The sequence below is a fragment of the Lepeophtheirus salmonis genome, chromosome 2 (genome assembly GCF_016086655.4).
Source record: "Lepeophtheirus salmonis chromosome 2, UVic_Lsal_1.4, whole genome shotgun sequence".
NCBI classification, from domain to species: domain Eukaryota; kingdom Metazoa; phylum Arthropoda; class Copepoda; order Siphonostomatoida; family Caligidae; genus Lepeophtheirus; species Lepeophtheirus salmonis.
The window spans coordinates 30,115,637-30,249,467 of NC_052132.2; the positions used below are offsets into that span (position 1 = coordinate 30,115,637).

Here is a 133,831-nt window from a genome sequence, read left to right on the forward strand (position 1 = left end):
CAAGGAGAGCAATTTCATCAAATATATTCGCACAATGGAGAATCACTACCAAGGATTTTTTGATGAGAGCATGATGAAGGACCATTGTTGGATGCTGTATCGTGACAATACAGGCAAAATATATATAAGAAAGAAACATTCATAACACTTCTAATATATATTATAGTTGTTTTGTGTGCCCAATTGTAGACTATTTGCATAAAGTTTGATCTATGTCATAAAACCATCTCAGAAAATACTAAAATTTATAACGACTCTATTCAAAATCCTACGTGCTACAAAAAAAATAATCCGATTTGAAACCAGCAGAAACAATGTGTTTAGATAAATGGTATCAAATTTGTTCTGAAAAAAGTTTAATGACTCGTGTAATGTATATTTTTAGGATTTATTTATGGGAATCCTTTTTCTTCGGATTTTTTTATCGTTTTATACATACGGGAAATCACGTATTTAATCATTTGATAATATATAAGGAGTACTCAAAAATAAATTCATTATTTTTGAGGGATTATTTCCCACTTATTATTTATCTTCTTGACGATCAAAACAGTCCTTACATGACGGCCAGACTCGACCATTTCCATTATTTATCCACATTTGGACTATTGACCTTCCAATTTGTGGTGCCTCCATGACATTAAAATTACTGAAACGGAATCAACGAAACCAAAAATTGGCGTTTAATGCCTTCTCGAATTTTTCTTTGCTATTGCCAATCCTTGGTGTTACCCTCAAACAAACCAAAGTCAAACAATCAACAAACCTGTTTCACAAGTTATTTATTACGAAATCTTATCTTCCTAACGCCATCTAATATACAACAATTGTAATTATACAACGAGAGGTACACATTATTATAGACATCTATCAAAAAAAATAATGGGTTTCATGTTTATAGACCGATTATAGTCCACTAAAAATTAGCTAGTTCATAACTTAGTACTCCATTTCTTCAATTTTTTTTGTGGACGGATCATGTGCCAAAATTCCATAAAGCGAGCCCCGTGGGCTCAAAAAAAAAAACTTGTGTATTATTAGGGATAATTATCAAAATGAATATCATTATTGTTGAGGATATAACAATAGGTAGGACTACTTTAAAAGCCCAGCCTGTATAAAAATGAACCAAACCCGGGGATGAGAGCGATAAAGCTGAACTGAGACCGGGATCGCTTGAACTGATGAAACTGAACTGGGTACAACCTTGCTTATGGTACCTTAGTCTAAAGCACTTTTATATGAGAATGCTGAATAACATTTCTGTCAACTTTCGTAATGAATCAAAATGTGAAGGAAAGAGGCAGATAAATATGGGCGTTGTGTATTATGGACATGTGAAGGAGGATTTGGATGATGATGCAATATAAATAAAACATGATTTAATTGTGTTCAAACATATGAACATGCTTGCATACTAGACATACCTTCATTTGTATTATGAAAAAAGAGTTTATAAGTGCTTTGATATTTATCTAAAAAAAAAAAATAATTGCAAAAGTGTTTACATATTTATCAAATGACGTCACTAAAGGCCAAAATACACTCTTTTCATGCGACAAATGGTTTTAAATATTGAATGTTGTCTTATCATTATTATGTGTATATCGATTCACTTATTATTTAAATAAATACAATTTTCAAACTTGATCTAGATCGGAACGAATCGGTACTACGCTCATCAATATTTGGCCATTAATTTGCTATAGCTGCTATATCGATGCTGATCCAAAAATGTCTGCATAAAATGCTTAGAGTCATATAGCACGGATAATCTATACAGTGATCCACTCGCTCCCATTGTCTGCCAATATATCTTCTGGATCTTTGCTTTTGGTACCAAATTTTCCCATGGAATTTTGTTAGTGGTTGTACAAAAAGGCTACATATAAAGAATTTTTCTAATTATTCCTTTTTTTTTTTAAGGAGAGAACAATAAGTATAAAATTATCCCTATTGTGTAAAAGTCGATGAGTAAATAAATAAATGGATTTTTTTGTGTCATTATCTATATAATCTTTTACTATAATAAAGTCGTAGCCGTATCAGGGGTGTTCACAAGGGGTGGGAATAATTTTTTGTAGATGGCTGTGGATTTTTGAATTTTTTTCCAAAAAATTTACTTTTTTGTCGATTTTTGATTTTTTTTTTTCTTCCGAAATTAGCAGTCACAATAATACCAACTGTCGAGAAAAATATTCTCTTGATACAGATGTACCTGTAGTTCTGAGGTATCGTCAAGCTAAATAGGAAAAATTGGGAAATGTATCTAAATTATCCATCCCCCATACCGCTGGGTTTTCATTTTGTAAGAAATTATATCTTTTTAAATTCATTTTGACTCAAATTAGTTCCTATCCATAACTATTTGCTGGTCGGTGAATCATTAATGAATTCTTATTAAAAAATACAAATTAATTCGAAGTAACTAAGAACAAAGAACAGAATTATGTACTAATGGTAGTCACCTAGATACTTATGCTACAATTGATATTTATGTATGTAAATATATGTTCAATTTGGCAAAAAATTATAACCAACGCAATTTCTCTCGTATATTTAAATATGATTGTTATGTATAATATAGAAACGAAAGAAAATATGAAAAAATTGGAACCTAAATTTTAAAATATCAAAATATTTAATATATGATTGTAAATATACACTTACTGTACCGAGGGTAAAAACGAAACGTAGTACAAACCCTTACCAGCCCTAAAATTTATTTACATGAACATAACCAAAAACTAAAGATTAGTCTAAAGCCACATAATTTCAAAATAAGTAAAATTGGGGGGGGGGGGAAATGTGGACATGTTTTTGGTGAAGATCAAATAATTTACCCTGAATCGAAGGTCAACCCCCATCAAAGCTCAAATTTGGAAGATCTCCATAAGATGATTGAGGTAGGATGGGCCTAACTTTCCAAAACTATGGGGCGTCGTTTCAAGGTCGTCTACTAGAAGTAGTGGATAAACCAGGCGGTTATATTTATACAGTAGTAATATATCAACTATTAATCTGTTACAGCTATTCATGGCAAGTTAACTTATTACTTTTGACATAAGTTTTAAAATTAAAACATTTAAAACTTATGGCCACCCCTGTATACATTTATTCAATTATAGATATTATTTAATTAAACATCTATGGAGTATACAAACAAATACCTGACAAAACTTGTTGAATTCAAGCACCATAAAGATTATTTCTATAATAAAATGACACTTTAAAAGATTTTAATCAGTAGGAAAATGATCAGTCATGTGAGTAATTATTAATATAAAGACAGGCTCCGTGCACTATTTTTGAAACTGTGTTGTGCAATGGTCCAATTACGGAAATACACTTTTATCTGCAATATGATAATTGTAAAGTTCAATTAAAAAGTGGGAGCGTCAGCAGGGATTGGAGAGACAGTGCCCCCCCCTCCCCCAAAAAAGGAATTTTGTCTTGCACTAGGAAAAACTATTATTCAGAGAAAAAGATAAGATGGCAGAGGAAAAAATTTAATAATTAATTTTAAAAAAAAGCTCCTCCGCCTCAAGAAAAAATATATAAAGTGTTGCCAAAATCTGCCGCATTTTAAAGACGACATTACTCCATCAGCTGATGTCTGATCCGTCTGTTTTTGGTGTTAAAAATTTTCCCGGGTCATAGGCTGGAGTTATTGTTGACCACTTGTAGCGATAGCATCATTTTAAGTGCCCAAGAAAAGTCATTATGTTCAATGAGAGAAATCGTAGGTGCGCTGCTATTCAGATTATGCTTAGTGATCCCATGAAATTAAGCAATGCTGATATCTTTGGCCTTCTGTCAATGCCAGTTAGAACGGTCAGAAGTCTCAAGAAGCAGCTGGAGGAGTCATCGGACATGATGGACGTTGTTGACAGGAAGAAGAAGGAGGAAAAGAGTACCAGGATTGTCTGGGACGTCCCCAGGGTCAAGAAGACCAAGTTTCCGGCCAGTCATGGTCTTTGGGGTCGTGTCAAGTGAGAGGCATGGACATGCCATGCCGTCCCTCATCTTCGAGACAGGCCGTGGATGTGGTAGCAGGATTCGGCTCCGGCCCACTAAGCTAAGTGGACGCAAGAATGGCTGAAAAGCAATGCTTTTGCGTTCTTACCCTTATCCTCTTGGCCTCCCTTATCACTGGATTTGAACCCGTTGGACTACTTTGTCTGGTCCTACGTGGAGAACATGACCAACCGCTCCTCCCATAACACCAATCAGTCTCTCATCACCTGCATCAAGGAGAAATTCAGTGAGATGGAAGCAGCGCAGATCCAAAATGCCTGTTCTCGGTTTCGTAGCCCCATTGAGCGGGCTTTGGCCGCAGACGCGGCTACATTGAACAGATAGCTCCTCTTTATCCTAATCAAGATATTCGTTTTTGTTTTATTAATAAATATTACAAAAAAAGTTTGTAGTTGTTGTTTTTTGAAGCGGGAGATTTTGTCCACGCACCCTGTATAGTTCTGTGGACATCCCTGACCATGGTCCTATTTTTCCCTGTTCCATAATAGGGCTGATACAATCCAATTTCTACCATAGTGGGTTGAAATCGATTCCAATTCCAAATATAGTGACGATTTCAGGTTTTCTTATTATACCTCAAAGTCAATTTTTTATTTTTAAAGATATTTCTGTAGATCAGAAAGGTGCAACCTGTGGCCTTCAAAATAAATAGGACTAATAAAGATAATTTTTTTCGATTGTATTAAAAATTCTATAACCAAACCTAAATACAAGGAGTCAGGGCCTTGACAAGCATAGACGGAGTTTGAAATTTGTATTAAGGGGAAGGGGGAAATTTGTATTTATTAACAAACTAAGTATATAAAATATACATGTTATTATAATAAATCTTGAGGGTCAGGAGCATTTATGTCATTATTACACACCTCTACAAAGTCACCGAAGAGACAATGAAATGCAACGTCATCACCATGTTGAATGACACATGTGAAGTAACTGAGCCTATCATATTTCCGACTGAGGTTGAGATAATGGGTAAGCTGACAAATTATGGTATTATACAGGGGGGAGGACTTAAAAATTAGAAAATTTTAAAAGCAGTTTTTGCTTCTACATATTTTTATTTTGCACCATTTTTATGGCAAACTTTTAAAGCAAAAGTTGGTAATACAACAATTTTCTACATTTTTTATTCAATATTTCCCCACTCCATACTTAATAATGGCTTCATTATGGGGACAAACAGATGCACAGTTGGCTTTGATGAAGTCCAAGGACATTTTTTTCCACTGCTTCGTGATCACATCCTTCGGCATCGACATTTGGGTGAAAAGTCTTGTTCATCTTGCCCTCCAAGATCCACCAAACAGCAAAGTCTTTGGGGTTCACGTCGGGTTAGAACGAAGGCAAGATGTCTGTCGCCTAGAAGGCAGCAGCCTTCTCCCTGCAGAAATGGCACATTCTTAGACGTGTGTGCCGTCTAAGATGCTGTCTTGGGTGTATACATAGTTCTCCCTGGATAACGTGCTCTTCAACCATAGGAAGACTTGGTACCTTAGGACCTTGTAGTAGACGTCAGTGTGTAGTTTTTCGTTTGCCTTTGAAGAAGTATGGAGGTATCTTGCTGCCGTCGGACGCCACGACGCCGAGGACCATGCCCCCACCTGGATGTTTCTCCTGTTCATAATAACGTCCACTGTGAATATATTCTTGTCGGATATCGACTTGTTCTGCGGAGCAGATTCCACACACTCATCCGTTTTGCTTGTCACTCGGACATTTTTGACTGCAAAAAACAAAACAAACATCAAATTGTTGCATTTTGTCAGGTCTTTGGAATGGGATTAAGAACAAAATTGTCATGATTTTAGAACTGCAGCAAGGAGGCCTCTAAGAGGATCCTAATTTTTGAGTCTTCACCCTGAAGATGCAGAAGAACCAGAAGCCAACGATGTTCAACATGACTTCTTCATCTATTCTCAAAATAACATTGTAGCAATAACATGGAACATTTGAGGTCAACTTTGAAGATATTTAAGCTTTACTTAAATGGACACATGGATGGAAAACACTTCATAGATTTTTTGGTTAGGGTTAAAAATAGGAAGAATAAAAAGTGTGTTCGGCCTAATATTATTGATGTATACGATATTTATGATGAACAAATATTATCAGTTATCAAGATTCAAAGAGATTGGGATTGCACAGGAATAAAGCATGTATAGATTTTGTATAATTGTAAAATACTGGAAACTTCTACAACGAAGTGTGTCTCAAATTAGGCTCTCAAATAATGGTTTTTGCAAAAAAATTCTATTAAAATTGCCTATAAGCATTCCAAAATGTGTACGTAAGCATTCTACAGCTAAAAATACATCAAAAAACGTTTGTAGAGAGTGTATTTACCTATTATAGAAGCTGCAGTATAGATAATACTGTACCAGTAGTAATGAAGAGACAATGTTGTGTAAAATGGTCTTGCTTATCTTGTTTGTGAGGCCAATGTCGTTTTTTAAATAGGCTATTTAGAAACTTAAAAAAAACAAACAGCCTAAATTACAATTTATAAAAATATAAAATGACCCTTCATAGAACCAAGTCCTATTTATATAAGTAATTTTATAATTATGTTGATAATTTTAGGGGCAATGCTTTGGAATTATTTTTTAGAAAAAAATGTCACTTGATCAAATTCTGAGGCAGATGCAAAAATTTAATTTTTGCAATAAATTAAACCCCTTCCCCTCAATATGATCCTGCAGACGTAATATCGCCAACTAAAATTACAATGTTTAATGTGCACCGATAAAAGAAACATATGTGGATATACAGTAGACCCTTTGGGGGGGGGATAGGGGGAAATGATCAGGGATTCTTAAATTGACGAAAGATTTGCTCAGAATAAATATAAGGGCATTCTCAAAGGAGTCTTAGAAACTTAGAGAGTTGACAGTATTATGTTAGAAAACCGGTAACTGAGTATTAAAGAACAATATTATACGACTTAAATAATGACATATATTTTGATGACACACTGAAGTTTCATAATAATTAGTAGACGTTAATTATTTCTTCTGTATGAATGTCATATCTTAGAAAATAAGAAAACTATTAAGACAATGTCAGGGGGAGGGGGTCTGAAGGATTATGTATATATATATATATATTTTTCTTTTCAAATACTCAATAATAATTAAAATTCAAATATTACATTTTTTCGAAAAAAAATCAAAAATCCACAGCTTTTCCAAAAAAAAAAAAAAAAAAAAAAAAATCAAAATCAGAAATTCATACAAATTCTCAAAAATTAAATTTTGTAGACAATAATTCAACTATTAATTTTCTTTTTTAAATTTCAAAATAACATAGCTATTCACAGAAAATAAATTTTTTTAGAAAAATTATTTGAAAAGTTTAATTAAGTTTTCAATTTTTTGCATATATTATCATACATGATAATGCCCACAATATCCATTCAATTAAAAAAAACCAAGATGCCTTAATTTATCGTTAATGAATCTATTTAATGAACTACCTTTTTTTACAGGCAACAATGATTTAAGCATCTTTAAATAAAAGATGTTGATGTTTAAAGACTTAATCTAATCATTTGAAATAGTTTTTATGATAATAAAAATAACAATATGTACTGAAATATTATGAGGAAGATATTATGTGTTTATCCGTGAACATACACTCCTCTTTAAATGGTTTTTTTAAAAGTCCTTGAATCATACATATTCCTATTGATGAATCAACAACGACGTTTAAACAAATTGTTTACAATGCGTCTTCATAATCTTTAATATATAATAATCATGTATATACAGTATAATCTTTAAAAAATGATCTTTAAGCCTCAAATCACGACGTCTCTATGAAAATCACGAGCCCCTAGGTTATTATCATAATTTAGAAAGCTTCCGGTATTGACAAAATAAGGGTAGCCAATAAGTAATTTGTAGAAGGATTTAAAGCAATGATTAAATACAACATTCCAATTCTGCCCATTCTATGCTTGTAACTACGTATTATAGCAAAAAAATGAATAACATAGTACTTATTTTTTTTACAGGATGACTTCACTCCCCAGGTATTTATTTCATTTATTCATATCCATTTTTGAAGTTAAATTGCATAAAACAAGTTTTCCTGAAGGCGGCTTTAACCTCCAATATGTCATCCGACAACCTTACTTATAATAATTCATGATATAATATATAAATATATTGTTTCAGTACCAAAATAGAAATTGACGCAAACCTTTGGGCTGTTAAAAACAAAACTATAAACAATTGAATTATAATGATAAGTAGGGAAAACGTGCATGCAATATAAAACATCAAAATATAATACATACGTTTTTTGAGATGGTGGTGGAGGTAAAGGCAGGGAAGAAAAGGAAAGAGATGAAGAGGGCGCGGATTGTAGTGGTGGGAGAGTACTGTAGTAGTAGTAGTAGTAGTAGGAAGGCAGGCCCAATACTTTCCTACATTGTTATTAAATGAAAAAAAGTAGACACATACTGCTATAGACGTGAGCTCATGATATTATTAATAGGACTATGATGTCATAGTTGCGTTTGAAACAAAAAAAACATAGTACATAGAATCTTGAGGATGTGGGTGTCATCATCAACATTGGAGCGGTTTCCCTGGTCCTCGCCGACGACGACGACGACGACATATTTCAGTTATTGACATCATTGTGGAGAGAATGAACGACCGACTCACCTTCGGATCTCGGACAAGAGAGTTTCACAAAGCTTGGACCACTGCTGGACACTCCATTCGCATCCAGGAGCAGCAAGTCCGTCCCTTTTTCAATACTTACCTGGATCTATATCCATCTGACTCACAAATCCACGAAATGGTCCGATGTGCTCGAGAAATTGAGGATTCTTCCCTCAAAGAGTTTTATTTAACCTTTGGCGAAGTCTGTGTCCTTGCTTCCGAGCTGAAAACACGGAGTGACTCCCCCAACGACCCTCCTGTGTCCATTACATCCAAAAACGATTCAATTCCCTCGTTGAGACCTCCTCCAATTCAGTTGATAAAAGCATTTCTATATTTTTGACACTTTTTTTATAAAGACAAATCAGTGATAAATGCATTAAGAAATTACTAAATTATTATTTATGGGTCCCTTCATCTACTATTATACTTATTATTTATTTATAAGTAATTAAGAAAGTCGTCATTAATTACGAAATGCTTTTATTATTAATTTAGACTCTAAAAGAAGATGAGAAAAATTCCAATTACGACATATTCTTGGGAGGTTCATGTAACCCAACAACATGGCGATCAGAAGTGGCTATTCCCTATCTCAAATCAAGTTATCTTACTTTTTACAATCCCCAACTCCCCAATTGGTCTCCGGAACTCATACAGCTAGAGCATCAGGCCAAACAAACCTCCAAAATATTATTTTTTGTTTTGAATGAACAAACTAGAAATGCTGTATCCATGATCGAAGTATCCTACTATGCGGGTGTAGGAAGAACTTTAATTACAGTTTTAGGCTCATATGTTGATAAAATGAAACAACTTGATTTCAATGGGGAAATTCCTACTTCAGAAGAGATAGAGGATTTATCATCTGGATTGTTAGTTGTTCATGATTTGATAGAGAGAGAAAATGCTCCGGTTTTTACAGACATTGAAAGAGCTCTCAAATGTTCAAATCAACTTTTAAATTGCACGACTTCTCAACGACAAAAATCCGATTATTTTCAGGATCTTAAATTTGTCAAAGACGGCAAAATTAAAATTGGAGATGAAATCCTCAGAGTACGTGAAGCCTTTGACGCGTTAGATACATCCCGGAATGGGATTATTTCGGGTGATGATTTAAAAATGGCATTCAGAGTTCATACACACCGTGATTTATCTCAAGAAGATCTTGAACAAATTATATCCATTATCGGTGGTAAAAACGCGTCTGTCAATTTTGAGCAATTTTGCTGCATTGTTTCGGAATTCAAGAAAAAAATGACATCTGAATGTTACCTTCGGAAGGATGCTACTGAAACCTTTTCCCCCAAAGCCTCAAGTTTTTTTCAAAATTTCGTATCACCAGTGTCCAAGTTCTTCCATAGAGTCCTTTCTCGATCCCCAAGTTGTTCCTTCCCGCAAGTAAAGTATAGACGAAGACAGGGAGGCTCCCAATATTTCCGCTCTAGAAGAGGGTCCTCAATTAGAGATGTTTATCTAGGTGGTGCTATCGATGCCTCTGGAGATGATTGGAAAAATACACTAGCAATACCTCTGTTGAAGGTAACGAATAATATTTTTGAACATAGATTAAATATTTATATTCATTCATTTTTACAGAAAAATGGACTCACCTTTTTTGCTCCAAAGTCTTATGTTTCTCAAAAACGCCGCACACCTATTGACTTTAGTTCTATAGACTCTTCTCGAGTCATATTCTTTTTTATTCCGGGTCGTTGCAAGTATTTAGCTGAAATGTGTGAGGCCTCTTATTACATTGGGCAGGGATGTAATGTGATCCTTTGTTTACAGCCTCTAAAAGAAGATGAGCCCAGTGTTAGTGCTGGTCTTCGCAAAGACTATTGCCGTGGTCGTTCATATTTATCAGATATTGCAAATCGTGAGGGAATCCCTGTCTTCGAAGAATTATCCGAGGGGTTAGACTGTTTAATTTCCAAGTGTAAAAGTTCTAAACTTCTCGGCGGTGCTAATTAATTGTTGTTCATATTGTGCGATGATGATGATTGATTTTATGTGGTCTATATATTTTGGACTTACTATTTGTATTCGTTTTTTTAGAACCATAATTCTCTTGATAATGATGAATCCTATAAAAGAGGGGTTCTTAATTTTAATTTTTATGAAATAATCGCTACCTTCATACACTGACTATGAAATATTTTTTATATAGATTTTTTATATAATTGATATTGTTATTACAGACTTAATTAATTTTAAATATAAATACGTACAAAGTGTCAACTATGTTTTTCTTTTACCATGACCATCTCAAAAATAAATCAATACATTATCATTTCTTTTCAACGTACAGGTTCCCTATTTATTAATTTCTGATGACTATGATTAATAAGCTACTAGTACCTATAAGACTTTTCTCTGCCTCAGCTTTTCAACTGGGGAAGTACATGGATTCAAATGCGACGTCCAAGGTTGTGACATCAAGGAGTCGGATGATTAGAAATTTTGTAGAGATGGAAAGGAGGAAGTAAGTATTACTTATTGTATAAAAAGCCCTTCTGATTCTATCTATTCCCTCTAAAAAATATTAGATTGGAAAAGGCACGAAAAAATGCAATTATAGAGCGTAAAAATCGGACCGTTTTAGTGAAAAACTATGACAAGCCTCACAAATTCATAATGTTTGAAGAAAATAAGAAAAGTCGAAACTACAATGAGCTCATTGAAGGTGACTTAAGAATGCTCATGGCGCGCTCTGATTTTCAAGAAAATTTGAGTGGTCTATCTTTTAAAATTACAAAAGTTCGTGTTCATCCCTCATACAAGTGTTTGTATATATTTTGGATCACTGACACTCCTAGCGACGAGCGATCCATCAATGAAAAGACAGATAACATCCGTGTTAATTTGAGACACGAGTTAGAAATACTGAACAACGTTGGACGAATCCCTGAACTTATATTTGTTAAAGATGTAGAATATCTTCGGTTAAAAATCCTTGAAGACAATTTTAGCTATGTACAGAAATCCATGGGCCCCGAAAAGGTAATAATTTAGTATATAATATGTGATATTATTAGAAACGTCATACTTTTATTAAATCATCATTTGAAAGGAATGTCGGTGGGAATTTCAAATAAAAATAACATGTTTCCAAAAATGATATGTGTGTACTACACTTGACAATTAGGCACACAACAGATAATTAAATAACTATGGTTATTCATTTATTCTTTATAGCTTGGAAATGAGCCAGATGACTTCTCATACAATAAAAAATCCGATCTCTTACGATTCCAAAGAGATGATGTTATGGATCAGGTAAATAGTAGTATAAAAATAAAATTAAATTTTGTAATATTTACATTGTCATCCTCTTTATTGAGTAAACATTAACTTAGTATTTGGATGATTTGATTGGTTAGAAATATTTGAGGGTGGAAGCTTAATTGATAAATATAAGGTAAAGCATGGATCATAATTTTCAAATTGCGTCTTTGTTATATCCATGTCTTGAGTGGTTTTTTATGTTCATTATCATTTCTCGTGGGCTTATAAGTCATATAATTTGAGTGCCCCTTTACGTTCACCTCTCTCTCTTTTAATTATTTATTAGCAGTACCTAGGTATTTTATTCGGTTATATGACACAGGATTTAACGGATGACTAGTAGATTTCACTACTTTTAATTGTAATTTTATATTCAAACGAGGACATAATTTGAAAACATTATATTGATCATGTAGATATCACTGACTAGCGGTACGATAGGTCTTGGCAATACTTTTTTTAATTAGGAGTCGGATAAAACACTAATTTTTCTTCAATAATATAGAAGATTACTCCTTAAGAAATCATCAGTATTATTCTCCGTCTTTCATGATTACACTCATACGTAACTACTCAATACTTATATCAATTTTAATGACTTGTTTTCTCCTCAAGAATGAAAGAATAATTATAAGGCTTTGAGATTTTATTTTTTGATGTGATGCGATTATTGAAGAGTACTTTAGGTTCTAGAGCACTCAACAACAAAAACAGTGCTCCTAAGGAAAATACTAGATAGTACATGCAAACGATGCAATATTTCATAAATACTACAACATTGTTATTTCTTATATCAAAAATATGTGTGTGGCATACATCGGAGAGCACTATATACAATGTACCCTGTATAAACGCTCGATGTTACATGTTAAACGACTGCAAGGTCTATATTGTTATGTCTTTGGTTAAAAAATGTTTTCATTTGGTTTAAAGATTCATACATACATTCTTATATTCATACAGGTAAACTTTGATTGATCAAATTACTATTAATTATAATGGACTACATTTGTTAAAATATAAAACCCTAACTTTAGCGATTAAATTATTTATTTCATTTCGCACTTAATTTTACGCAGCATGTTTTCACCAAAATAGACATTTTCCATGTATTTTGTTGTCAATTTATCAAACTTGGGTTACGTCGTTACGTCTATTGTGCTATGCAACATTTCTTCCAGTTAGAAACTGAAAAAAGGTCCAAAATCCAGTCAGTAGTAAGTCAAATTTCTTCCAAGTATGGAATAATTCCTCAGATTTGTTCAGAGCTTGACAATAACTAATTCAAATTCAACTAATTAACGTTAAGAACACTATTATTGTTATGATTAGGAGAAGAATGATTGCAAAATCGACAGTTGACAGCAAAATACAGACTACATTTTCATGTTAGAGAGGTAACGTAGTGCTAAAGTATAAATTAAATGATGGTAGCCATTTTTTTTTTGTTGCTTAAATTTGTTTTGTGCGCTTAAACAATGATACATTATGATCATTGAATAACGTAAGTGCTTATATGAATTTTATTAAAGACTTGCTAATACTAAAACAAACAAGTTCTCGTTAATTGTTTACTTTTGATTTTGTTTGTATTTTAATGGATTCTCTATTATAGCAATGCTTTCTTTCAAAATGTTTTCTCCTGTGTAATTGATGACATAGTTTGAATGAAAATTTAAATAGAGTTTATTACTATGTTGCAAAGCTATTTATAGTGTAGTATGTTGTTTTGTAGCCCGACACTATAGTGGTACCGGCATGCTGACACAATTAAAGCGTTACTTTACTAAGTTAGGTATTGGGACCAGTACTTTCAGCGCCACTACGCCATTAAAAAATTGGCTGGTCCATGATTTAACCCGCCAAATTTATGACCAAGTAAACAACAAGAATACAAATAAGATTTTCTAAAGAAAATACTTCACTTTCGGAGCCTAGTCTCTACCCCCGATCAAAAATTCTACAGGGAATAAGTATATGTGAATAACCCTTTACGAGATTTCTATTATATATTTTTGTCGAAAAAGTGTCAGAAAGAACTGATACCTATTTTGGTAACTGAACTGGTGTAGTATCGAATATCTACTCCCATAAAAAAGTACTCCCCGGTACAAATCCCAAATGGGATTAATGAAATAACTATAGCTCTTGTCCATTATTCAGGCAGTACACATCCTGGAATAAAAGGTTACTCCCTTGCAAATTATGGGTTTGAAGTCCTATGTATATGGATAAAAAAAAAATGGAGAAAAGGTTTATATCTCAGTTATCTTAAATTGTATATTTGTATTCTTCATTTTATCAATTGTCTTCAATGACAGCTTAATAATTTACATATATTTTTTGACATAATCGAAAGGGTTGCTGTTGGTATGTCCTAGATATATAGCAACTTCTTCAAAATGATTTGAATCACTCAAGCGCAACTGAACAATACAGGATTTGTTTTCCAAACAAGGTTCAATCATTTGACTGCAACCACAGTATTATATCTGCGTTAAGCACAAATGCAGCTGCAAAAAGCTGAACATCTGTTGTCCATGCAATGGGTAATGCTATTCTACCTAGGTTTTCTTCAACGTTCTCTACGTGGTTCTTTAATTCTTCTGTTGTTTTTTTCATCTTATGCCTAACACAATAGGCTGTCTAATTTTGATATTCGATGATTCTGCCACTGTTATAGCGAACGAATTGCTCCTGACAAAAATGATAATCTGTTTGGTAGGTCTTATTCACATTAACTAGACAAGTTCAGCTATCATTGTCCCTGAATGAGCCTGTTTAAAATACGTACCGAAAGGAGCAATTGCCATCACCTTTCATCCTTTCAAGTGTTACAGGTTTGATGAGTAAACATCCTTTTTTTCTGGAGTGATGAATGCTCTGAATCGTTAGATGTAATTGAGCAGACTTTTTTTTCATTTTTCCAATAAGAAATGATAGGGTTATATATAATTGCTCAGTGCTCTGTTTTCAATCTTCTCGACTTGTATATCATCTTCAGTTGTCTCTTTTTCATTTGTTGCCTTTAAGTTTTCATCATCTTTGAGAGAAGTAAAGATTTGCTATAAGAAGCAAATGTTTTGCTTTGTCTTCAGTATTTCAAAAAATAAAAAAAAATTTGAATCCATGATAACTGATTGGAAAAATCTATAGCCAATGTCGGCTGTCTCCCAGACATGAGAAAAAAGGGTGACATCTTTGTTGATCGATGTACAGTTGTACGATAAACAAATAGCTCAAGACATCTCGACCATCCTTCTGGGTTTCCTTGTGGAGTATTAAGTTTATTCTTAATACTCCACTCTGGAGGTGCTGGAGCCCCCAAAAAAAAAAAATAAAGGAATTTTTGTTTTTTACTAGATAATTTAATAAAAATTTTCTCCAAAAAATTTAGTTTCTTGTGAATAACTGTAGATTTTTGTATTTTTTTCTACGAAAAAATTAATACTTCAAATTCTCTTTTTTTTTTAAATTTAATTTTTGGATTTTTTATCCAAAAAAAATCCATATATATATATATATATAATCCTGCGGAATCCCAGTAAAATGTACACTATTACCATGAATCAAAAATAAAACTTCCTTGATTTATAAAACTTGTTTTATCACCTAATTGAGAAAGGCCATTTGTTGTTGCAACCTGTATAAGCTTCCTGTATGTGTTTTATTCAAGATTCATTTGATTTATGCTAGAGTGCACCTGTTAACTTTTTTGATGAAAATTTTCAAAAATCATAGTTCATAGGGTGCTTTGCTCTGCTCTTTTTTCTCAAGAAGTTACGTTATGTGATTGGCCTTTCTTCTGGTCTTGAAACATACACTTTAGAACAATTCTTCAAAATTTGGCAAGGATTGGACAATATCTTATGTTGGCACATTTGGATTAAACATATTGGATAATTTTCATTTCAATGTATAACATAAACAATTCATTTACTTTTTATCAAATTTGAATAATTTATATTTTCTTTCAATATTAGTTTGAATCACATAGACTTAGATACTATCAAGGTTAATAGAAATACAAGGTTATTCCATAACAAGGCAATAGACTGCTCTTTAGGTAATAAGAAATGATGTCTTGACTTAAATCAATTTTCTTTATGTCAGCGTTGTTTGCTTAGATCAATGCTGACGTTATTTATGTCAAGACCGTGACATAAACTTTATTCCGGAAGGTAGAAGAAACAATGTTAGAATTTTTAAGAATACCATATGGTCAGAAGTCTGTAGCTCCATATTTAACAATTTGATGATGTTTTCGAAGTTGACTCATAGGTGAAGGATTAGCACTGAGTGTGAAAGGAAGATAACTCTCCAATTGAGTTTTTATCTAAAAATAGTAAATGCGTCCAAGAGTAAATGTTATGTTTGTCTTTATGTCTTCAACAATATTATTTTCTTCTTCAGACTTTCTTTCATCATACTGTTCAATATAATTTCCTCTGTATTACTGATCAAAGATGTTAATAATTCTTTGCAAAAAAAATCTGTTTAACATAGATCGAAAATAAGAATATGTCAATATATTTGCTAATTTTTAAACAAATCTAAAGTAAACCTCGGTATATACAACCCTTAAAACTACCTATGCAAATGGCCAGGAAGATCGAAAGAGGTTGCGGCAGAGGGATTACCCTTATATTTATGATATCTATAAAATATAATATGCTTAAGTTATGATACCAAAGATGTACTCTTGAGAGCCTACCTATTAATAATAGATGCTCTCTATAATGGGTCATTATATTGTCAATGTATTTATTATTTTTTCACATTATATGTCATATAATTTAATAAAGAAAACTTAATGACAAAACATTACCTAAATGTTCACAAATTTATCACAAGAGATAAAGTATAATCTTAATTATAAATGAAGGATTTATATAGAATCAGAAAGTAAAATTGGATTGATAGGATTTTGATGTAAAAATCTTGAAATTTAAACATTTAATAAGTCATTATTGTTTTTGAATCTACATATTGTTATTCTTTATGAAGTCGCCTAAAAAAGGCAATTTACACAATACCACCCCAGAAATTTGGATGAGATTTAGAATACATTAAAATTTTTATTTCCTAAACTTCAAATCTATTTTTTTCAATCAAATGATTGGTTTCCGAGTTTTAGGTAGTCCTTTATTTTTGCAATTTTAGTCAAACCTGTGATGTATTTAGAAAGTTTAAAATTGTCATATCTTCTAAGCCTCTGAGTCAATTTATAAAATTAAAGTATTTTTGAAAAGTCAAAATATGAGAAAAAAATCTTATTTAGAACTTATTTTTATATCATGTTATTTAAGGACCTTGATATTATATTATACCATTTGACCAAGAGTATCAAGATTTATCTTGATCAAAGTGAATGCATATTTTAGGTCTGAATGATAGACTCTGGGACTGAGAATATTTTTAGATCCTACTAGTGGATAAATAACATAAGTAAATACGATTCAGCTCAGCAGTGGGCCTCTAAAATTGGTAAGCCCCTGAGTTAAGCCCAGGTTTACCCTTGTATTAAAGTGACTGTCATCGTTATATGTAAATATTAAGATGATAAAAAACGATCTAATATACAAATAAATCCGGAATAAAACTTATTAGCTTATTTTTATTTTTCAGAATACTTTCTCTGTTGAAATTGTACCACAGCTAAGTAAATATGAAAAATTTGAAATTCGGTATACACCACAGTTGTTGCTAAAATTGCAAAAGTAAAAGGCTGTATCTCAGGAAACAATATTTTCATTACAAAATAAAATATTTGGAGTTTGCAGATAAAAATCTACATTTATACTAATTTTCATCGAATTCTGAGTTCCTGGGGAGAAAAACCTTTAGGGATTTGCTGCTATTATTTGTTGAGGTCAAGCGATTAAATAATATACCAACAAAAAAGAAAAAAATGATATTGAGTCGACTTGGAGTTTTTTATTATTTCAAAATCTATTCACAATTTGAGTTAAAAAAAAATCAATTTTCCAATTAATGCAATACTAAACTCGAATGGGTACTCAGTAGAGCGCAAAATCTCCGTCTACTTGAGTGAAGTATCTCAATTTGCTTCAAAGTTATGGTCGATGATGCATTTTTTACCTTTTTGTGTTACCTTGACCTCTTAAGATTTTATGAACTCTTATTGTATATTCATATATCATTTTCGTACCAAGTTTATTCAAAATTGATTTGTAACTTTTGGCTTAATCCTAGTGACCAACAAACAAATAAACAGGGTCAAAAGCATCTTTGGTGGAGGTAATAAGAAAAACTAAACAACAACCAGTATTTAATGACTCATAACTATTAAACTTTAATTGAGAAGTGAGGCGACTTTTTTGACCATAATATATGTACTTGCCCTTATCATTTAACTTCCTAGAAGACCGATCATAAATTACCTCAAAAAGTTACAATTTACTACTTTTTGACTGTATGTTCTCATGTAGTTTATTCATTTTTTCCTCTTCTTTTGATGATAATTGTAGCTCATATTTACATATGTCAGAGTAAGTAGATACTTTAAGTAGTGTTGGATCGGTCTCAAAAAACTGGAGTCCGGTCTTGATTAATTTTGTCAAACCTAGGAGGGGTCCTTATTGGCTTTTTATGGTAACTACAAGAGGTAATATGACATATACCTATGGCAGGTTAGGTTGATTAGTATCAAAATATAAAATTGATTTGCTAGCCTCTCCAGATGATATGGTACAAGAAGTATCGAAGATGATAATGCCTACTCCCATAATAATGTCACCACACCTGGATTTAGATATTATGAGAGAAGTTCAAGGTGAGTCCTTGTGTCATGATGTTCATAATTACAAGATCACACAAGATTAAAGAACATTATAAACTTGGCACTTCACTTGAAGAAACTATCAAACTAATGAAAAATAAATTCTATATATAAGTAAATGATAGTATATTCTGGGCAAAAAATATTCATGATAATTTTCCTGAAACACTAAAAATAGAACTTTTTTTTTTTTTGATTAAAGACGCCTTCAAATTCAGAATGAACATAATATATTTATAAGTCTGTTTTTGGTGATCCCATTTAGACCCGAAATGGTTGAACAAATGAATCTGGAATTTAGCAAATATACATATTAGATAAACAAGCATCTTCCTAATATTTTTCTTTCTAGTTCCATTTCTATCTTCCCAACCTCGAACGTACATTTTCTAAAATCTAAGAGATAAATCATAATTATCACTCTAAATAATAATAAAACAGTGCTTCTGGCGGACAAAACAAGTTTATTTGCATCAAAACATTTTCCAGCTCTTGTTTATCTACTAGGTTTAAAACTTATGAGGAAACTAAAAAAAAACAAAAAAACCCGTAAAATTTGCAACTTTACTTAGTTATATTTGTAAAAAGAATAAGTTAATAATATACAATAGCACCATACACCTCGTTGCCTTTGTTGTATCTCACAACCTTTCCTCCGAATAGAAACAGAAGAAAACACGACATCTCTTGGTGATTGGTCACAACTATGGAAGGATTGTTCAATAATTGCTGGGAATTGTTCACATCTCTTAACAAGAGCAATTTCGAATTCAACCAATCAATATGCAAAACATAATTATAATGAGAATAAAGCTAGAAACATTGCCAGCTGACAATAAATACTGAGCAAATTTGCATGCTAGTGAGGAAAGGTTGAAGCTTATGTTATGTTTTTTTTGTTGTTGCTGGAATCTCTTAGCAGCAACACGACGACACTATTGTTTGGCATGTAAACAAACTAATAATAATTCTACAATTAAAAAATCATTGATGCATTGATTATTGGTCGAAAAAATCCAAATTGAACGGGGAGCTTTGATGCGCATTCTTGATGGAAAAAATATTTTGAAATTTATTCTCAATAATAAAGGCATGGAATTCTAAAGACCTGGAACAGTCACGCATAATTTCAATTGAAAAATCATGATAGGTTGAAAAAAAAGGTGATTGGTATTTTTACTCCATTTTTTCAAGAAGGGAAATATAAAAAAAAGAAGCTAAGGTGGAAGCGTGTATGAGTAACATACATTGTGATGTAAATCGTGAGTATTTGGGGCATGTCAAAAAAAGGAAACCGAAAATCAACATGGTAACCCTGACAATTTTAAAAATGTTTTTAAGAAGATTATATACAATTGTACAATTTTGACTCTGCAATAAATCTTCAGGGTTACGGTTCATCTTTTAAGGGTACACACGAATGTTCAATGAGGTTTTAAATAAAATTGAAATCTATTTAGGCGAGGAAGTTCACTACTCGCAGCATTAAATAATAATGACAGCAGCTGAGGAACTTCATTTTTCAGATTACCCATTCCAAAAGAACGGGCTTGCTAAAAAATCCACACGATTTAAATTACTATACATAGGTTAGGCAGTAAAAGGTTTAAGTAATGTTTATTTTCTCATTACTATGAAAAGGTTCAGTTATTATTTTTTGATATTGTGTCTCTGCCGTCCGTTTTTCATAAACAAACTATACTAATCATTTTGTCATTTCATCATCATGAGCGAGCGACAAGCAAAAAAGTAGCGCATCTCAAATCTCCTAGATGCTGGATTTGATGTGATGAAGATTACATACATTGTTAATTGCTCTAGGAGCCTGGTTTTTAAGTTGGCCTAGATGAAAAAATATTGGTGAAGACCTCTCTAGGATGTCGGGAAGTGGGAGGTACAATTTAAAGAGGGATACGAAGTTCTTGTTAAGTTTTGAGAAGAATATAAAGGAGAATCACACTAAGTTGATGAATCGCCTAGCCAACGACTTGTTTGGGGCTCCTAGGACCATCTGGAGGGCTATAAAGTACAACTTGGGATTATTTTATTTCACAAGTATCCCATGCTACCTTCTAATAGAGGGGATGAAGGCCAGGAGGCTCGAAATGTGCAAAAAAATCCTCACATGGATAAAGGCAAATAGGTCAATTGTGAAAATTTTGTAGAACAAGAAAATTTTCGTAGTTGATCAATTCCACGATTACCAAAACGCATGCGGAAACAACAGAAGATGCCCAAGAGGATTACCACACCAAATATCCGGCCCAAAAAATGGTTCTTGGGGTTATGGCCTTTGATGGAAAGAAGATGCCCCTGTTCTTTTCAAGGCTGAACAGAAAATATGCCAGAAGGCCTACTTTAAGGTGCTTAAATACACCATCTTGTCATGGCTGAAGACCAAACACCCAGAGGATAACTACATGTGGACACAGGATGGTTCCCTTTCTCACACGTCCACCAAGTGTCAAAAGTTATGCGCAGATAATATGGGCCGATTCTGGACCAAAAAGATAGGGGAGATTTGAATCTACTGGACTTTTCTAAATGAGGCACATTGTAGGAGGAAGCCAACTGGACCTCACACCCAAATTTTGGGCTCACTTATGTTCTTCATAGTTTGGGCCAACTTTTCAGATGAGTTTGTCATCAACTCCTTCATGGCCTTCAGGGGGAATGTAAAGGGCGTGTTTGATAATGAAGGTGGCCATATTGATTTTTTTTGCCAAAACATTGTGTACATGTTATGTTAACAGTATTTATTTTTTTCCTATTATTGAAAATATAAAATTATTGATGTATTTCTAAATACAACGCTCGAGTCCACGTTTTGCTGCCCTACCCTGTATATTTCCTACTCTCATTTTTTCAACCTCGTATGTACTTTACTTTTCTACAAATTAAACATTATATAATGATCACCAGTGGTCTTATTGGGGTCCTTTGGGGGAGGAGGATAGGTTGGCGCTCCGGTTGTGTTCTTCCTAGAGAAGGGAATATACTATATGCATAGGGACTTCAAAAATGATTCCTAGTTTAGATTGTGTAAAAGTAATCATTGTAGAAGGGATATGTGTAGTTAGTAGAAAAGGAAAAATGGGTTCTCCTTTTTCTTTTTTATTCATTATTTAATAAGTCGTGTTAAGAATTTTCGCCTATTTTTAGTGTAAATTAATTTAAAATGCGTAATAAAATAAACATAAATAAATTTAAAAGTAATTACTAATGCTATTTTTAATGCTGAAAGGATCTCTGTTTTATAGCAGTTATTCATTTTCTCTTCCAAAAATCTTAAAACCGGAAGCTAAAAGTAATAAAGGTCTTAATTCAGGTGTACCATATGTCTCGATCCAGCCTTCTCCTCGCGCTCTAAACAAAAAAAAACCACATTTCTAGTAATACTATAGTGTTTACGTATACTTAATCAGCGCAACTGCATCTGACCAATAAAAGTACCATTAAAATATAAATATATATAACCAACCACGTGCCAAATATTATTTTTTAAATTAGAAAAACTTGATGTATTTTGGGCATACATCAACACATGTCATGTGTTTTCAGAGTGTAGACAAATGAAGTAAAAAAGATTGGAAATGTAAAAAAGACCATAAGAAACTGAATCATGGCTCTTGGATTCTTCGCAACCTTTAAAATATCAAAAGAAAAGTTCTGAAGGTACCCTTCAAAAAAGTTATGATTTTTTTTTTTGCTGGAAAATAACAGATTGTGCAAGGGATTTCCATTTTTGGAGTAAAGACCCCAATAATTAGTTGAACAGAACGTCAAAATCTCATTTTTATCATTCAACGTTCCAAAAAAAAGAAATTCGTATTCTGTTCACAGGCCTGATTTTTACGGGGAATTATCATTTACAGTTCATTGAGTCGTTTTTTCTGCTGTTCAATGTAGGATATACACTGTATAAGTTTGCTCCCTATTCATAATTTCTCTTTCCATCTCAAAATCGGAGACAGCAGCAGGGGAAAGTTGAAATTCAATTATTGAAACCTTTTAATAATAAAGAAATAACTGAATTAAATTAAGCGACGAAAAAGCTATTTTATTGGACTAAGAGGAGAGAGACTAGGAGTTGGTACATGGACTAAGAATGAGGCCGGAAGAGATAACATCTCATTATGTAAAGTACATGGACTACATATTTCTACGATGTGATCTCTTTCGGCCTCGTTCTTCAGTCTATGGATCAACTCTGAGGCCCTCTTTTCTCTCTTTCGTAAGAGACGAACTCATAACCTTTTCCTCATAATGAGATCTTCCATCTACTTTAATGATCTATCCTTCAAAGTCCTCCTACTCCAATGGCAATTATTTATTATTTATTTTGCAAGATTATTTCCTTATTATATAAAGGTTGCGTGAATTGAATTTTAACTTTGCGCTATCGCGTTCTCCAATTTTGGGATAGAAAGATAAAGTATGACCTGGGGCAAAGTTATACTGTGTATCCTTAATGAGGTCTAATTTTTGATTCGAGCTATACATTTCTTTGGTGTAAGGATATCTTCAAAGGTCTTATTTTTATAAATCTTTTCAGGGAATATTTTCCCGTTTGATGTTGCCTCTTCTTTCTCAATTCATCCCATTCATTTTCGGCCCTACATATCAACACATTTTCTTCTTCTTTAATAATAATTTAATTACCATAGTAAAATGTATCCAAAAAAATAAGTTTTATAAATCTCAAACTGAACATCAAATGTTTAATATGTTTTTACAATTAAAAAATAAATATAAGAGGGAAGTATTTTTTTTTTTGTAATGATTTAATTGAAGGTCAAATAACATTTTAAATTACATCAGTGGACCATAAAAAAAGGGTAGTCTGACCTTGAAAATAATGTGATATATAATTTTATACTTCCATTATATATGTATACACATACTGTGCGTTTATCTATTATTTCTTCTCACAAAAGATATAGGCTAAAAAATCATTCACATCATTAGGATATAACTCTAACTGTTATTGAATACATTATAAAGATGTGTGCCTTTGATGAGTTGGGTACTTCTATATAAATATTTGTAATTTTTTATTTGTAAAATTTTTCTAATTTTACATTTCACCAGAATTTTATTTCCAAACTGATTAAAATCTTAAATAAATGTATTCTGTAGTTACTTATAATCTTTTTAAACCCTTCTGAAAATCGTTATATGTTTTTGAGACCCAATTAATTTGTTATGAATTCGGTCTGAACTGGTATCTTTGTAAAATTCAGGTTTCACAAAAATTCGGTTCCACACCAAAAAGTGGGTAATGTACACACAAAAATCAAAAATTTTTTTTTTTCTTCTGTTGCATAATTTGCCGTAATGAACTTTTTTAAATCTTTATAAAAAAATAATCCTATTTTCAGATTCAGTGCTATATTTTGACATGAACCAAATATATAGATAAAAATAAAAGTAAATATAAATTGATACAAACTTTTTAGCATTTGAAAAATGAATTATTTATTACTTTATCTTGATTACAATGAATAAGAAATGTATATAACCACAAAACGGAAATTCATTATTCAATTATCAAAATAAGATTTGGGGATTTTAAATAGATTAGCAATACTAAGGATACTTAGGTGTGGGGGGGGCTTTAAGTGTCATTCCTAGATGAGACTAATAATATATGACATGTTTGTAATATACGAAATAATAAAACAAAAAACAACAAAAAAAAAAAAAAATACATGCATTCCTCAATACTTTTGATTATGTTAATTAAAATGTCCTCTTTGTTTTCTGGTCTGGTTTTTATTTGCATAGTTAGTTATGCAGTAATATTCAAGTATACTCGACGCTCATAGCGAACAAAAAGAGTGTTTGTACTACCATTGCTTTTTGCAAACAAAAAGTGGTATTCTCTTCACTACTTGTTTTTAAGTTTTAGACAGGAATTTATACATTTTTGGTCGTTAATTATACATCAACATCATTATACATTTTTGCTAACTGATAATTTTTGAAATTAAAGACACCAATTCATTGATTTAGGGGTGCTACAGCCCCTTCGGTGCACCCTCTGGAGACTCTCCTGACACAAATTTGTCAGCTAAAAAATATTATTTTATAAAGGTTATTGAAAATTTGTCCTTTAAAAATTGTTTGCTCTTCTATAATTAGTAAAAATAAGATTTGGCATCCTTATCTGGTTCGTTTGAATGAGCTTTCTTCCTCTTGTGGACTCTGAACCTTTTGAATCCGAATAAAAAAATATGTTGAGGATTTACATGCTTTAATGTTCTCGAATAAAAAAGAGGAGAAATATAATTTTTGACGATTTACGAGTTTTTGGTGTCCATAATTGTTTAATTACACAAAACTGGAGTAGCAATTTACGAGTTTTGGTCGTAACATATCACAATTATAAATAAAAAAAAGACTTTTCAGATTGCCAACAACAAATAAACTTACCCACTTTAAATGTGTAAGTTTTTACAACTCAACCTTGATATGTATCTCTCATATATGTCTTATTATGGAGTAAACTTTGCACGTTTTTTCTCAAGATTTCCCTCAATTTGATATCATTGTGTACAATTACCTAATTATTTTTTCATGATAAATTGTGTATACCTTCCTTGTTTCAAAATATGTATGTACGTTGGTAGATACAACTATTATATTTAGATAATAGCTTGATGAATATTGTATATACCTACGGTAAATGTCTAATTATGGATAAGGTTTAATATGTTTCTTATGATTGTGGTACTTAATTATAATTTGTTGTCATCTTTTTTCAATTTTGTTCAATCATTTTCAGCTTAAGTATTTAGCCTAGTAGTTGATGTTACGTAGGATATTGCCTTGAGGTATTATGTTACGGACAGTGAGGAAAATCAGGTATTTGGATAATACCTGTTAGTGTTGGCAATGCTCAGAATGACCGGGCAATATGTAAAATGTCCTGGTAATCTATAAAATTTCCAATAGAGTGGTCAATGTTCATTTTAACTGAATTTACATTGTCATGTGAAATGATTTTGGTTAATTTGATTATTAAACAATTCATTGCTAAGTAATTTGATTATGATACAATTTCATTGCTAAGTAATTTGATTATCTATTTTATTTTCATTGAAATTTATATTTTATTCACACAATCAAGCCATAGTATTATAAGAAATTCTCATGAAAGGCAAAATATACCTCAGCCAACAGGTTTTGCAGATGAACGGATGGCCCTTGAGAGGGATCAAAACCTATCTCCACCACTATCTTGAGTGTCGAGGACCCTTTCGAATATATTATAAAATTCCTTGGCTTATGGGTTACGCAGGTGAACCGTTTGTCCACAAGGGGGATCAAAATCTATCGCTGCCACTATTCAGAATATCAGACCCTTCTAATTTCCTATGATACTTCCTGGCCCACGGATTTTACAAGTGAACCATTGGTCGAAAAAGTGGTTCATTAGCCACCACCACCGTTTCATTGTACATCAATTATTCACACAACTCAAGAGATCGAATATTTTTTTGTATTATACTCAGTGGCTCTGTAAAGGTATGTGTAATGTTGGTGGTGGTTTATGACTGTCATGTGGTTCCTCTGCAAACGGAGGCCTCAGGTGTTTTGAATACTAAAATGTAAGCAAAGAAGGTGAGCAATTTCAATGAAAGTGATACAATGTGGGTATATCAGGATGACTACAGCAACAAGTAAAGATCTTATAAAAATTAACTATTATAATTTTTTGATCCAAGTCAATTTGTTTGGAGTCTGTGCAATTGCACCGCTTAAACACTTGCTCATTTCCATCCTAGATAATTAATGTGGTCAGTCGTAATGTAACTTCTCTCTCTCTCTGACAACTTCATCCACATTGGGGAATTACTCCTTACGAGGCTCGAACTGCTTTCTTACATTTAGCTGTTTTAACACATCATTTTTGTCCCTAATCTATAATATCTGTTCTCTGTTACATGGATCACAACAGACAAGATATAGGGGGGATCAGTTTTTTCACGGCCGATACTTGGAACTTGGACTTTGACATACTGTCCTACCTCAGTCTCCTTAAACTGCCTTGATGAGAGTTTCATCATCGTGTTTTCTTGTTCTTCTTGCTTGATTAGCTCCCCACTGTTGCACTTGGCCATCCTGAGCAGATTATAAATATGAGCACTTGAGATATGCCCAATCATCTTCATTTTATCCCATGGTAACGCTGGAAGTTTATAAAGTGTGGCATTTAAGGCTGCATAATGTAAAATTTTGTTCTCCTGATATAGATTGTTCACAGAATACCCATTTCTTGTCATCATCTGGTGTTCTCTCTATGCCCTCCACTTGGGGCCCTTCCCGGTCTATATTTCCACAATATCTAAAAGATGCTTCTCCATAGTTATATCGCACTCTTTGGATAAATCTGAACCCTCAAGCACGACCTTTATCGGATGCCCATACGTTACTTGGTATAAAGTTCGCCCAATACCAAAGTGGAAGGCGTGATTCTTAGCATACTCAACAAACCACTGTCATGTCTTGAATATCTCTATTAGCTCTCTTATATGATTCCTGAAATTATGAGTGATGGAGATTTCCATGCACATGTTCTTCACCTACACAACCCATGGGCGGAGGTCTATTATGGATTATTAGAAGGGGTCCATAATGCTCAATTAAGTGGTGGCGGTAGCTAATAACACACCTTTTCGATCAGTGGTTCATTTGCACAACCCAAGGTATTATAAACCGTGTATTAAAGGATATTGAAAGAGGTCTTTGATAGTCAGGGAAGCGCTCGTGGTAGACAATAATCCCATTTTTGGACCAGTGGTTCACTAGCGTAACTTGTGGGCGTGGTGTACTATAATATGCTCAAAGGGGTCCTTGATACTCAGAATAGTGGTGGTGATAGGTTTTGATCCACCTTAGGGGCCAGCTGTCCACTTCCACAACCTTTTGGTCGAGATATATTTTGCAAAATGAAATGGAGTCTCTTGTTACAATTTCTTAACATACTATAGTTTGTCTGATAAAAATTTCATTGAAATTGCAGTAGATCGGGGATGTCTAACCTTTTAATATAATGGACCGCATTGTCACTTGAAATATTTTAATGGTTCACAGAACCTATTAACTTAATTTTGTGTCAAAATTTGCTATATAAAACAATACTATTATATACTAATTTATTTTCAATGTTTGACCAAATATACAAAAAGACCAAAATGCTTAAAAAGGTTAATGTGGAAACCCTGTTAGAGTTTCACAAAATAAGAGGAGATACCGCCAAATGTTTTTAAAAGTGTTTACGTATTATGAGCGTTCTACGTGTCTTGATAATATTTCTACAATTTTGCTAAAAAACACTACTTGAAGTGGGAATGAGTAGTAGCACATCTAAACACCACAATTCACAGGTTTACATACCTGCACTAGATTATCAAATTGCTTGCAATGAAATTTTTTCCCTATCAAATCCTTAATTATCAAACAAATGAATTATTTCATAATCAAATAACCCACAATAATTTTACCTGACAATGTAAATTAAGGTAAAATGACCACTCTTTTAGAAATTTTATAGATTGCACGGACATTTTGCACATAACCTACTCTGATGGCCATTTTGCACATTGCCGGCTCTAACGGGCATTTTGCGAAATGTCCGATTTTCCACATTTCCCGTGACATATATATTTAAATACGATACTAAGGTAGATTAAGTGACTATCATTAACATAAATATGTGTTCACACTGGCCAACTAAATTTGTACACGGATTAATCATGTGGTCATTGTCTCGCCATTTTGTTTATAGTTTTATAGTGCTTTAGTTGTTTCAATACAGAACTAAACTAAAAGTGGCAATACGTGTCTATTAACTTAAGGTGATGTTTATTTGCTGCGTGAAAACTTAACCTCTCCCCGAAAGATGCCGCTTTGGAGATACTGCATATGATGTTAGTTAATTGTTATGTAAGCAACGATTTCCTTTCCTGCACAGAATTTACCTTATTTATTCAATTAAAATAGTAAAAGTAATAATATTTATTATACTCTCAAGAACCTTAGTGAGAAAAAATTATATACAGTAGCCAACTAAATTTGGACAGAAATTGATCACGTGGCCTCCTTTCGCCACTTCGTTTATAGCCTGATATGAAAATCGGGTGTATTTTTTGAGTTGGCATGATGGAGAATGAATTTTCTTTCCAAAGATGTTGCTACTTAATTTTCTACTATATTCAATTATATTCAATATTTTTTGGACTCAAAGTAGAACGGGTGTAATTTTTACCTATGTCGACGGTTGATTTCCTTTTCTCTCTCCCCCCGCCTCGTCACAGCTGCTTGTAGCTGATCTAATTAAACGTCATACCAGCTAATATGCTCTTCTCCAAACATTCTTCAAATTGGCAGATTCACTATGTGGATGTTCGGCTTCTTTCATTTTTTTTAACATGACTAAAATACGCAAGATTGAAATAATTGCTTATAGTTTTGGAGTGCTCAATTTGTATGAGCGTCATGCTATGAAACAAATTAACAAAACACCTCTGTAAGCTTGCGTGTATATCTATGTCTATAAAAAAATTAATCCAAGGGACAGTTGTTGCTTTTAGATACCACAGATGACGTATTTTATCATTATTTTTCGAGACGTATCCACGTTTTTTTGTAGGATTCACCTAGTGAATTCAATTGAAAGAAATAATTCAAATGAAGGCTGCATAAATTAATTAGATCCTTAGCGCCTCCTTGCGAACAAAAAAGTATATTTTTAGCTAATTACATTTAGACAAAAGTTGATCGCGTGGTCTTTATTTGACCACTTGTTTTATAGCTTGAGAATGTTCAAGTTGTGTGAACACAGGTGTACAAAACGCTCTCAAAATTTACCTATCGCTTGTTTGTATTTTGTTCTGTTATATAATCATAATAAAAATAATTATATATTTGTTCATTGAAAATAATTGAATTAGTATACAAAGTTAATTATAAAACTTCTTCAAGCAAAAGAAACTACTCCCAACTTTTTTTAATTAAATATTATTAAAACTCACTCTTTTTATTCCAACTAATTTTTTAGTTTATGAAATTCGTCACTGTGTTATCTCATGAACACAAAAATTTACATTGTACTTTTTTTCTCATGTGTTTCTCCTTTTTTTCTCCTTATCAGTATAATAAAAGTTGTTGATTATTGGAATTCGAATAGCTTCTTTTTTGTTAAGCTGTAAACAATTCTTGACAACTTTGTATACCCATTCGATAATTGGGAAGAATTGTTTGATAGCCAACTGATTTTGGTGACTTTTCCCTGTTACTTGCCGAGGAAATATTGAATGCTACTATAAAAGTAAGGATGTAACGCTCAACAACTCTGGGCTGTGGATAAATCTTAATTAGAATGGATATATAAAAAAACAACGAATAAAAAGTTTTAGGTTTAAATAAAATTAATTGCTCGATATATCTCTTTTGATAGAGGATCACAATTTAATCAGTAAAATAAATCACACAAATTAGTAGTTAGTTAGGTCATTCTGGACTATAGAGCGTTTTTGCTGTTGATTCAAAAATAATATTATAATTGAAGGAGACGACATTTTGGGGACTCAAAGTTGACACTTTCACCACATCGAATAAACAACTTTCCAACAAATCTTGATAAAACTCCATCAGATGGTTTTATTAATAAATTTTTTTTAACACTTACATTGAATACTATGTGATTCCAATGATAACCAGTTATATTTGAATATAATCGAAGTAGTATACATATACTGAAAATTCCTAGAAAAGGCTAAATTTGTACATTTTTTGATGTATTAGGGGTAAAAAAGTTTGAGAACAATATGGTATTCTTTCCATTATAATTATAGTTTTTTTTTTTTAAATCTACAACACAGAAATATGATTGAATAACGGTGTAATAACATATTTTTATTACATTATCATTAATATATTTGGATGTAAGAAATAACAATGTATTGATAAAATACTGCGGGCGTGTGAATGTATACAGGGATCACTATTTCTGTTCGTTTTTTTTATTGCTCTCTTATGTATATCATATGTAGGTATTTTCAATATATGTTAAGATGTGAATAAAATATAAACGCTGCTATACTAAAATGAATTAACTCTCGCAGACTTTTTGTATTTATCGTACGGGGAACACTGTTTTTTCTGAGTGATCGCTCGAGAGACTCAAGTACTCATCCCGTTATATTATAAATTTTTGTATCAATCTCTAAATATTATCATTCCATTCGTGAGGACAAAACACATATGAATTAATATAAGTATTGATTAGTTACGTGTGATTGTACTCAAGACAAACAGAGAGTAACATCAAGGATTTCTTGCAGAGTTATCTTTTATATTATTAAAGATTTTTTTTTTTAATTAGTCGACTTCTAATTACTCTGGGCAATAGTGGGTACCACCGCTAGCATATAACAACAAAAGGCAGTTGAGCGATTTTTTTAATAGACAGTAAGGCTTTAAGTCAACAAAGCTCAAAACAATTGATAAGATGTAGTGATACAAATCAAGACTTGGGGTTTTTAGAATTTTAAAATCTACTCAGCATTGGAGTCGAGTCGAAAAACCATGGACTGAAGTCGATTCAAACCGAGTCGATAATTGATCGAATCGACACAGAACTAAAACCAACATTAGCTAAGTGAAGATAGATTCACATCAGATAAAATGGGTAAAATTTAATTGAGAGTCGTTAACATTAAAGGAAGCTGGAAGGTTTTTCCTTAAAAATAAGTTGGGATTAGGGATGGATACAGGTAATGCTCGTACTTGGAAAATGAATGTTCAAAATATACGCATATTACCCGCAAAATCAAGTGCACTACTGGGTTATTATTTTTCGGTGAGGAAAATTAAAACAAAAGTTTTTTCGTTATTTATTGCCAAGTACCCAGCGTTTTTACTTTTGTCATATATCCATCAATCTTCCCGAGTCATCATGAGTCCTTCTCTTTTTGTATGAGTACTTTTCTACATTTTATGACTGAGCTAAGGAAGTAGTTTATAGTTTTTTGTGACGTCATTAAATGTCTTGAAAACTCAACAAGAAATGTTTGTTCATTTCACATAGTTAGAGTTCACATATTGTTTATTTTCTGCGCTCATAAAAATGACGTCATCATCCCTCAACTTTTTATGCTTATTATCTATCAAAAAATAGGGAGGTCAATGATTCTTTGGCTTCCCTCCTTGTTCTGAGATCTTTGCTCATCACTCATCAGTAACATATGGGTATTAATTAGTTGCGTTTGTGCATTATTCTGTACTTCTGAGTGTTCTTTGTAATTACGGCTAAATAGGCACAAATTAGTCAAGGACTATAAAATACTCAGGTTAAGGTTCTATCCTACTCCTTTCATACTTCAGAGAAGAAGTACTTATCCTGAGTGTTATTTAATGAGTTTTCATGTTAGTAAATTGATGTAAATTTGTTGTATAAAGATTTGTTACGTCTAATTCGAATCATCCCCGCGTAATTGAACAAATATATAGAGTTTCAGGTGTTCTTGTCTCCCTAGAGTACTATTATAAAGAAATAATGTTGAGTTTATTTTCCCATTCATTGTAATGGTATTAAAAATAGAGGGGGTAATATTTTGGTAAGAGTCAATTGCATTGACACAATCTTTTTTAAACAGATCAACCCTGTAGACACTAATATTAAGTAGAAATACTATAATAATCAACAGTTTATTCAATATGCCCCCTCCATTCTTAATGATGACTTCAATACAAGGAGGAATAGAAGGATAGGTGGTTTTGACGAAGTCATAGGACAGGTTGATCCACTCCTCCATGATCACGGCCTCAACATTCGAGTGAGAAGTCTTGCCCTCCAAGACGCTCCAAACAGTGTAGTCCAGGGGGTTAACTTCATGTGAGGATGAAGACCAGAAATCTTCCGGTCTGAAGGGAGCCATGTTCTTCCTGCAGAAATGCTGCACTTTATGGACGTGTGTGCTAGGGCACCGTCTTGGGTAAACACGTGCTCTTCACTCATGGCTAGACATGGTACCTGAGGACCTTGTAGTAGACGTCTGGGTTTACTTTCTCCTTGGCATTGAAGAAGTAGGGAGGTATCTTGCTGCTGTCAGACTCTGGGGACCATGATCTGAGCTTGATATTTGGCCTTGATGGTTCCGTTGATATGACCTCCTGTTTCAGCCAAGAAGCCATCATTTCTTCTGGTTAGAACAGCGTCCACTGTGAAGAAATTCTTTACTAAGAAAATTTTAACCGTGTTGTCGGGATACTTGAAGAACGACAGAATGAGACGCCCTTGAAGATAATTATAATTTTAGAGTCCTCACCATTGAATCCCAGAAAAATTCAATTTTGATGATTGTTGAGAACAATCAATCATTTATGACAAATTTTCTTCGAGATATTGAATAAATACATTCTGATTTTAAATGATAAAAGTTTTTTTTGTTTTTTTTTTGTAATAATGCAGTTTTGACAAATAATTATGTCATTTAATTTATTGATTATTTTGCTATTAGTTAATATAATTGTATCAAAAATAATTCATTGAGCATAAATTAAAAGGTATTATAAAAATCAGTACTCTCCTCTTAATCTTTTTTCTCAATCTAGATTATAATCGCTACTTTAATTTTCAAAAAAAGAACAAAACATGAGATCAAGAAATTGTCTTAGTGAGTGTAAAGCATTTTAAGTGTAATTCGAATGAGTGGTAAATCTCCTAGGATCAAAGCAAGGGGAGAACAAGCCCCATAACACCCCATTCACATGTACTAAATTCCCACTAAAGATAAATAATTTAAAATATAAAAACAAATCAATAAAAAACAGAGTTTTCTCAAGTTATGTAAAAAGGCATCAACGATTCCAAAGTTATTAAAAGGAGGGGCTAACAATCCCCTTTATAAACTAAAATATAGAGTTAGTCCGGTTTAAAAGTCCATTGTTTCAATAGATCTTGCGATTGCTTTGTTTTAACCTGCAGGAAGAGGAGTCCTTTTTGTTCCACAAGCGTAAATAGTCGTGAGTGTATTTGCAACTACTGTTTCGGCTTTAAAATCATTATCTCCTCTCAATTTAGGAGCAATGAGTCAGTATGACGCCTTTAAATAATACTTCAAAGAAGGTACTTTATATCCAGTGAAAAATTGACCAAACGACTAATTCTAGTCCAAGTGAAGTCAACAGTCTTTGATATTTAGATCAAGTCGAGTCGTAAGTCTCGAGTCTAAGTCCTCACCTCTGGTGAAAGCTATGATACATGATAAAATATGTATAATAAGATCGCCTAAATATGCTCTTTTTATTTCAAGTCGTTCAATATTTCGATTATGCATAATTGAAGAAAAAAACATATTTTTTAAATTAAATCTGCATTTTATTAAATAAATAGTTGTTTAGAGCATGGAAAATCTCCTTATTGTATATAGAGCTGCTTATCGTCTGGATCTATCAAGACTTTATGTATATTGTATTGTCTACATACTACATAATAAAAAGAATCACGGTCACATATCCCATTTGACAATAATAAAGTGTGTGCGTGTTTGTCGTTCTTATGAAGTTTCCATCCATCCATCTTTGTCTGTCTAATTATAATAATATTATTCATCTATGTATGAGCTGTTTTGTATGACTGTATGAGGTCACACATTCACCAAATAAGGCTTTTTTATTACGAAAACCAGGATTAATGTCTATGTTGTTTTTAATCTTCTATGTTTTCAATAGTATATAGTGTTCTTACGTGACGTTAGAATGATTAATGTCGACCATTTTGAGAACCTAAACAATCAAGTTTAATATCTAATAAAATTCTTTTTTTCCATTCATATGAAGGAAAATATTAAAGTATTGAATGTCAAAATGGGATCAACAAATAAAAACACTTAAACCTGACTGTCTATCAAAATTTCATCCCTCGTTACCTTTGTTGTATCACGGAACCTTTCCAAAGAAAACCCGAAATAATCTGGTAGTTAGACAAATAAGTCAATCATAATCAATCAAAGGAATGAGCAAACTACAAAGTTGACACTCCTCTCATGTTTGTATTAAGCCCTACAAATGTCTTCCTCTCATAAAAACTGATTCTGTCTAAGATTTTATATTTTTTCTACTAATGAATAGAAAAATGTTCCAGCTCCCTTAGGTTTAACAAAAATCTCTATTAATTACATGAGTCATTTTTGCCCCAAAATGTCAAAACCAATTTAAAGATAAAGAAATAGTCTTATTATTTATTAAAGACAACAAATTTTTTCATCTTATAAAAACTGATTCCGTCAATCAATTTTTAATTTTTTTTACTAATGAATAGAAAAATGGTCCATCTTTCTTAGATGTTCATAAATTTTTTCTCCATCAACTGGAAGTGGTAATTTTTGCCTCAAAATACCCTGCAAATCTGCAGTTTATTACATTCTCTATTCATTAGCGGGTACAAACTTCTTCATCTCATAAAAACTGATTCCGTCTATCAATGGTTATGTTGTTTTTACTAATTAATAGAAATTTTTTCAAGCTTTCTTAGGTTTAAAAAAATCTCTATTAATTAGAAGGGTCATTTTTGGTCCAAAATATCGAAGCTAATTCGGAAGTCATTTTAAGTTATCAAATGAAGCTGCATGTTGTTACTTTTTCTTGAATTTTTGCAATGCCTTTATAGTTTAAATACTTTAAAGCATTATTAAGGTAATTTTTTTGTTATGTCTTCAAGAAAAAGTCATTAAATTTGTGATCTAAAAGATATACATATTTATGGCGTTTTATACGTCACAAAACTTCTTATCGATCAGCAGTTTGAGTAACTTAATACGTGGGAGAGAAAAAAGATAAGAGCACTCCCTCTTTTGTAAGATATCTAAAAAAAAATTTTTTTGCGTTAGCGAGGTAAAACCATGAAGGAGTACTTCAGCTCGTTTCTAAACCTCATCTAAAGTCACATTCATTTTTTAATTTTATGTTAAGTACTTCCCGCTTTTTCTTCTTTTTTAATATGAGTTGAACTAAATGCCTGCAAGATTTTATTTATTTTATACAGTGCTCCCTTTATGTTATTGTTATACTCCCTTTTATATGTATTTTTATTTATACTTTATTGGTATGTGAATCAAGGACAGTCTATTCAGTGCACCCGTTGATTTTTATCATCGATTCATAAATTATTTTTAACTGGCTAGATGAGTCTTAAGTTGAATCCATGTTCGTTTTTAAATAATTTTCATTACAAATAGCAAGCTTTATTTTGCTAAAGAACAGATGTTTCACTCAATTCAGTCAAATTGTATCTACTCATTGAATACTCAAAATTGTATCTCATAGTCTCATAATGAAATGCTCTAATTTCCTGGTGGGAACATCCTTTTAAATTGAAAGAAGCAAGAGTTAATGTTGTTATGAATACTCAAGAGTGCAACTTTGAACTAGAATGAATCGAAAATATGTTATTACATCGTTATAAAATATTATTTTCAAGTTGTTGATGAAAATTATCTATTAAAATGGAAATAATTAGATATTTTTCTTTAATGACACCAATTTTTAAATCCTTAATCTATCAAAAAAAGAAAATAAACTTACAAATATAGCCTTTTCAAGGGATATTTAGTATATATTACTTTGATTTAATTTAAATATAAGTGTTTAACATTGCCATCTAGTAGTAATCCATGCAAGTGTTAATTCTTTTTATAATCTTAAAGCCATTTGTAGAAAGTGTATCAAGATTTATTGGAAATTTGTCCATTTTTTTGTTGTAAAACTTTGAGCCAAAAATGGCATCTCCTCCAATTTATGATGTTAAATGAAAAGGCTCTATATTATAAATATGGGTGCTAGGTAAATGCACTCTTATTAAATCATTTCCCTATAAAATTCATTTCATTCTTATTTTTAAGAGGGTTAAACCGACTTAAGACACAAAGTACTTTTTCCTTAAGGGTCATTCCATGCCTAATCAGCCAATTTTTAGATATGTTTTACCTCTTATTATAATAACTCCCATGCCAAAGTTTAAAATCATTACGATGAGGCGTTCCCGAGTTATTGATGTTTTCGTTAAGGCCCATCGCCCAAATATGGTCTGGTTCAATTAAGGATCCGAAAACTAATTGAAGTAATATTTGGAGATGTACTTGTAGAAAAAAAATAAAAATTGCCATCTGTGATCATTTTTTGATGTAAATAAAAAAACAAAACATTAGAACACCCATAAATGAAGGCATTACCTTCAAAAAATACTATTTTGGGTTCGGTGAGCGCACCCTCCTCTGCGGTCCATATCTCAAAACACCCCTATTTTATTTTTATATATTTCGACAAATTTATTTTCCGTTTACACAAAACCAACTATATGGAAAGTTTGGTATTTGGGAAATGTCTATTAAATGCATAATTAAAATCTTACGTCAGATTGCAATCAACTCAAAACTTTTACTTCAAAAGTGTTTTTTTTCTCCTGTTACCAACAAATTTGGTTAGAAAATATTTGGGACTAGCATTTTTTTGAAGGTTTTATTTTCCATACTTATCTCCCTAAATTGCTTACTTTTCCATAAATGGGGGTCCCCCCCTTACTCTCTCCCACGTCTATGGTACTGAGTTCAATCAGTGTCAGTTTTAGGGGAATGGAGACAAAAATGGATAAATTTTAATTCTTGATTTTTTATAAAAGATATCTGATCTTGTTATATTTATGGAAGAAATATTATTAAAATATATTTTAGTTCTTTAAAGAACTCATATAATTGGACTTTTCATGGATGTATAAAAAATACTAGTGGCAGTACCTGGCATTGCATAGAGCTATTAGGCGTCATCAATTGTTACTTCATAGATTAAAAATGACGGGTATGAAAGTCATATGCACAGTTGTTCACTCCAGCCAACATGTGATCATCATTTACCTTATTTCTCGTATAAGATCAACTTTTAATACTTATCCGCATATAAATTCTAAAAATATCTCCTTGGAAAATTTATCAATTCCTCCTGTACTACTAAGATTTACCTTTAAGTTAACTTCAGATCCCTTAATCTAAGTTTATCCGTAAGGAACATAATTTTTCTATAAATCAAATGTTTTAGTATTTTATTTTGTAGGTGCTTGAAGAAAATTAAATTTAAATAGACTATATTTTATATTCCGTATCTTTATACTTATAAACTTTTTCAATGAGTTTCTAACTTTTACAAATCCATCAGGATCAAAGGTAACTTTTTTTATTTATACAAGCTCAGCAAATATACTTTTTGAATGCTTACTAAGACATGGTATAAAAATACTAGAGTATCAATTAGATGTATCTTGAATATTTTTAACACTTATTTAAAGCAAAATATGAAGTAAATATTACAAAAAATATAGTTTTACGATATTTATAGCACTGAAATTATACATTTATTCAATACGAGTATGTTCATCTTCAACATGTCCCACTTCAGCACCTCAGCGATCATTCTGAATATCTATCCACGGTCTTGTTCATCTCATCCCTTGAAGAATCACATTCCTACTCTTTAATGATTCCGCATTTGAACTTTATTGAAAAATTTATAGCTATTTGTTACTCTAGGCAATTTATGGATTTAAAAAAAATTGATGCGGCCTTAGTATCATCGTTTTGTCCAAACTGATTTGTTTGGGTACAGTTGAATGTCTCTAAGTCCATGATTTGACCTGATGAACTGTTTTTGATTGGCATTTGATAATACAGTCCTCTCTTCTTGTCAAACCTTGGTTGGTGGACTTTTTTTTTGCAATGATGCCAGCGATTGTAGGCATCATAAACTGTACTCCTGAATTAACCAAGCAGGTTCATGTTGGAGAGAACAGTTATCCGCGTGAGCAATTTTTACAATTGTGTATAAATGCCTTTTTTCATCTTTATGCTGATTTTTTATTTCATATGAGAGAATAAGTATATATAAAGGATTAATTATAAGTTCTAAAGGCTCCATAATTTGGACAAAATTTTTCTACGCTTGTTCTATTAATATGTAATTTAATATGTCATTAAATATACAATTTGTAAGCTTCGTAAGAGTGTTAGCTAGGATGACAAGTCAAGAAGTGGTTATCCAGAAGTATCTTAAAGTGTGATTAAATATTTAATGGACCTGTAAACGTTTGATGTCCAAAATGGCGTCACAAATCGGAATTTTGTATCCATCAAGGTATTGGTTTATTTGGAATGTCTTGACGATTAAAGATTTCAAGCTTCGTTAAGGTCAGAAACTAACAGAGGATATACGAGCTAAAATAATGGAGAGGTCAAAGAAATTAAGCTATGCCTTTTATTTATTAACGACAAAAAATGGGGTATGGGTAAAAGAACATGACGTCCATCTTTGTTTAAGGAACGTTCATTCAATACCCAAAAAATCCTTTTTCCGCAAGAAGTAGCTCCAATTCATTCGGGTAGAAAATCATAGGAAGACCTCAAAGAAAGATTTCCATTTTTGGAAGAAATCGATATGACCTCCTTTGAGTCCAGATATCAACCACCTCGATTATTTTATGTCTAAGATTAAGATTATTTCCTATCAGAATTTAGTATGAGAATGTCATCGATTAAGTGAGTGTGGGTAACTCTTTCCACTTTTTGTTATCGGATGTATTGGATAAGGTCGGCAGTTATATTGAATGAGTAATTTATGAAAAGTCAACTCATCAATTTAGTTTAACATTTATTTTTTCTGTTTCCTAAATATAATTTTGTCTGATTAATTATTGCGTCAATTTATACTTTTAAAACTTTCTAAGTTTTGTTGTGAGTTTCAAATGAAGAACATAAAAAAATATCGAAATAATGTCATAAAGGATTTGTGTTGTGACTGTATATTAGGTCACAATTTCCTGAAATTTTACTCTCTATTTCAAGGATCGATTCCATCTTAGTCAGTTTGTGGTAGTACAAGGGCTTTGGGTGTACCCTTCCTTCAATATTCTCCAATTTAACTCCTCTCTGTAAATCCATCCCTGCAAGAAACAAGATGAATACTTTATGGAAAAAAGTAGATTTTTCTGAAGACATTATCACCGTGAAGAACTCATGTACTTGTCATCTCAAATGAAAAAAGAAAGAAACAACAATCAACGTATTTACACTTTTAGACGCTTACCTTCTTCCAGACATAGAATATATGATAACTACTTCAGCACAATTTACCTCAGATATGTCTTTCATGTGTTGACGAAAAACAATTTACCGCTTTCGAGGCTGGGGAACCAAAATCGGAAAAATAAAACCTTTAAAATTTCATCTCATACTGGCAAAAAATAAATTATTCCTACTTACTCTAGAATAAGTTATTGTTTAAGTTTAAAATTGTCTTGATTTATTTTATCGATCCGTTATAAAAAATTTGGTGGAATAGTTCCGCTCTACTCTACATTTTAGGAATGAAGAGAAGGACTCGTCATGATACATACTACACGATATTATATATAAAATTGATTTATTTTCACTTGAAATTACTTGGCACAGAGGTTCATGACAATCAATTCCTTTTAATTCATCACTTTTTATTAAGTGTATCAAGCCTTTTGAGGGCCCTCTGTTCCATTATTATTATTTTTTTTTTTTTTTTGCATCATTAAAGGGAAGATGCCAAGGTTTCTAATGAGGGATGTCACTACTTAATACTATTACTTGTTATTACTGTATGACCATGAATTTGTGTCATTGAAAATGATATAAAGAGTTCTTAATTATTTTGTAATTAGTAGTAATTTAATACCAATTTTACCACTTATCTAAATGTTTTGAAGATAATTTACTTTAATTATGGTTCTTGTATAGAACACGATGTTGCTTCATAAATTATAAAGTAAGGTCTTGTCATAATACAAAAAGTTTTTCTAAGTCATAAAGAGAGGGGGGGGGGGTGAGAAGCGACAGTTTTAATTTTTACGCCTAAATTAAACACAAAATATCGACTAGAGTGGTTTTTAAACAACTTTTTCTGAAAAAATTGTAATTCAGGGTCTTAAAATATTCCTGTTGATAAAAAAAATAGTTATTACAAAATTTGAGACCGATCAAAAAATATCTAGAGTTCAGATGAGAGTTCAACCAATTAAAGAATATTTTATCTCCTATAAATAAAAATCTCACTATTAAAAGGGCATAACAAATTCTATGTACTTTTTTGAGTACTGTGTATAGCTATCAACTTTTTGACATTATCTATAAATAAAAAGTATATAATTTTTGTTTAAAATTGATATTTTTTAAACATCATTTATAGTTCAAAAATATAAATGATTAAATATAGTAAATATGGTATGGGCCAGCTTTATAAAATTTCGTCAAATGATGCCTAAACATTTTAATTTAAGTTCCAAAATATATATATATTTTTTTAAAAAGTGAATTTTATACTTATTAGTTATTTCAAACTTAAAAAATATCCACCCTTTTTTGGAGAAAATAAATGATGGGGCCCTCAGAGTCTGGCATGTTCATATCAACTGTTTAATGAAGTATTGAATTGAGTTTTTTATTCCTATATCAGCTCCAAGAAATGATTTATGCCAACTCAGCGACTTATATGAGTACTGAGAAAGAAATGTCAAAATATTTTTTAATAAATAATCATTTTTTCCTTATGGTATTCGTTGGAAGAATTAATCTCTCAATCTTTGTTTGTCAATGCATGCAATGCATTGACAAAAATCCTCAATGTTAAAAACAAGAATGATAAGGCTTATACATAAAAAAAGAAAATATTATTAGATCAAGTTGTATAATCTAGAAGATTTTGCGACAAAAACAACTATCTCATTTTTTTACTTAATGAAAATTGTCAATGTAAATCCCTGGACCTTTGGAGTAATCTATTCTGAAATAGTTGTAAGGATTGAAGTAATCAATGCAAATACTCGAAGGGGTGTATCCCTCATTAAGGAATACAATAACTCTCTGACGACCAAAGACGGCATTAATTCATTCTTAAAATTGTGTCAGAAAGGCGAATTTCCCTTTCTTAATTTCCAAAAAAAAAATATATATATATATTAGTTTATTCAAGTTCTTCTCAAAAAAATAATTGTTAGTTATATCATCAATAAATGGTCTAGAAAAACAATATTCTTTGATAGTAATTGTCGAAACAGATGAGTGCGTTGCCTTGTAGCAAAAAACCATCTCTATTACTAAGTATACTTTTGTAAAAGTTATGATTTGTTGATTTAAGGGAAACTTGTAAAGATAATTTTTCCAGATCATATTATGATCTGAAGTATTTATTTTGTTATAAGTGGTGTATCCTTTAGTATTTTGGATATTTTTTAGGAAGTATACCAAGTTTTTTTTATGGAAACTGTAGGACCTATGTGACGATGGACTGTCGAATTGAAGATTTTGCCACAGTGTGAATTTCATACAGTCCGCAGAGATCTGGAGTTGGGCCATAATTGATTTTTTCTAAGACCCCAACGATTCTTTTTTTCCAATTTTTTAAGGGAGACTAAGTAATGCTAAGTATTTTTGCATATCCTATCAACTTCGAAACTGTTTCAAAAGAATCTAAAAAAAATTCCAAGATATTTTTAATCACATCAATCGTGGTATCGCTCTATAAACTAAAACGCATTTCCAAAGGATTATTTCCCTAAACTTTTTTTTTAATCTATTAAAATAGATAATAATTTTAACTTTGTGAGATTAGTTTTTTTTTATACTTGAGTAAAGTGGGGTTGTTTGAACTGCACTCGCTCTCCCCTACTGATTTTCAAGAAGGATAACTAAATTAGTTCAGGACTCATACATCAGACCTGTCATATGTATATACTTTTGTTACGTATGCCATTACTTTTCACTCTTACAAATCTATTTACGACAACAATTAACCTCGTGGTTGATGGATCTCTTTCACTTAATGGAAGGTCGAAGATCCTCTATGTAGACAAAAAACACATTTGTATATATTTTAGTGTGTTAAGATGATTTTAATTGAAGGTAAAATTTAACATCTTATCTCGTAATGAATCTTATTTTAATGCCCATCTTTGTAAAAAGAAGGTAATCCTTTGCCGAAAGAAAAGCCTTAAATCTTCATTATGAATCATTTTATTATATTTTAGTTATAAACAGTTTAAAAGTTACTCAAATGTATGTGAGTCAATCTAAAATGGACTGAAATGGCACTCAGTAGAGTGCAAACCTATTATCATTCTTCCTTATTCAAATATCATTTCTTGTGTATGTTATAGTAAAGATGTGCAATGTTGATCATTATGAAACTTAATATCGATTGTATTCATACTTTAATGTGGTATATCAGGGGTGTCCACAGATGGTGGCTAAAGGGGCAGTAACCCACCTTCCAAATTAAGCAACTTTTTTTTTACTAGAAAAATTAATATTTGAATTTTTTTCAAAAAATTTAATTTTTCCATTTTTGTTTTAATTTTATTTTTTATTATTTTTGAAAATTTTCTCCGAAAAATGTAACATAAGAATAAAAAAAAATGTGAATATTATAATTTTTTATAAAAAAATTTAATATTTGAAATTTTGTTGCAAAAAATAAAATATTTAGGAAAGCTATGGATTTTTAAATTTGTTTTCTTTTTTTTTTTTTTTTTTTGTGAATAACTAGATTTTTTTTCTTTTTTTTTTCAAGAAAATGTAATTGTTCAAAATTTTTCCCGCAAAAAAAACAAGTTCCCCTCTAAATATAACCCTGCAGACGCCCTTGTATTGTATGTGTATTGTGAGTCACAATGTGGAAAGACATCCATCATTATTTTTCAAACATTTGAATTTAATTTTCAACTTTCTTTTGTTTTTTTAAAGACCTTTTTAATTCAGAGAAGTTACATATCATATATATAAATAAACATTCTAGTTTAAAATTAATTTCCTAAACCAAATAAACATGTTAAAAAATTGCTAAATATGACGTTAGTAATCAATCCATTTTCAACAAAACGCTCCTTTTATAAAATTGGACAATAAATAAACAAACAAAACAAAGTCACAAAATAGCTGAAAATTTCATAAAAAAGATTGTATATAATATTTAAATAAAAGGATAACACAAAAGTTATTCTTAAGATCCGGAATAGCTTTTAAATTTCTTATAATTGTGCATAAAACGGTGCAACATTTCAAACTTTTTATTATGTACGATGAAATTTTCAACTTACATATAATAATAACAATTTGCTCTAGATTTGATGAATCTAGCATTCTGAGTCAGCCCTATTTCTTTGTTCAAGAGATGATTTGAACTCTTTTTCTCAATTTGTTCAAAAGTGACGATCGAATATGTGTTTTGACTTTTTTTTCGTGACTTTGACCTGTGAATTATTTCTATTAAAACTACATTATGGCACCAATTTGAGCTCTGTACCTCAACATATTCAAAATTTATTGTCCGAGATGTATTATCAACTTTTTGTATAGGGTGCGGCGAAAAAATCTTTGGACTTTCAATCTAGAACTTTATCAAAATGTATTTGAGTAATTAGTTTTAATAGGGTATGTTAATACAGTAATATGATATATTGGCGACTCTAATCACCTAAAAACCTTTGTAGCTTCCAAGTGGCTGAATTTTACTGCATTCACAATAGCCTTGACTTATGTAGCAAAAACGAAGTGTAAATATTTTTCCGCCATACTCGGTACTACTTTGACCGATTTTAAGGTACTTAAAATCGGTCCAGTCCCGTTTTCTTATCAATTCTTGAAAAAATGTCATATTTTAAAACACCTTCTACATGCCATTATTATCACAACTGCTAAATAGATCATTTCCACTGATGTTATAAATTGCATCATATTTCAATGAGAAACCATGTTGAGAACTCAAAGTTGATATTTTTTCAATATACAATTGAAATTTTTTGAATAAATCGTCATAAAACTTTATTAAATGGTTTTTCAGAAGATTTAAGTTCTTCATAACTAGGCGATAGAGTGATTCAGTTTTTTGTAGACAGTAAGGTTTAAGTCCTTTTATTTATTGGTCCCTTCAAAGGTTTACAATTTCCTTAAATATGAATGAAAAAAAGGGTTCCATTGTTATAAAAAAAAAATTATGACCCCAAAATGGAGGATATCAATAGTATTGACGTCATGTGAAGGTACTCTATTAAACAATTGAATTAGTTAATTAAAACCTACAACTATCAATACGAGTATTTTCTTTGTTTTTGGTGAACTATAAAAAAAAAAAAATCATTTATTCTTTTCCCTATGACGTAATTTATATCATATTATTCAAATCTACAGCGTTTTAAGTTGATCTCCTTCTCTCCCCAAACGAGGTTAGGCGTTGTTTTAGCCCTTATTTCCACCACTTTATATATTGTTTGTGACATATCCAATAGGCATTAAAAGTTTATTATAAAGAAAATTAAAGAAAAATCATTCAGAAATTGATAATGCTAGTTACATTAGTGATCAAACTCAAGTCTTGGTCAATACCTACGTTTTTTTAATAGAAATGTAAATTGATGAGTTTTTGTGTGTGTTTGTTTTGCATAGAATTTCCAGGAAAATATATTGTTTTTGGAATGACATTATAATATCTTAAACAGAAAGGAGAACCTTTGTAAAATCATAGACCGTGAAAAGTTGCATATTTTTATCCTGGTCTATAGGAAATGGGACTGCATCATAAAGCCTTGGGATTTCACACAGAGTCCGAATTTTGTCACGAAGAAAGGTCTGCATGAATTGTGATAATAAATTAATGTGTTCCTGTCTATTAGATGAGGAGTCCAACTACGCTAATATATTTACATTTATAGTGTCGTGGTTGGGGCTGATATATCTGGCAGACTTTTAAATGTTCAAAATGAACTGAATACACGTTTATGTATAATATTAATGGATATTATTCAACGGTCAAACATGTAGTCCGGATAATCCTGAAATAATGTTAATAATTATTATAAAAATAACAAATCGAAAAATTGGTGCGTTTAGAATAATAGTAAAAATTTTAAATGAGAATTTCCATTACTAGGGATGTGAATATAGGCTTAATTTACTGTGGGCGTAAATTGGAAAAGAAAGTGTTAGTTATTATAAGTAAAATATGAATTCTTTTAATAGTTATTCCTCCATATTTTGTAAATTTTAATGTATCAACGAGTACTATATTTTATTGTGATCTATATCAGCATATACGTTGTCTCCTCAAGTTATCAAATTTTTGTCTGAAATTTTCTCTGCATAAAATTATTAGTAATAAATTTAGAATTCCATGATTTTTCAAAAATTAATGATGTAATATAATAAAAAAGTTTTAGATTGTATAATTAAGAAAAGGTCAGGTAGAATAAGTAAATAAATATTTTAAATTAATAAAAAATCTTTCCACAATTTTATATAATCTTTTTTTATTATGATTATTTCTTGAATCAGATAAGAATAAAAGAGACAGATATCAAAAGACAAAATATCGTGAACTGCTTATAGTGTATACTTTTGTAGATTGTTCTTTATGTATAACATAAGATATAATCTTACTTTGAATAGTGTTTTTCACTGTGCAAAAGGGAATATTTATATTCAAAAAATCCCTGCATTTTTTATTTGGATTGCTCTAGAACGGCTAAATTGTTTTCTTCTGTAAAGTTAGAGCTCACACATTAAAACCCAATAATCAGATCATATCTTTACGTCATAAATAAATATAGTATGTGCTACTAGCAACGGGGGGTGCATTGAAATCTGAACTCTTACTAATTCAATAATTAATGAAGGTTGAGTGATTGAAATTAATTCATATTCTGATACATCAAAGAATTCACAAAAAGTTACAAAACTAAACAAACCTGAGCTCTCTAGCTTATGAACAAGTCGAGAAAATGACACTTGAACGTGATTGACAAATTTCCATTCACGCACACCATGCAGTTGGGCGTGTCCAAGACCACTGTCTACACCATCAGCAAGTACGAAACGTTGGAGAGAAGGAAGGGTTCTGTCAAAATGGCCAAATTGGAGGTGGAGGAGTTAAAGAAAACAGCCCAGGTCAATCCCCTCAAGTCCATGGGGGCTCATGCAAGAGATCTCAAGGTTTCACACCAGGCTGTTTAGAAAGCTATTAAAAAAGTGGATGGAATGTAACTTGTGAAGGTGAAAAGTCCACTTTTGAATTCGAGAATCAAAGAAACCCATCTCTTCGTTGCAAAACTCTTTTGAATGAGTCTCTTGAGTTCTTTAGAACTCTTTTTTGATACAATTGGCCTCTCTACAGCCCTGATGCCCCTCAACCACGTCTTTAGGGCGCATGTCAAGGGAAAGGTCTGCTTTGTTCGTCACCCTAAACATGAAGGCCCTCATGAAAGCAACTGTCTGTCAGCACTAGGATCCATGAGCGATAAAAACATCTGCAGCGGGTGCCAGGCCTTCTGCTGTCGCCTGGAAGCGTTCATTGACGCTAAGAGCGGCAACAATTTTGATTAAGAGAGGGCAGACATCCATTTTTTTTAGTTTTAATTTTGTCGAAATTCTTTCTTAATTCATTATATCCTGTTGAAGTTTAAAAAGTGTTCATATTTTCATGGACCACTCGGTTTAAAGCATTTTAAAAAAAAAAAAAAAAACATACTTTTATGTGGTAGAAATATGATGTTTTTCACTTTGAAAAACACTTTTCGTAAACATTTTACCCCTTATTTTATACATCAAGGACAGAAACAGCGATATATTATAAATCATTTTTAACATTAAATAATCATTTTATTGGACAATTATATTGAAACTATTAAAATATTGTTTATTCTTTTAAAAAAAATAATTTCTGAATTTGTTATAAATTGGTCTATTTTGACTTTTGTTGTTTATATTCGGGCAAATATACTAAAAAAAAAAAAAAAAAAAAATCTGTTTCAAACCTTAAACATTGATCAATATGGTTCAAAATCAATATTTTTTTCATTTTTTACGATTTTTTATATTTCAAATATCTACCTCTCCCCCACCCAACATTTCAAAATTAACCCTTTTAAAAACCAGTTGAATGATAATTGGCGTTAGAAATAGTTGAGCGGTCAATTGCCTTCTATTTTGGACAAACCTAAAACTATTGGGGATTTTTTTTTTTGAAAGCCCAGTAATAACATTATTGTTTTATAAAATAAAAAAATATCATAAACATCATCAAAGAATCTTTAAAAAAATGGTTTTCCAAAAAAATGTATCACCTAAAAAAATTATAAGTAAGATGCACTAATTCAAACAAAGAATGTTATTCTTTAATGAAATGTATAATTAGATGATTATTTTTAGTAACGGAAATTAAGTAAATAACGTAAGTGTTGATAAAATCATTCACCTTCATTATAATTATTCAGCATCATAATTGATTAATTATAAACAAAAACAAACACTGTGTTTTTGTTTAGGTCGGTTATTTTATTGTTATAATTACATACATATCATTAAACTACATAGAGTCTCATTGAACCTATATTTATAAAGAAAAAGCCGTAGCCGTCTATCAAAGAAGCAAAATAACACATTTTCGTCGAATTGTGAAGGCCCTTTAATTCACAATGGACGCCATATTACTGTTTCTCATTTCCCGGGAAGTTGTTCTTGTGTGGAATTCCATTAGTAACTAATAAAAACTTTGAAATGTAACGATGTAACGATGTAATATATTTGGCCATCATTGTTTTTGTTAACGATGTATAGCTTATAAAAACTTCATCAAAATGCTTATTTTTTCATCTTTAATACCTCTGAGTTGGATTGAGTTATGGATCCAAGATTTTATTTTTGATTAGAACAACTATTAATATGATACCACAAACCATTTGTTTGTCTTTGAGTGGCTTTGGTTCGTTGACCCTTTCACCGTTCCTTCCTTTATTTTCAGAAAACATTCCGTTCGTATTTTTTTTTTCCAGCTATTCGTACATTTTTGATATGCAGAAGAAAAAAAAACTTTAAAGAAGAAAATTTTGTGGGAGGAGTAATAAATCCTTCTTCCACGCCTACATGGCAACCAAATCCTGTAAATTTGTAGCTGATTAATATAAATGTATATTGAGGTAGGGCTTATTTTTTTTAAATTCGAGAAATGTGGTGTTTTTCCTTTTAAACTAGAGACATTTCATACACATTTTCTTACGGGTTTGAAAAATATTTAGAGGTAGCTCAACAGCTCTAAAGCTTTGAAATTTTACAATTAAAAAAAAAAAAAAAAAAAAATTAACCTAATTTTTGACCTTAATATTAACTAAACCTTATGTGTTACAACAAACTTGATAAGACAAGAAATTTTGTTAAATAAATTTATAATCGAAAAAATCATTTAACTTTTTTGCTCACGTTAGGTTATTATTTGTCTAAAAGAGCAAAAACTTCCATAACTTGCATTTTTTACTATACGCCAATCTGTATGCTTGTAAAAGAAATATTATCCATATTTACAATTTATGTTTCGAAAATCACTAAAAATGGTCAATTTATTACTAAAAGTAGTAGACGGGGCATGTTAAATTATAATAAATTTGACCTTTTACTGATCCTTTTTTACATTTTTTTTTTTTTTTTTCAATTTATTCAAAATCTTCGTAGTAGTCGTAACTAAGATATATTAATGGGTAGGTTTACTTTAAAATTATCATTTTAAAGTAGGATTACTATTGGGTAAACTTAAAAAATATAACAACGTAAAGATTTTTTTTTTTTTTAATCATAAAACTTTCATATATTTTCCCAATATATTATTTATCTAAATTTTGAATATAACTTAACGAAACTTGCAACAGCTGGATAAGTTAGTTTACTTCTCTAGTGCTCCACGATTTTACAATGAATGCCATTATTGAGCATAGTCATGCCAGTTTAAGGTAGTTATCACATTGCCTTAACATCTCTCACGAGTCAGCTCGTACCATTTTGACTAAAAATTTGGGTATGAGAAGCGTCGCTGTACGGCTTATTCCAAAAGAGCTGAATTTTCTGCATAAACAGTTCCGTGAGCAAGTCTCTTTGGACATGCTTAGTCGTTCAAATGCAACCCCAATGTTCATGGAACGTATCATAACTGTTGATGAGACGTAGGTCTACGAGTATGACATGCAAACAAGGCAACAATCATTAGAATAGAAGGAGAAAAAATTTATTCTAAAAATTGTGGAGCACTAGTGAGGTAGACTGACTTATGCAGCTGTTGCAAGCACACTGGACTACAAGTCGCGCTCAAATTTAGTATCATAATGAAAAACAGTGCTGCCAACCTAAAAAATAAAATGTTTTTAAATCCCTTCAGCCCCGGCAATTAAAAATAACAATTCCCGGTACTTTTTTGACAGAATGAAAAACAATGTACTTTATGTATTATTCATTATTTCATGCAAAGTTTCCTCTAAACTATTACTTATAATTGATTAGATCTTTATATTTTATGATAGTGTATTTTTACAAATGTCCTTGGAGAATCAAAATAAGGAAATGTTTTTTTTATTTGGCTGTGTTGTACTAATCAGTTCCATTATTTGCACTCAGTAACAACAACAAAGCAATGAATTTGAATGATTTTTATTCACACTTTTATATGAGTCTTCATCATTTTGTTTTTGTCCTTGATTCAAATAAGGTGCAATAAACTTATACAAAGGATTTTGTATGCTTCAGATGCAATTTACATTATTTTAAAAGAAGATTACAGAGGTGGAATTGTTTTGTGTATATATTTAGATAGTTGTTTTTATGCTCCAACATGAAAAGAATAATTATTAGTGTGTATCACGTTTTTTTAGATGCTTGCATTGAATTTTTAGAAAAGAAAATATGCAGTGAGTCAAAACAAAAACAACGTTGTACAAAAAAAGGAAAATGAAAAATCAGCCGTGTTTGCAGGGGCTATTGCCTCTCCAGCCCAAATTAAGGAAATTTTGCTTTTTACTAAAGAATTTAATATTTAATTAATTTTTTCAAAAAATTAAAAGTTTCCCTAACTGGGGATGGATTTTAAAATTTTTTGTTTAAAAAAATTGATTTTTCAAAAAAATTTCAAAATTTTTTATGTATGAAGTATAATTTTTGCACTTCATTTACAAAAAAAAATATTTTTTTTTAATAGCTGTGGATTTTTGATATTTTTTTTAACAGTTTAATATTTGAAAATAACTTATCGAAATTCTTTTCCAAAACATTTAATTTTTCTAATACTTTTCCAAAAAATTTAATTTTTTGTAAATAGCTATGGATTTTTGAAATGTTTTTATGCAAAATAAATGTTAAAAATAAATTTCAAAAAATATTTTATTTAAATATGAATTTTTTTCATTAAAAATAATTTGTTTGAATTGCTGTGGATTTAAAAAAAAAAAAAATTCCCAAAAAATTTAATATTTTGAAATATATTATTTTAACTTATTTTCCATAAAATTTATTTATTTTTTAAATTCCAAAATCAACCCTTCCCCCTAATTATAATCCTGCTGACCCCCTTGAAAAAAGTCCAAATATTATATCAATTATAAGGATTTTATTAGAATTTCTGGACAATTTGAAATAACAAGTTTGTTAACTATGGTTAAGAACCTTATTTGATATATTATAATTATTCTTGCTTTGATATGGCCTTTAAAATTAAATCCACCCAAGAACATCTTTAGGGTGGACAGAAATAAGTATACTTTACATATATGGATTTTACACAAGATTCCTTGGTTAGATGAAGTAAATGTAATACTATAATGTTTACTTATACTTAATCAATGCAACTCCATCTGACCAATTAAAGGAACATCAAAATAAAAAAAAAGAGGCCTGAAACTTGAAAATACATTTTTTAAGGCAATTACATCGCTCTTCACTGATTATCGGACTATTATTTACAGGGATCTCAAGTTTTACGCAATTGGCTCTCTCCTCTATTAATCGGGGATATGTTTACCGGGACTTTTCTAATTAATCATGAATTACTTAAAACATATTATGTTGTCGCTTCATCATGAATTAAAAAACAATCCAAGTCTGTAATTTTTTTAGCAAGGACAAAATAGCTAAGATATTTCCTGCATTTGTGATGTACAGAAGAATTTGAAATTTGTCATTCCAAGTAAAGAGATGGTCATGTAATAGCTCATTCCAAGTGGCAGCCTTCCATAAAACAATAGCATATTTTTAATATACATTTTTGGAATATTTCTCACGGCTTATATACATATTTGAGTCCATTTTAAATGAAAAAAAAATCAATAAATCTTATGGTATAAGGAGGATTTGTCTTGATCGTTTCCGCCTTCTACATCTGTTATTTCAACATTTTTGATTTGTGACGGTTTTTTAGTGCTTTTTTAATTAGTCAGATGGAGTTGCACTGATTAAGTATAAATAAACATTTTAGTATTACATTGACTCCATTTGACCTAGGAATCTTCTTTGAAGTCCATATACATAAAATGTATCTCTTTGCCTATGAACGACCAAAACACAAACTTACCCACATTGAGTTTCTAGAGAATAAAACTTCCCGATCGCATTGACCCTTGAGTTATGTCGTTCCACAGTGACGAAGTGAATACTACTTATTATTAGAGTTGAGTACTTTTTAATAATAAAAAAACTACCGTTAAAAATTAGAAAAGGAAAAACGGTTGTTGTGCGTCGTCTTTTTTTGTTCATTATGTAATAAGTTGTCGTGGTGTTAGCCTTTCCCTCTCTAAAAGAAGAATTCTCCTTTATCTTTGGTGTAAATTGTTTTAAAAATCCATAATAAAATAAATAGATAATGAATTACAATATTTTATAGCAGTGATTCATTTTCTCTCTCCTAAATCATATAACAAGCAGCTGATATAAACAAAGGTGGGTCTTAATCTGTAGTACCACATTGGTTGCTCCCTCCTTCTTCTTGATATAACTCTAGTTATAACTGATCTGTTCCGGGGTTCCTTCTATAATATTTCTATATGTATTAGATGTATTTAATTATGAAAATGAGGAATTATTATATAAAAAAAGGATAAAGCCCCATAATTTCATTAAAATGACGCTAAATATTTATTTATCTACTATTGTAAGTAGATTTGTACCAACGTAGTTATGTTATCGTCCCTTTACTCGTGCTTCCCTGTGCCTCGGGAGTTAATTATCTAGCGATATTTTGAGTTGACTATATGTATCAACTAACTTGTATCCTTGTGGGAATTATCCATCTTCATATTACTATTAATTTCAGATCCTAACTAATGGAAGCACTACATAGTTTCAAGACACTCTATTTTAGTAGTTGGTCATTTTTATGTACAGTTATGGGCATAAGTATTTCCACTTCAGCTTTTTACTTAAATACTTTATTATTATGACAAAAAAAAAAACGATAACATAACATTCTAATTATAAGAAATGTTTATTGATAATTAATTATCTAAAATTTTATATACCTGGATAGACAAAAAAATTTATATATTTCATTTTTTAGGCAATCATCTAAAAAAAATACATGGTAAAAGTATTGGCTCTCCTTCAATTAATAGTAAATTGTATGACCTTTTTTTTCTGATAACTTCAAGTAATCTTTTATTTTATAATTAAGTTCAAACAATTTGTAGAAGGAATATTTTACCACTCTTCAATTCAATACTAAATGACTTGAGTTCTTGGACATTTTTGAGTTTTCTGGCATGAACCTGTTTTTTAACTCACCCAAAGAATATCAATAATATTGAGGTCTGGATTGAAGAAAGGCCAGCCCAAAACCTTCATCTTATTCCTTTGAAGCCACGAGGATGTAAATTTACTGTAATGCTTTGAGCCATTGTCTTGTTCGAATAACATCTTACGAACAAGGCCAAAAACCTTATGCAGAGGATTTCAAATTTTCGTCCAAGATATTGGTGTAATCCTCTTTTCTTTTTCTTTCATTTTTCCATTCACTCTGACAAGCCTTCCAGTACCTTTGGTAGACAAAACCCAAAAGCATGATTGATCCACTACCATGCTTTAATGTAGGTATCCTGTTACGAGAAGAGAAGACCTCTCCAGATTTCCTCCAAACGAACTGGGTAGAGATTTGACCAAAAAACTCGTTTTTTGTTTCATTTGATCACAATACTGTTGACTAGAAGGTCATAGCCTTCTCCAAGTGTCCTTTTTCATATATTAATACTGATCTAAGATGTCGAGGTTTGAGTTATGGCGTCTTTCTTGGACGTCTCCCATGTTAACCTTCTTTGTGAAACATTCTAGATATTCTTCTTCATAAAACAACAATCCCATTCTTCTCTAAATCATCTAAAATCACTTTGGCATCACCTTGGTATGTAATGTGGGATTGATTTTAACTTCCCTGACTACTTTTCTGTGATGGTTTTTATGGCCGACCAGTTCTTATAATGTTACAAGTTTCTCCATGTTTTTTTGATTTTATTGCGAACAGTTGATTTAGAAACTTTTTGAAAATCTACTTTTATCCACTGCCTTGTTTTAAAAAATGGAGCAAGCTTCTCTCTGACTTGAACACAATATTCTTTGGCCTTGGCCATACTAGAAAATACTGAAGTAGTTCGTCACATCTAAAATAATTCTCAAGGTATAACTTAAAGTGTTCTCGTTTCTTCTGATCTTTTTGTTTGAGTAAAAGCATATTAAAAGTGATATTCTAGACTAGGATTAAAAAAAAATACAACAAATATCAAGAATTGACCATGAAAATAGGCGAAACTGCCAATTTTGATGCACATACAAGTATCTAAGCTAATAAATCTTGACAAAAAGCTCTCTAAAAAACATTATTTACCATTTTTTAATAAACATTTATATTTATATTTAACAGTAATTATTTCGGCCCTATATATAACTTGGAATATTAAAATATCATAGGTAAAGCAAAAAATTATGTAGGGTGTCAATACATATGTGCATGACTGCATATAGCCATACAATCAGTGAATTGACTATACTTCCCTTCTGTATTTATAATTTTAGTATGTATATCAATGGGCATTATTCGTTTATATGAAGTTATTCAATCGTTCACAAACTTAGTATATAAAATAAACCAATACTTTTTTAGATATAAAATTATATCTCAGTGGGTTCTACCGAATGATATTAATGATCGTCGTTATCTAATTAATTCAAGGTGATTCACATAACTTTAATTTATGGTAATTTTTTTATTTTGATAAATTAAGTATTCAATCATGTTTTGGAGTATGTTCTTTTCAATCATTTAGGGTAATTAAAATGGCTTTGAACAAGTGTTGAGATGAAAGTCTTTTTTAATTTGATAATCCATAATGTAATTAGATATTTCATCATTTCTTCAAAGCAAATTTAAAAGATTAAAAATAGTTAAATTATCGGGCTAAATCTTTATATATATATATATAATAATTACCCATTTTAATATGATTATATACATCTAGCAATGAAACTTTATAGAAAATGGACCGAGGAATGAATCTATTATAATTCATAAGTAGTATTCAGTTCATTATTATTCAAGGCGAAAATTAAAAAGGCGAATTCTTTTGACACCAATTCTCATGATAATATATTTTTTAACTACTAAAGTGTATGCTATTTCTAAGTACAGTAATAACTTCAACATACGAGTTTATAGATACAAATTGGATTCTAAGCAAAAATTTGTATGCCATACGGTTTTTTTTATATGTGCTGGTTGACAGTCAGAGCTAAAGCCCCTACAAGAGCGTTTTTTTAGTAATTACTTGAAGAATAAATTGCTACCCTTACAAGCTCTGTCACGAAACCAATTTTACTCGTGTGCCGAAGTATGGGTTTATATTTCGAAGTGTAATTCTGAGGAAATACAATGTTTAGTCAAACTAATCTTCTTTTTTTTTCTTTTTTTTTTATGAGTCATTTTTAAGTCATATAAGACAACTCATAAATGACTTTGGAGCATTAGTTTGACTCAAAGAACTTGAATTATCGTTATTATTTCTATGTAGATATGTAAAAACCAAGATATAATTCGTTGGGGGAAAAAGTAATTTCATGTTTGTCGCTTTATTTCAATGCTTTATGTTACAATAATCTGATTTAAATCAAGTATGCCCCGTTTTGCTTGATAACATGTTGCCAATGGGAATCCAAATCCACTTTTCACTTTTCGTAGAATCTCTTGTCGCTATTGGCAAAATCAAAATCGGACAACCAATTTTTACAGGCCTATATTCAGGCCATATTTTTACCCCATGCTCTTTGGCTATAAACAAAAACAAGGGGGAGTCACTTGTTACCAGGTCTGGACTATAGGGGGGAGTCATAAAAACTTCCCATCCGAGTTCCAGAGCTTCTGACCCGTAATCAAAGATATGTACGGCCTGGTGTTGTCTATTATTCACCAATACTGGCCGCTTCTGTACGATTGTAAGTTTCAAACGTTCAAAGTGTTCATAGTAGAGGACATAATTGAGATTTTTGCCTTAAGGGAGCAGCTCATACTAGATTATTCCCTTCCAATCCTACCAAACACGTCGGAACACCGTCTTGGCAGTCAATCCTGGCTTTGCCATTGCCCAGGGCGCTTTGTTGGCTTTTGAACACCGTCTCTGTCACTTGATATTGACGTAAGCGATCCATTTTTTCATTTCAAGTCACATTCTGCTTCAGAAATGACGAGTTTTTCATTTCAGGCAGTAAAAATGTAAAATATGGCTAATTTCTTTCTTTGAGACCTCCATACTCGACGCACGATAATTCCTGACTGAATTGGCCAAGTGCAGCACTGTTCTAAAAACGTTTTTAGTATACATTCTCACCTTTACAATACTTTATCGTATGATCTGATGTCCCCAATAATGAGCAAGTTATACTTAGTTTAAAAAAAGAAATACGAACTTACTTCTTACAATTAAGAATAATGACAAAATATTCTCGTTAGTGAAACATACTAAAAGTTTTACTGAATGACTTCAATAATTTGTAAGCTTAAATAGTGTTTTAATGAAATATTGAGTGATATTAATGTCATTCAGAGAATGTTTTAAAATATACTACGTTTTTTGGGACTGATAGATTCATTTTCTCTTTATTAATTTGATTTATTTATGAGTTGGCAAATGAAGTCATTTTCCATGAGCCCGAGTTGATTTGTGAGTCTCGAGAGACAAGCTCGATTCCAATTTCTGCATCGAGTTGTGAGCTACAGTTTTGAGCAAATGGAAAGTATTTTCTCAAATTCAATGTCTAAATCGAGGCAAAATAATTTTACTTTGATTGGAAAGTAACTGGTTTTAACTCCTAGGTAATTTTCACATCTTGAACCATGTTACTTGGGTTAAGTCAAAAATCCGTCTTGAGTACACATATCTGATTGAAATAATGTTTTTTGAATGATAACACTCCCGTGATCATTTCTATTTCGCTGCAAGAAATGTATAATCCTTGTTATTGTATAAATAATTATACATAATTGCTTTGTTTTAAAGTATGTTCTTTTGTTCAAATAAAGAAGCATTCTTGTCATTCGTCAATATATTATTATCTTTGTCCACTAGTCATGAAATAATACTCCTTTTGTTCAAATGAAGAAACCTAAAAAAATCAATTGAAAGGTCAATCTCATTTGTTTCTTATATTCTAGCTTCCGCATGTTTCATTCTTTGTAAAGAATCAAGATATAATCATACTACTTTGGAATTGAGAGTGATACTTTGTGTTGAGGGTCTTGACTCTAATGACTGTCTTATGTGTATGCACTATTGAAACTATATCTTATATATACAAAAATACACCTTTTGAATTCCTACTCCTCTGTTTTTTTCTGCATAGCAACAGGTTTTGTTCTTCACTCTACTATTAAAAATTAGAAGGGAAGGGGAGATTGTAATAGCTAGTCAATTCGTCTTGGATGAACACTTAGGAGAATTCAATTTGTACAATAATTTTCAGGCAGTAACATGAAGGAGAGATTGTTATATATAATAAATATATAATCATGTTTAGTGAATCTGAAGAATGAATAGATCCTTATCAATGACATAACAATGCAATCGAGAGTGTGTGTTATATAAAAAAATGGGACTGATGTATAGAGTTGTCTAAAAACGATATGCAAAAATGTACAAGCTCGATACCAGTCTCTACATCGAACTGTGAGTTGCAGTTTTGAGCAAATCGAGAGGATTTTCTCAAATCCAAGGTACAAATCGAGGCAAAATAATTTGACTTCGACTAGGAAGTATGATATTTTGAGTCTTATCGAATGCCACCAATCACTAATGTAATCAAATCGCGTTATTAAATCAAGGAACCACATCTTCACAGATATATATATGGGTCCATTTTTGTATCACCAATAAAAGGGATTGGCTAAATTCTAAGTCCCATATTAAGGATCGACATAACCCAACAAGTACCAGTTTAGTTTAGTAAATTAGTTTGATTAGCTAATCTAGAATTTTTTGATTAGAACAAAAAAAATGTAATTGAATCCTCTTCTATTTTTTTATCTCTCAGTGTCTAAATCTTTTTCAAGCCTAGTGATGTTTATCTCTTATTATAATATGTGGATTTTTCTATCATTAAAGTATTTTGCAAATATATGAACTTAGTATTTTTATATTTATAACATCAATGCCTTAATTTCTTAAAATATTGTTTAACGGAAAGAAAAAGTTGGTAACTCGTACACTCTTAAAGTATTCATGTAAATAGTTTGAACAGTTAACCATTTTTGACAGTTATCAAACTATATTTTGATAATAATAAAAGCTTCACAAATTGTTGGCTGTGTATAACTTATGGTAGAACTTTTTTTGAAACTTTTCAAATCAAGGGTTGAAGCTCTCGAAAGGTTATTTTTGCTCTCAAAATATAATTTGCAAATTTTGAGCTGTTTTGAAAATATTTTGAAGTAGAGGTAGCTCAAAACCTCAAAGTTTTGAACATTAATTTGAATTAATCAAAACTTCCATTTATTTTCTAAATAGTCAAATATCATTGACATTTTTAACCCAATTCCAGAAAACCGGCTCTGTCAAATAATAATAATAACACAAAAAAATATAAATAAGAATATGGAAGATTTTTAAATTTTATCTGTAATAGTAAACAAAGAAGTTCAAAGCGATATGGAAAGGGAATATTTGTAAGAATTACACAAAATTTCGTACTTATATCTTAATTCATAAGCTCTGCATACATTTTGATAGTATGAAATAACACCTTTTGTTTTTATACTTAATCCCTTTCGTTTCACCTTGAAGCAGCTAGAGGACAAACCATTAGTCCTGTAAGAATTGTTTAAGGCTGGTAACGATGCTCAGATAATAATAAAATTCACAAAATAGGTCAGGAGTACTTTCTATGACGTCTGCAAGCGACTGAAGGCGCGTAAGGGGCTCTCATATTCCTCATGTGGTTCACACAATCTCAAAAAGGGGACTGACCACTGCTTGGCTGGGCATCTAAGAGGTACATCTAAGCAAATTGTGTAATCTCAATGTTCATACTTGGAGTTCCATCAGTAGGAGGACGGTGACCAGGGCCATTAAGGAGAACCTCTGCTTGAAGTCTTATATCAAGGGAAGGTGGCAACTTCTTACCATTAAGATGGAGGACATCTCGTGTAAAATGGGCAAGAAACTAACCCAAAGAATGACTGCTGGCAGACAGAGGATAGTGATAATATTCCTCCTGTAATGAAGACCAATTTCCCGCCCAAGATAATGGTGTTTGGTTTGATGACCAGTGACGGGAATATTATACTGGCGGAGATTTTTGACAACGGTCTCAAATTGACCTCCTCAGTATACTTGAACTTTCTTAAGAATGTTGTGATGCCAAGGCTGGAAGCCACATACCTCCCATCAACAAGGTTCATGTGGGTTTAAGACTGAAAACCTTGTCATCTTCCAAAAGATGTCATTAATTACTTTGATAGCCAGTTTCATGTCGTTATCAAAACTGATGAGGGGCCTTCCAACAGCCCTAACCTTACCCGTGTAATTTTATTTGTGGTCAGCGCTGAGAATGAAGGTAAACGAATAGCTCCTTCACATCCCCCTGAAGCTCTTTGTGAAGAGATCATATTGAATGATACAACAGCTAATTGTTCAATTTCAAATGAAATAAATTTTATCTTAAAATGCCATCTAGTATTTTTATGTAAACTTACTTGAAAATATTGTCCGAATACTTTTGCCCCGCCCTAAATATTTTCAGGCATAGAATATCTTTATTTCTATTTGTTTTTATTGGCTTAGTATCAAGATTCAAAGGATTAAATTTTGTTTTTTAGAAATTTAATATACTGTAAAACTTTTTGTATCTCAAGTGTAACGTGCAACGGCTTATATTTAAGAATTATTCGATATAAACTGTATTATATCCTTTGAAGGTGAACAGAAGTTATGGGAAATTGTAAATACAATTATAGAGGAAACTAATCTCAGAGTTTACTTCTTCCTAGCAATATAAATCTAATACATATGTTATAAAAAGTTAGATAATCAATCTACATCAAATCAATCAAAAGTTTTCAATTTAACAACTCAGGACTTCTTTTTTCAATTTTGCAAACTGTGGTGCAACCCAAATTTAAAATAGTCGTATTTTCTGCACCTGAGGCTCAATTTTTGAAGAAAAAAAATTATTGAAAAAAAGTGGGGTTTTTATATTAGTTCCTTTGTGACCACGGCCTGATATTATGACCTTGTATATTTAATTTGACCTCGTGGATCAAAATTTTAGACTTGTCAAATTGAATTATTTTTTTATATTTAAATGTCCTTTGCAATATATTTATATATGGAGATGATATTTCTATTTGAATTAGAAATGAAGTGTAGTCTAGTACATAAAAATTAAATTTACTATTTTTTAAATATGATAGTATAAATGCTTATAATAATCACGTTTTGTGTCAGATGAAGTGTGATTTATTTTTTATCCCAAACCGAAATTTCTGCTAAATGAAAATTGTTATCGTTAGGCCAAAAAATTATTTTGCTTTTTTTGGTGATTTGATATAGAATCAGCCTAAAATATCATTTTAATAACCTATTATTTTAACTTTTCCAGAAGTTTTTGGTCTTATAAATTGTATCTCAATATTGATTAATTTCTCTTCCTAATCAAATATTAAGTTGAGGAAAAAGTAATTTCAAAATTCCACGTCCCTTTTTTAACTAAAAGTATATTATTCATTATTGGGCATATAATATCATACGATAAAGTGTTGTAAAGGTGTACATATACTACAAACGCTTTTCAGACAGTATTGCGCTTGCCCGGTTCAGTTGTGAATTATCGTGCGTTGAGTATGGAGGTCTCAAAGGAAGCCATATTTTACATTTTTACTACCTGAAAGGGAAAAAGACGATGAGAGCGACCAAGAAAATGTGCTATATATACGGGGCTGATCCTCTTTCGGTTTGTGTAGGACGTCAGTGGTTCGAGCGATTTTTTCACGCTCACTTCTGCTTCCTACTGTAAGCAAATCGACCGTTTGAAGCTGAGGATCCAATGGAAGTGGCTAGCATTGGAAAATAGTAGACAAAGACGCATACATCTATGATGACGCACTATAAGCTCTGGGAGCTTGGATGGGAAGTTATTATGCATCCACCTTAGAGTCTGGAGCTGGCACCAAGTGATTAATACCTGTTCCTGTCTATGGCCAACGGAGCTGTGGGTACAAACTTGCCCCTTTGAAACTGGTTGTGTGAGTTTTTTGCAAATAGGGGGAGGGCTTCCACGAGAATGGCACTTTGAAGTAGTATTATCGTGGTCAAAAAGTTATCAAACGGAATTGGGCATATTTGGCTTAAATTGGATGATTGTAACACTTCTTATAAACTATTGAAATTAAGTCAAAAATACGAAATTACTTTTTCTCAACCTAGTATTATTCACCTTTTATTCAAAAAGGAAAAACTAATCACACCATAAATTGGTGTGAATATAAAATCTTTACTTCATTTACCCATTATTTCTTGTTTATTTATTATATTAAACTTAACTTTAGGTTCGATGAAACCTCATTTCTTATTAACTCATTTTTTTTATCTATCACCCAACTTCTCCTAATTCCATGAATTTATCACTCTACACTGGTTTTAAAAAGATTTATACCAGAGTGTTTTATATTTAGATAGTTAACATTTCATAAAAAAAAAAAAAACTTAGGCCTTAAAAAATTAAGGTTAAGATTTACTTATTTTTTTTATAATAAAATTAAAATTTATCATATGTTTTTCTGAACTATTTGATATATTTTCAATGGTGTAGCATGGTTTCTATCATTGCTTCAAATCAGGTAAAAACTATACTATTAAAGGTGGGTCCGTAAAAAAATTCAAAATTAATTCTAACCCTACTTTTCAAATGCAAAAGAATATCGTAAGCACTGTAGAAAAATAATTTTAAATCCACTTCTAAGTTAATGCTTGAATTAATTGAAAGGCCGGCTGGATCAGAATTATTTAGGATATACAGGGTGTCCACAATAAATCGGAACTACCTTAAAATTCAACCTGCTTGATAAAAATGGAATTTGGAGTGTATTTGTTATTATGAAAAAGTTAGACATGATATTAATCAATAAATTTATTCAACATTTCCTCCCTCAGGAGCCACCATCTTCTCCATCCTGCCCCTAAAGGATTTGCATGCCCTGATGACTTCCGCGGAATCGACAGCATTCCACTCCCTCGTAATGGATCCCTTCAGGGCCGCGATGCTTTTGTGACTGACCTTGCACACCTCATCTCCAACTTCCCCTACCAGTAGTAATCACACGGATTGAGGTCGGGTGAGTTGGAGGGCCTGGTGTTGTGATCCCAGAAAGTGATGTCGTGGGAGTTGAAGAGTTTAGTGGTCCTCATGGTGATGTGTACGGGAGCTGAGTCTTGTTGGAATATGAACTCCCTCCCAGCGGCCGTATCCTTCATCCAGGGTATGACAAACTCCTCCATGACTTCGCAGTACCTTATCGAGTTAACCCTTTCCTTGGGATTGAAGAAGAAAGGAGGCATCACCTCACCGGTGCTGCAGATGACACCCAGGGTCATCACGGAGGCCAGGAACTTTGTGGTGAAGACCACAGGTACCTCTTCTCTCTCCTTGGAAAGCCACCTGTCATTCTGGACGTTGTAGCTTCTGTCGACAGTTCAGTTCTTCTCGTCAAAGAAGAAGATGATTCTTCCTCCATGGCTCTTCAGGTCATTGAGGAGACGCTTACCGTTGGTGAGCCTGGTGGCCTTCATGGATGCTGTTTGACCATTCGGTATGACCTGTGCCTGAGGTCCTCATTCACAGCCTTGGAGACCAGCTGCTGGCCAACCTGGACAAGGAAGTCCCCGGCGAAGCCTTGATGGACTTCCGGAGGCCTTCAAGGAAGCATGGAGTGCAGATTCAGTCACTTTTCATGTTGTGGGCCTTGCGGCAGACCTTCCTCTCAACCCCCCAGGCATTGAAGACCCGGTACACTATGGTCTTGGGGTAGTTAAGAAGCTTGTAGATAACAGAGGGCTTGTGTTCCGCGCGAGCCAATTCGAGGATGGCGTCTCTCCTTGCTTGTTCCATGATGAGTATTGTTTGTCGTCAAAACAATTGTGGGGGAAGTTATAGTGTATTGTTCACGCAACCTTATATATTTGTATGATTTAACCCCGAATATCCACATTAGGAATCTGGATTAAGTTTAAAGTAGTTCCAATTTATCGTGGACACCCTTTATTGTTTTCAATTCAAGATAAAGTTTCTCATTTTAAGTTTTAATTTATTGTATCAAACGAGCATGGATGTTGCTAATTGTAGGAAGGAACAGTGTTTCTGATTTTTTGAGCATCCGAAGTACTTTGTTGGGCTACAATTGGTATTTCTTCAAAATGACAAATATGTATTATATTTTTACTTATCACTTCCAAAACGGATCATTAATGAAACTTTTGAAATTTAAAAACATTACTTTAAAATTGAAACATAAAAAGTAGAGGTATAGAGGTCAAAAACGCCGAGACGTAAATTTTACAAACATATCTTTTTTATTCATATACAACAGAAGATCGAAATAAGTAGTCATCTTTAAACAGGTTTAAATAAAAATTTGGGAAAGTTTACGTTTTTGCGACCTTTCATTTGACCTTAAATCTATAGTTTATTAATTTAAAAGTTTATGTAACTATTGTTTTAAGCATAAAAAGGCTTTAATGAATACGACATTCCTGAGTTTCTTCGTATTTCATTGAAAAATAATTTAAAAAATATGCATTCATGGGCAAAGAAAGTAATTTTCTGGGGGGGGTTGTCCGGATTTTTTTTCTTCTTCTAGATTGCTTGAAATACGCTTTTACATCTCAAAAGTAGGGTTAAAATTTAATTTGCTCATTTTCATACATAAACACTCTCTCCGTACTATAAAACATATGTCTAAACAATGGCTACGTGATCATTACTATTTTTATTTACTAGGGGTATGACGTGTTCTTCAATATAGTTGTATAATAGAGGTTGTGTCCGGTTCAGGTTCAGCGGTTCTGTCGGCCACGGTCTCGTTTCTTTCCATTCAACAGTTTCGGTCTTCAGTCTCGGTTCTTTTTCATACAGCCTCAGTTCGGCGACGGGCACTTAAAGAAGAGGTGTCGCTAGAAAGCTTGGCTCAAGAAATGATATTGGATACAAACAGGGCTGCAACTACCTTACACGCAGAGTACGTTGTGCCCCAAGTTCCAGGAGGGGCTCCGAAAACTAAAGTTGCTGAGGACAATAGTTTTTAAAGATGACGCAGTAAGACGGAGAATTGAAAATTGCTTTCCGTCTACACAAGCACAGTACACCATTTTAGTATAAAGGGGACTTCAGCTAAAAATATATTAATTTAGGGGCCTTGCCATAGTAAATTTGGGGAACCCCTGGCCTAGGAAATCTTTTAGTTGCCATATTATGGGGCCCTGACAAGCTTAGTACCGGACCTGGACCCATAATCTACTCCGCCTCTTTTATTTACACTGTCAGGTGCCTAAAACAACTTTTTGAGATCCATAAGAAGGCCATAGCTATTCCGAACTCTGATACAACCATATCACCCTAACGACGTAAAAAATCATTGGAAAACGCTGAAATTGTACAAAAAAAAAAATATATATTATATTTTCTTTATATATTCTATATAGGAACAAAGCCCCAATAAGCAATATATTGCAGTCTTGGTTCCGGTTTCGGTTCGACTTTGTCGGTTCCGATTCTAGCAGTTCAAGAACCGGAACTACTAGAACCGATAAAGACACTTTCTCCATAAATATTGGTGTATAAAACATGTTCTAAATAGCGGAAGCGGTTTTTTCTAGTTTGTAATCAGAATATGATTTTTTTATTTTTAATAGCTGTTGTCATTATTATTATTTAATTCGTGAAGATAGAACAAAACTAGTATAAAGTAATTGATTAGTGTGTGAGCTCATAAATGACTAAGAGTAACTATGAGGGTTTGCTCGGGGAGTTATAATTATGTGTCTTTGTTAGACTTGTAGTAGAATTGAGGATGGACAATGGAGTCATTCTTGCTATATATGGAGTGGGATTTGTGTTAATTTACTTCCTCTTACGGCGAGTTAATAAAACGTAATGACAGCTAAGCTACTCTCCTCCACAACATACTTTTAATCAAAAGTGAAAATCCTAAAGTGTAAGCCTATCAATTTCAATAATGTTTTGTAGGAGAGTAAGAATAATCTTCATGGCGTTTCATTGGATCACCTACAATCAGCAATGACAAGAGAGGAAGGAAAAAAAACATAACAAAAAGGACTTTTTGCTAGTATTACTCCAATGTGGATCCCGAATTCATCTCTGAGTCCAACAAGAACTTACAATTATATCTCCGCAACAAATCATCAGAGTCTTTTATGAGCATAAGCGAACGTTCAAACAGGTTTTGAATATAATTGAATGTATTTCGGAAAGGATATTCACTACTCAGGAATTAAATAATAATAATAACTGCTAAGGAAAAGAAAATTATTTCTTTATACTACCAATTACAAATTAACAGGACAGCTAAAAAACACACCGGATTTACATGTATGCTTTTAATTATCAAGATGACCACGTTCATTTTTTGTTTCTTTTATTTTTACATACCGGTGGGACATATATTATTCTTCACTCTCTTTGACTAAATATGCTGCATCACTCTTTTAATAGAACTAACTACAAAAAGAAGAAAAAATTGCATACCTCACGAGAAATAATGATAAAGTTATGTGATCTGGGGTATCTCAAATGTGATTTGGGGGAGGTAGTTTTCAGGTATTGTCATTATCATATATTGTAAATAACAAATCTCTGATATAATTAAACAGAGGAATTATATAGCAATTCCAGGCGTGCTTCACACCTAAGCAAAACTTGTTACTCTATTAATAAGATCATAGTTTATTTCTCTATATATTTGCTTGCCGGGATTCCAACAACTTTTTAATTTTTGGTAATTTTGCATTTTTTTAAAGTTAAAATGTTATAATTATCAGCAAGGGTTAGCAATTATCGTTTATTCTCAAATTACCTTTAATCGACCGATTTAATTACCTCACTGATACATATGTCAATGGGAAGCGAATGCTTGTAATCAAAGTAAGCTATCCATTGGACTTTTGTACTTTTTTCTTGCTTAAACGAATGTGCATCAATCTTATTTTTTCGATAAAATGTATGATTACTTATCCCAATTCCCCCAAATTTTCATGATAATTTTTTTGTAAAATGAAATCGATTCTTATATGCCGCAATTAATTTATATATCTACATTTTAGGTAAAAGAAGATATAAGTAAATCCAAGAAAGAAGCTGTTGACACACAAAACTATGAATCATCACGACATGGATCCGTCATTCCTTTCCCAAGTAACATCAAAAGCACATTGAACGGTGTCGATAGACGAAGCTTTATTAAGAAATTTGTGGCTCAAAGGAATAAAGAGTTGAAAAAGAAATTGAACGAATGAATTGGAGGCCTACTCGTCAAATCTCTCCGATTTATTTTTTTCAAATGTGTGTTAGTTAGTATCTAAAATTAATTCAAATTGTTTCTTTAATATTATATAAATAAATAAAATGTAAATGGATTGTTGTTTATATACTTTTGAAATAATTATCTACAAAAAACGATGGATGTACACTAACAAGAAAAAGTTTGTAAAAATGGAATTTCACTTATATGTGCATATGAAATATTACTTAATCATCAGGTAACACGGTAATAAGGCTATTTAAATGAAGAAAAGCTAAGGTTCAATATGGGTATAAACATTTATTTGGAAAAAGAATCAAAGTATTTTTGTTTAAATTTTAGATTCATCCAAAGATCCCCCCTTTGCGCTATAAGTTCCGCACAGACTTTTGACATTCTTGCTGTTAGTTTTTCAAGATAAGCAGGTGTTGTAAAGACGAGTGGATTGTATAAAACATAATCCAACCTCAAACAAGACTGTGATACCATAACAAAACCCTAAATAAATATAAATATCTTAATAAATACACGTTACAATCAGTTTTTATCTATAACCTTTATAAGGAACTTAATGCCTTGAATTATATATAAATAATAACGAAAAAAACTCAAGAATCTAATATCATCTTGCTTTTCGTGCCTATAGGCTATACTTCACACCATCTAATCATATCCTTGGAGCGCGCGAAGCTAGGAGGAGTACATTAACTCTCCTCCTAATCAAAGAGAGAAGCTAAATTGAACTTGTATGTTTTTAGAATGAATAATATTTCTGGATTATTCCTGAACAACTTTCAATATACAACTATTCAATGTCTACTTTGATTATGTTATGCAATATTGTTCTAAAATAATAGATTTTCCCTAACAAGTGTCATATCATTCCAAACATTCTTCAAATTGTTCCACTTACTTGTGGGGCACTTTCCCCGAACTTTTCCATCTAATTCTATCAGAGAACTGAGTTGGCCATTGCATAATAGATCAGATCTGTGAGACATCTTTCTTTTCCAAGAAGTTTTTGCAGAGCTTGGATTTATGTTTTAGATCGTATCTTATTGAAAAACAAACCTTCTTTTAATTAACATCTGTCCAGAAGGAATAGCTTGCGTCTTCAGGATAGAATGATAACTTTTTTGAAGGAATTAACTACCAATCTCTCATATTTGCCAGAGAGAAACATTACATATGAAATTAAGCCTGTCCGAAATAGCTTGATTTTTACCGACAAATAATGAAGAAATATTTAATGGATCTATTTTTTTCACAATAATTATCATCAGGTTAAATAAAAAGTATTGATCATGTCATAAAAATTGATGAAAGAGACGAAAAAGTATTTTTTCCAAACTTTTTTGCCAGTGTATTTTTTCTCAATACAAAAGATAACATGTGTTAGTTTTATGTAGCTACTTGCAATTTTTTATTGATATAATCTAAGATTGGGCCCGGTTTCCTTGCATCCCTTCATAATTCTCTTTATTACGAGAATAAATCTTTTTTATAATAAATAAAAGACCACGTAGGTGTATAAGGTTATTTTCGAATCAATTTAATTTATTTTGAAATACTATTGTTATAAAATTTTAAGTTTATAAATTATGTGTCGATTATAGCTTCGTTAATATCGACCTATTATGTTAAACCTATATAAAAAAAAGAATTAAACTTGATTAGAGTAAATGAATAAAGTATAAATAAATTAACTACGTAGGATCGTTGTATCTATGAAAAACATATTTTTAACTCCAAAAACCGGTTTTAGATGATTGAATAACGCAAACTACATTCGGTGTCTCATGTCAAGATTAAAAATTTAAATTGGTCTAACTTTATAGCCTTATTTTTAACAAACATTAAACTTGATATTTTGAGTGCATATAAACCTTGCTTGACCATCATATGTGCTATAGGACTAAAGAGAGGCTAGTATATACTTAAAAAAGGGATCTTCTTCTTTTTTGTTGTATATTGAATCAGTCGTCTCCCCTAAAAGTAGAATTCTTGCAAACAATTCATAAATGTGATTTTTATAGTTTTTGTTATTCACTATTCTTATAAAACAAAACATTTGTGTTTGAAAATATCATTTATCTTCTAATATTTTACGATCAAAGCTGGTACATTCAATTTGAACTTATTACGTAACATTGGTAGAGCTGTGGAAATTATGACCTACCGGTATGCTAAAAAAAAGTAACTGAAAAGGACATGATACATCTGGCACCTTGGAGAATATTTGACAGGAGAACAGATTTGCTGTAATGACGTTTGATTAGATTAGTTATAGACAAGCAAAAATTTGACCCTGGTTCTTGTAGCCAGAACATTGGTGTACAGGAATTCCTTCAATGCCGATCCTTCATCTGTAAGTAATTTTGGGCAACTTGTAGATTTTTTTTTCTTTTCATTTAAGAAAAAGTATGTAAACAAAATTTGATATTCATTGTACAACTACGTTATTGATTTGTGATTCGTCTATATAAAAAATCGAACATTTGATTATTCATTATAGACTAATGATAAATTTATAGGGACAGTTTAAAAAAATAACTGATTTATTTCAAAACAAATTGTCAAATCAATTTGTTTCTCTGACACTAGCAAAACTTCAAATTTGCAAAGGATCATACCTCTTTTGTGGATAAACACAATTTATAAAACATTGTATCTTGAACAATAGCAATAATTTTTCTAAAAAAAACTTTGAAAAATAACACCTTTTATCTTAGATAGAGTGGACTTGGATAAGTGAGGAATAATTTCAAGTATGTATATAAATCAAAATTTAAAAATCTTTTTTTCATCAGAAACATAGATCATCAATGCCATCAGTATCTTATAACCTTCTTTTGGAACGCATCATTGAGTGTAAGACATTTCAATGAAAATTCCGTGAGGAAAGGATTCCAAACCTAGTGGAACATTGAGAAATGTTTTTATTTCTTTATTTCTACATATTTAAAAGGAATGTCCAATCTTGAACAAAAAATACGAAAGGAGGAATGTTCTAATTACTAAAGAAAATCATAATTTGGAGGAATAAAACAAAAAAAAACTGTTTTTGTGATGATGAAGTTGACTGTTTCAAGATCTTCCACTAGTTTTTCAAAAATAAAAATAGTGCTGACTCATAATTTGTACCCTTTTCAAATCAAAATTAGACATCATTTTTTTGAAGGAACTAGTTGGAGATCTTGAAAAAGTCAACTTCATCTGAATATATATTTTAGATTAAGATATATATTATACAAATCCATTGTTTTATATTATTTTGTTATCAAATTCGATTACCACAGTTAGTATCAAAATTTTGATACTAATTTGATAACAAACTCACACGTTTGTTTTTCCATGGTTAACTTTAGTTCTCCAATATTATAGTAGTACCGATTAAAGTTTATTTCCCTGGATTTTTGTAGGGGTTTTACACCTACAAGAAATTGCAGAGAAATCCTCCATTCAATTATTTCATAATAAAAATCATTTTACATTAATTCATTTATCTATTATATATGCATACCGAGTTGATTTTGAGCCCGCGGGCGGGGTTGCTTATTGGACAATTATAAATAGTAATGAAAATGGAGTTTATTTTGGGCATAAAAAAAAATAACCAGAAACTTAACTTAGTAACTCTGACAATTTGAATAATGTATTGGAGAGGAGCAGTTTAACTGTCATGGCGTCTTATTAAATCAGCTGCCATCTGTTGATTGTAAAATTGGAGTCAGAGTATGAAGATGTGCGTCCAAAGAGTTGGTATCTGTACAAAAAAAGAGTCAAGATACTTAGTTTATTTTATTTTCAAACCTAAAGCGCCTTGAGGGCTCAAAACAGACAACATTCTAACTTCTTCGAGAATGGACTTGTTCATATTGGTTCTTCAATTAGTTATATAATCAATGAAACCAAATATTAACTTTTGAATACCTATCAAAAAAATGTATATTTTTTTCTGGTTGTGGACACTGTGGTCATTTCAAACTTATTTAAAATTTAGGACATTATATTATTTAAAACAATTCATGTAATTAGATTTTTCAATCTGATGTTCACTGTAAACATATTTTTTTAGTCATGGAAAAAGATTATTGACCTTATTTTCTTTTTGTCTTATTTTTGCAAAACAATGTACATTCTATTATCTTTAAATTTTTTTCTTCCTAATCGTATTATAGCAATTCTTTTCCAAAACTATCTTCTTCATTTTTTATCCCAATGGTATTAACTGAGCATACAATAAAACCAATTATTGAATAGCAACGGACCGGTTGGTCAATCACGTTAAACCCTGCCTTTATTGCGTTGAAATACATTACCTATTATTTATACTTTTAGAGAAGTTGCTTTGTTTTATCTACATTGATGTTAAGTAATAAGGAGCAAACTAACTTGTTCTTCTTTGAAGTAGTTTTCCAGTTTATTGTGTTATCTGATAAAAAAAATATATTTCCTTTGGAGGATCAAAATTTGGGAGTAAGAAATCTTTTATTATTATGTACAGTCCAGGGTTGTTTCTTCCTTAATATGGGCCTTAAAAAATAATTTGCATTAAGTTTGATTTATGTCATATATCCATCTCAAAAAATTTATAAAAATCTTAAACAACGGTATTTCGAAAACTCTACGTGCTATACAAATTTAAAAAAACAAAAACAGATATGAAGTCAACACAGAGAATGCGTTGAGAAAAATGCTATGAAATTCGTGGTAAAAAAAAAGTTTAATCTTCTATACCTGTGTTATATTGTTTCTTTCTTGAGGAGGGAACACGTCAAATGAATTGATATAACTATTTATTAAATTATTGAGTAGTTACGTCTGAGTGTACTTATGAAAAACGGAGATTCACCCTGAGGAATTAATGGGGAGTTATCTTATATATCATTATATATACTATCTTTTAGTCAACGCCTATTTACTCCGGCAAATGCTGTGCACTACCTCAAATAATGTATTAAAATAAAACATATTATATTCTTACATAGTTTTACAATTTATTCAATTATTTAATGTAATAATTATAAAAAAACCCTGAGAGATCTATTCCTGGATAGGGTCAGACAGGACCACAGTTCTCGGTTCTAAGTAAGGAACGATACAGTACTTAATAATACTTCAGTTTAGGGTTTGAATTAGTTTAGTAAAACCTTTAATTATCTTTCAAGCAAGATAATAGTATCCCATGATTCGTAATTAAAGGCTAGTTAAAGATTATAAAAGTTGGTGAAGATTGATTAATGATGATGTAGCTATTTGATATCTATGATATCGTCATGTAGCAAAGATATTTCTATAGGACGGCTTTTTCCTGTCACACTCTTAATATTTGAGACCCTACAGGACTTCAAAATTTTGGGACCGAGATGTTTTTAGTACAGCCTCAATTAAAGTTGTCTTCTGAGACAGTAAATATTTTACTAAAGACAGAAATGTGAAAAAAATATGAGTTGTGACATTTCTTCCTTTTTCCAATATGACGAATAAACTATTTGACTACATTTTCGCTTGGATTTTTATGGGCAAAAAAATGCGGTATCATTTTTTTTTTCTAAATATCCATCATTTTAATCCCTTTTTAGTGCCTAATTCTACCAAACAAACTTCGGATGCGGTATTTTCATAGCACAAATAACTTTAAATGTCCTCAAAGTGCGAAATATGTGATGATTTAAACACAAATTTTCAACTGAATTAATGTATTTTAGATTTTGTCCAAAGTACAAAATACATGGTTGGATTTTTGACAACGATATAGTGCACTTTTGAAAGAGGAATTTACTAGTCTTGTGGTACGGTCGTCGACCATTATTGAGGCATACTTCACCACCTGAGCGTATGAAGAAATATATTTTTTTTTTTTTTTTGAGCATCGAATCAAGCCAAGATCTAGGTTCCATAATTTCTTACATTACTGGAAATGCATACTTTGAACATTATTTTAATTATTAACAACTTTAAAGTAGGATACTGTTCGTCAGCTGTTAGTTGAATTTGAATTTGTTATTAAACTGTTCATGCTATTTTCCGTAATTTATTTAGATTTTTGTGACTTTTATAATAAAATAATAGATAAGTATTAAGTAAATTACTCTAATTTTTGTTTTTGTTGACTAGAAAAATATTTAAGGAGATTACTATATTTACCTTTCATCAGACTAAAAAACAAATTTGAGCCCATATAAATGTATAATCCTGCTGTATTAGTATTTTCTATTCTTTTTGTTTCCTTCTTAGTACATCCATTAGTCCGTCACTTGATTACACAGTCAACTATCTTCGGAGTAATGAAAATACACAGACATTGAAGTGTACAGTCAGCAGATAATATTATTTATATTGAGAAGAAAATGAATAATATTAGTAATTATTTCTATTTCTATTACCATGTTGTACTTATTACATATAGACAGGGGACAAATGTATCAATTTTTGCTTTTAGCTGCATTACTTCGAGCTCGTTGAATTTAGACTCGCCAAACATTAACCAAACATCCCTTAAAAATATTATGTCTGCTATTATTCTAATCGATATAAGGTCAATAGCTTCTCCAGAAATTGCATTTCAATGTGACTCATCAAATGCTGGAACTTTCTCCGTAGTTAGAGATGGTTGTAACAGATAAAAAATATAGAATTTGAGTTATAACTTAAAATAAATATAACTTTTTGGATGTTTACTTTTAATATATTCACACAGATTTATATAATGTATCACTGATCAGTATTATTATAGGCGAAGTAAAAAGTTCTGCACGTTTTTTCCCACTTTATTTGGACAATAAAATTAACCTAGTAAGGATTATCCGATTTCAATCAAATATGCATCGTTCTGTGGGATAACTTATGTTCATTTTGAAGGCAATCTCGTTATTTGCCAATTGAAGAAGTCTTTGTCCGTATTGGTAAAAAACTTGACCAGCTCATTTTCTCAAGTTTCTCTTGAGGTTAGTTTTGTAACATGTTGTAGAAAATTTTGCATATGCTTAAAAAGTTGCCAGATATGGACTATACGGCGGGTGCGATAGAGCATCCCATCCAAGCTTAAGGAACTTCTGGTGTATCTTTAAAGATGAGTATAGTCTGACGTTGTCTTGATGGAATACAACAACCTTTCTATTGGCCAATTCTGGCAGCTTTTGGTCGATTGCCTGCTTCAATCTAGTCAGTTGTTGACAATATAAGTCCGAATTGAATATTTTTCCGATGGGTGCAGCTCATAGCAGATGATTCCTTTCCAATCTCACTAAACACACAGCATAACCTTCTTTGCCGTTAATCTGAGCTTGGCGAACGTTGAAGGGGATTCACCGTGTGCTTTTTTTTATACAATATATTAATCCTAAGATTTAGCTCACTAAAGACATCTAGTGAAAAACACTCCTAAATTTTTACTTTGGCTAATATTTCAATTGGTAAAAATAATTCTCAAAAACTCTTGAGAACCTTGTTCTATCCCAAAAAAACAAACATGCTTGATATGAAGTGCAATATATATAATAATAAAGAAAGATCCAAAATACTGGGGAAAATGCAGCACTTGTTGCAACTGTCCTATTTATACTGAGTGTTAATATATCTCAAATTTAGTTTTGAAGTGTGATGTAGTTATAGGCAAATATTCCAAAGTATATACAATATCCAAAGGGAATCCTTGTAAACATAAATAGAAACACACCGGAGGAGAAACTATGTTTTTTATGTAAAATTGAAAAAGAGACCCCGGATTTTTTTCTTCTTCAAAATGTAAGAATACTAAAGGGATAAGGAGTTGAATGTCAGAGATATTGTATGAGAAATACAGACTGTATAGCTAAGAAAAGTTGACATAAAATAATTCAAACAATATCTGATAGAGACAAAACAATGAAAGACTAATTACGTTTTTACCAAAAGAATTATTCTTTAAAAAAGAAATTACTTTTACACCTCAAAAACAGTTCGAAGAAGAAAAGGTAATACTTAATATTGATCTTTTCCCTAGTATAATATGCATTTCAATATAAAATTGTGATGCAAATATTATGACGGTAGATTTTTGATGTTTGAGAAAAAGAAATTGTTCCAACACGAGACTCTCCCTCGTTTCTCCTAATTATATTGATTTACTCTGAATACGGTTTACTTCATTTCCCTCCAAAATGACTTAGTCAATACACTATAACTTCCCCCACAATTGTTTTGAATGGAACAAGCAAGGAGAGACGCCATCCTCGAATTGGCTCGCGCGGAACACAAGCCCTCTGTTATCTACAAGCTTCTTAACTACGCCAAGACCACGGTGTACCGGGTCTTTAATGCCTGGGAGGTTGAGGGGAAGGTCTGCCACAAGGCCCACAACATGAAAAGTGACCGAATCCACACTCCCAGCTTCCTTGAAGGCCTCCAGAAGTCCATCAAGGCTTCGCTGGGGACTTCCTTGTCCAGGTTGGCCAAGAACCGTGGAGTGAGCAAGCAGCTGGTGTCCAAGGCATGGTGTACAGGTCATACTGAGTGGCCAAACAACACATCCTCACGGCATCCATGAAGGCCACCAGGCTCACCAATGGTAAGCGTCTCCTCAATGACCTGAAGAGCCATGGAGGAAGAATCCTCTTCTTCTCCGACGAGAAGAACTGGACTGTCAATAGAAGCTACAACGTCCAGAATGACAGGTGGCTTGCCAAGGAGAGAGAAGAGGTACCTGCGGTAATGTATGTATGTATGTTGAGGTACAGGGAGACTATGTTGAAAAAAAAAAATAAGAAAAATATCATGTATCTATGTTAGGTATGATACTTTTTTCACCAGCCTCGTATGTTACGTTAAATTTGTATTTATGTTTACAGGTGGGGATCAGTGCTGAAGGGGATAATATTGAAGGATGTAACAGCTAAGTATTCAATTTAAATTTTATTCAAATAAATTTTATCTTAATATGCCATCTGTAGTATTATTTAAACTTACTTGAAAATATTGTACGGATACTTCTACCACCCCTAAATATTTACAGGCTTTGAATATGTTTACATGTATTTTTATTTGCTTTGTATCAAGAGTCAAAGGATTAAATTTTGCTTTTAAGGAAATCACAGGAGTGGAACTATTATAAAAACAACACTATTTTTATCAGAAATATGTACTCGACTAAAGCAACTGAGTAGATTCAGGTAAATCTTCATATATAAAGGTCATTATTTTTTTAACTCAAATTATGTGAATATATTCAAATAGCTTTGGATTTAGTAATCGTTAAATTTTTTAATGCCACTAAATTATATCGTCTAATACTCAAATGAAATTTGAGGACTCAATAAATATATTTTCAGACTTGGACCATCATTGATGAATAAATATATAGATAAGAAATAAAACTAGTGTAATATCTCTTTAATTCAATTATTTTTCTGACAAATGAGATAATTGAGTTACATTTACCATTCTCACAACAGAATGAATAATTTTCATTCACAAAATCATAAGCGAAACCATTTACATTAATCAAAAATAGAGAGTAGAAAATAGTCAATGATTGCTCTAAAAAAACAAAAAACTACTTATCCGTTAGTTTATGATGGCTTGTTATAAAAATAAAAACTATCAGGGAAGTACATATTGTGGATATAATTAGAGACATCTAATGGACTATTTTTTAATTCCGAGTAACATACGTTCATAAAATGTGGAGAAAAAATAAATCCATTATTTTTTGAATACATGGTTTTTGTTATGTGTATTCCAGGTTGTTTGAGTGTAATCGGTTTACACTAGATGGCGTTTGAAAAATAAGATTTTATAGTAAAAAACTTTATAAAGTTTTAGGATTTCACATTTTTTCTTTGGCTCAAATTGTGAAAAGTGTTTTATGGTCCTGATACTGTAACTTTATAATACTAGAAACCCGTGAGAGAAGGCTCAAACACGCCTACTACAAATGCAATTGAAGAACTAAGAAATTACTTCAATGCTATAATATAAGCTCAAAAGGGGATTTGTCAGCCATTTGTCATATTTTTATGGGAAAAAAAAATATTTATTTGATTTAAGCAGTCAAATATATACCTATATTAAAAAAAATAAAGTCTGTTAAATTCATAAATCACAGTTATTATGAAATTAATTAATTCCAATTTAAAGCCTATCCCAGGTCTCCTTTTTAAAGTATATTTGACTATTAAAACTAAATAAATATTTTTTTTCCCCCAAAAATATGACAAATGGTTGATAAATGACCTATATTATGTCATTGTAGTAATTTCTCAGTTCTTCTACCCCATTTGTATTGGGCACACTTAATCCTTCGATTACAGGTTTATAGTACTCTTTATAGTCAATTATACATATACACTGTTCATTCAATTAATTTATGGTATAGTAGTTTCATTAAACCTCTTGTTAGTAAACAGATAATACAATTTCAAAACATACATCTTTATAAATATGTTTTTGGGCTACGGAATATAAAATTATGCAATATGATAAATGAATAAATACTCAATAGACACATAATTATTCAACTCCATAACCATAATTAACTTCAGTAAATACTATCTCTACTCCAGTTAGCATGATTATGCATTCAGTTATTATAACCTAATTGTGTCATAATTGAAATGATATGTACAATGTATGTACATATTATAATCACACTAAAATATTTATAATTGTGGTGTGTCATCATAAAAATAAACTTCAATGAAAATATAGAAAAATTCAAATTATTTTATTACTTTTAATAGAGACCAATATTTCATCGACATATTTGATAAGAAACGCTTGTGAGACCACAGATTCTATATCACATTCTGAGTAATGTTTTGTATTTTCCAAAGTTTTTTTTATTCATTCCAAAGGTTCTGTCTACATAGTAACATTTTTTAAACAGTTCTCTTTTTTTAATGCGGATTTTAAAAGTATATCCTCAAAAAGGAGATATAAATCTGTTTTATTCGAGTCTGTTAAGTATGTTAATTCAAAATAATTATAATGTGATTTTTAGCCTGTATCTATTTAGCCACCATCATCACAAGATTAGAATCCATTGGATTAAAACAAAGGAGCCATTGTGGAGAGGGAAGCCAGTTGAACCTCCCACAGGGATGTCAATGACATGAAGGCTTCCATCAGTCAGCTTGGGACAAAATGGATTAGGATTACATCAAGAAGACTTGATACCTGTCTTTAGAACTCGTTTGGAGGCTGGTATGGCAGCACATAGGAATCATATTGAATTAATTAAAACTAAATTACATATATGATCAAAAAATAGAATAAAATTTCAAGTTTTTATCTCTTATTGTTCTAGAGATATATGACCAAATATTGCTATAATAACATTTGTTCCTACTTCGGTTACGTACACTGTAGTATGAAATTTATAATCTGAACAATAAAGATAAAAAAATAAGGTGATATCTTTAAAAAAAATATATACTTTTTGCATATTAATCAAAACAAAAAAAATAACAATCGCAAGATTTTTTTTTTTTTTTCAAAACATCAACATTTACATAAATATGAAGTGATTTTTTCAGAACTTATAAATCTATTAATTATTTTTAAATAGTATGAAAATACCGTGAACAGAAAACTGCACAGGGAAAAATGGTCCGTGAAAGGTTGCCATTGATAATTTCGTCATTGAGGAAAATTGCCGGTATTTTATTCAAACTCATGATTAATAATAACATATCATAAATTTGCTAATATTATTATTTATGAAAAATATCTGTGCAAGTAAAAAACTGGTCGAAAAGGTAGGTCATAAGTCATTACCACCGCTTCATTGCACATTAATGACCCCTTCTAATTCTTCCAATTTGTACAAGTTTCATTTGATGTTGAAAAGTATATTTAAATAAATTTTTTTGGGTATGTCTATTTTGAAGAAACTAATAAAATTTATATGTAATATACAAATGATAAGATAAGACCTTGTAGTTAGAATATTATTAAATAGAATTAACAATTCTTATGTAAATTTTTATTAGATCTTTACTTGTTGCTGTATTCATCCTGATATACATACATTTTTTCACGTTCATTGAAATTGCTCACCGTTTTTGCTTACATTTTCGTATTAAAAAACACATGAATCCTCCTGTTGCAGATGAGCCGCATGACGGTAATAAACCACCACCAACATTACACATACCTTTACAGAGCCACCAAGTACCAATAAAAAAAGTTCAATCCCTTGAGTTGTGTGATTAACGAAGGTTCTTGATGCTCAATGAAGCGGTGGCTAATTGCCTACTTTTTGACCAGCTGTTGACTTGCACGACCCATAGGCTGGGGTATGTTATAGGTGTCCTTGATACTCTGGGAAGCAGTGGCTGTGGGTAATAATTCACCTTTTCGACAATCGTTTCATTTGCACAACTCCTAGGCCATGGTAAATCATAGGATATTAGAAGGAGTCCTTGATACTTAGGTTAATGGTAGTGATATGTATTTTCCCCTTAAGAACCAGCTGTCCATCTGCACAACCTGTTTGCCGAGGTATATTTTCAAAATAGAATTGAGTCTTTCGTGCCAATATCTTATCATTTATCATAGTTTGATTGTGTGGATAAATTTCAATAGAAATAAAATAGAGTATCAAATAATTGATAACAAATAAATTGTATTATAATAAAATCCTTAATGATAAAATTGCTTAACAATGAATTTTTAATAATCAAATTACCCACAATAATTTCACCTGCCATTGTATGTTAAATGAAGTTAAAATGACCATTCACCACTCTATTGGAAATTTTATAGATTGCCTGGGTATTTTGCACATTACCCGCTCTTACGGGTATTTTTCACAGTGCAAAATGGCTGATTTTCCACATTGCCTGTAACATATATAGTTATTACTAGAATATACATCTTTTTCATTGAATGCCCTATAAATAAATAGAAAAAAAGAAATTGTCATGTATAACTTGATAACACTGTGCAACAACAAAAAGGTTACAAAAACAGTATATGCTCAATACAATAGAATTTGATCCTTTGATTCACAATACGGTTTTATTTTTTCTCTGCTAGCCTCGTGGCTTTCTGAAAAAACCCATATATTTTTGGCTATTTTGAAGATTCTAAGCGTTTGTAGGTATTTAATGTTGAAAATAGAGATACATTATCTGAATATATTTAAAGCTACGACAATATTTCAAGGAAAATACTCATTGTTGAATTGATCTCATAAGAAAGGTCAACATATTTGTACGCCATAGCTTAAAGAAAGAGATACGCACGAAAATGTTTCTTTGATCCAGATTTAGCTTTTTTTTCCAAAGTGCATAGAAAATGTTATTTTTTATAAATCTGCATAATGAAATGCGTGAATATATTATTGATTTTAATGTATATTTATTTACTGCATATGTTTTTACAAATATAGATTTATGTAATATTTTGTAATCAATTTCATCAACAGTGTGATTGTTATACCTAATGTAATGTGCTTTGATCCTACTTAGCTTTTCCTCGACAGTTTAGCCTGTCAATATTTTGTCATCCTGAACTTCTTGCCCAACCTTTTTTGAAGTATCTTTATTCAGAAAGTGAGAATTCGTTTGGTCTAAATATATATACCAGTTGCACCTACGTCCATAAATTAGCAAAAGTTGCTATAATCCTAATTATTTAACTTAATATTGCTTAATGGGAAGTAGTTGGTGGAGTAAAAAATTGTGTTTGTCTCAGAAAAAGTTATTCTTAGACAAATTTTGTTAATATTCGAATCAACAAGAGTCTAAACTATATGAAATACGATACCTTGACCCTTTCAAATTACCAACGGTAACTTAGACAATCCAATCTCACATGAATATTATAAATTGCCAAGTAACTTTGGCATCCACTTATATTTATACTGAACGACATATGTATATGACCTTATGATTATAATATGAACCTTGCAGTTAAGGAAAAAGTCATAAAACAATTGCACACAAATTTACATTAATTTTTTAATACTTTTATCTGTCTACCATCATTCTTTGCTGGGAAAAATACCAAAAAACTTAACATCATTCTCAAAATATCGTACATATCAAGATTAATGGAAATACAAGGTTAGACCATCATGTAATCGGGCTTGCTAGAATTTTCAATTTGATGTATTGTACCGACTACTCGGCAAAATAGGGAGATTTTGACAAAACATGTAACCACTCATAGTGTATGACGTCGCTATTGCTAGAATTTTCAATTTGATATATAGTACCGACTGTTGGGGAAGAAAAACTGAGTTGGATTAAACACACAATCCCTCATCTACTATGACGTCAAATATGAAAAGTGTGGTGGAAGTCCAACGTCAGTCATACATGCGTTGTGGTCTAACCTTGTATTTCTATTAACCTTGGTACATATGAACTTTACTTATATGCTGATGTAGAAAAAGTTTATATAATAAAGAAGGATCTTCCCCTGACAAAAATACAGACGAAAGTCTAGTCATATAAATCATAGTCTTGTAAAATAGTATATTACATATATATGCATCTAATTTAATTTATTCAAACTTCAACAAATTTCACCGAAGAACTTATATTCAGAAACTGAATATAGCGCTTTCACGTGGCGTCAGCATTTAACATATTTATTCATTTTAACCAATACATTTATAAAACAATGAATGCATTATTTTCATGTTCTAATTTTAAAAAGGCATAAAAAAAAGAAGCAACAACTAGATGATGCTTAATTAATATTAGATTAACAACACAGGGATAAAACCAAAAAAGAAAAATCGACAAATCCAGAGATCTGATAAATAAATCATATATATAAGAGAGAATCTTGAGCTACTTCTGACAAAAAAATATTAATAAACATTCTAAAACATTGTGTATTAGTATCTCTGATCGATGGAGAAGAAATTGAGGATTATTATTGGTTTAGAGACGTAATTATGGAGCCACAAAGGGAGTTCTTGGTTCTTGTGCTTCATTGCATTTATTATAATTATAAGTTGTATTTTGGAGATGAGCCACTCAATCTTCCACCTATCCTCCTTATATCGTGAGGATGTTAGACTGATCCAATCCGAGGGACTCAATCTCAAATGAAAGTTTCTCTAGACTTCTTCCTCCAACATCCTAAGGATTGGGGTAATTTTTAAACAATGGTAGAATAAATGAAAGGAGGTTTTCTTTTCTTCTTGGCAAAAAAAATAACCATTTATCTCCTTAGGATCTTCCCGGGACTTGTATGTAAAAATATAGGACGTCCCCAGTTTGTACCTCAGCCATTTTTGAAGTATGTCAGTGAATGGGTTCTTCAAAATGACATTTGGATCTCCATGTTCTATGCCATAGCTAATACCAAGCCGTTCAAACCTTCGCCTTGTGATTGATTAAGGTTCCATCTCTTCATAACCAATAATAACAGTCGATTTCCCTTATCATTTTGTTAGGAACAACTTCTAATGCAATGAATGCTAGGATCGGAGGACCAAGATAATTAACTTTTGAAATCTCGTCCAGTAAACATCCGCTGTGTTCTATGGGATAAAAAGAAGTTATTCAACACGAGACTTCGGTCTGATATATACATATTGGTCTGCAGAAGTAATCCCTGCACTACTAAGGAACTCACTCGTACTATTCAGTCGAGGATTATAATTAAGTGGTTCGTTTGAACCTAGTAAAAGGAGGACATTCTCAATGATAGAGCTCCATACTGAGGACTTCTTTCTCCAATGATGAACCTATTTTGTCAACGCTCCAAATATTTCAGATGGACCCGTACAGATCCGTTCAGCAAATTAAAAACCAATCCGTTGGTAGAGTTTTGTTATGATTTTATTTGGTCAAAAATCACCAAAGCTTCGGAGTCGTTTTAACTACGACAGATTCAACGACTTCCATATGTCTTAAGATAGTCGTTACAGTTGGATAAGACCTTCGTCTTCTCGATGTTGATGGTGATACCCTATTTTTATTTTATTTTTAATATTGAATGACTATAATGGCTTGAGAGATGGAATATGCCAGTTTTTCTTGTGTTCCCATTATAATTAAGGTTAGATCGTCCGCATATAATACGCACTTTAGTGAATTGCCATTTATTTTCAGACCTTTCAGGCTGGATTTGTAGTTAATAATCTCGTTCAGTCCATTAATTGTGATCAAAAAGAGGTATGACAATAGCAAATCTCCTTACCGATCTCGACGCTGAATGCAAAAATTAGAATGAGCATCGGGAATGTCAATGCTCGATGATGAGTTCTTATGGATGACCCATACCGTGTTAACAAACCCATCCGAAAGTCAGTACCTATATAGCTGTTCAACAATGAACTTGTGAGAGACAGTATCGAATGCCTTTTCGAAGTCGACAAAAATTGTGACGTCAGCAGTGTTAATATCAGTTGAAATAAACTGGGGCTTAAATAACCAAGTTTTATAATTTATAATAATTAGTTCAAGTATCACTGTTTATCATTGGCATCAAGTAGTATTCAATCCAGATGTTATGTTTTTTTATTTTCAAATCCATTCATTGGAATTTTATCGAGGTTTCTTGGTAATTTGTTCATTCTATTCAATAAACATATCACTTTTGAGCCCCTAAAATGGCGTCTCCTTTAATTTTAATACAAATTATAGCGTCCGTGAAAAGGCTTTATATAAGCTGATATCAAAGTGGATCCTTCAACTTTCTGTTATCTATGATTAAGAACCGTTGTCTGGAATTTTTGTTATCACATATAAAGGGTTCCTTCTCCCATGCTGCTTAGATGTCATCCACAATTGTAAGTTAAAAAAATATACAATTTCCTCAGCAAAACTCCTGCCACCAACATAAATCTATTTTTAGAGTTTAAATATATGTCCATCATTTTACATCGACTCTAAAATCCACTAGTTTGAGTTATGATATTCATGCATCCTTATTTGAAGATCCATAGACACAAGATGACTCGTTTCAGACACGTAGTGAGTGAGGAATTTCAAGAGACGTACTTTCAACGAAGTCTGTAGCAGACCCTCACAAAATAAAATCCTAGCGGCTAGGGGCAGTTCGCAAGGAATTCCATACTGCACTAGTACACTTCTTCATTGACGAATACCGATCCCGAATTCTCCTTTTTTTCTCTCTTTTTTTAAGCTATGGCTTACAAATATATGGATTTTTCTTATGAGATCAATTCAAAAATGAGTTTTATCCTTGAAAAAATCGTCGTGGCCTTATCTCAAATTGACAACTATATAGAGCGTTTTTGGGTAAGCTCTTTTAAAACAAATTGATATTGTCACATATCCAATGAGATATTTTTAAACTTTTTGAATAGATTCGTCTTCAAGCTCTGAATAAAAAGTACTTATTTTCTTCAGATTAAAAATATTTTGTTGTGATGCGGTATGTTGGCCCAATTTGATGGCCTTCATTTATTTCAATCTAGATGTAGATATATTTTTTATGCATTTCATCAATATTATTAAATAAAATCGGGAGGTTCGTTGAAAAATGAACATTTACTAACTCAATAATGAATGGAGATAAATGATTGAAATTAGTTCATATTTTATATATTAAATAATAAATAATTAGTTACAAGACCTGAGCTTTCTAGCTTACGTACAAGTCGAGAAAATGTCAATTTTGAACGTTATAGACAAATTTCAATTTACTCACTCCACGCCGTTGCGCGTCTCCAGGATAACGTCTACGGCGTCAGCATGCCCAAAACGTTAGAGGGAAGGAAGGGCTCTGTGAAAAATGAAAAACTGGACCTGGAGGAGTTAAAGAAATAGCCCAGGCCAATCCATGCGAGGTATCTCTGGATTTCCAACAAGATGTCCAGAGAGCTATCAACAAAGTGGGAGAAAGAGACTTGCGAGGGTGGAAAGACCACTTTTAAAACCATCAATAAAAGAAACCCATCTTCTCCCTTACAAGAGTCTTTTGAACTCTTCTTTGAAACTTTTGGTCTCCCTACAGCCCTGGTGCGAACCCCATCGGTTACACCTTTGGTGTTCATGTAGAGGGGACGGCCTTCAATGCCCGTCATCCAAATACCATTGGCCTCAAAGTCACTGTCAGCCAGCAGTGGGATGCCATGACAGGGTACTTCATCTGCAGCAGGGTGCCAGGCCTTCCACCGCCGCCTGGAAGACATAATCGCCACTAAGGACAACTACATTAATGATTAAGGGAGCCCAGACATACAAATATTTATAGTATTAATTTTGTTGAAATTCTATAGTTAATTAATAACTATAGTAAACTAAGTTTAAATGCAATGTATTCAGATTTTAATGGAGTACTCGGTATTGTACAAAGATAGGCGAAATCCTATAGATTTTATATTAGAGGGAGATGTGATCAAAACAATGATTTGATAAAGAATTAATCAATAGGAAAAAAGAGCTCACCTTGAACCATTTTCCTTTTCTAATCTCAAAACAGTAATGTATCAAAACTTGCACCCAGCTCAAATCATAAAATTCATGTTGAGCAAACGGCATTTCAACAATTGGAGCTAAACTCCAAACAATTTTAATATTTAATAGTTTCATTTCATTAGACTTTAAGAAAATAAAAATTATAGCCATTATGGTTTTATCATAGAAATTAAATAGATTATAGTACTATAATATTTGTAGGTATTACAGATATCAGTATAATACCTTAATGTCCCAGGTAACGCCAGGTCACCTACTCTAGTGTATATGAAGTAAAAGTGTCTTTATGGAATGACTCAGATATTTATTTACTTACATATAAATAAATATAGATTATTGATATATTCACTTATCAACATTGATTAATTACACAGTGGATCAATTAGTGGGAGGGGTAAAGTTTGTACAAATGAATTAAAGAAAATAATTGAATTTATCTATGAATGCAGAATCCAAAACGGATCTCAATTTTTCTCTTAGTTTTCTGAAATATCTGGGATTATAGTATTTTGGGACTATTACCCATTACGAGTTATTTTTTACAGTTAAAACAATTCCAGTAATTGGATTCCTAGGACTGATAAAACTTATGTAAAAGTGTTTTTTATGATTAAAAAGTGTTATAATTGATTCTGTATCTTGTTCTGAACTTGATATATTTCCATTTTGAGGAAAAAAAATGATGAAAAACGACACTTTTCTTAAGATCCTTATGACTAATTTTTAAATAAGGATGAGGAATACTATAGAAAATATTCAATGTATTACGTAAAAAGATATCTATTTAAAAATATGCATCTCCAAGGATTTTTGTTTTATTTTGTATTTTTTAAATGATCCCATTTGGAAATATTAAAATTATCTACTCATCCTGAATTAATCGCTTTATTGTTTCGATCCTGGTATCTCATTTCTAAAGGAGGAGTCCACTATACTCCCTTATGAGGTTTTGTAGTTTGTTTCGGATGAATTATCCTCCCGTCGTCCCTCTTGGAATTTGGAATTCGAATTCGAACAGCTCTTGAGATGGATGATGAAGAGAGAACATTTTCTTTCGATTGCCTCGATCTTTTTTTTACGAGGCATAACGTCATGAAATTGGCATTGAAATCGGAAAAAATATGAGGATAATGTTGACTATTTCCTAGTACAGCCCCATAAAAAATGGGATTACTACAAAATAAAATAAAAATCCTTGGAGATGCATATTTTTTAAATATTCTTTTTTTTAAATTATACAATGAATATTTTTCTAGAATATAAGCTATGATATTCCTCTTCACTATGTATGATGAATAAGTTATAAGTGTCATAAGAAGAGTGTTGTTTTTCATGACTCTGAACGATAATAGCCCTCGATTGACTATAATTCCATATATTTGAGAATTCAGATGACTTAGAGAAAAATTGAGATCAGTTTGGGATTCTGCCCTCAAAGATAAATTCCTTTTTAGGCTTGAATTCATTTGTACAAAATAAATGTTCCACTGTGATATTATTGATTTGATATTTGTAAATAACTCTAAAAATATGGAACTAATAAACTATGTAACTTGTATTTATGTCAAACTTTTATTAGTTGAACTTGTTATTTTTTTCTCAGAAATTCAACATTGCTATAAGTAAATATCTATCTAAACATATATTACCCACATATAAGAATTGATTGAATGGAAAAACTGCAGAAAAATAGATTTATCTTGGTGTATGTATCATTATTTTTATTTTGATACTATACATTGGCAGATGTAACAGGTCTACTCACATCATTAAATAAATTATTAATAGGCCCATAATTCATGTATTATTCAATAAACATATTTTCGACATGAAACATATGGGTTTTTCCAATTTTGCTTATTAAATTCAAAGAAATTTTCAATTATACATTGCTACCCTATTTTGTGGTTTTAACCGCAAAATAGGGTATAGGCCACATAATGAAGTGTTATACATCATTTTATAAAAAAAGTCCCTTTAGAAATTTGTCCAAGGCTACATCTGATGAAAGGAACTTACAAAACTTAGGTAGTTGTACCAACCTGAGAAGTTAAGACCATTGGTATAAGGATAAAAAGCATCGACAACTTCGAAATAGATTACAAAAAAAAGTTAAAAATATCTGCAATTAACACCTTTAAAAGAGTAAATGAGGTTTAATTTTAAAAAAATGGATCCCCATGTTCGTTGATGGGGATGATTCTTATCTATGACCAAATCTGGATGCTATAGAAGCCAAAAGATGTCCTCTATGACTCAAATTGTTTTTGAATTAGACTTTTAAATTTTTTCAGAAATACGTGCACACCAATTGAATGATTACATATAACTGAAATAGTGCACGTATTTAGGAGTTATACACATCGTCAGTTTGTTATTTGATTTATAATTGATTTTTCCAAGGGTGCCAAATTTAGCATATTCGGTCAGAATTATAACATGGATGAAAAACTTTATTTTATGTGTATGAGGTTACTGAAAACCTGTTTCATATACATCAAATTAGATCTCGTTAATTTTAGATTTCCTTGGATGTTCGGAATTGTGTCAAAGGTACTCTTTATTTCGACATAGTCGTATTCATTCCACCAGAAAAAGATTGAAGATCTTTTAATATAAGTCTGTTCTCAACGAAAAAGTAAGGGATAACTTGAAAATCAAAGGTGGTTCAAATGCGCCTTAGGTATATCCAAAACTATCAAAACCAGGCGATGATGAAATGACAAGGTAAAATACCACAAGAATGACTCAGTCTTTTTCGAAGAGGGACTGATGTCTATTATATCAAGCAGACCTACTATCATGAGTGAAGATTAGAAGTTTTCAACCCAATTCCGTTCATGATAATCCTCGTCCTACTTGAGCACTGACGCCTATAATGTGCGAGTTTTGATTATGTGATGTTGCAAACATTAGGAAGAGTTTTACTAATACCTTCTATACAGAAGACCAAAATTCTCCGGAAATATCTTTGTGTATTTATTTTTTCTTGATTAAGACTTTTTTTTTACAATGTCATTGGCGCACAGATAAAAAATCTTAAAGCAATTAGCTTCCAAATAATTCCAAAACTAAGAAAAACTAGAAATAAACCCTAATAGAAACTCTACTACATATTGCTAAATGACCCTTAGACAAATGGCAAAATTATTTATATTATCCATAGGACATATAACTCCATTGATCTGCTCCTGAATATATTTACGTTAGTACAAAGTATGCTCTTAAAAATTAAAAACCTATTTAAAAAAAGGAGCTATGAAAGCTGTAAAAACCCTCCTTGACATTGCTGGACGAGTAAATCAAACTTGATAAAAAAAGAATCATGTACCTTTTTTTAATATAATTAAATACAAAATTGAATCTATTGTTGACTTTTCTCATTCACGACAAGGATGTCTTGAAGAGGATAAAAAAAGAGAAAAAAGGATAATATGTCACTGTTTACAGCGAAGGGTGAAATATCTAATAATCCAGAATACATCTGTAAAAAAGTTAAATAATATTTTAATCAAATTAATAAATGATTTAATTGTAGTCACAACGTGATTTGTTCAAAGTGCAGAAATGATGAACAGTATTTTTGCAAGGAATGATGATGTGCACCTAAAATATCACAAGTAGAGAGTCATTTTTTGGCAATCGAAGCTATTTTCAAATGTAATCTTATTTAAATCAGGAAATATTGATTCCTTTGATGAAATAATTGAAGTAAAAAGTAATACGACTTCAAAATTGTCTGCAATGCCTACAATGCAAGATGAAGTTAAATGGTTTCATTAAAATAAAAAAAATAATAATACATTTGCATACTTTAGTACCATAGAAGGAATTAAAACATATCACGTATTTATCTCTCTTTTGATCCTCCTGTAATCGTAGGCATGAAGAAATACTTCAATGGCAAATAAATTTAATTGTCAAGGGTTATTAAGGGATCGAATTTTGTCTAAGGATATAACCATTTCGATTCCTGAAAATTATTTACGTGAAAAAGCTCTTCTAGCTGAAGAAAAAGAAAGCATAGCTAGAAAGAAATATAGTTCTTCCGATCAATTGTGAGAATAATAAGGAAATATTTCTTAAGGAACACTTTTTTTTATTACCTCAAATCCCTCTCCTATCTTGAATTTGTTAACTACATCAAACCTTTTTTTATTTTGAATCCTTTAAGAACCTCAAGTCCTCCTATATTTTATCATCTTCCTTCCTCAAGTCATCTTTATAACTTATCAGAGATCAAGAGTTATAAAAAGGTACTTCAAATGGGTGTTCCTTATATAAAGTATATCTAAATAAAAAAAAAGAAGAAATATAGAGGGTCTAAATTTAGCTTAAATAAACATTTAAAACAGTCTTGTAACAAAGGTTCATGTACAAATATAAATAAATAAATTGATCACTGTTATCTCGATACTAATTTTTTGTATAAAAAAAAGTATATATTCAAAATTTAAAATCAGTGTATGTGTATCACATTGAAATGAAAGTTATAGACACAAAACCGAAATCTCTGAATAATTTATCCTATTCTTTGGGTTTTTTAAATCACTTAAAACACTTAACATACATAGGAAAATCTGTATCCTCAATAAAAATAAAGTGATTCAGCATTAATTTTTATTCTTTGATAAAGCAAATCTCGATGACTCGCAATTAATATAAATTGAATTGAATTTATAGTTAAGAACGCATCATATCAAAGGAAGGATTTGAAAATACATATTGACCATACTATTTAAAGTATTGTCATTTATTTTTGAAATTACTCAAATAATGGAGCTCAAAAGTCCGCTTCTGTATATCCCAACAATTTTCTTCATCTGTTCCCCTTCGTATTTTTAGCAAGTTCCGCCCCTAAGGTTTACAATTTTGAGTAATTTATATTGCACAAGAGGGAAGGAAAAACCATTTTGTCATATAAAAAAAGAGATCTAATATAATGAATGATCCAATATTGAGGGCATCAAGAAAACTATGAATGCAAAAATATCTTCTTAGCCGCTTCAATAAAGACTTAAACACTTATTTTATTCTTAAAATTAAGAAATCCCCGCCTTCCTCATTCTTTAAAGAGAAATATGTGGCTTACATTCTAATACATATTTGATTTTCTTCTCAATAATGACATATATTATATTTCTGAGAAGTTTATATGAAGGAATTCAGAGGACTCACTCAAAACCGTTTGGTAAAGAGAACCGAAAATAGGTTAATACGAAATGTAGAAAAAACATTCGTATTATTACCGAGGGAACAATTATAGAGTCAAAATTACTGCGAATAAAATGCACCCAAGAATATTATCTATCATTTAGCTAAAGTCCAAAACAGATTTCAGTTTTGTTATCAATTCTCTAAGCCCTGAAATAATTGTATTAAAGTAATTCGTGACTATTGTCGTTCAGAGTAATTTTTCATCATTAAAACAATAACTAAAATTGAAGTACAATGAATTAAACTGATGTAAGAGGGTTTTTATTATTATAAATATGTTCTTATTGATTCTGTATCTTGTTCTGAGTACGACATGTTTCCACTTTTAGGCTGAAAAAAGATGAAAACCACTCTCTTCTTTAGATCCTTCTAACTTATTCAACATTCATAGTAATAAGAAAAATCGTACCTTATATTAAAGAAAAATATTCTGTACTTTATTTAAAAAGACTTATTTTAAAAATTTGATTATCAAAGGATTTTGGTTCGATTTTTGTATTTTTTGAGTGATTCTATTTTTTATGAGGGTGTATTAGCAAATATGCAATATTATCTTTATAATGTTTACTTTTTCAATGTAATGCCGTCATACCCCGTAATAAATAATGATCATTAATATCACAATGTTATTTGATAAAATACTGCGCTTCATACAAATTCAAATAAAGTAATTATTAGTTATAATTGAAATATTAAAATTCCCTAGTCATCGTGAATGGATCATTTCATTGTTTTATTGGAAGGAGTCAACTTCGCTCCCATATGAAGACTATTCGTTTTCCTTTGATGATTTGTCCTGTCGTCCCCTGTGGAATTTGGAGTTCAGACGAAGAGCATGTCTTGAGATGGATGAGTAGGTAATTTCAATCTTTTAAATATAATTATTAATTTTTTTATTTGAAGAGAAGCTATGTTAACTTTGATACAGAGTGGACGTCCTATTTATTTATCTGTGAAGTAACTAGTTTACACTGGAAATATGTGACATTCTGAGAGTTTTGTGATATAATCAGATTTAACGTTCTTCAAGGAATCTAGTGAGATCGTTTATTTATTTTTTGAGCAGAAATACGGATATCCCAAAACAGAGTTTCGTTTCTTTTTCCCTTCTTCGGCTCTACACCTGAGATTATCCGCCTTATTGTTGTTGTTTTTGTTCATTCATAGTGTATACAAAATATATTAAACGGGATAATTAATAATTATTATTGGAACAACGATATTTTGTTGTGTGCGTGTGTGTACTTTGTAATATTAAATAAGAAATAAGGGAGAGCACTTACTAAAGAAGCTAAGTAATTATTTTATTAATTTTTCTATTTCCTTGAATTAAAGGAAGAATATATTTGTTTTATTGATTCCTTCTATGTTTTCTAGCTAATTTATTTTGAAATTAATAAGTGTAAATGAATGAATCCTCAAGTAGGTCTCCCCCCTCAATATAATTATATAAATGCTTTATAAAAATATCTAGCCGCAAAGGCTATTAAAAGTAAGATTATAATTAACATTCTGATGACTGATGGTGATCTTTCATCTAAGCGTCCTATTTTTGAAGAAAAGTGGAAAACTTAACTCTTAAGCTGGATCATTATATACTTCAAGGAAATTCATTTTGCCTGGTCGCTAGAAATATTATTGTTCTTAGTAAAGATTTAAACACTAATGTTGCTTTTGCTTACACAAAAAATGAGTTTGTCATTAGGAAAGTTGCTGAAAAAGATGGATGAATCAAAGAAATAGTAAGATCGTGATAGTAAGAGCGTGAAGACTCTTCCAGAAATTCCATTATTTTTGAGAAAAAAGGTATAATTCATTCCCTACACGGAGATTTCGTAAATGAAGAAATTAATTAATTATTAGATAAGTATGGAACATCTTTTCAATTGTACAGGAGATAAAAGCATTTAAATAATAGTAACTTCACTTTAAGTATAATCCCTAATTGTAAAATACCAGGATTTTTTCCAATCAAAGGTTTCAGAAGTGGTCGGATTACCAAATTAATCAAGAAAAGGAATTTTCTAAATTTCTAATGAAAATGATATAAGTGATAATACTAATTAACCAAAAAACAGTAACAGGAAATTTTAAGAGATTATTAAAAATTCGGAAAGAGGATCTTCATTGTAATCCTTACACGCTGTTCGTCTAAGAATGGACTGGAAAGTTGTTTAAAGAAAACGCCAAGAGGTACTTCAGAAGCCCCAGAGTTCTAAATATATTTCCAAAAGATTTTCCGGTTCTGTAGGAGAGATCGAAAGAATAGTTTATCTGAATAACTGTTATGCAAGGCAATCAGGCCTTTATGTGTACCGACGACTTTCTAATTGCAAATACTCATACTTTTATCGGCAATGAAATATAATTTGAAAAAAAAAAAAAAAAAAACACACACCCCTAAGACCTTCGAGCACATAGTTTATATTTATATTGTTAACAAATTTAATTACCCCATTTCTGATTATGTATTTTTTTAATATTATATATTGTTAAATAAAGAACTCAAAAAAATATTAATTACTTTATTTGAATTTATCCTTGGGGTAGTATTTTATTAATATTGACATTGTGATATTATTATTATTTATTAAGGGGTATGACGTCCTTATAGTTACATTGAAATTTCGTGTTCCCTAGTATTATTTTTATTCCAAGTCGCTTGTTGAATTAGATAATAGTTAAATAAGTATTTCGACTCTTTCATATCGACTGTGAACTTAGAACATAAAGTGATGTAACCGGAATGAGTTCCTTCCATAAACATTTTCAAATAAGGTGTTTTGATTGAGGACACCATCTCAAATTCTCACTTTATTTTTATTATTCAATTATTGACTAGGGAATATAGTAGACTTTAGTTATCAAACATTATCGTAAATTGAAGTAAAAAAATTAAATGGAATTATCTACTTACTTAATTTGTATGTAAGTTGCTTTTTATAATGACTCACCGTATATGTCAAAAAAAAAAACTAAAATAGAAACAGCATATGTTTTATTTTATCTTATTATGGTCCTAAATTTTAGTTATCCTTAAGTATAATTACCGGCACCTCTACAATAATCTAATCAGAATAATTTATTAATAAAAGGGAATATAGTTAGTTAAAGAATAAAAATGCATCCAACACTTTTTTGAGAAAAATTCTTTCTTGGTCAATTTGGTGTTGACGAACCACATTTGCTGAATATTTGATAAAGTGTTAATATATATAAATGATATAATGTTTGTTTCTTTTGTTGAAAATTACCAATTAATTGGTATTCCATGGTACATTTATAGACTTGAAATACACGCACAGATATTGTAATTACAGTCAAACCTGAATTAACGGCCACCTGTTTTAAGAATGTCTTGACAGTTATATCTATTTTTTAAATTTAAAATTGTTACAAAATAAGAAACCTGGTTTAAGGGATCACCTGTCCAAAACAATCAGCTTTTTTGGCTACTCTTGGCTTACCGCTTAATACCGCTTTGACGTACGAAACTTTAATAAATCAAAATGAAAAGATAGCAACTATAAGTAATCGATAATTAAAATGATCTACGATGTATTTAAATTTAAGTGCAATGGGACGTAGAAATTGTAACTCTCACAATATGGTTATACAAGTAGAAGCTTATACAACGGGATGGGTTTTTTCCAACTTTTTTCGAATTTCGATTGCAAGTAGTTTGGAAAATTTGGCATATGGTTAGATAATCAGTAATCACCTATTCAAAATTATTTGCTCTGAGATGTCATCTTTAGAGAGAACATCTAGTTCAAACTTTGAAAGGATACAAAAGTTATTTATTTTATTAATAAGGATTAAAATACAGCCTTAATCATGATCTTACATTAATGAATTATGAAATACTTTATTCCAACCTATAAATTGTATTGCTAATTTTTTATGTAAAATTACACTAGGGATCAAAAGGAGAGAATAAAAAAGGAACATTTTGACTTTCTGAAAATGTAAAAAAGGATGCACGCTCTCAAGAGAAAGTCAAATTTCCCTGATTTTTTTTTTTTTTGTTCCATAACACAGTTTTAGAACAATAAAACTTAACAGTTTTTATAGGTTAAATAAATGTATATCAAAACTAACAATTCCAAAATAACTACAAATGTCTTATAAGTTTCTATATTCACTAAGTAAAGATTTTTTTTTTCCTTTTTTCATGATTTGATTGAGATGTGCGACCTAAAGATGAACTCATAGGATAATTAAATTTTGTATTGGTAGTTTGCATTCCATATAAAGGGGGAGAATTCAAAAATTAGAAAATTTTAAAAGTCTTTTTCACCTCTCCATATTTTTATTTTGTGCCATTTTGATAGCAAACTTTTAAAGTAAAAATTGGTAGAGTATAACAATTGTATACTCTTTTTATTCAATATTTCCACCTCCATTCTGAATGATGGTTTCAATACCATGATACTCGAATGAAGTCTGAGAATAAATTGTTCCATTCCTTCATGGATCACGAGCTTCAGGGCATCGACATTCGGGTGAGAAGTCTTTTTCTGCTTGCCCCCCAAGACACAACAAACAGCAAAGTCCAAGGGGTTCACATCGGGTGAGTATGAAGGCAACGAGTGTTCCAGCCCATAAGAGATCCATGTTTTCCTTGCATGAATGTTGTATCTTCTAGGACGTATGTACCGTCTTTGGTTAAGGCAAAGTTGTCTCTGAGAGACTAGACTTCAGAGCGTCCAGATGTCGACTTGTGCGTGGAGGAGATCGCACAGCCATTGCCGTCTTGCTTGTTGCTCGAACATTTTGGATCCCACAAAAACAAAACAACGATCAAATGGTAGATTTTTGTTAACTCCTTATGAATGGTGTACAAGTATAAAATTGTCAGACTTTTAAAACTGATATTTATATTTCATAAAATGACTCCCGATTCACCAACTTATTTTAAATATTTACAACAAAATGCTTAATTTTTAATATAATTCTACTGAAGTTATGAGATCACTCATAATTTATTATCACTTAATCACGTAAGAGTTCCCCATGAAATTTTTATTCATATAGGTAATAGCAGAGCTGAACGTGAATATGGCTTTGCTGATAAAGATATCTAGAAAAGTCTCACATAGTCGAGGATCGTCTTTAACTTTTTCAAATGACAGAAAAAACTTAAAAGTAATAAATAAATTGTAATCGAGGCTTGAAGTGTCTAGAATTACATCACTAATTCAGTTGTATAATGGCTATTTGTTAGTTATTCACCCATCAACTAAACACTTAAGAAATAAAATAGTTTTCTTACAATAAAAGATGAAATAGAGTAGACTTTGGAAGAAACAGGCTTCCATAGTTTCAATAAGGGAGTTGTGGATAAAGGATAATCCCTCTCTTTTCTCCTCACGAGGTACTTCATTAGAATAGGGATTCGCAACCTTTTTTTTGTGATGTACCACTTGCAAAATATTTATTTAACCAAAGTACCCCCTTACCAGCACAATGTATTTTTCGCTACAGTGGGTGTCAAAAGGATTGTATTTTGGAGGGGGATGATTTTAGGAATTTTTTCGAAAAGAAATCCAAAAATTGAATTTTTTGGAAAACAATAAATTTAAAAATCCACAACTATTCACAAAAAAAAAATAATACAAAAATCGGTATCTACTCTAAAAAAAATTAAGTTCCTTAGGAAAAAAAATCAAAATCCATAGTTGTTCACATAAAAATTTTGATAAAAAAGTATCAAGTATTATTCTTTTGTAATTAATATGGGTGAGCTACATAATCTTCAGCACACCTCTTGCAGACGCCCCTGAGTTATGTCACACTTATAAAATATTCTTATAAAGTATTATAAATACATCAAACTCCTTAGATCTTATGGACGTATAAAGTGATTCTATAGAAGATATATGTAGAGCCAAAGGATGATGAAGAACATATTTGTATATTGAATGGCATTTGCACAACAAATGATACTTCTATTAAAATTGATCCGATCAAACAAGTGAGGACGATAACTACTTTTAAGTGAATGTCATAAATAAATATTAATTCCATGAAACTACCAGTGCACGTAGATTCATATATTCTAATACTCTGTAAAAAATACCCAATGATTTGGTGAATATATCACTATTTTGACTAATGTTTATCGTACAAACTATTTTCACGAAAAAAGTGCCAAATCATTTTATTCATCCTTCATTCACTCCATGAAGTAGAGTTGGAATGAAAAAAGTCAATCATCTTCACTTTACAATCATTCAAAATTATTTTGTGAACTTTTTTGATGTTTTTCTCAGTAAATGCATTTTTTGAAAGTTAACTGTATGAATAAATTTCACCGACATAATATTGTGAATGGCTGTACAAGGAAGAATGGGGGGGAGGTTATAGGAATCCAAATTTTCGGGAATTTAGAATTAGTATATTGCAGCAAAAATAAAAAATAAAAATTCAAAGTTATTTGCCAGGAATTTGCTGGTTGTGATTTCTGTGTCCAATATTATGAATTTGTTGGCAGTCACGTGTAACATTGTAAAAAAAACATTATGGGCAAAAATATTTAATTACTACATAAAATCTTTAGATTTGCGAATAGATAAATAAGACAAGCTATCATGAAAAAAATATTTTGTTAATAGGTGTATGATAATTAATTAGAATGAACTAATTATTTAGTAGTATTTATGTATCAACGCTCATATATTATATACATAAATACCCATCCATTAAATGGTATATATTATGTTAAAATGTGTCATGTTAATATGTGTATTTTTAGATAATGAATGTAAAGACTAATTATAAGAATGAAGAAACAATTGTATGCATATAACACATAACAACATGAGTTGCAAAAAATATGACCTTTCACAAGGCAGAATACACCGCCCCCCTCCCTCCCCCCTGCCCTCCTTCGAAAATTAACGGTGTTATCTTGATAATTCGAATAATGCTTGAAGGCAAAACTAATATTAGTTATCAGAGGCAATAAACACAACTCTTGGGCTGTATCTAGCAAAGGCATAGGCAGGATTTACTCTGATAGCAATTTTCAATTCTACTCCAAGTCCAAAAAGGATTTACACTTATATTCCTCCAAGAAATCATCTCTGTCGTTCATGAGGACACGTACTTTATTCATACTTGAGGGTTTTTTACTCACCATGATATAATAATGGAAATATCCTTTAAAAAAACAGATTCATACTACAAAAGTACTGCACTAATTTTTTGTCATATTTTTTTACAACTCTAATAACTATATACACAGGTTTACAAGTGGCTAAAAATTAATCCCCTATTATAGCATTACATTTGAGGTTTTGTGTCGGATACTAAAATAGATTATGACATACAGGGTGTCCAAGATAAATTGGAACTATCTTAAAATTAATCCTCCTTGATAAAAATGGAATTTGGAGTGTATTTGTTAATATGAAAAAGTTTGACATGATATTAAGCAATAAATTTATTCAACATTTCCTCCCTCAGTACCCACCATCTTCTCCATCCTGTACTAAAGGATTTGCATGCCCTGATGACTTCCACGGAATCGACAGCATTCAACTCCCTCGTAATGGATCCCTTCAGGGCCGCGATGCTCTTGTGACTGACCTTGCACACCTCCATCTCCAACTTCCCCTACCAGTAGTAATCACAGGGATTGAGGTCGGGTGAGTTGGAGGGCCTGGTGTTGCAATCCCAGAAAGTGATGTCGTGGGAGTTGAAGAGTTTAGTGGTCCTCATGGCGATGTGTGCGGGCGCTGAGTCTTGTTGGAATATGAACTCCCTCCCAGCGGCCGTATCCTTCATCCAGGGTATGACGAACTCCTCCATGACTTCGCAGTACCTTATCGCGTTAACCCTTTCCTTGGGATTGAAGAAGAAAGGAGGCATCACGTCACCGGTGCTCCAGATGACACCCAGGGTCATCACAGAGGCCAGAAACTTTGTGGAGAAAACTGCAGGTACCTCTTCTCTCTCCTTGGAAAGCTACCTGTCATTCTGGACGTTGTAGCTTCTGGTGACAGTTCAGTTCTTCTCGTCAGAGAAGAAGATGATTCTTCCTCCATGGCTCTTCAGGTCATTGAGGAGGCTTACTGTTGGCGAGCCTTGGCCTTCATGGATGCCGTGAGGATGTGTTGTTTGGATTCGGTTTGACCTGTGGCCTGAGGTCCTCATTCACAGCCTTGGAGGCCAGCTGCTTGCTCACTCCACGGTTCTTGGCCAACCTGGACAAGGACGTCACCGGCAAAGCCTTGATGGACTTCCGGAGGCCTTCAAGGAAACGGGGAGTGCAGATTCGGTCACTTCTCATGTTGTAGGTCTTACGGCAGACCTTCCCCTCAACCTCCCAGGCATTGAAGACCTGGTACACCGTGGTCTTGGGGTAGTTAAGAAGCTTGTAGATAGCAGAGGGCTTGTGACCCGCGCGAGCCAATTCGAGGATGGCGTCTCTCCTTGCTTGTTCCATGATGACTATTGTTTGTTGTCAAAACAATTGTGGTAGAAGTTAAAGTGTATTGTTCACGCAAACTTTTATATTAGTAAGATTTAACCCCGAATATCCACATTATGGACCTGGATGAAGTTTAAAGTAGTTCCAATTTATCGGGGACACACTGTCTACGTACATATAAGGTTCCCAAAGTAGAAATATGTATCATTGCCCTATGGACCTCCTTATTTCCCATATCGTTTTCCGTACATTTTGTGGAGTATGATTTCATAGTTCGATTTTACCTCTTTCCCCAATACTCCACCAAAAATCTACCTAAAGACTCAACGATAAGCGATACAAACAAAAGAACAGGGGTCATAGATCAATGATGCATAGGCTGTTTCACCAAAAAAAATTGACCTATTGTATAATCAACTATTTATAAATAATTATATTTGTTACTATTTAACATGATTTATAAAATACTAAACATAATGAATTTAAATTTTGAATTCGAGAACAAAGTTTTTGAGCATTTCCACATCACTAATCTATACCTCTGCGTGAAAAAAAAACTTATCTCACCTAATACTTTTACTTAGAGATTTTCAAAATACTTATTTCCCACAATAAAATACAAATAAAATTCATAACTTCTACATGATTTTTTTTTTAATATTCTGTCTCTCACTTTTAAAGTGTAATGCACCATCAAAATTATAAGCCGTTATTTTGTTACAAAATCAAATTGTGGATGAAACATTAAGAAAGTTAAGCTGCGCTCCTCCAAATATTTTTCAAATTGTTAGGGTGACTATGCTATTTTTCGTTGTTTTTTAACATAAAGGCGTTTAATAAAAATCTATATTAATAGATAAATAAGTCAAAAAATATATATGATATTCAATAAAGATGTATTTTCCTTGTCATTGCCGACAGTATACGCAAAAATATTAACCTTTATTTGAACGGGTAACAAGTTTTTCTTGGACTTTCTAGAATCAAATACTTATATATTTGTTAAACTCATATTATTTACACTTCAAATCAACTATTTTGTCGTAAAAACAATTGAAGAATAGACGAGTTAATGTGGGTAAAACATTCATCGTATGTGTACGCCATTAATGTTGGATTCTAATAATATTAAGAGATATCGGGAAAAGAGTGGCTCTCACAGAGACTTCCTTTAATGAATAAAGGTAGATTACTACCTCTATCGTACGTGTACACGTCTTAATGTATATATAATTTCATTGTATTATCTATAAGGCCAATAAATGTTTAAATTAAACTAAGCGATTGTCTTTGGTTAAATAGTACATTATTGAAGTAAACATTCGGGAGAATGAAAAATGGTTTAAAATAACTTTATAACCGCTATACTTCTTAAAACCATTAGATGGAAAATGTTATTATTTGACATTATTATATATGAAGAAACTAGACATCATAAATCTAGTACACGCATATAGATCTTCCACAGCAAATAATTTTTTCAGTGATATATTGATTTTATGTTGTTCTAATATATTTTTTATCGAAATAAGAGAATGTTTGAGAAAATTGAGTTAAAAAGAAAATATTCAAAGTCATATATATTTTGTATGACATAACTTAGTTGCATAGTTTTATATCTATGAAATTATGCATAATTTTTATCCATCAGTTATGCAATTTGCGAGCTACAACCCAGAACGCAAGGGTCTTGGTTTTTCATAAAACTAATAATATAAATGAGCTCAGAACTCAAATTTTTATATTGTTTTAAATAATATGTCATTTGACATATTGAATTTGATTAAAATCGGATGAAGAAATATAATTGAGTTGAAATTTTCTATGGATTTACTGATAAATAATAACCCTAAATATAATTTGCAATTTCTGTAACACGTTGCAGCTAAATATTTCTATTTTATGTTTTATTTATATACATCATTAATCATTTTAATTATCAAATATTAGTTGATGTTACATTTTCAATGATCTATTACATAGATTGAACTATTTTAAAATTTTATAGCTAGTATTCTTAATTATTCAGCTAATTCTTGTAGCTTGTAGAACGTGCTTCTACAAGTTACGTCTCGTGTTTAACATAAATATGTGTAGCTCCATCACAAACTTTCAGGATGAACTGGATTTTTGATAGTAGTCATACTCAGAATTGAAATGTTTCATTTCATTCACTTCTGAGTCCTGTAGGTCATTCAGATGAAGGAGTTAGTATGTTGATGAATCTTTTTGATTCGCAGTATATTATCATAAACCTAAGCAATGAAAGACAGGTTTTATAAGTCATTCAAAAAGTATTAAATAGCTACAAAAATCTTTTAATATTCTTTTAAAAAAATAAGAAAAATTATTTTTATATTATGGTATAAAGGATTTGCTCTGTTAAGTACATGATCTAATTTTTTATAACTGTAACAATGTTACGACAGTAAAATATGAATGCTAAGACAAAAAATGCAAAAAGTGATGTTATTTTTATTATGATTAGTTATTGGACTCAAGCTCAAACTTGAAAATAAAGTAATCCTAAGGCAAAAGAACGAAAAGCTATTTATTATAAAGAAAATATTTACATCATATTTGAATGGCTTTAGTCTATAAACGGAACATATTTACTTGAAGTCATTTTGCCCCTTTTTGTTGTTGTTATATAAGACTAATACTTAATTTAAATGAAATTTAATTATTATAATTTGTCGTAAATAAATTACGGAATAATTTTATTTGAAAATACTTTTTCCAATAAATTATTAATCAGAATATACATTGAATGTTATAGCAATTATTATGCAATTATAATAATTCTTATTGGGTTGATAAAGGAAGTATTTACATTCCCATAACACGAATGAATGAGCATCAAAAATCCTGTGGATATTGCTCAAGGTATACTTCTATAAGATATATTGAATTTTGCAGTTTAATGTATTCAATACTTCGCTAGTTACATAGACCATTCCATTGAGGATTTTATTAGGAGAATAGTTATAAATTAACAGGATTCTTGATAATCGTTAAAATAATGGTCCATGAACGATAAGCAAAGCACAATTTCAAAAGTGAACAATAAATGAGAAAAAATAAATTTTTCCGTCGTTCATCGTTTATTTATGTAGAATAAATTATGTCAGATCCCTATTTTTCAATATCTTATATAATATATTTATTTTTCCATCAAGTACTTTGATTTCTCTCGGTGGATATATTTTCTCAAAGTCATTATGAGTATTCATTACTTTATTTGAGACTAATGAGTGCACCCAGAGCATTGCTTGGAGTTATTTTTTAAACTATAATATAACAATTACAATGCGTTTGTTACTCATATTCAACGTGTAGTCAAAACGTTCACCATTTTATAGTAGTTAGCCAATTCTGTCTTATCATCTCCAACTGTTGTATAATTATCCAACCGGTATTATGAATTGTTTACCGTCTAAAAAGGGCTAATTCATTCAATCAACGTTCGGAAAACTAATTTGAAGACAAGAAGCAGGCACATTAGACAGCTGAATACAAAATATAATATTTATTTTTGTGTTAGCGAGGTATTGCATTGTAGGTGACGCAAACAGATAAACTTTGGATTAGTTACATAGATATGTGTACACTGACCCTTTTTATTTTCACTTTTAGAATACTTTAGCTTCATATGCTCGTTCTACAAAATGAGTAATCTACAGAAGAATAGAAAAAAAAAACACTTAGCTTTATAAATATAAATTTGATTTTAAAGACATGCTGAATTCAATTAGCCACACAGCTGTTTATGCCAAATCTTGTAGCCCATATTTTTTTATAGCCCTCAATAGGTTTTGTGTCCAAGGATCTGTTTGGATTATAAACAGTAATGCCGAAGTGAAGTCTCTGTACTTGCATTCTCTCCCAAATTCAAAGTGGGCTAATTTTCCTTCCAAAACTAGTGATTGTCCTTTCAGAAATTAATATATATCCTACCATTCTTAATGTCATCCAATCAAAACATTTTTCCTTCAGGTTCTTTATTAAATGATAATGAGGAACTGTGTCAAAAGCCTTTTGATAGTCAACAGCTAGAGTCGTTGAACTGGAGTCCTTCTCTTTTAATATTTAACATTTAGCTTAATATCCTCTAAATATATATTCTTAATATAACCTCTTTCTGTATTATACATTATTTGTGGTATCGTCTCTGTTCTCTTTAGTTATTGATCATCCTTTTCCTTTTTGGGAATAGTGTGAAACAATTCACCAGCTGAAAAGTATGGAAGCCAAGCTTCATTTACAAACTCTTTGTATTAAATCAGACTCAGTACCAGAATCCCAGAGTATCTCTCTCTCAATTAATTCAAAACTGAACCTCAACCGTCAAGGTAATTTTTTTTTTTTTTTGCAATTACAATGTTTCTAGTATTTCGTGCCCTGACAAATGATCTTAATCACCCCTGCTCTAGCCACTATAGCAATCATTCCCAACTCGGGCTCATTGAAGTTGTGAAGAAATGGATTTTTCTAATGAATAAAAAAAGTGTTCCGCAGTGGTGAAAATTTTAGGTATAATAGCTGCATGCCTTGATAATGAGCAGACATGCAAAGGCTATATGTTGTATCCTCAAGAATAAAAGAGTAATAATAAGATTTTGAGGAAAACAATTTTACATGATGCAATGACTGATGAGTACTTTAGTCTCTAACACGCCCACTAACAAAATCAATTCTCCCTCTTTACATGCTCGATGCTTTATATATATATAAACCTGTAGATATAATCGATTCTACATTAATACGAATTCATTGTAACTCCTTAGATTAAAAATATGATACTTGGCATACTGCCATGGGGAAAATTGCTCTGGAGAAAATTGCCCGGGAGAAAACTGCCTGTATTTTGTTTGAACTTTATGATGAATAATAATACATTATAAATTCCCTTAACATTATTTATGATAAATATCTAAACATATTTGTGTGTTCCATTCCCCCAAGAGAGTCCCTTCAAGTGTGAGTAACATTATTGTAGTACCATTTCCATTAATTTTTTTTATATTCAATCCAATCCTATTAGAAACGTATCGAAAGGATTGGTTAGGAGGAGTATAATAAATAGTTTAGTGCCTCTTAAATTAAGGTTGAATACTTTTTGCCCTCGAATTGGACCAGGAGTAATGTGAGATTGATAAAAACCAATGCCAATACATCCAAGGAACCACTCTAATTTAAAAAAAAAATGTTTTTAGCCATCGGTTTGCAAATTGAAAACCCATTTTTTTCTACATATTTTTGCCATTTAATTTTTATTTCTTGTGGATGCTACATTACATGCAATTAACATTTATCGTATTTCAATAGTCATATTAATAATTATTTTTCTTTAATTTTGTAAAGGGGTTCACTCAATTTTTAATTACTTTTTTTTTTTTAATGGTAGAGTATTTAACTGATTTCTTTTGGAAATAATTTATATAATCCTGTGAGTGAATGGTAAATAAAATAAAATTTTAGTAATTATAATTTTGTTTAACCAAATAACTATATTTAATAAATTTCTACATAAAATAATACAATACATGTTAATATTTCTAAAGACCTAAACTAAATTGAAATTATATGATAAATCTTTTAAAAATAAATAAATAATATGAAGCGAATTTAGAATGTCTTATTATTCATAATTAAGTTTGAAGAAAATTTGGGCTATTTTCTTAATTGGCAATTTTCCTCAACGGCAATTTTCTCCAAAGCAATCTTCCATGTGTAATTTTCTCCTAGGCAGTTTTCTATGAACGTAAAAATATATATATGATATAAATTAGGGTGCTCTATCTAAATTCATCCTGTATATAGGATCGATGCTACATTTTCACACCTCTGATTATTATTAATAGGATTGTTTGTAATTCTTATATTAAAAAGGTGGATGATATAAATTAGGGATTATTATATACTCATACTGAATATCCGACATATATGCTCGATGCTACATGCTAACAACTGCGAGATGATTGACTAAATTTGTATGTCTTAGATTAAAAATGACTTCATTTGAGTGGAATAGTCATACATACATATAAATAAAGTTTGCTTTATTAACCAGATGTTTTTTACACTTTACATAGTTTGTATATGTCAGCTTTTTACGAAAAGGACGCGTTTGAACAAAAAAAATAAATTAAGGAGAATATATTAGTTCAAAGTTACCAGTTAAAATTAGATTCATAATAATATCATCACAATCTTAACCATGTACAAAAATATAAGTAAATTTTATACGATTAAAAAAATTAGCTACACTCACTCTTTCAGCACACAATAATTTCAACAATTCATAACCTTCAAAAGGTCGGTTTATGTAGTAAGAAACCAGAGTGGTTGGAGGCCCATTAAAAGGACATATTGGTCCAAATGTTAGTCGTGAGTCGTAGTCTAATGACCCCTCTATTAAAAGATGAAGGAAATTTGTGGATTTACTATGATTCGTGATATTTTTTTCTGAAATTGGTTAAAGCACAACAAAAAGTCATTTAGAAAGTTAACGATGAACAATTAAACGAATTCTAGGTGAACGATTGTGTAAGCTTAACGAATTAAAAAAAGTAAAAAATTAAAGTTAACTAAACAATTAAGGGATCAAGTCTGTAAATTAATAAGCTTCGATGGTTACAGATAATTTTTTCTTCTTTCCTTATATTTGCGTTACAAAATGATAAACTCAAACTAAATCAATTCAGTGATTCTTTACTATTAATCATTGTATAAATTGTATATTGGATAAAATCTGAATCAAATAATAAACAAATAACTTTTTCACTTAAAGTTCACTGTTTCCTTAAAGTAATCACGTTGTTAGTAACTTGATTTCACACTACTAAAAAAGTAATTTATCAATCACTATTCTTATTGCGTACCCTATAAATATAACTTATAGGTTACACATGCTCATTTTACCAAAAGCCAAATTCCTTAAATATTTGTATCTGAGTCCTTTGACTCTTTTGAGCTCTTTTTATCACCAATATTATTTACTTTTTGATTTGAAGAAGCACAATATTTTTCTTGAGTCAAGTATAAATTAGTTTTAATTGATATGGTATACAATATCATTTTCTTGAGTCAAGTATAAATTAGTTTTAATTGATATGCTATACAATATCATTTCTTCAAATCAAGTAGGAAATCAAATCTTGTGATTCAATATATTTTACAAAATAAAGATGAATCATGTTTAATGAAAATATAAACTATTTATACTATGCACTTATTTATCAAGTCTTACTCATAAATATACATAAAACTTGCAAGAAATACTAATGATAGAGAAGGATTATGCATTCTTTAAAAGATATCTATGATACCCGGAAGTTCAACTCCTAATTTCATATTTCAACTTGTTGGATTAGCTTTTCATTATATTGTAAATACTGTGGAAAAATATTTTTTTTATTTGCTTCCTGTTCTAAAAATTATAATAGATTTTATATTTCTTAATTCCAAGTATATTGTAGATTTTGGGCCAAGATAGAGTTCAGGTGAGGACAAATATATTAGTGCGGCTTTTAGTAATTATAAAGCGTTTATTACTCCCCGAGGATTTCCCAACCGCAAGAATTTTAAAGAATTATGCCACCCAATTAATTAAATATTTTCCATCGATATCACTATGGTATAAAAGTACTCTAAGGTTGATTGTTCGGTGATACAAGAAAGGAAATACTGATTGAGTTGTCATTTTCTTTTTTAATTAATGAAGTTATTTAAAAAAAAGTAAATTAATTTTTAAAATTATTATATTATGTATGTGTGAATATGTGAAGCTTTTTATTTGTTAGTTAGTGACATTTAGATTTATTTTTTTTGTATTAATTTTTATATGATAATGTTAAATGATTTTTTATACAATTGCAAATTTCCTTTTATGTGTTTATTTTTATACATTCAATATTTATACAACTAGACCTTGCTGTTGAGAAAAAAAATATATAAATGATTACTAACTCATGATAAATAATAAATTAATTCTTTCAATGAGTAAGGAAAACATAATTCCTCATGCATTAGTTTCCTATTAGATACCTGATGTAATATAATTTATATTTCGAGCACTTTTATAAATTTGGCTTTCTTCTTGTACATCAACTTTAAACGTTGAATAGGCACATGTAAAAAATCACGTTTCCCTGTTGCGTATAAGAAGAAAGCCAAATTTATAAACGAGCTCGAAATATAAATTATATGATTTCTTTCTGATTGTTGAGGCTGAAGTAGTTTTGGAAGTAATTGATTGCTATGTATCTTACTTTTTCTTTTTCAGCCTTTATTGTAAATAGTTAACACAGCTTGTTGATAATTGTTCTAGAAAAACCACTTAGGAGCAGTTTCATAGTTTCTTGCGTATACTGGAAAATTTCTACCATACTGATCCGTAAAAAAACGTCTCACTCCTTTGAAGTTGTGAATTTTTCATTGGGATAATTAGTGATAAGATTTTTCTATGTTGGCTTCGAGGAAGCATTTTGGATGATGACATCCAAACTAAAGATAGATGAGTAGAGACCTGTAAGTTTCCAAAATTTTCTAGAATGACTAATAATAATGATAATAGATTGGGGTTCCTCCTGCAATATTACTTTCCATACTTTTCTTAAGTGACTAAACTAGTGTTTATGTTACTCCGTTTGATGCTGGGTAAAATGGAGGAGAAGTCATATGATTCATACAATGATATTTTAAACATTCTTGGAAATTATTATAATTGAACTGTGCCCCCTATCTGTCAAAGTAGTTAAAGGTAATCCTTCCACAATTAAAATTTGACACAGGATTGCATTTATATCTTCCGCTGTTGTCTTTCCAATATCTAACATAGCCACATTGAGACACTTTGAGTGACAATCTGTAACAAATAGACCCATTTTGTCTGCAGTTCCTGCAAAATCGAGATGAATGTGTTCTTACGGCTGATTAGTTTTTGCCCAATTGGTATAATGATTGACTTGATTGTTAGCCATCTACCTTCAAGCTGCACATTTTTAAACAGAATTTTCCATGTATAAGGTAATGGTCGGCCATCAAGTATAATGTCTCGATAGCTGCTTCATTTGAACTAAATACCAGTGCAAAGTAGGTTGCAATTTAAGATAATTGGTAATAATATAATTGGTGATGACTACATGAATAAACAAATACTCTCTCTAATACTTTGGTAATCCATTTCATCACTTACTGAGCTTTTTTTTGTCTACATCAGGATGAAATTATCATCTGAAGGAAGGAAGTCAAACCTTGTTTGAAGAAGTTAGGAACTTCCATGCTTTCTTGTCATTCTTGTTCATCAAATGAGGATCTGTATCATGAGGTAAACTGGGAAGTTCATCTGTATTTTTTTGTTTTATTGTTGGTATGTAACGAATTTCATATTAACAAGTCTTTTTTCATGATTGTCTATCTAAGTCAGAAGACTTTCGTTAGCCAAATTTATCTTAGCCAAACAACTTCTACCATGAAGTTTATTAAAAATTTCTTCTCATCTTGGGAAAGGCTATTGATCTACGGATATCTGTCGTTTAAGCATTTTAAAAACACCACAGATATGTACATTACCATTCACTTTGGAAACTCCGACAATTGGTTCTGCTTATTAATACAGTTTGATCTGGAATTTCTTGCAATAGTTTCACCTGGTTATGATAGCTGAAACTTTGTCACTCTTAGTACTAAGAGAACTTGAAAATACTTAAATATATTGATGAAGTAAACCAAACATATCACTTCAGTCCCATCCAAAAAACTTCTACAGTGAAAATTATCTTAGTACATTCTTCTTTGACATGAAGAATTCTACTTCCATTTCAGCTATGTGGAATCACCAGAGAATGAAAATGAACCGATAACATATAATAACAAATTATAAAATGATTTTTGGAAAAAATTATATAATAATTGAACAAAATTGAATGCTGTTGCAAATGTACAATAAATGACATATTTGCTCTAAAATATAAAGAAAAAAAATATTGATTGAATTAGACCGTCATATTCAACATTAAAAAAAAAAATACTATGCATGTATGAAAAGAAAACAACTTATTTTTCATATAATATCAGAGTATATTCATAACAGGAGTTTTACATGGCAGAGATCGAAGCAACAATACAAACTTATTATCATAACATTATAAGCATGCTGTATTGACACCATCGAAGCTTGTAACCAACTCGGCAAAAAAACCTCTTCCACGTTATTTCATATCTTTCTCAGTGTGTAGTTTGCAGTTTCCAAACTATTACGCCTAACCATGCCACACTATACAATTTAATGATTTAAATAATTGTCAAAGTACAATTTATATCCAATATATCTGTGAATTTTTCAGCTCAACTGCACCACAATATTTTAGAATTCTCCTTAATACGGTTCATTATCCTTTCTTCTCGAAGGATTTGTTTTCTTTCTCAGTATACAACTCGAAATTATACCCTTATCCCAAGGCACCACATTTTAGGAAAAGTTTTATGCCTCATTTATGAGGATTTACTGACATATACGGTTTGAAGAAACATTTACATTTTGTTGGGCACATGACTCGCTCGTGGTATCGAAAATATTAATTAACTTTATACCTGATCTAGTCCTTGAAGTTCAGCAGCCCAGTCGGCCTATGATTTACCTGTTTCATTTTTTATATTCTAATAATTGGTGAGATGAAGTTTCTGGATTAAATATAAATAACTATTATGGTACAAATACCCACATTAACTAATCAATGCTAAGTCTCTCTTGAAATGGAACCTGAGACTAATTGTCCCTCAAATGTTCAACGACTGGGCGGATTTTAAATATTCTATCAAAGGGATAGGTGTCCGACCGACTGCGCTACTTGTTATGTTTACAATAAAATATACTTTCTTAAAATTAAACAAACAATTAAATCTTGTGATCCAATATAACTACAAAATACAAATGAATCTAGTTTAATGAAAACACAAACTGTTTATGCTATTTACATATACAGATATAGTGATGAAAATTATTTAAATTTTGGGCATGTTAAAAAAAAGAAACTGAAAATCAACATGGTAACCCAGGCGATTTGAAGAATGTTTTTAAGGAAAGCAGCTTAGCTGTCATGACCTTTGGTTAGACCAGATGTGGACGAGGGAGGAGAAGTAAGTTAATAAGGGGATTGACGAGAATTAATCCAATGTTGATCCACAATCATATTCTGAGTCCAACAAGGACTTACATTTATATCTCTGCAACCAATCCTCAAGGTTACCCTCTGTCTCTTATGAGCACAAATGAATGTTAAATCAGGGTCTCAATTTAAATTGAATGCAATAGGATAGGAATTTCACTACTCAAGAATTAAATTGGTCATCGTTAAACGCTCTTGCCAACATTTGTTGTCGCGAATGGCAAAATCCCATCTTCTAAAGACGGTAGATCTTTAAAATACCAACTTAGTGTCATACTTACTTATACTACAATTACATCTATGGCCCAAAGGGTGTTGAAGGAAGGGGACACTTGTCTAGAGTATATTTTTCACCATAGTTACATTCCAGCTCTAAAGATACCCTGTCTGCAATTGGTGGGTAGGGTGACTTAACTATACATTTTAACAAAAATGTATGGGAAGATATTTATTGATGTCACTAGAAGACTTAATTTGGAGTGGAGATTTTATTTAACTAATCCTGCAATATTTAGCATTTAAATTTTGGAATCATATGTTGAATTGCCATATTTCAACGAGAACAATCAAATTTTGTCATCTCAGTAAAGATTGCGGCAAATTATTTGGGACTATTATATCTCCAAACTAGGCATACCACAAGAATGGAAAATAAGAATATTAAGGTCATTATGTGGTATTTATGTTGGAAGGAAGCTTACCTCAAAATTACATATTTCAACGAGAACAATCAAATTTTGTCATCTCCAGTTTAACGACGAGGTGCATGCTTTTGTAAAGTGCCTACATTTGAAATTTTGAAGCAACAAATAAGGTTAAATATGAAGATTACTGACAAAGGCAGCTTAAGGGTCACAGTGTTGTTTGGTTTTCCTATCAGTAATAACCATTGCTCCAATGAGGAGGTGGCTTTAAAACTGCCGTTAGGTAATTGCAAGGCTCACATCATATGTGGCATGGAATTGAGTTAGATTATTTTATATGCTGCATCGAGATACACTGAACTCTCACTGAAAGTTCTGCCACTGAAGGTCTAAGGTTTTAAATATTTTCCTTCTGCTTCAAACAGACACTAAAACGGTGAAATTTATTATCCGGAAATACAAAAAACCTCGAAGTCAGATTATGAAGTAATCACTTTTCTTCGGGGATTAGAGTAACTTTTTGGAATGACTGCATTAAGACATGTAAATGGGAAGTATGTCTCTGGGGCAAACTCATTTTAGTGAATGTTTTTTCTATAGGTTTACTTTTGAATCATTTTTTTCGATACTTTTGTTGAGTGATCCGTTTCTGTTTAGTTTCAATGTAGTTATTGTTATATGTGATACATGTCGTCAATTTTAGTTGTTGTCTCAACTCTATATCTACTTTTAACATGACAATATTTTATCGGCTAGATTTTTGTCGTTATCAATATGTGTGTATGTGTGTTTTTTATCAATTAATATCGAGCTGTGTATATTAGAGGCATAAAAAAAGTAAATTGACTGTAAGCTAAAAGCCTTGCTTATGTTGTTTATTAATGCAAATTTCTTTTTTGTTTTATTCATTTATTTGTATATTTACTTATTTTTGTATTTACTATACGTGTCATGTGGATGAATAAAACCTTGTAGGAAAAACAAAAGACTTACGTTTCTAACTCTGCAACAAATACTCAAGGCTTCATCTCTGTCTCCTATGAGCACAAATTAATGTTCCGTCAGTTTTTAAATATAATTGAATGCAATAGGAAATGAATTTTACTAATCAAAAATTAAATAATTACTAACTTCTGAGGAAAATAAAATTATTTATTTATTCATATTATCCACTCCAAAAAAGCGGGCCGGCTAATGTATACAGACGATTTACATCACTGGAGGTCCTTGGCCATCTTTCTCATGTTCTTCATAGGGGTCGTGTCCATCTTCTCCTTCACTGAGTTAAAAGAAACTGGATACTAAATTTTGTTGAGTCCACCGCTGCCAGCACTCTGTGCAAGGCTCAGGCCATCCTTTTCACCTTGAAGACTAGCCCTCCAAGCAGCCGACGATCTTGACAATTTTTGCCACCTTGACATGGTCGCCGAGCAAGTAAAATTTCCTTTTTCTTTGAACATCCATCGTCGCTCTCGACCGTAATACGAATGTTGTTTAAATAAGAAATTTTTTGTTGTAATTGAATTTAAGAATATGATCATGTAACTTAACATAGTTTAAGATAAGGGCTACGAGCTCTAAACCATTTTAAATTCTACTGCATGATTCGTTGCCACACACTGTTTACTCGTATATATTTTATATATACATGATCAATTATTCAAATAACACTAAAATTAAATTAAATTGATAATTATTTTGTATTATTTATAATTCACTATTTCTAGAGTCAGATTTCCCGGCGTTTCCCAGGACATTAAGAAATTAAAATTAATTATGAACTCTTCTGTTTCATATAAAACAAAAATAATAACCTCAAATTCAACGAGTTATTATCGATGCATGTTGGTTTGTATTGATAAAACCTTCCTTTCATCAAAATTATATTTATTGAATAATGTGGTCAGTCTTTTCTTTCTTCTTCTTCTTAAAGTACCGGACCAGTATGCCGTCAAAAAGAATATGCCACCAAGGCTACTTAGAGTGGTGGGCTAGGACTACGCCACGGTATGGTACTGTCTTGGAAGACATTGATTACTATTAATGTAGCTGGTCCGATGTTTCGGAACTGGTAATCTATTGAATTAATTTCCTTTTCATAGGCTGTTGTCTTAATTATTTAACTTGTATGTTGTAAACTTCCTTTCCAACCACATTCAAGTATTTTCAAAATCTATTTGAACATTCTTGTATGCCCATAAAAGAATAAAAGTAACTCTTAGGATTTGTGACTGAATTATACATAATTTAAATTCCTTGTTGGACTCCGAGTAGAATTGAAGATCGACATGAGAGTAGTTCTAACAAATGTCCTTGTTTATAATCCTTTTTCCTTCCTCTCTCGCTATAGTTGATTGTAGCTGATTTAATGAAACGTCATAACAACTACGCTGCTCTGAGGATATTGATTTTTTTAAGTAGCTAAAAATACACACGATTTTCATCACTACGTATTAAATGGTCAAAAAAAAATTGTGGCAAATAAAGATCCCAAGTATAAAATTAACATTCTGACAATTAGTTTTTTCTCATTTCTGGGGAAAATATATTTGATTTCTAAATAATTATAGGTGGGATCCCAGAAAATATCAAGATCCCGTTTACAAATAATAAATTTAAGTATTTTGTTATAACTTTAGAAGAAATCTTAAATTTTTAGGTAGTTCAATATTCTTGATCTTCCTTTTTATTATATGCAAGTTGTTATTTAGAGCCCAAGGGCAGCGCTAGTTTGAATTCTGTAATCCAATCCTTGGAATTCTATACACCTTGAATAATCGCTCATCCTTTTTCTACATGAATTGAATATAAACGCAGTGATTGGTTGAAAAGAAGGGATCCATGTCATTTTTTACTTCAAGAGGGGAAATAAAGAAAAACAAGCTTAGCTGCAGGTGATTATTATTATATTTGTCTAAAATTCCATGTATGATCCAAACCGCAACAGAGAAAACAATAATAATAATAATAAGTGATTAAGAAGTTAATTATTGGTGGAGCTGGATATGTATAATTGTAAAAGATCAACCCCACCTACGGGCTAATAGTCAACTCGCACGTCCGTAGAATCCATGTAACTTTTTTTTAACGAAAACACAAGACAATTTTATTAGATATCACATTTCATACTGATTAAAAAACAGAATATATTCAAAACATTGAATAAATATGAGGATATACAAATCCAGTTTAATAATCATCATAACTAAACCTGACACATTATTTATGTGTCAGGTGTTTGGATTGATTCCTAGTCTGAATTTCCTCTGTCCATGTATACAGCTTTCGTTATATGATTCACTTGTATTTATCAAGGGTATTTACTGTGTGCAGGACCGTTGCTGCGGGAGGGTGGTCGTGAATGTACCCCAAATGCACTTTTTTTATGGAATATTTGATGACATGTTTTAAATATTTTTGTAGTGACTGGAAAATATAAAAATGTCAGTTGGAAAATTTGAAAAAAGTAAAAATTGAGATGGACCTGACTCTAGTTTGGAATATAAAAAGAAAAGACCGAGGAACGTATAATATTATTTATGTCAGATTCCATCATACAAAACACTTTGGTACTTCGTCAGCCATAATATAAATTGTATAAACTTTAAACTTATCGATTCTTTACAAAATATGATTGAGTGTTTAGTATAACAGATTATAATATTTCAAAGAAGACGGACTTGACTCAACCAACACAATAAAACAGACATGTTGAAAGAATAAGTAAGATTTAATCGATTTTGTATCCATTCGAAACCTCTTCAGAAATAATAGTATGATAAAATTTTTGAACTTCCAAGCTTTCACATAAAATTAAAACATTAAAATTTAAAACTAGGAATATTTAAAATAATATATAGGATTATATAGAACCTCATATAATTTCCTAACTATATTACAATTTTTTTTTTTAACGAAATTGTTTTACAGTAAATTTCATGAACGTCCAATTCAATCTCTATTCATTCCACTGGGTGCTTTTTTTTTTACTAAAATTGATTTTTCTCATTCCAAAAGCATCTGCATCATATTAGATCTCTTAGGCCGGACTTGTGTACTTTTATAATATTATACAATATATTATTAAATTAATTTTATTTTATGGAATATTAATATTCTGGATTTATCTGAAAAATAAATATTTTTTGTGAAGTGAAAATGCGCGCATTTACTTTTTTGTTCATTCTTTAAGAGATCGTCGTGGCGTGACCATATCCCTGTGAAATATCAATTCCCACCTCGTACATTTGTGTTGTTTTCAAAAGTAAAGTATAGTAAAATAATAATTATTACATTCAAGGTGTTCAAATCAAAAATCTTAAAAATGTCATTGAGGCCACAATCTTTGGTGGAGCTATTTGATTTGAATTGTAAATACGAATGTTTGATTTTGAGCTTATTTGATTTTGCCATGTCCAACATCAATCATGGTCTTGATTTGGTCCAAGGAGGAGGAGCAGGCAATTGACATGTTGGTTCTATGGCATATCTGTAATTTCTTCTTTTATGGAGGTAAACAGAGAATTCTTCTTGACATGATATGTTCAATTTGTTGTTATTTGAACGTAGCCCCTGATAAAATAATTTGGATTAGATCTGGACTTTCCTGTAGCTCTTGCATCTTAAGTCCAGCAACATACAGGTTCTCTATGTGTTTTTGCTGGTACCCAACCTCTCAGAAAGGGAGCTGAAACTTCTGAGTGGGTCATCATTAGTCATGGTCTGAACTTTTTGGATCAATTTGCTTGTGTTGACTTTTTCTGATGCCGGATCTGGGATCATCAGTCTTCAAAAGAGACTTAGAAATTTTTTGCAAGGTACGAATTGGGACGTCAATTACATTTGAAGCCTCCCAATTTGAAATCTCTACGTTATTGTGGAGAATAACAATTGTCACAGAGCAACGCCGTTCCTCCTTTGAAAGTTCAATCGAATTTATAACTGGATCAGCTGTTCTGCGATGCCCAAAACTCTACTAAATATTGTTGATACAACAATGCTTTTGCCGCCAAAAAAAAAAAAGATTCCATGAGACAGCTGAATCACCAGCGCATACAAACGCCGATTTGATCTTAAAGTTCTGTATGTTAATTGTAATATTTTTGTGTTCATATGACGTTTTAAATGAAAAGTTCTCCCCCTTAAGGGAGTAATACAGTTTCTACCTCCAAAAAGCAGATAAAGGAGGGTGATGCTAACAAAAGTATTAATACCGTATTTTATTTTATTTTTACTTTTAAAACACACAAGATTAATGTGTTTTTTTTCCTCATTTGTTTCTAAATATATGAACTTAATCCATCAAATTCTCCTTTATTTAAAATTTTATGTGAATGAAAATTTATTTAAAATTTTATGTGAATGAAAATGAAGGACAACTTCATTTAAATAAAAGTACTTCTGATAAATACATTCGTATGTAAAGGTATTTAAAAATTTGATAATCCTTCTAAAAATACTAATTTATTTTAGAAATTGCATCACATGAGGAAACCATACGGATAAACTTTTTTTACCAATATCTATAATACCTACTACGTTGGTAAAATAGCTGTAATCATTAAAAAAGGATAAAAAATGATTTTTAACCCTCGGAGTAAAGTCTATAAAATATACAATATTGGTCCAACAAATAGGTTAAACTACGTTTGATTAGAAAGCTACCTAGGGATGTCGCCACAAAACTCAAATCATTTGATGAGATTGAATGATATAAATTAAGCTTATTCAATAAATATGAATTCAATAAGGCTTTCTTCGAATTTGAAAATCGACTCACCATATTAATTGATTTTCAAAAAACCGGAATTGGTCGGGTCAGCACTAAAAAAAATTATTAAGGTATGAATGTTGTTTACTTGATTGCTTCCTTACTAGCTTCAGCTTCTTTGCGCCATATTGCGGCTTGGAATTTTTTGTTAGTTTGCTCATTCCTTTTTCTATGATACTTACAAGAGTATTAAAGCAACAAGTTTGACACGATAGTTAAGATTTTAGATGTTGCTCCCCTAAATTATAAGAAATTTTTCTCCACGAAGAGGTATCCGCAGAATCCTTGTTCTTTCCATTTTGTGATACCCTCAAATGTGGACAATGACAAACGTCATTTTTACTCAGTATTGTTTTATACTTCTTCATGGAAAATACGCCACAACAACTTGTACAAATTGTTCAATTGTACTATGAAAATCAGCGTTCTGTGAAAGAAATTTTTCGCAAATTACGCCCAACTTATGATCCACATAATCGACCTTCAGAATCCACAATTTGCAGAATAATCGAAAAATTTGAAGGGGCAGCAATTGCTGGGATATCCCGTCGTCTGGTAGGCCACGTACAGCTCGCAGGGTAGAAAATATTGCAGCAATAGCCGAGAGCGTTATCGCGCCATGGTAACATACTTTTGTGTACCTCAAATTGAAGTACATGGTCTCCACGATATTTGATTCCAACAAGACTTGCTACACAGCGCATGTAACAATAGACTTATTGGGACATCATTTTGGTGAGCAATTAATTTCACGTTTTGGCCCGGTTAATTGGCCACCAATATCGTGTGATATCACACCTTTGGACTTTTTTCTTTGGGTCTACGTAAAAGCAAAAGCCTATGTGGATAAACCAGTGACGATTAAAGCATTGGAAGCAAATATTGAGCGAGTTATTCGTGAGATTCTGGTCACAATGCTCGAATGCGTCATCGAAAATTGGTGCGAAAGAATGTACCATTTAAAGGCCAGTTGTGGCCAACACATGAAGGGGATTATTGTGTAGAAATAATTGTAAAGGATTGTTTTTTCGGCTCATAATAAAGTTTAGACCATAATATGATATTTTATGTGTTTTATTTATACAATCCAAAAACCGCTCGTTTTGAATCACCCTTTATAACATAAAACGAGTGTGATAATTTTTGTAGTTGTTTGTTTATGTATTTTTCAGAGTTGCTATTCTTTATTCTTCGTGAAAAGAACATCTATGTATAAATTAATGAATAGTACGTATGCTCATGAAAGACGTAGAGTAGATTTGATGACTTGTGGGGAAGGGATTAGGCCTTGGCAGACGCGAAGTAGAATTGAGGATCAATCTCATAGAAATTCCTACCTATGTCTTTGCTAGATACGGAATGGGATTGAGTTTTTTTCATCCTATCATAGGTGCTTGTAGCCAATCTAATAAAGTAATCTAATCTAATGTCAGCTAAGCTGCTTTCCTCTCAAAACATTCCTCAAATTGTAAGAATTACCATGTACATTTTCTGTTCCTTTTATTAGCCTACCCGCAGGGCATTAAATTAAAAAAAAAAATATCTTTACTCTATATACCACGGGCCAGAACCAGAAGGAATTAGTGACATTTGATCTTGTTTGTTAAGACTGAATATATAAACTATTTCTGTAAAACCATTACTTTACAGATATCAAATAGCAGTACCACTATAGGAAAAAAATGTATAAATAAAAGTACAATATTAGAATGTCTCATACAGAGTTATTTTCGCAGTTGAGGTAACATTTATTTTGACATACAAAGACAGTGTTACTTAAATTTATCGGGTTATTCGAAATTTAATGAGACTATTCAAAACTTTTATATAATATTTTTAACTTATCATTGGTTTAACGATTTTCGATTTCCAATATTATATACTTATGTTTTTTTTTAAACATCTTGATGGTACCACACTTAATGAAGTAAATTTTGAACAAAAAGCATTTATAAATATTTGCATTTTATTGGAATATTCTTATAAATGCCATAAACAAAGTGAAGCTATAGGGTTTTAAGATGTCTAGTGAAAATTTTTTCAATTACTTGAAATAAAACTAGTAGTTGTTGAGTCTACTTTTTCCAAGCTCAAGTTATGTCTGAGCCCTCAGGATTCCAATTCTCGAATTCAGTACTACAGCTCTGAAATGATAAAATATTAAGCAACCAATATATATGCAATACAATGAATTGTTAATTGTAATTGTAACTGAGGTTTATACAATACATAAATGGCAACACCATTTGCTGAAGTGATATAAATAATCAAATATAATTATATACAGTGAAGATAATAAATAGTATTTGATCCCTTTCTTATTTTGTAAGTTTACCCGCTGACAAAAGAAATAATGATCTATAGCTTTTATGTTAATTGTAACAGAGATAGATATTATACAATATATGTACAAAAAGTGTTTGGAGGAAGAAACATGCTGAGTATGATCCCAAGACACTGTCTAACCGTCAAGCATAGGAGTGGAAACAATATGTATTGGGAGTGAGTCTCCATCCAGGGGAAAGGAGAGGAAGACTTAAATGCATTGAATTATCAAAGTCATTCACAGGGAAATCTTGGGGTCAACCTCCTTCCCTCAATGCAGGTAACTGAAAATACGTCGTTGATGGGTCTTCAAGCAAGACAATGATACACAACATACGGCCAACCCAAAACAAAGGAGTGTCTCTAGAAGTAGCACACTAAGACCATGGAGTTGACTATCCAGACTCCGTACCTCAATTCTATAGTAAATCTTTATCCATTGGGAAACTTATAAAATCGAAAGTGATTAAAAGCTTTTTCCATTGTCATTTCCCAAGAACCATAAACACACGGCACTCTCCAAGGGTACGGAAACCGCAATTTAATGCAGAAACCCGTGATGCATATACCCTTGAGGTAGAATATAATTCAATTAAACATTTGAACCATCTCGTACACAATAATAAAGACACATTAATAAAACCGGAGTTTAAAAAACAAATAAAAAAAAACCCCAAACACAGACAATAAAAATGTCTTACATCAATAAAAACAAAATATAGTAAAGTAAACAAAAATGAAGATAAATAATATTTTGTTAAAAAATAAAATAAATAAATAAATCAGTTTTTTTATCTTGGAGGTAACAAGCGGCCATCGTCTTGAGAAACGTTCTTAATGCGTTTAGCCCCCGAGAGAATTTTGATGAAACTTTTTACATTTTTTACTCCAACGAACATCCTCACAATTTTCCCACTGGCTCCTTCTCAACTTAGTAGGAGCGTGGTATTCTGTCCGGAAATGGATAGGAGACACTGATCCTTCTTTACATAGTCTGCGATAATCCTCATCGACTAATCCCATTTTTATATGGATTTTCATTGGAAAATAAAGCTTAATATTTTTTTGAGAAATGTTCTAGTATGTGATTGCAACTTCCATCCATGATTAGGGCTTGTCAAGAACCGTTTCGTTTGATGGCAACTTGGATCAATCTGCCATTCATGTTCCCATTTGCACTTACTAATTTTTAATTTTTACCTCCTACGTTATCTGTGGAACTTCTATATGTGATTGATAATTCATTTAGAACCCCATACTAGTCAGGGCATCCAAAAAGTCGTTCCCAGTGTTACTGACATAACCCCTTACCCATTTTACACTTATGGTTCGTTTTGAAGTTCTAATCTCTTCTAAACTACATCGTTATTGAACTGTGCAGGACCCGTTTTTCCTTTCTAAGCATTTAATAGCTACCATACTTTCAACGTGAAAAATGACAGGGTATTTGAGGTATATTCATTCATATCATTAAGATCAAAAAATTATTTTCTCACCCGTACTTATCCATTCCTAAATGCTCAATTTTGAAAGATATTTTTTGGATTATTGAACAACCCACTTTTGTTTAGGTACAAAGAAAATTACTATTGTTCATCTCTAAGATTATAAAGTATAGTTGAAGAGTTATCTATCTTTAAGAGCACTCCATTGTATATTTCCAAAAGGGAGTGTGTTTACAACAAGCCTGTATCTGAACCAATTCGTTGAAAATTCAAATAAATTGTTAAGCAGAGTCCCAAAACTGATTTGAATACTCTTTTCCATTCAATTTCCTCAAGAAACGGCATTTGGCGTTTTTTAAAATCTTCCCGGATTTAAATTTCTTTCATTTTTCCCAAATTTGGCACCATTTAAAGTTTTCAATGCTGGGAGACTATAGATTTCGTGCTCCCTTCCCTCCCACCCCTGTTTACCGGTGAAAAACTGTTCCTCAATTAGATTTTATAAAAAAATGATCTTGTCCAATTTAGAAAGATAGCAAACTTCCTATCTGAATTTTTATTATTAAAACAAATCAAATAATATATTTTTCAAGTTCGTATCTTAATATATTTTTTGAATGTTTCAGAGTAAAATATCTACTGAACAAATTAGAAATAAAATTTCGTTGTTTTATAAGTGTGTAGTAATTAGATAATGATTATAATAATACTTATATCCGGTATTGTGATCAATAATAGGATATGAATTTCAACAAATTTTATTTGTTTTTGAAAATAAACTCAAAAATCTTAATAACAAAGAAAATAGTCTGTAGATTAGAAATATACTATTCCTGCGTATTTGATCCTAGTCTGTAACATATATATTGCTGTCCAATATTAATTTAGAGCTTTGTTGAATTGTGTATATGCCTATGTATAGTTGGATAGCAATTTTTACAAGCTGATTCATAACATAAAATAAAGATAAAATACCATGGTTCCATATTTATATTAACTTGGCTCAATACTATAATGAGCTCATAAAAGTTTAATGTGTATGTATTAGCTTGATAAAAACTCCCATAATGGACCATAAGATATACTCAAGATAACATAACGATGCACGTCATCTATTAATCGTTAATATAAATTTAGCTGAGTACAATAGTGAGCAGATAAAAATTTAATATGTATTTATTAGATTGATAAAAATTCCCATATTGGACCATCAGATATACTCAAGATAATATAACGATTCACGTCATCTATTAATCGAATGATAATATATAATTTTTGTAATTAGGATATATTATAAATATAATCATGGAATTCTAGAGACAGATCTGCAATAACAAACTTTTATTAGCACACGAGAGAAATATAAAAGGAGTTACTCGTTGAAAAAAAAACAAAAAAAAACATAGACAATATTTTTTTTTCTCCATTTGTTCAAGATATAAGATAAAGAAAAAATCCTATTTTGTTCATTCTTATTACCAACTATTAATTAATTGCATCATTTCATTTTGATCCGTTAAAATTACAAAGTTATTATGTATTTATGAGTAACATAAATGTGGGCATTTGAACTTTATACATGTCCAGAGAATATTTATAATTTAGTCATTTTTATTAAATTAGTCAAAAAATACAACATTAACAAAACAATCATCCATGGATTATTCTATTAGAGCATTATCATTTTACAACTTGTACAAGTTAAAACTTAGGCAAAATGGCAGATTTTTTTAAATTCAAAGTGATTGACTAATTTTCCTTGCTGATTTTTATAATTAGATAAAGGAATTTATCTAATGTCTCTCTTAAAGTTATATTTTTAAATTTTCCAAAAACGTTTATCCTATATTTTTTTAAATGAGGTAATGCGTTTGCAATATTGGAAGTTCATAAGTAAGAAACTCACATTTTTTTGTTCAATAACACATTGATTAAATATTTTCAATTGCATTTATTATTTGATTTTAGTAAGAAATTGTCAAACTCATCAAATCAAGGAATCCAAAAAGCATACATCAAATATAATACATACGGTGTTATATTATACTTAGAATATTACACATACAATTGATTAATTGATCGGAAGTTCCAATTAATAAATATTCAATGAAATCACATTTGAAAGATTTAACAAAATCAAAAGATCATGTTTTAAATAATGTGGAGAGAGAGAGAGGTCCAATTTGAGGAAATCTAAATGTCAAAAAGCCTCTCAAATAATATTAGAGATGACAGGAAAATAAAAATAATAAATGTTTTTTTTTTGTTTTTTTCATAATTAAATTAACAGCACCTATTATAATATTGGTGATTTTTTTTGTTGGACCCGTTGTAGGATCTAAAAGAGAAAGTCTTCGAAATTACCTTTCTTCTCATAATATTTAAAGTATAAGTTATAACCAAAAAAATTACTCAATATTTAGAATATTTGTTCCAGTACAACACAAGGAACTGTCTAAAATAAACGTCTAAACATAATGTTTCCTTCAAGGACGAGGTGAAAATACATTCCCTCCTACTCACCACCCGTACATTTCACACCCAACCCATTCAACATAAAAGGATTGACGATGCTACAGATATATAAAATTTTGAACTGGATCAGACAAGCTTAATTCGGATAGTCTTTAAACATATGGAGTGTTTATAGTCTTCCCCTGTTTAAATTCAAACATTTCTTCCCAAATGTTAAAGGAAATGTGTCAAGCTGCAACTTGTTTTAAATGTGAAATGAACTTGTGTCTATGTACGATTCTACGCCATCACATCTTCTAAATAAGCAATTAATATCCTAGATGTCACGAACGAGTAACAAAGAGAATAAACTTCATAGATTAGTCCTTATAATGATATTTTGAAAATTAATGAATAATTTTTTTGTGCATTATCAGTATATTTTTGTATGTTTTTGTATTTTTCAAATTTTATGATCATGGTTATAGCTAAAATTTCTTACTTTTTATGTTATATTACCCCTATGAAACATTTCCCCACTGATAATTTTCTTTTTTTCAAGAAAATATTAAAATTCTACTTAATTGTTCAAACTACTTTTTTATAAATGTCGTAGGCTGTGGTATATGACACGAATACATAGATACGCTTATCCTCATAATGCTTCATATCCTTGTTAATTTTGGTGATGTTTTTGTCATTAAACTAGTGCAGACTAATCATACACAAGATGCTTGACAAAAAGCTGAGACCTTGCTTCAGATAACCTTTAGTAAGGAGTAAGCATGTAAATACATTTTTGCCCCAAGTAGCAACAGCGTTTTCTGAGACATACGTCCATAAAAATATTCTATGTTGTCCGGTGGTTGTATTTTGGAGGACATATTATACTTTTTATCTCGTACATTGAGTTTTTGCAGTGTTGAACATCTTGTAATTACTTATTTGCTCTATGACGGTTACACAGCGACATTATACTTATTTTAAATCTTTTCTTCACGGTGGAAACAGGGAAGACGCCAGTCCTCACTGAGTTCCTTTTTCTAGACCATGAAATTGAGTATGACCTTTAGAATTTTCCTGAATATATTCTTCCGGAAGGATGCTATTTTTGTGTCATTGTAATGAAATAATTTATGGCAAAGATTACACATTTGTGACAAATTTGTTTTAGATATAAGCCAGGGATATGAATAATGTTCAAGGATGAATTTGTTATTAACATATAACGCATAAACGAACTTGTCAAAACTACGAAAGGTTCATTACAAAAATTAAACAGTGTAGAAATAATTTTGAGGAAAAGTGTGTGTAAATGCCTTATTCAACATAGATTGTGCTTTAAAAAAAGTGTTTAACTATAATTATTAAGAAAGAAATAAGTAATAACGATTAATAGTACATGTACAACTCTTATCATTCTAAGAAACATAATGTAATAAGGTAATGCTAATACGGGTATACTAATTAATATTTCTTTGATATAATTAAATTATGTATATCAAAAGAAAATGGAATATTAAGTTTGAGAGGAAGAAGCGTATCTTTCATGACGTTTTATTAGATCAGCTACAACCGAAGCAATGACCAAAGGAAAGAAATAGAAAATTATATAAATCTATAAAAGACATGGCAGGCATTGATTATTCTTGTCGATCCTCAATTTTAGTCTAAGTCCATCAAAGACGTCAACGTTACTATTTCTCCTTCATGAGTTCTCGTGGTTACTTCATACAAAGATGATTATTTCTCATGGATTTAAAATAATGATAACAGCTTATGAAATTTAAAAAAACAAAAAACACTGTTATGTTGGGAACTACAAAAATACTCCAAGCTCTTGTAACATGTATAAGTCTTTTTGAATTAAAAGTAGAATCGACTATGTAGAAAAATAGACAAATCTTTCATCTTTCCCTTTTTTTCAAAAAAAAGAACAACAAACCTGATATAATATTTTTTGGATTAAATTTCAACGATTTCTAAAATTTTAATTTCCAAGCATCAAAGTAACTTCTGCCAATGTAATTGCAAGGTAAGGAACCCATTTTTTTGTTTATTTCCTTCTTCTCATCGCACATTGAAGCTAATTTAATGAAATCTTATCACATTTAAGCTGCTTTCCTTTCAAAACTTAATCACATATTCAATTTTATTTTATATTTTTTAACATAAAAACAGGGCACATTTTATAAAGGTCTAACCATCAGACTATTAAAAAAATCTTGGTCTCTATTTAACACTGTGTGTAATTTCAAAAAGATTTTTTAAGATAGAAGAAAAAAAGACCATAAGATCTATATATATGTTACAGACAATGTACGCAATTGTTATTATCAATTGGTGTTCTCTTTATGGCCTCCACTTCGAGCCTTTTCTATTTTATATTTCCAAACATCTCTAATAGATGCTACTCAGTGGTTATATCACACTCTTTGTATAAATATAATCTACAGGTTATGTTGTCCATATTATTACCAATGGTCAATTTATTACTTGAAGTAGACAGAGCAGGTTAAATTTGACCTTTTTATGACCTTTAGCTTAACTTTTTTTGATAAAAAAAACCTTTATAACCAAAATTTACTTTCTATATAATTTAATAATCTAGTTAAGGAATGTAGAACCTGTGGATCGTAGGCTGCATTGTGACCTGTATAATATTTATATGGGCCCCACTGCTTATTCTCACTTCAAGTGTTATTATATCTATATAATTGGTCCAAAATTGGAAAAATATTTATGTTTTATAGTTTTGTTTTTAAATATGTCATAGTTTTCAAGAAATGGAACTTACTCCTTATAGGTTCTGTGGCCCATTAAAATATTTTCAGTTGCAATGTGGCAAATTATGTTAAAAAGTTACAAATCCATGGCCTAGTTCATTTTCATTGAAATTTACATTATATTAAGTAAATCAATCCATAGTATGATAAGAAATGATCACAAGAGACCCCATTTCATTTTGGAAAATATACCCCTACCAACAGATTGTGTGGGGGGGACAGCTGGTCCCTAATGTGGAGGAAAACCTAACGCCACTACTATCCTGAACATCCCTTTGAATATATTATAATACACCCCAGCCTATGGGTTACACTAGTGAACCGCTGGTCCATAAGGAGGATCAAAATCTATCTCCACCGCTATCCTACATATCAAGGACCCTTTCTAATATACTATGTTACACCCCCCACGATTTGTGCAAGTAAACAAGTTACAAAAGTTGGATTATTACCCACCGCCACCGCTTCCCAAGCATAAAATACCCTTTTAATATCCTACAATACAACCCATTCACGGGTTATGGAAAAAAAATACAAGTTCAAGAGGTAGATCATTACCCAACTCCACCGCTTCCCTGAGCATCAATGACCCCTTTCTGTATCCTATAATACACCTTAGTCCATGGGCTGCACAAGTTAGCCAGAGGTCGACAAGTGGATGATTAGCCGCTGCCAGCGCTTCATTGAGTATTAACGACCCATCACTCATAATCTCAAGAATCATATGGGAGAGCAAATGGAGACATTCAATACATTCGTTTGATGTGGCAACGTGACAATAAGACAAGTAAATTGTCTAATGGACTGTAGGGTGGAGCTTATTTTTTAAATTTGAGAGTCTCCGAGGTTTGAAATTTTTTTTTCAGGATAAAGACATCGTATATAAATTTTAAACAGTTTTAAAAAAATATTTTGGAAATTGCTCAACAATTTTTAAAATTTTGAAATTTTACTATTTTTTATTTTGACCTGGAAATCATCTTAACACTTCATATTACAACCAACCTTTTTATGCTAAAATTTTCAATCCAATATATCAAAACGTTTTATTCTAATTGGTCAAAAAGAACAGAGACTAACATATTTGATTTTCTTTGCTGTATGTCCATCTGTTTGCTCATAAAAGAAAAAATATCCATATTTACAATTTATGCGTCCCAAATTATTTGCACTTGTTATTTTTTTTACTCAGAATATAAAAAAACAAGTTAAGTTAGGATACACATGATCTTTTTCCGACCTTTTACTAACCTTTTTTCGAATCAAAAGACTTATAACCTTAATCCCTTAAATAAATCGTACTTAAGTATTAATTCTCATTGTAAAGACGTTGACCTTTTTCGGACCTTAACTTGATTCAAAAAGTCTTAATCAATAAGTAAAGTAATTAAACCTTTTTTTTTTTTTTACTAAGATCACATTTAGGAGCACTGCTATTTAGTCAAACTTTTCATGACGAAAAATACGTGATGAAATTAAATGCATGTGCTTTGATACAACAAGTTTAAATTCGGTTAGGACTACTAGAGATTGTGTTCTTCTTTTGAAAGAACTAGGAAAAACCCTTTTACCTCCCACATGTAGACACCATATCATGGAACTAATCATAAGTACAGCATTCAAGTCATGTTTTGTACCTATGTCTTCGCTTTATGTTCTAAATGCTCAAAGATTTCAAGAGAAATAGTCATCCATTAATTGAATTAAATATGATACCGGAATTGAAGACCGTGAAATAGCTAGTCTCGTAGAAGATGTGCGACAAGATCCCCTTGATTATTCAAAGAAATATATCTACACAAATCTTCCTCCACACTATTTTAAAGAATCTATTTACGTAGTAATTATAGGTATTCCTTGATGATGTGCATCCATAAGGTGTAAAATTTATGTCACTAGGCCCGATGGTTAAAATTTTAATGCTGCTTAAAAGTTTGTACCGATATCAATTCCAATTAATAGACATAGAGGACCGAAGATTGCACAATATTTGTGTGTTTATAGTGAGAGTGTATTCGATTCTGGATGTGTGCTCCTCAATCAAGCCTTTAGTGCACCTAATAATTAGCTGAATTTAAAAATATCCCTCCTTAAATATTTTCTGTTAATTCAAACATATTGAAGTCACCATCAAAAAAATTATTCAACCTCTTATGGTACTTGTCCAAGGACCCTGTTGAATTAGCTCTATTTGCCAGTGCCCAATTTTAAGAATCAAAAATACGTATTGTAAAGGCCATGTAGAATTTGTGTAATGAAAAGAGAGGCCATTATTTACTCTGAACGAAACTACAAAAACTTCGAAGATTTCCATACAAAAATAATCTGGAAAACTGTTTCAAAGTTTATTCCTCCAAGACCACCTATTATAGAATGATTGAGATGACTACCCAAAGGCTTATGGCACTATCATTCATTTAGAAGTTGTAAATGATTTTGCTGATCCTGGAATTTGTCTCATTAAAGAATATAGTGATCGACAAACATCTGATGAATCCCAGCTCCAATTATTTCTCCAAGTGATCGAAGATCATGGAAGCTTATATATAACTTATTCAAGGAAAAATAATATTCTAAAGTTTGAATTTAAAAACATATGAGTAATTTAAATTACTAGAACTTTATTCTGTTATATTAAAAAAATTATATTAATAATAAATTAGGAAAATATATCAAAGTTTTATCATTAATAAAAAAAGATAATCATATACTTTCTTTACGTTGTGATATTTCTTATGCTTACCCCATGATAATCTAGATCTACATTAAAACTTTCATCAAAATCTAACTCATAATAGTTCATAATTACCACTACTACGAATGTCTTGGATATATAAGATTAATTTAGGGCAGAAAGGCTTTTTTTTAAATAAAAAACAGTCGGTAAAATGTTTAATTTATGGTAATTTAACCTGCTCTGTCTACTTCTAGTAATAAATTGACAATTTTTATGATTTGGGATACATAATTGTAAATATGTATATATTTTCTTTTACAAGGAGACAAATGAACATATAGCAAAAAATACCAGTTATGGAAATTTTTGCTCTTTTGACTAATTACAACCATACGGTAGTAAAACAATTATAAGAAAATCAATGGCAAATTTAAAATGTTAAAAGGTTTGTTGTAGAAACAAGAGTTGAGTTGATATTCACGTCAAAACATTTTTTTTAACAAAATTGTAAAATTACAAAACTTTGGAGCGGTTGACCTTCCTTCAAAGAGTTTACAAAAATTATATACGAGGTCTTTTCTCTAAAAGAAAAAAATTACAACCCTCGTAGCTAAACATTTCTCAAATTTAAAAAATAAGCTCCACCCTAATGAGCAGTAGTTAATTCAGTATGTCAACAATGACTGGTTTCACTCTGGTATTGGGCAAACTTCATGCCAAGCAATGTATGGCCATCTGATAAAGGTCCGAATTGAGCGCTTACATTTAACCAAAGAGAATGATATAACCACTGAGTAGCATCTATTAGTGTTGAAATATAGACCAGGAAAGGCCCAAAGTGGAGGGCATCGAGAGAACACCAGTTGATGACAAGAAATAGGTATTCTGTGAGCAATCTACATCGGAAGATCAAAATTTTACAATATGCGGCCTTAAATATCACACTTTAGAACCTTCCAGGGTTACTATGGGGGAAATAATGATGATTGGAGACATCTAAAGTGCTCAAATTGACAATCTGCTCAAGACAGCCAAGTGTAACAGAGATCAGCTAATCACAAGCTAGAAGAAATAGCAAGCAGGATAATGGAATTCTCCTAAAGACATTCTAAGGAGATTGAAGTAGGAGAGTGCGTCAAAGTCCAAGTTCCGAGTATCTACCGTGTGTCTATCTATCTATTTTTATTAAATCTTTACTTGTTGCTGTAGTCATCCTGATATACCCACATCTCATCACATTCATTCAAATTTATCAACTTTTTGGCATACATTTTAGTATTACAAATCCCTGAGCCCTCCTTTTGTAGATGAGCCTTATGACAGTCATAAATCATCACCAAATCTTACAGAGTCCACTAAGTATAATACCAAAAAAAGATAAATCCCTTGAGTTGTAAATAACAAAGGTTCTTGATTCTCAATGAAGCAGTGGCTAATGACCCGTGGGCGGGTTTTTAAAGTTTTTTGAAAGGGGACTTTTCTGCTGGGGGAAACGGAGGTGGTGGGTAATATTACAACTTTTGGACAAGGTGCACTCCCGTTGGCCGGGGTGTATCATAGCATATTAGAGCGTGTTCTTGATATTCAAGATAGCAGTGCAATAGGTTTTGATCCCCCTTATGGACAAGTGGCTCAAATACGTAACCCGTGCACCGGGATATATTATAATATATTGATTCCCTTTAGGGACAAGCTGTCCAGCTACACAACCTGTTGGCTGAGATATATTTTGCAAATAGTATTGAGTCTTTCGTGAGAATTTCTTATCATACAATAATTTGATTTTGTGAATATTATATAAATATCAATGAAAATAAACTAGAGTATCAAATTGCGTGCAATGAAATTCCATCATAATTCAATCCTTAATGATCAAATTGCATAGCAATGAATTGTTTAATAATCAAATTGCTTAGCAATGATTTTTTTAATAATCCAATTACTCACAATTATTTCACCTGAAAATGTAAATGAAGTTAAAATTACCACTGACCACTCTATTGGGAAATTTTATAGATTGCACGGGCATTTTGTACATTGCCCGCTCATATATATTGAATGAATCTGTTTAAAATCCAGTTTAATAGCTGTATTCTGGATGAGTAACATAAAACTTGAAAGAATAGAAAGGAAAGTCCATGCTACAAACGTTGATATATGAAGGAACCATAAGTGGTGCCCCCTTATTCAAACTGTAAATTGCCTAGTACTCGATCATAGGATCTTCTTCCTGTGCGTGATTTCCCCACTATTTACGAACGGAGTCCTTCTGCTATCCAGGATATCTCGAATATAAAGCACTCCATACGTTGTTCAGACGTAAGGTTCCCAAGTTTCGACAAATATAATTAAGAGACCTGGTTCTTTAGGGAAGGATGTATTTTTAAAGCTGGTTGATCGTTCTTTTTCATATAAAATCTATATTTTATTTCTTATACTTAATCTGTTTTCTTATTTTAGTCTGAGACCCCTAACAGTATTCCTTAGCAAGGTGTAGTAATTATTCTTTCTTCTCTTTGCAATAGGATATCAAGTAACTAAATTATTAAAGAAAAGCAGAACCCTTTTGAGTTTGCATGTGATTAAACACGTCGTCTTATAATCATCTCATGATTACCAAGTTTCGGGGTTAGCATAAAGAAAGTTATTTTGTACGCCAAAATATGTTTACGGCGTTATTTGTAACAAAACCCTTATTTTTAAGTTCATAATTATCCGCTTTTCAATATTTGATATACTTTTCTCAAGTTATATTTGCTTTGAACATGGTTTACTTTACTTTATACAATACTTTTGTAATACTTTTTAAAAAAAAATTTAATAAAAACATTAAATAAAGATTGAGACTCCATCTGATTATATTTTTTATTTTGTATGATAAAAATTTGGCACTATGATTGTTTAATCAAAGAAATGTAGATGTGTGATAGGTTTAACAAACTTCCTCTCACTCCTATTTCATTTTAAATCGAACATAATAACTTTAAAAAAACTGACATAAATCATTTGTTAACGTTTATATATTCTTTACTTTTTATACAAACCCCTTGCGGTATGGGTCAAAACGACCCTCTTTGACCTATTTACTACAAAACACTGATTTAATTTTAAATTCAGATACATTTTATTTTAATGGATAAATTAACAACATTATAAGTAATTTTTAATTTAATCATTAATTAAATTTATATGAACAATTCCTAGAACAAAAATAACAAATATAATTTTGAATTGCATAAAAAATGTCCTATATTTATTTAATCTAATAATAAACAGTATTTTTTCAAGGGACACCTCCATGTATCTATAAATCAAAGTATGATTGAATGCCAGTCTTATCAAGGGTGGTACAGTTCTCGCCATATGCTCAAAACCCTTTCAAATTCCTTATTTTAAAATTTGATTAGTTCAATTTTTGGAGTGATAAATAGGCAAAATGGTAAAATGATGTTTTTGGAATGGTTTGGTATATCTTGTGGGCCTAGGAATAATTAGTATGAGTATAATTAATGCCCTTGTTTCTATTTTTTTTTTTTTTTTGCCTATGAGTACCATTCAATTTTACAATTTTTCGTCAAGAAAGTATCACATTCCAAAAAAATGTAATCTTCATCTGAGAATGAGTAAATTCTAATACTTTATTTATTGACATTATTTTCTTATGATACATCCTCCTCACACTCCGGACATTGAAATTTTTTTTCTACTAGGATCTTTTAACAGGCTAGAAGTGAACTTTTTTTTTTCGGACAAAACTAACTATAGATTCTATCTATAATTTCGACAACTACTGATTCATATTATTTCTCATCATTGAAAATATGTCCTTATATCTCTCTCTATAGTTTTTATCATTTTCTGATTATGTAGATCTAAACAAATACGTATGTATTTCTTTTTCATTGTATTGAGAAGTACTTTGGGTTTACGTGCATGCACTTACATATTTGGTGATTCAACTAGAGATGACGCTTGAGTAAAAACCAAATTATTGGGAAATTGCCCTTTTAACGGCTGAATAGTTTATAGGCATATTTGTTCCGTTATGGGATTTATGTTCAAATTTGAGTGATAGGATAAGATACTCAAGAATATTAGCTATAATTTAGAGCCTTCCATTAATTAATGTGACTCCAATTGGCCCCGTGATGACCTTTTGAATATAATTTGTCATATTCATAGCCTCAGATATTTGTTAATATTTATTAAACGGAGTTGCATAAAAATAAAGCAAGATGATCCAATCTAGCTTTACTCCCAGAGGAAAAATATTATTATTATCCCTGTATTATACACTATTAATATTATAGTATTATTTATATGATTAATCTTTAGACACCAAATACAATATTATTAAGTTTCCAAACGTTATAAATTATTTCCGACAACATTTTTACCACCTCTTATTTCGATATTCGACCTTTTCATCATGACGTGAAACTTTGTAGTGTGGACAAGGAAGAGCAAGAGATTGTTTCCCTATTATTGCAAAGTAGGATTCAATTTTTAATTGTAAATTACTAGTTAGGGTCTCAAAAATCCTGAGAAAAACGTTGCCCATGCTCTAATTGGTTTTTCCTTGAAGAAGTTACTTTTAGTAGGGTTCAGCCATTTTCTTGAATCAGGGAAACAGACGACAGGATGAAGCTCTTTATTGAAGGGAAGTATCTCAAGCATGTGCACCAATCTCTTTTTCTTTCTAGATGGGAATGTACAAAAGTACCCTTGGCCGTTTACATACTCATTATTTGGGAGAAAAACCTTACTTGGAGGACAAATAGATCTATTGAGAATTTCATAATGAGCCTGGCTTTTTTATTCCTCTAAGGTTACCTTTCCATTCAGACTTCAAATCATTTTATACCAGAAATATTTGCAATCATGCCAGGATTTTTGTTTTTTGTTGAAAAAATACATTTATAAAATAGTATGAAAAGAAAGCATGTACACAAATAGGAACTATGCGATTAGATATTAAAAATTGATGGTTCCATAAAAATAATTTGGATTGTGTTCAAATGGGAAGAAAAGACTTCAGCACACGAGTCATTTATACCAAATAATAAGAATGAAGTTCAATTGTTGGCAATTAACTTTTGGAGGGTAAGTCCATTTAATATATATCTATTCAAAGAAGAAAGACTCACTTGTTATATTTATATGAAATCAATTTATTTGCTGTTGAACATGAAAGAGCAGGGACATCTCACATATACGATAAATGTTTGATGAAGCGGAGCAACTTTGTTTATATAATGTACTTAGCAAAAAATGTATATATATAATTGCAAATATCTTTTCAAAAATGATTCATCGAATTTTACAAGAGGATATTAAAAACCATTATTTTTGACTAATTTTATTTGGTTCAGAAAATATATGCTTATCGTCGGGATTGGAAGACAAGGGCATTTTGTACTTTGGAAGAAACCTTTATATGGTCCAAAAAGTGAAGCAGAAAGAAAGAGAGTGGGAGCAGACGAGAGAGTAGCAATGGAAAGGAAGGCGATACAGGAAGGAATACTCAAAGTTGAGGATCTTGCAGCCAAATTAAAGGAAGACAGGCCTTATAAGCTCCTAGCCTATCAAAATTGCAAAAATGCTAAACAAGCTGAATATCCATATTTTAAAAAAATCTATCAATTCTTTTAATATATTCCTACAAAGAGCTGTAGCAAGTGCTGATAGATTTTTAAAGCTTATAAGATTTTACAATAATAAGACAATTTTAATTCCGTCATTTATATTGCACTGCACAGGACTTGAGGAGAAAGATGGAAA

General features: G+C 31.2%; 2 protein-coding genes across 3 annotated transcripts; both read left to right on the top strand.

The window, feature by feature from the left end:
• Positions 1-8,474: 8,474 nt before the first annotated feature.
• Positions 8,475-10,955, top strand: raw (NDT-like domain-containg protein raw). The gene is made up of 3 exons (XM_071886750.1): positions 8,475-9,026; positions 9,210-10,256; positions 10,314-10,955. The coding sequence occupies exons 2-3, from the start codon at positions 9,447-9,449 to the stop codon at positions 10,686-10,688; spliced, it is 1,185 nt and encodes a 394-aa protein (XP_071742851.1). The 5' UTR covers positions 8,475-9,026; positions 9,210-9,446; the 3' UTR covers positions 10,689-10,955.
• A 92-nt stretch (positions 10,956-11,047) lies between these two features.
• Positions 11,048-66,847, top strand: LOC139904802 (uncharacterized). Of its 2 annotated transcripts, none has more exons than XM_071886751.1 (4): positions 11,048-11,199; positions 11,264-11,717; positions 11,913-11,993; positions 66,536-66,847. In XM_071886751.1, the coding sequence occupies exons 1-4, from the start codon at positions 11,048-11,050 to the stop codon at positions 66,725-66,727; spliced, it is 879 nt and encodes a 292-aa protein (XP_071742852.1). In that variant the 3' UTR covers positions 66,728-66,847. The 2 variants fall into 2 exon arrangements, with proteins under 2 accessions (XP_071742852.1, XP_071742853.1); XM_071886752.1 differs by lacking the exon at positions 66,536-66,847 and adding an exon at positions 39,699-39,918.
• Positions 66,848-133,831: the final 66,984 nt, after the last annotated feature.

Bases quoted from the DNA above. Each gene is read 5' to 3' on its own strand.
- raw (XM_071886750.1), top strand. From the start codon at position 9,447: ATGATCGAAGTATCCTACTATGCGGGTGTAGGAAGAACTTTAATTACA. The intron at 10,257-10,313 runs GTAACGAATAAT...TCATTTTTACAG, and splicing joins TAGCAATACCTCTGTTGAAG to AAAAATGGACTCACCTTTTT.
- LOC139904802 (XM_071886751.1), top strand. From the start codon at position 11,048: ATGACTATGATTAATAAGCTACTAGTACCTATAAGACTTTTCTCTGCC. The intron at 11,200-11,263 runs GTAAGTATTACT...AAAAAATATTAG, and splicing joins GTAGAGATGGAAAGGAGGAA to ATTGGAAAAGGCACGAAAAA. The intron at 11,718-11,912 runs GTAATAATTTAG...TATTCTTTATAG, and splicing joins AATCCATGGGCCCCGAAAAG to CTTGGAAATGAGCCAGATGA.